General features: G+C 43.1%; 5 protein-coding genes across 9 annotated transcripts; 1 reads left to right on the top strand and 4 right to left on the bottom strand.

The window, feature by feature from the left end:
• Positions 1-63494: 63494 nt before the first annotated feature.
• Positions 63495-73087, bottom strand: FAM161A (FAM161 centrosomal protein A). Of its 3 annotated transcripts, XM_082758176.1 has the most exons (7): positions 73015-73087; positions 71941-72188; positions 70308-71486; positions 69730-69897; positions 67677-67776; positions 66525-66673; positions 63495-65886 (listed from the first exon to the last, which is right to left on the bottom strand). In XM_082758176.1, the coding sequence occupies exons 1-7, from the start codon at positions 73084-73086 to the stop codon at positions 65418-65420; spliced, it is 2385 nt and encodes a 794-aa protein (XP_082614302.1). In that variant the 5' UTR covers position 73087; the 3' UTR covers positions 63495-65417. The 3 variants fall into 3 exon arrangements, with proteins under 3 accessions (XP_082614302.1, XP_082614303.1, XP_082614304.1); XM_082758177.1 differs by lacking the exon at positions 69730-69897; XM_082758178.1 differs by lacking the exons at positions 66525-66673; positions 67677-67776; positions 69730-69897.
• Positions 73088-74496: 1409 nt separating this feature from the next.
• Positions 74497-81188, bottom strand: CCT4 (chaperonin containing TCP1 subunit 4). The gene is made up of 14 exons (XM_082756003.1): positions 80887-81188; positions 80734-80786; positions 80378-80467; positions 79535-79643; positions 78698-78840; positions 77792-77913; positions 77571-77703; positions 76969-77108; positions 76576-76672; positions 76138-76248; positions 75760-75890; positions 75422-75656; positions 74927-75040; positions 74497-74698 (listed from the first exon to the last, which is right to left on the bottom strand). Exons 1-14 carry the CDS (start codon positions 81014-81016, stop codon positions 74684-74686), a joined length of 1623 nt encoding a protein of 540 aa, XP_082612129.1. The 5' UTR covers positions 81017-81188; the 3' UTR covers positions 74497-74683.
• LOC309876094 (uncharacterized protein) lies at positions 81132-123460 on the top strand (the record flags this gene model as incomplete). Of its 2 annotated transcripts, XM_082756004.1 has the most annotated exons (3): positions 81132-81444; positions 83705-83778; positions 123428-123460. In XM_082756004.1, the coding sequence occupies 3 exons, from the start codon at positions 81132-81134 to the stop codon at positions 123443-123445; spliced, it is 405 nt and encodes a 134-aa protein (XP_082612130.1). In that variant the 3' UTR covers positions 123446-123460. The 2 variants fall into 2 exon arrangements, 1 of the variants encoding a protein (XP_082612130.1); XR_014317117.1 differs by lacking the exons at positions 81132-81444; positions 123428-123460 and adding an exon at positions 81577-81955 and having other exon boundaries at positions 83705-83752.
• Positions 87044-94687, bottom strand: LRRN4 (leucine rich repeat neuronal 4). 2 transcript variants are annotated; one of them, XM_082757042.1, is made up of 5 exons: positions 94558-94687; positions 92401-93123; positions 91486-91687; positions 90445-90582; positions 87044-89407 (listed from the first exon to the last, which is right to left on the bottom strand). In XM_082757042.1, the coding sequence occupies exons 2-5, from the start codon at positions 93086-93088 to the stop codon at positions 88087-88089; spliced, it is 2349 nt and encodes a 782-aa protein (XP_082613168.1). In that variant the 5' UTR covers positions 93089-93123; positions 94558-94687; the 3' UTR covers positions 87044-88086. The 2 variants fall into 2 exon arrangements, with proteins under 2 accessions (XP_082613168.1, XP_082613167.1); XM_082757041.1 differs by lacking the exon at positions 94558-94687 and adding an exon at positions 94246-94530.
• On the bottom strand, positions 99362-121079 carry FERMT1 (FERM domain containing kindlin 1). Its single transcript, XM_082755748.1, has 15 exons — positions 120966-121079; positions 117382-117554; positions 114524-114757; positions 112860-113006; positions 112284-112497; positions 111259-111361; positions 109715-109822; positions 108675-108806; positions 108486-108535; positions 106596-106720; positions 105179-105285; positions 103985-104206; positions 102354-102478; positions 100344-100485; positions 99362-99656 (listed from the first exon to the last, which is right to left on the bottom strand). Exons 2-15 carry the CDS (start codon positions 117530-117532, stop codon positions 99483-99485), a joined length of 2034 nt encoding a protein of 677 aa, XP_082611874.1. The 5' UTR covers positions 117533-117554; positions 120966-121079; the 3' UTR covers positions 99362-99482.
• Positions 123461-141792: the final 18332 nt, after the last annotated feature.

The following is a 141792-nucleotide window of genomic DNA, read 5'->3' as shown; positions in this document are numbered from 1 at the left end:
GACAATTTCCTGATCTACTTGAGTAGTAAGTAGAGGGTTTCAGTGGCCCAGTCAGTACACAGTTACGTGGTAGACGAGACTCCTCTACTGTCTGTGGCAATATCTAAACACTAGATAGATATCTACAAGAAAGAAAAGATGCAAACTTTCAGAAACTTTGGAAAACAAAAACTTGTCATTGGCTTTGGATTATCTGTGGGCAAGACAAGTTCAAGTTCATTCAAAGAACGAATTAGCAAGAAGCAGACGCTGTGTGAACCTTGTGCTGTGCGTGGTTAACAATGCTGTAACAAGACACAATCCTTCTGTGACAGAGGTTACCATGCTTCTAAGGGTGATGTCAATGGCACCTGCAATGTCAGAAGTTTATTTCCCTGCTCCCTGTAAGAAGACATTGTGTCAAAGTAACTGCAATCACTTCTCAATGCGATGTGTGTGAAGAAGGTGCTAGGAGGTACTGACAGCGAACTTGTACGTGGTTATGGCAGTCCTCTTAAGTTCATCTTGCCTTATGGTACTGCGGGAAAGATGGCTGGGAATTACATTTCAATAATTCGGGAAATGCAGGTCTTAAGATATGTCTGCACAGAGAAAATTGGTAATTAGAAGCATGTGTTCCCCTGTAAGTGTTCCAGTGAGCTGTCTGGATTGGGATGAAAGCCTAGATTAACACAGTGTGACAGTGTTGTACAGATGCAAACCTGGTGTGCCTTTAACCATTTCAACTAGGCTTGTAATGAGGTTAAAAACTTGTGTACTCATAGGATCTTTAGTTTGATTCTTTTTTACTTATAAAGTGAAATACGTACTAGCAGTAGCGTGATTTTTAACTAGGTGTCACCTAACAGCAGTTAGCCTTAAACCTAGAGCTCTGATGTTCCACATCTTAGATTGAAAAGGATTTAGGATTCTGAATCTTAGTTTCAAGTTGCATGTCAGAATACAACTTAAATAAGTAAAGGTTTGTAGGACAGTGTGTGTGAAATACATATACCCTTTCTACCTGTAACTTTTTTCCATTCTTGCTTTGTTTAAAATTGTTAACCTAAAGATTAGAGGAAATAGGGAGGTAGAAAATCATTTCTCATAGTTATTCAGCCAAATAAATTTGTGGTTGTAGCAGAATAATAAAGAACTTTACTGGTTTTGTTTGGTTGGTTGGTTTGGTTTGTTTTTGTTCTTGTTTGTTTGTTTGTTTGTTTGTTTGTTTGTAAGTGGGTTTTATGAGTTTGATAAAATACTCCATAAAGTCTATGGTTAAAAAACAGAGATGCTACCTCCTCTTACAGCAGATGTGCATCCCAATTTAACAATTTCGCTCATGAAAATAACTAGCTTGTAATGTTAACATTTTTTAAATATGTTAGATCCTTAAGCCTAAATGGGAGAAGGGCATCCTGCCCATGATGTTCAAAAGGTCACTCAAGTATGATCAATAATCTATTAGCAGGAATCTGTTCTATTTAACATTTAACACTAACAAGTTTTTTTATCCTTTCCAACTGTGAAATAATACAGAGAAGTAGTCCAGAAGGTTGAATTGTGGAGGAGGTCAACATGGAACCAGAAATAGTCTATAATAAAGATATTTAGCAGAAAACGCACCTTAAGCAACCTTTTATTACAAAAATTTTAAATGTCATGTTAGCCTGCCTGTCTCTCCCGTCTAGTTCAGAGGCACAGCAATGAGCACTCGTTCATTAAACAGCTTAGCATCATGGCCCTGTATACAAAATCAATTTTTTTTACAAATATTTATCACACCTGATTTAACGGAGTGGTATGAAATACACACTGCCCATAGGACTAGAGAATGATTCCTAATCATTCACTACTCATTCATGGGAGAATTCCCAAGCATAAGTATTTTTTCCATTCTAACTGGGAGTGACTAGGATAACATAAAGCTCTAACAAGTCTCTGTCAGCTAGCTTAAGTGGTATCTACAAGTTTTTAGTGTTTGGGGTGATCATTTCAGCATCTTTTGGAATAGTTGTTCGAGGCCAAACCCTATTTTTACTCTTTTACTTGCTTCCTTTTGCATGGGAAGAAGTATAGGAAAAGGAAAGCTCCTTATATATATATTGGTGGTTGGCATGCTCTAAAATATAGCTTTAGCTTTTCTAGACTGAGAAATCAACTTTGAAAGCAAACCAACAATAGAGGAATTTATGATTATTTTTTTTCAAAAGCCACACATTGTCCTATCTTATTCAGAGCAGGATTTTTCTAACAATCAAATTCTATGAGAGTCTGTTTTTCAAAGTTATGTAATAAAAATAATTGTCAAAACTATTATGATAGTCTAGACTACACACAAAAAAGAGAACTCAAGGGAAATCATGGAGATTTTCCCATGGAAATAGAGAATGAAAAGACCAAAATGTTTCATCTGTTGTAAATAAGTATTATCTACAACCTTTCAGAATAGTTTAGTTGCTTCTTGAAAGAAAATGTGTAGTGTAAATTGTTCTGGAAGAAACCATGCTATTGTTAGCCCTGCTCTGGTGGGTTAGTGATAAGAGCTTGGGAAAGCTCTGTGATTTCCTAAGTAGACTATTAGCAAAGCTTCCCTCCTCTGTAAGACACATGCCAGTCATATCAAATAGTAGTCTGTCAGAAAACACAAACTAAAACATCTAGTTTAGCTGGAATAAATGGTGGTTTCTCACTTGGAAAATTTTGTTCTGTTCAGAATTTCAGAAAAACAAAGATCTCTTGGGCTGAGACGTGGTATGCCTGTACTGGGGGGTCAGGCAATAGCCTTACAAAAGGGGTGAGAGGAAGGCTTTCCTTAATCTTCCCAGCCTGACACTACGTTTTCCTCCGTTGATAGCATGTGGAAAATAGTTCATGTAAAAGGGAAAGGTGGTGGAATCAGGTGAAAGATTTCTGCATTACAGCAGTAATATATGAGCAAAAGACCATTGCAGATGCAAACTGGGTCTCAAGGGCAATAGGATTTTGTCTGTATGTGCTAGTATTTGGGTCACAAGCTTGATGAAAGTGGAGAACACAACCCATGGAGTTTGGGAATGGAAGCTGTGAAATGTTACGGTAGCAGGGTCATCCCTTGTGACTTCTGGTAATTAGATAAATTTTGCTGATTAACGAGGCCATGGTTTCATGTACGCTTTAAGCTAGCACTGAAAACTAACCTGACAAAGTGATTTGTTTTAACCTGGATATGCATCGCTGTGGCTGTAATATCACTTTTGCTGGGAGGGACAGGTATCAGGTATGTAGCTAGGAGGAGGTGGGAAGGGGAATGACGGAACAGTGTTTCAGCACCATTGCATGTTGGTAATGATTTAAACAGTATATAAAAGTAGCTTGAGAATACAAAAAATAAAAAAATAAAGGGGTGGCGGGAGTGACAATTAAATGTGTCTTCTTGGAGTGGGAAAAAAGCTTCCCAACTCTTTCCTAACTTTCCCAGACCACTATTTGCATCTTCTGCTGTACCTGCCTTTTTGGGTTAGGTGAGGATGCTTCCAGGCTGATAGCCATCTGATCAGGTAGTGATGCTTGCTCTCATCCTGAACTAATGGCATGTCTGAAATGTAATGCAAAATAAGTCCCCTTAAAAGTACACAGCTAAAAAATTAACACAAAGTATTTTTAAACACAGAGGGAGGCTTTCAATGAAAGATAAAGTTCAGAAGTCAAAATTCAAACCCTTTGGCTTCAAGGGAAGTTGTATGGTTTTTGTACAGTGTAGTCTGATACGTTTTAGTTTGGGCAACCGTTAACTAAAACTCTTTATGTGAAAATGGTTAGCAACCTGGATTAATGGCATAAAGATTAAACGATATAGGTAAACACTGCTTTTTCCATGTAAGTTATGTAATTGATGCAAATAAGACCATTCTTTGCGTAGTCCGCAAGAGGTTACTTGGAGAGCTGTGATATCACTGTGGAAAATCAGTAGGAAGTAGTACCAGTGGCAGGAGTGTTAAACATATCTCAAGGGAATCGTTTCCAGAAAAGCTAAGGTAAGAGTTCCAGAAAATCTGCTTTCTAGTAGCTGGATGGGGCAGGGTTGGTGGCAGTGGCAGATTCTGGGAGCAGCCCAGTGCTCCTCAGAAATATGATTGTGTCAGAAACGATGCAAATGTAAGGTGATAAGGCAGGCTGGAGGTCAACTCCCAAAGTCCACTGAAGACAAGCACAGCAAGGGCACGGCTGAGCACAGACCTGCCTACACAGCTTGGAAAAAGGATTGGAGGTTTCCACCAGCGATTAAACGTGCCAGTGGACTGTGTGTGTGTGGGTGAGGTCTCAGATGAGGTTGCTCAGGCTAATTAGAGTGCAAATAGATCTTAATCTTTCTAGGTACATTTTATTAGAGAAATCCCTTTTTGTATAGAGGAAAAAAAATACTTTCCTCTTGGATTAAGCTTTAGCCACTTTCATTTTCATCCCAGCAGAACTCCCTGTTACAAAAAGATCAAACAGTGCCAAATGCTGTTCTCGTTAAGAACACCTGAACAGCATATTCTTTGTATAAAGTTTATCCCTGCTTTTAATTGAGGTTAATTGTAGCTTTGCAGTAGCTACCCACAAGAGGGAAAAAAGTTTCCATGTCTGAGCTATAATTTGTATTTATAATTTTTATTATGATTGAAGGTATCACCAGTTTTAGTTCAAGGCACAAGTACACACACACACACCAGCCAAAAACAAGTATTATTCCTCAAGTTTACTAAATAGGCCAAAAAATAATGTAGAAGTCTCACAACATCGATACAGAGGGAGAGTTGAGGAGTCTGCGGACTTTGCCTTGCTCTTGTTTGCAGAAGAAATATTTTTGACCTGAAACGGAAGTCAAACGTTAGCTACAAAATGCTGTCACAACATGAAACTGAATGCTTTCTAGGGCTGCCAAATTAGCATATGTCAGAAGATGATAAGGCTCCAAAGAAGCAGGTTTTATTCTGTTTCTTCCTTTTTTTTGTTTGAGATGCAGATGGGGGAAAACATCTGGAGATTGTAGCCAACATTTATCAATTGAGTTATTTAATTTTGTATCTGTTCTTTGTTTCCAGACAGATTTTCTGTAGTGAATGTTGCTAAAACACTTAAGTATGACATTTTTTCTCCTTCTTTGACAAGAGAAAAACCCTCTAGTTAAATGATTCTTTGAAGAGTAGTCCCTAATCCAGGGAAGTTAACTTCAGCCACTGTAAAAGCTGTCTTCTCTTGCTTCAGAAGATAAAACTGAGGAGCTTGGAAAGTCTTGGGAACTTGCTGCTAACCAATCTGCAAACCCCATATGCCTCCTATTTCTGTCACAGTGTTGGGACAAGGAACCTCTAAAGTCTTCTCAAGGAACCATACCTATCATCACATTAACTAGCTTTGTTTTTAAGTATTTGCTTTGTAACGCAGTTCATATTTCCTTTGTTAATATAAATGCTTTTACTGAAGTTTTGGGAGTACGTTGGTTGTGTTCTACTAAAAGAAAGCTTTCCACCAAACGTTAATGTGTAGAACTCTTGTAGTCTGGAGTGACCTTTTCAGCCGGGGTTATAAGGAAATAGCCAGTAACAAGGTTATTTTACTGTTCAGCTGGGATAAATCAGTCTGCTGCAGCATCTTGTATCTAAAACATGTGACTCTAATTGTCATTATTCTTTTTGTCAGCCAGCAGTTTGTGGTTTCCATCTCAGCAATACTCATTGTCAAAGAGCAATTTCACTTGTTGATCCTCCTTCTGTCTCCTGCTGAGGTAGCCGTTTTGGCCTGTTTCTGATCCAGCATTTTCCTTCTTCTCTAGAGACTGCAGGATTTGAACTTTGAACAAAGCTTTTTTCCTGCTTCCCCGTGTCCTTTAAAAATAAAGACAAGACCTCTTTGCTAGCTTATGGAGGTTTACCTTAAAGCCTACTTTTAGCCTCCTACAGAGAATAATTAGCTTCTTTCATGTCTGGCTGCATGTTCACAACTCTTCTGTTGCATTGGATCTAGGAAGCAAGTAGTGCAAAATTGGATTTATTCACCAGAAAACAAATGATCAAAACCAAAACTCTCCTTTGGGTCTACCCGTTGAACTGACTCATGGCATGATTTACTGAGAGGTAGGAGGGACAAGCACTACCTCGGGCTCTGCTAGCCTGAAGTTGTACTAGATTAGAGGGAAAAACAAGACACTCATACTATTAGCATTATAGTTTAGGAGTTCTTGGCTCAGTGCAAAAAAATACTCTTGCTTGTATATTCCAGCCAATTACTCATCTGCTTCTTTCTTTTTCTTAATTATTTGATAAATTACTTGCTATTAAAGTAATTAAACCATGAATCTTCACATTATTTATAATTTTTCTCATGTTAAGTTGTAATTTGCCCAACAGATATGAGGATAATTTACCCTATGATTGCATAGCGTTTAATGTACTCCTGCAGCAAATAACTGCTATAAGTGGTGTGCCCTGTAAAGTGACATGATGTCACAATATTTCTTTGAAAATATAAAATTAAGTATTATTAAGTCCTATAATTAAGTAGCTATAGGTTATCTTTGCAGCTTAAAAAATGGAGTCTGGTTCTTCTTGCTCTAGTATTCCAAGAATTTTATCAAAATTGTATGGGAATGAGCTTTGTGTTCTACAGAATGGGAAAGATGCATTTCCCCTGCCCTGTATTTCAATGTGAATCACTTCCTTTGTTCTTTTTTCTTTCCAAGAACTAAAGTTGTCCAACACATGTTTATAAAAGTGAAGCAAACAACAGCTATGTTTCAGGAGCTGTGTTCTTTTTGAAACACAAACACTCTGTTTTACCGTGTTTTTCTCGTTTAGAAAGATCCACTGCAGAGCCTGATAACCCATGACTGTCATGAATGATTTATGTGGAAGTATGCTTGCAAGTATGCCTGCATATGAACTGATTCGGTTCCAAATATTTAGGTATTTTTGGCATTTTAAACTTTCTGATTGTCTTATACAGTGGAAGAAAAGTCTGTTTCTCTTGGCTCTGAAATGGTGTGGATTGCAAAGTTGCTATTGTATGACTGGCTAGAAGTTCACTTAGAATTTTTGCTTTAGGCATATATTTGGAGCTCTTGATTTCTACCTGTCAAACTCTTATTTTTTTTAAAGGTTCAATTATTGGCTGCTTCTTTTAAACCTTTTCCTAGCTCTAAAATAAATAGCTAGTTTTTCCCCCAGTTGTCAGTTACACCTGATCTGTGTTGCTTCTACCCTATCCTGCTGAAGTTTTTTGTTTTCTAAGGCACAAGACATTTTGTCAACTGAGGTAGGTTTTTCCTGGAATTTGTCATTATAGGAAATCCGTTAGTCACTTTTCAGTCAGTTACCCAGGGAAGTTAAGTTTCATCAGCTGATGTATCTTTTGCACAGCTATCACCTAGTCTGTTCGTGTTAGATATTTTTTTTTCAGTGTTGTATAAGCTCTTCATATTTAAGAGTATTATCAATTGTTATGAATATGCAACAAGCTTAAAACGCAAATGTACTTGCTAACTATTTTTATTGCATGGTTATTTACTTGGCATCTGCATAGTAGAATACTTGTATTATTTTAAGTGTTTTTTTAGGACTAGCTGCTAATTCATGTAAGTGCGTCTTGTCATTTAAAGGTTATAGTTTCTTAGTGTCCCTATACATCCCTGTTTATTCTAAAAACAGCGAATCCTGTTTTGAAGGTAATAGGTGATTCTTTGACATTACAATAAATATTGTGATGAATATAGTGAAATAAATGGTTTGTGCCATCTACTGGTCTGAATAGGATCTGCATTTCAGTTCAGACTGGATTGTTGCTGAAGCATACAGCGTGAAAAAGTAGGAAACTCACCATAAATAGTGTAGTTGTCTCTTCTGTGTTAAGTGCTAACAAACGTTAAAGATGAGCTAACTGAAAGTGCAGGCGCTAACCCTTCTCACACCCCTGATCTCTCAGCCTAGAACTTTATCCTAATTTTGATAGAGCCTGGAAGCATTTGCAGGTAGGGCAGTCCTTTTTCAAGAGAAATTTAACTGTCTGAATTGGTGGCATAGAGTCCTGTGAATATCAACATGTTCTGTCTAAACATGTTAGATGGACTTGTACTTTCTATAATAATTCATAATTACACTATATCCCATTGTCACCTTTACTTATAAAACAGTATTAAAAAATAAATAAAATGCTTCCTTATGGATTTTCCCTGTATTTCAATGTTAAGCCTGGAGTAATAAAGCTGCCAGTATGGGGTCAACTTCAGTATAGCAGTTACGTAAGACCTTTTAGCTGAACCATCTTTGTATCCTGCAGCCTAATAATAGGCTATTGTGTTTTCTGTGATTTCTATAAAGCTCAGATTCCATGTTCAATTCTTAATCAATTCAGTATTAATGTTATCACTCATATATTTGACACATTTTGTATACATTCAGATTATCCTGCAATGAGCTTTTTCTCTTACTGTTGCTTGTTACTTAGTTATCTCAAGGGCATAAACAGTGGATCCACAAATGCTACAGTGTCCCTCTAGTTATGGATGTTCTTTAAAAAAGGAGTAAAACCAAGAAAATATTAATGAAAAACACTTATGCATTCTGAGGAGATTGTATACTTGAGTATTGTGTTCAGGGGTCCAAATGCTTCACTTGGTTACATAATCAAGAACTCATTTTCAGCTGAAATGTAGCCTGTGGGATGGACAACTGGCCTAGAAACAAGGAGGCTTTGGGTCTGCTTCTAATAAATCATTCCTCCTCACATTGCTTCAGTTTTCTCTGTCTGTAAGATACCTATTGGCCTCCTATGAAATCCTGAGATCTGTTAATGAAAACTACTGTATAAAGAGCTAATATATTTTAAATTGGTTTTGATGCATACTGTAACTGGTTATCTAAGTCTATGAAATATAAATTTTAGGGAGGTTCAGTATATTCAAATCCTTTAAGTTTTGGTTGATTTGGAATTATCTAAATGTGTAGGTATATATGTATTAAATTGTATGTTTGTGCAAGTTTCCTGATGCAACCACAGGTACAAAAATTGAATTACAATTTAATGAACTAATATACTGTATTAAACATTAAATATTTAAGAAAAAGCAGTATTCATTCCAGAAAGATAGAATTTTATATAAGCACAAAAAATGCATTAAATGTGATGATACGAAGATATTATTAAAACTTGCAGCTTTTCAGATTGTCTTTCTTTTATTTGCAGGTAGATGCCTCAGATTGTTGCCTTTTCTTCTTCATGACTGATTACTATACCTGGGAAAATAAATTGTAGTAAGTGCACAGTTAACGTGAATATCCATGGGGGGAAAAAAGTTAATTATTGCACTGATCATAAGAGCTATAACACAGCAATAGCTCATACAGATGGAATACATAGTGGTCCATCAGTCTTGTTTGAAGCCAGTTGAATTCCAACGTTCTGTTCCTGCATGGAAGTTTTTAAATTTTATTTATATATTCTTCCTTCAAACTGCAGGAATTCACGGGGGGGTGGTGGGGTCACTACTACAGCTGGAGGAAAATAGATGAAATTGTGTCATTCAGCCTGAGAGAGAGAAGGGAAGCTCTGCAGCTGCTTTCCCCTCATGGTCTTATTCCAGTTGCAAGCACTTGTATTTTCACATGCACGTTCACTGGAGGGTCCCGAACACGGGAAGGAGAATGGGATTGAATAAGTAGGACAGGCTGATGAGGTGCAGGGCATGGCCAGACAAGCACACCAACCAGCAGACTATGTACATGCAACCAGCACTCTTTAATCCTCCTGCCCCTCAATTTTCCCATGCTTCTTCCTCTCCAAATCACCTAGCCCCCTCTCTTTTACTTCCTACAGTTCCTCCCATAAACACCCCATAATAAATCCCGTGTTCCCCTGCATTCCACAGTGCCTCCCGCATCCCTAGGCAGTAACCCTCCTGAGTCTGAAAGGTGATCTGTAGAGCTGGGGTGTGATGGGTTTCACACCTAGGCCACTAGTGCTGATGGCTCTGCTGGGACAGCCCTGGGAGGGGCCTGAACCAGGTGGTTTTCAGCTGTAACTCCTGTTCACTGCCTGCCCTTGTGTACCTGAGCCTCCCTGGATATGTGGAGATAGGCCTTTGAGGGGCTGATGGCTGTGTGATGGGCCTGGGAGTAGCCCAACAAGACATTGGTTGGATTGGTCCTGTTTTTTTGTGCTTCTTTGGGTGTGCTTCTACCACCTAAAACCTCCTTTTAGGAGATTGCTTTGATAACTGAATATAGCTGATTTATTTCCTATAATGATTATCTGGTCTTTCTCTAGGTAGTACAAATAAATATCGGTTAGATGGGCTCTCACATCTCATTCTTCCAGCATCTAAACTGGAAAAAGTTTCTAATTCCTACCTTCCTCCTTACTGTTGCTTTTAATGACTTTAATAATATTACTTTATTTTATGTGTAAGATATTATGAATTTGGTTTAGATTCACTACAATGGGAAGTATTAAGACACGTTTTGGGCAGGAACCTAATTCTATACAACTTTGTACTAGTGGAATAAAAAAAAGTTAGTCTGCGCAATGTTTGAAACTGCTTCTTAGTTTTGAAGCTAACTCTTATATTTACTCTACTAAGTCTGTCATCTCCTGAAATTCAGGAGAAAACTACAAACTTCCAAATTCTGGATCATCTATACAAATATTTTCTTATAGACACTACTGCATCACAGGTATTGAAAAATAGTGTGTTTTTAACACTAGATCTATAACAGTGTTGCTGGCTTGAGTTCCAAATGGTGCGCAATGCAATCCAGTTCTCTAGACTTACAAATACATTCACACTACACTTGCATGTGTTCACTGGAAGAAAAGAGCCTTAACGGCGACCAGTATTTACCACCCACCTAGTTTACAATTAATTCATTTCAAATATGGAATGCTTTTTCACTAATCAATGATTCTTCTTAAATTAGAAGTGTATTTTCTCTGCATTTGTCTGGTTGTCATTGTTGTAATTGGTGAGACGCCCACACAGCTTACATGTGCTGTGTGTATATATTTGTAAGGTTCTCTAATGTGGTGTAGACCAGGTTTCCTTTTCAGGGAGACGCCTTTGTTCCTCACTTAATGGTTGTGTCAATGCAAAGCACAGCCCTCTTGCATATGCCCCCCAGCCTAGGTGTATTGGTGGCTTTTCTAGTATTAGAGAAGTTGTTAAATCATCCTTTAGGAATTCCAGGCATGAAGACAGTTTATCTTTTGCTGGGTATGTTTCTCTGATCCATCCGCCTGGGTGGGCATATCTTTGAAGCTTTGACTAATTTTTTACTTTGAGTTCTCTAATTTCTACACCCTTTCCCACATCCCACCCACACAAAGGAAAAAAATATATATATAATTTTGAGAGAACAAAGTGTTTCTCACAAGGAATGAAACGGAGCCGCAGTGTAGCCTGCTGACTATGCCACTGCTAGCTTCTTTTCAGTAGTGCCTGGAGTCCTTCCAGTCCAGGGGCACTGCCTGAACACTAAATAGTTGCACAGGTAGGCTGTTTCTAGTAGGTCCATCTATTTTTATGTTTTTGTGTTGTTTTTTTTTTTTTTTCTTTATTTTTTAATGTTTACTTTTGTAAACTTCTGTTTGCAGCCCTCGTCTTTTGATGGTATCTTCTATTTTGCTGTTTCACTGGCATTTTTATTTTTTAAGCAAAATGTTAAAAGTGATACGTGTTTCTAGACAGGCTGCCATCGTGGCAGGTTCCCATCAATTCCAAGAGCAGGTTCCCAAGGACCATCACTGCTGTAAATACATCTGCAGAAAAATTCATGACATATAGCGGTCTTTCTCCTTGCTGAGACAAGAAAAGGTGCACCAACTAATTCCTGACCTAGGTTTGTCAGCACGCAGCTTAGTTTATTTCATACTGGGGGGACAGCATGAAGGAGACTAGCATGATGGAGACCAGCAGAAAGCTATGAAGAGCTGAGTTCAATGGATCTTAATACCTTCTATCATTCAGTCATGAGGTTAAGACAAGTTAAGTAACCTTTGGAAGAAGATAGGAGAGTATTAGTGATAATCTAAGAATCACAGAAATTAATATAAACGAGGAAAACCATGCTAAAGGTGTGGAATCAGCTGTGAGTACTAGAGGCAAGCCTTCCTGTCCCACCAAAGTGAAATTTCATTAAGTATTTTTTGTCTTTTTCCATGTTGACTGTACAGCCCCACTTTTAGTATCAGTGCAGAAAGGTGATCCCAAGCTCCTCCTTGAGCCTTGAATGGCTTCTGCTGCTGCTCATACAGCCAAGTCTTTCACGTACCTGATGTGGCATCCCCCTTCCCCTCCCGGGACAGCAGGGAGCAGGCAGCTGGCTTTTAAAGCCCAGCAAAGTTTGAGTCAGGCTTCACTCTGCTCCTGTGATTTACAGTCTTGAGCTGGAAGCTAAAGAAGCCTAGCAGAGGGTCCGGCACTTTGAGAGAAGCTCGTTACGGTAACAAAGTGAGAGAAAGTGGTAGAGGATGACAGAAGTGTCCAAAGCAGCCATCTGTTTCTCTTGCACTGGACTCGAGAGCCAGGCACGGGGCAGGGCATGGATGCTGGAGGCAGCTGTGTGGTTCCTGTGGCTCTGCCCCTCTTCGGCTACTCCTCAGTGGTGGGGCTGGCAGCATGGGCTCAGGCTCCTGGCCTGGGGGGCTGACAGGAGGTGATGGGAGCTGGGTTTTCCACGTAAGAGCAGGTTTGGTGGTTGGATGGACAGAAGAGAGAAATATGTGCATCCTTCATTACAAATCTGTCACCAAAAATTTGTGCGTGGCAGTTACTTAAATCCTCACAGCTGCCGCTGCTTCTCTTTTTATTTATTTATTTTTATTTTTTTCAAATGTTTTTACTTCTTGCAGTAGAGGGCTCTGCATTTAGGGCCATAATTCACAAAATCGGCACAGGTCCACTTGTGCTGATTAGGTAAGGGATTTGACTGAAAAGAGCCGTGTTCAGCGTGCTTTGTGGTCATGACAAAACAGCTGGCAGAGAGCCTGATTCTCCTTGCTTTATGATACCTGCAAGGCAAACTCCACTGGAAACAAAATCAGCCTCGTCTCTTTGTAGCAGGGACAGCGTAGCGTATCGCCTCGCTTCCGGATTGCATCTGCCGTTTGAATCCTTTCCCTTACTTTTTGTCTCCCCGACTCTCCTCCTCCTCGTCCCCCCAGCTTTAACCTTGCCCAGGGAGCGCGGAGGGCTGCTGGAATGCACATAAACACGGCACAAAGGCAGGGGCCGTGCTGCCGAAAGGTCAGGCCAGCCTGGCGGCACACAATGAGGTGCAGTGGAAATTTACAGCCTGTAGCTGGGTTGAGGAGCGCTTCTCCTGCAAGAAATGCCCCGCTCATTCAGAAATGTGATACTTGCTGGAGAGATTCGGTGCAGAAAAGCCTGTGAGTCCTAGCTGTTGCTCTGGAAAGTGTTGTTGCAAAGGCCCTGCTCAATATTGAGGAGAGTTTGGGGTCATCTGTGACACACTTATGATAAGGGAAATGTGTTTTAATCACTCTAATCTAAACTTGCTCCGTACAGTGTCAGATTCTGCAATGCTGTTTTACCAGGACTTGTTCCATGTAAATTACCATGGTCTTAAGCATGACAGCTCTGCAGAAAAATGATAGCAAGTGTGACTCAGAGAAAAGCGATCTGCAGCAATTGGAAGGGGCTTCACTCGGAATTGAGTTCAGGAGCTGTTGTCTGTTACCGTGTTGTATCAGAGCGTGCACACAGTTACGCAATGATATCTGCTTGAAGCTAGTCAGGTTTCAGAGGGATGTGGAGCAGTAACCAGTGGTAAATGCTGAAGTGATTTTTTCATTCATTACAAGTAGTAAATGCTAAAGTGATTTTTTCATTCATTCCCAAGAAAGAGCTGTCTATCAAATAAATTAATTTGCTAAGCATAATATGGAATTTATTTGTCTTTCCCCTTCCACTAGCTGCTTTTAGTAGGGACGCTCTCTAAGCTTTGGCATTTATTTTTACATGGCATTCTCGTTACTATCAAAAGATCTGGGTGAAGGGTCATGACAACAGTCCAGCTATTTAGCACAGTTTTTCTGTAAACAGACCAGTGAATTGTTTGGCCAGCATGAGGTAATAATTCCCCACTGCATTTTGAACGAGTGTGCTACACATACAAACAGGTTTCATTAACTAGTGTGAACCTCCAAGATGGAAAGGAAGTATAGGAGGAACAACCTCGTGATGTTCATGTTACAATTACAGCTGGAGCTGGGGGGTCATGCAGCATCTTTTGGGTCTGGCTTTTTGGAAAGGATAAATTTCTCCTTCTCATAAACTGAACGTTGTTGCTCATGTTTCAACAGTGCTTGAAGACTGAGCTCTCATTCTGGCAGGTGCTGCCTAGAGTGAAGTGCCCACGATGGACATACTATGAAAGTAATTGCCATCATTTTCCTTGCAACAAAAAGCCTGTAGTTTGAATTTACAAGGCATGGTGTCCTTATTGTTCCCATTTCCAGGAGGTGAGGAATGCAAGGTCAGATATATCAAATGACTTAATCAGCATCATGAGGGATTCTGGTAGGATCAGGCTCTGGCCTTTTTTCTTTTCAACTGCAAGACCCTCCTGTTCCCTGACAGTCTTCCTTAGCTGGGGTTAGTCACCCACAGCCATGTCCCATGGCTTGGGGACAAAACTGCTGCGTGGTGTAGACAGAGCCCAGGCATCTCGCACTGCGTATGTATGTACCGAACTCACCTCTAGCTCAAGTTCCACACAAAATTAACCTGGGAGATAATTTCCATTCCTGATAGCATAGGATGAGCATTACCTTTTTGTTTTTATTCATTACCTTTTTATTCTTTACTCAGTAGTAAAGAAGATTTACGTTTTTTCTATCCTTTCTTTTCCTGTAATCTAGCTCCCTTAGAAACACTTCCAAACTGTTCATGACATGCAGCCTTTATCACAGTCAATACCACAGCCATTCCAGTATGTTAAATTCCTTACTGCTAAATATGACTTCCTCTTTGCATACCTTGTAATGATCAATACAATTCTTTATTAAATATAAAAGATTAAGTGACCCCCCTAATCAGTTCTGCCAGCTACGAATCTGTCAGTTTATAAAGGCAGTGGAAAGATGAAGTGGTCGGGATCTTAGGGATCTTTGGAACCTCGTGAGACCTAAACCAGGAGTAATCTATTCTGTGGTGTAGCTGAAGGTGGTTTGTTTCTTCTCCTTAGGTACACCCAGTGTTACAGACATACTTTATGGTGTGGTTGAATACGTGCATCTGTGTGTAGAAAGTCTTTTATCAGAAAAGATAAGAGGTGGAACAATTCAAAGTTTCAGTGAGGCCACATCAGTTCAGGCTAATTTAAAATAAAGGGCAACCAGTGTGGTTATAAGTATGTGGAAATTGTATCGCTAAATGGTGACTGAATCCTGGTGTTCTGATCCAGTGCAGACAATACAAAATAGCAGCAGTGTAGATCATCACCATAGATGTAAATTACTGTACTGGTCAGAACACACTGGTAGCAGACTTTAAAATTAAACCATGTAAGATCTGGGAATGTACTCCACAAATGTCTTGCAAACTACTAGGAGATAGTATTTATCACCTTGCTAATGTTTTGTACACGACTGCTTTGTGTGAGGTGGTGTTAACACTGAGTCTAGGTAGATATCACTTGAGTTGTGAATGACAACCTTTTGTAATAACTGCAGCATTTCAAACATTACTTCCATGCTTTTATACAATGCTTCTAATCCACAGTTTACACAAAGACAGCTTTTTAGGCAGGCTAATTCAGGCTGATTGAAACGTGCACCCACTTTTCTGTGGTAAAGGGAGTGAGAGAGCTTCTAGACTGATGATCTAGCTGAGTCATCAGCCCAGCTCCAAACCTCTACACTAATCATAATGTGTTACCCATGAGATTCTTATCTTTAGGCCTTCATTATTATCTGTTTCATAAAATACTGTAGTGATAAGGTCCGTAGGTGACCAAATGGAAGACAAGACTGGAAAGTAGCTCACATACTTTGTTTCTGACCATTTAGACAGACTGACAGTTTTTCTTCAGCCCTGTTCCCATATCAATGAAACAGATAAAATTAGTATTTTGAACTGAATCTCTACTCCTAAACTGGATTTGGCTTCGGTAAGTTTCTTGTCAATCTTTCCAGTGAAGACTGAAATAAATAAGACATGTGATGCTTGGTTGTGAAGTCTCGGTACATGCAGGGAAGTATGCTTTCTGAGAAACCCCTGGGGCGAAAATATTCCAGGCACAAACAGAATCACAGAATCACAGAATTTCTAGGTTGGAAGAGACCTCAAGATCATCGAGTCCAACCTCTGACCTAACACTAACAGTCCCCACTAAACCATATCCCTAAGCTCTACATCTAAACGTCTTTTGAAGACTTCCAGGGATGGTGACTCCACCACTTCCCTGGGCAGCCTGTTCCAATGCCTCACAACCCTTTCGGTAAAGAAGTTCTTCCTAACATCCAACCTAAACCTCCCCAGGCACAACTTTAGCCCATTCCCCCTCATCCTGTCACCAGGCACATGGGAGAACAGACCAACCCCCACCTCACTACAGCCTCCTTTAAGGTATCTGTAAAGAGCAATAAGGTCGCCCCTGAGCCTCCTTTTCTCCAGGCTGAACAAGCCCAGCTCCCTCAGCCGCTCCTCGTAGGACTTGGCATATAACCCCTCAAAGTTTCCTTGCCGTATGGGGAACCTGATCAAACAGAGCAGCCAGTTACGTCACGTGGAAAGATCATTTTTTATCCATCAACCAGATGGCTAAAATGCAAAGAGAAGAAAATCTCTTCCCTTTCTATCCTTCTCTTTTGTGGGCCTCAGATACAAATTACCATTCAGTTTGAAAGGCTGGTTCTCAGTTCAGGCAACACTTTGTAACATCATCACAAAATTTTCTGTAGTATTGACTGACTACAGAAAGACATGTCAGCCTCGCAGAGTGTGACACTCTAAAGGTGATATTGCAACATGCTCCTTAGATGAATTCATGGCTCTATTAAGACAGGTAACCAGGAGGATGCCTGGCTATTTAGAATTACCTTGAGCAAATTCTGAAGGTGTTTGAAGGCAGTCGGTTTCCATTTCTTGAGGGTTTTGTTCAAGCTTTAAGGCAGAGTAAAAAATAAATAGCATGCAAATGGACATTACCTTTCCAGTTCTGAACAGCCCCTTTGCATGCTGCTAGAGATGATTTATGTGACCTCTGTCACAACTGTGTTTCAACGGAGTTTGTTCCCAGTATTAGCCCAGGCTGCTTTCAGAGTAACTTGGATACTATCTGTGTACAGGAGGTTGTTTAGTGTGAGCCTGGCAGAGCGGTAGCGACATGCAGGGGATGGTTTGTTTAGCTTGCCTTGAGATTGCAGAAGGTCGCCTCTAGCAGTAACGTTCCCTATTGCAGTTCACAACACGATGTTTTGACTGCGCATTTAACTTAAAATCCATTCCTGGCCAATGAGTGGACACAGGAAAAGAACAACATATGAGTACTGATTAGGAGGACTATGTGACCTACTTAGGAGAGGTGGCAGTGATCTAACACCAGTTCTCAGCTGGAGACTGTAAAAATTGTTTTGAATTTGTCTGCATATTCAACCACTGCTCTGCGAAGAAATCTTGCTTAGGTTTGTAGATTTGTCTCAGTAAAAATAACTGCATGCATGTGCATGGAAGACTTCAAGTCTTTTAAATTCCTTATCCCCTCCAAAAAAAAAAAAAACACCTTTCACTACTCTTTACTGTATCAGGAGCTGTTAATGTTATGTTTAAATTTCTGAGTACAAAATGAATACCGTACCTCCAGTTGTTTTAAAACACACTAACTCCTTTTTGTTCGTATATGTGTACTTGGAGTCAGGAAGTTTGAAGACCAATGCAGATTGCTTCCTGTGTCCTAACATTTTGGGTTTAGCTTCTTACCTACCATATGCTTCTGTAGTTCTTTGGGGAATTCTTCACAGTCGTCACAGCGATGTAAAAGACCCTGAGGTTCAAAGATGTTTCGTAGTGTTTGTGCTTCCTGTAGAAATACAGAATATTAATGTGTTGTGCTGCTAGCATACTGGTGTTACATGCTGTTTCCTGGTCTTACTCTGATGTCTCAGTGTCTTCTGTGATGTTCTAAATGCCCCCAAGCTTAGCAGAGCAGTGACTGCAGGGCAGCGAAGGGAAAAGAGCAAGATAGTCAAATTCTACAGTGATAAACCAACTACAAAAGCTTTATGGAAGAGAGAGTATCTAAAAGTAGCTTGATTAAATCTACATCGAACTAAGGCTGGGTCTGTGAAATAGCGAGCCTGGGTTTCCTTTAGGTTAGTGTCTCCTTTTTATCTACCAGTGCCAGTTGAAGCTTTTCTTTTAATTGTATTTATGATACCCACACGTCATGGAATTTGATGGTATAATGTGACATCTTCTACTAGACTCTAAAATAGTTGAATCCAAGTACTAGCACACAAGGCTCATATGTGATTTTTCGTTTGTTTTGTTAGAGACACCATAAACTAAATTCTCCTTCAAATTCTGAAGGACACCAAACAGCAACCCGTGGGCTTTCACTGCCCCTGTCTGGCATTCTGGGCTCTCAAGTGTTTTTAGGCACTAACATGATATCATTTGAGAAAGGGGTTTAATAATCAGGGGTCCTAGTCCCTGCATTTTGAGAGTGCTCTGATCCACCCATGCCGTTTTCTTTTGAGATTACTCATGCTTTTGGCAGGGCTTAGCCTGCCTTTCTCCTGAGCTGGCCATAATGCAGGTGCAAGTTAACATTGTCAAGTATTAACTTGGTCTTGTTTTTTCTGTGAAAAGCCAAAGAAAGCCCTAATCTGACTTCACATCTGTGTCTTTATCTAGAACATTTTTCAGCATGAGTTGCAGATTAAAGGCACAAGTTATGAATTGTGGTGTCTTTATACCCTCATTGACAATGTATCCCATCAGTCTCAAGAAAAAACTGTTCTCACACTGGGGAATTCAGCTGTTGAAGATACATTCACGTGTAGTGAGATCCAAGTAAAATTAAATCCGAAGTGGCAATAGCCCAGGATGAAACTTGATGCTAATTGTACATAAATAGTAGAAGGGCTGTCATATGACAGTCTATAATCAATAAAACATGCCTGTTGTGACTAATGTGCTTGTCAGATGTCTTCACTGGGACAGAGTGTTGGCACTGTTGTTTACCTTGCTGTCTCCAGTTCTGCTGGGGATTTAAGCTTTGCTATGTATTTATTCCTCATGTAGAGTTCATTTCTTTTTTCTTTTTTTTTTTTTCCACCAAAACAAAGAACTGGACAGAGCAAATGAATGAAACGCTGTTATGCAGATGCTACATGCTGTATCTGTAGTTTTTGATAAAATTATATGCAGAAGTGTAGTCTTTGAACAAAATTCATATTTTTCCATAAAAGGAAATTTAGGATCACTTGTTTCATAATAATTTGTGGTCATTGGAACACTTTGAAAAACTGAGGTCAGCCTTAGTGGATGGAATTCCTGCTTTTTTCTTTGAAAAATGTTACATGTCCAAAATTGTTCCAAGGGACAAATGTTTAGTAGACTTTTTTCAGTGAAGAACGGTTTGTTGCTTTCTGTGCTCACATCACAAATACTACCTTATGTGTTTATTTTAATTTTTTGTATATCCTAACTTCTAACTGCAGCTTGTAGTGCTAATGTTACAGTTATTTCTGGTACTGAATAGGTCGTTATTTTATTAAACAAACAAAAGAACCCCCATTCCTCCCCCCCCCCAAAAAAAAAAAAAAAAAATCCCAAATCTACATTAAGATTGGGATGGGAGGGGTGGGGATTTGTGCTGACTCCAGAGAAAATGGTAGAACAAGGGTTAAAAGGAAAGATATGCTAATGGTTACAGAATTTCATGTGTGATTTCATTTAAACGAAGAGAAGTAACTAACCCAAAGATGAAGTGCTAAAAAGACGGGGAACAGAGCTGGAGCATAAAATGTTCTGATAAATATACTTGGTGTTTGTGGGTATATAAGTGGGGGAGTATGAGTAAATAAAGCCACTGTAGTCAGATTTTTTTAATAAATACCATATTCCCTTTCATAAGATCTCATACAGAATTTTGTTACACAAGTTACCTACAACCAAAATCTGAATTTCCAAATGTAAATTAAACAGTTAAACTGGTACATTATTGAAGAGGATTCAGCTCCAACTTGAATCCTTCTTTTGGTGATTTCAAAACTTCATTGCAGTTCATTACAACTTTTGTTATCAAATTCCCAGCATGGAAGAGGTCTCTTCAGTTGTCTGTTGCTATTTATTCACTGAATCGTTTTGTACACAATGTTGTTTGTTGCTTACAGGTAGTCAGGAAAGCACTTGCTTAATAGCCTGTACAAAATCAGCCAGTCACCTTGCTCTGGTATCCTCTAACTTGTTAACCAAAGATGCTTGACTTGCCTCACAGTCTTGGGGTAACTAATGTAGGAGCTAGCACAATGTTCTCTCAGAATCTACTGTATTTTTCCTTCCTTTTCCCTGTTCTTGTTTTCCTCTATTTCCTGAGTGCCAGGTGAGGCTCTTTTGAAGCACAGTTCCTGAAACCTCTCATAGCTGCAGTGGCCCTTAAGCACTTCCTTGAAGGGCACAAATAAGGCTTGAAGAGTACTCTGATTTGGGCCAGGCAAGAATATATCTGTAACTGGAGAATTATATCTGTGAATTATCCAGGTAAATGTCTGGTTATCGAATAAAAGCTTCTGTTACCATTTATACCAGCATTTATAATTTTCCACCTGAGTTTTTTTTTTTTTTTTTTAAGACTATATTTACACTACCTTTTATTGGATCCAGCTTCCACTTGAAATCATGAAGAGCCAAAAGCAAGAAAATCTCTTAGATGTGGGTAATGCTGCATTCCCTTTCCTGGTGGAGCATCTCAAATGTCAAAACCCCACTTCAGGCTTCATTCATGACTGCTTTTTCTTGCAAACAACGAATCCCTGAGCTGTATTTCCTCATTTCCCTTCTCTTAATAGTCCATTTTCTTTTCTCACCTTCTCATGTTACTGTCCTGTCATTCTTGCTTGCGATATTTATATAGTTCTCAGCTGTAAATGGATTTCTTCTGGACCTTGAATGGTCTGGGAATTGCATTACACTTCAAGGTGACTTTCCCTCTAGTTACAGCTGTGATCTATCTGCTGGCAGACGGTGAAATCCAAGCTCTAGCCTGTTATTGTCATCTCATGCATTTCTTTCCCTTCAATAAGGAAAAGAATATCCTTGAAATAAATTGTTATTCTTGGCGTAAAATTGCCTGATGGCTTCTGATGAAGTCACCATTGTGATCCACCTGCTCCATCCAAACGGATGAAGGAAGCATCAGCATTTTACCATGGAACTGGTGATGCTCAGCTTTTAAAAAACTTCAGCTGGGCTTGTCATGGATCTCACCTGGACTCCTGCAATCAAAAGTCATAATAGAATTCTAAAAGTGGAACACAAGTTAAATTAAACATAATTTGCCTTTAAAACTTCCCTTTCCATAAGACAATCCAATCAGAACGAGACAATGTTTTGTTACCCACATAAGAGAGATCTATGCCGGGTTCTTGCCTCATGATATTTTGACTCATTTTTGTGTGGTGTTCGTACATAAATGTGAATGCATCTTGATGTGGTTGTTTGGACAGCTATTTGGTCTTCTCTTTCAGCATTACTAATACTTCACTAGCAAGAAATCTCCTTATAAAGGCTCAGAGGTTCTATTTATTTTGGATAAACATGTAACATTTCACATAGTCTCCCAAAGTGCAGAATTTTTTTTTTTCTTTAACCGTCATGAGTTGTGAAGGAGTTATGATAAGGCTCTCCAGGTCAGTCTCGATTCATTGCATAAACTTACCTGTGTTGGAGAGGAAGGGTTGGTATCCAAATTAAGACATTTATTTTTTTTTTAAAGAAAGATTGGTTTACTTTCCAAACTTCAGATAGTGTATTTAGATTGGTTTAAGTACTGTCTTTGACAGCTAATCTCAGCAGAGTTACCCCATTTTTTTGTGGCATGTGTGAGATCAGAATCCCTCTGCCAAAGGGAGCCAGCTGTGATAGGGGTACTTCCATCCAGAAGAGGAGAATTACACAAGTTTCAGATAAACTTGTGTACTCGTTGTCTAGGCCAGTGGGACAGGTGTGCCTATCCCATGTCCTTTTATTGCATGCATTGTGAACTGTTCTGGGCAAAAGCAGGGTTTTGGGAATCTGACTGGTACATTGTGGATGTTAATGGAAAGAAAAGTAGGTGTGAAGATGCTCCTTTTGATGCTCTGAAATGATCTGTTAGTATTGGCACTGGGTTAGGAATGGGAAGTGGACGGGAATACAGAGTCCTCAGGATCTCTCCTGGGTTCAAAAAACATTTAGAGAAGTACCTTTTCTGCATCAGTAAGGAGGAAGAGTAGCATCATACTGCTGGGCATGAGCCGCAGATGCACACATGGCTGGAGCTATAGTAGCATGAATGCTCTCGGAGCATGCAAGATGCGTGGCCTTTGTTCTACCTCTTGCAGCACGCTACCTTTCACCGCATATGTTCTCTTGGGTAAAGCAGACCTCGTTTCCTTTCTTGCTTATTCCCTGGAAAACTGGAGCACATGCTCCATTAGGTAATTTCAAAGTAGGTTAGGGGGTTTGCTTGGTACTTAGACACTAAAATAATGCTGAGACCTAGGAGGTAAAGAAGTGGGTTTTAAGGCCATTGTGTGATTCTATGTATTTCTTGTGGAATGGATGTGCCTAGTATGATCAGCCACTCAGATCTTCTTGCTTGAGTAAGATACCTGGTATAAGCTGGGGATCTGTAGACCACTGAGAAAACAGGTGAGATCTGAGAAAACTACTGTGATCTGCAGTAGCGCTGTGGTGCTTATGCCACCCAGCTTTAAATGTTGTTGCTCGTTCCTGCTGTCCTGTAGTTCATCTATTTCGCCATTTCTCTGTTGCTTTACTCAGACTGCGGCATACTTCTGACACAATTGACTGCATCTCAGCCAGGATAAGAAATAAGTATTTTCAGATGTTACCAACTAACCCATTCATTCATACAAATGCTGCAGATCCTGGTTCATATTCATACAAACCCTAAGTCACAGTCCTTCACAAATCCCTCTGCTGGTAATAGGGACAATTCTGCTAGCTATTACCCTGTCAACTCTTTTGCAAGCTGTGGGGGAACAAGTGCAGACATTTTTTTGGACTTGGAAATGGGCTGTTGTGATGAGAACTAACCATCTACAGGAGCGATAATGGTACCAGGAAAGAAGGTGCAGTTGGGGTAGGGACATAACTGCAGAGTTTTCACTTATGTCAGAGGCCACATCAGTCTCTTGAAAATGTCTGCTTTTTGTAGGTTTAATTTATTGGTTTTGAGCCTTCTCTGGCAACTGGATTATTATAGAAGTAGGAAAGGTGCCATTATTTTTGTCAAAACAGATGCTGTCTGTTGCTAGCTCTTTGTTTATAGTCAAGCCTATGGTGAAAGAACAAGTGACTGTGTGTGCACGTCAACTCTAAATCCTATCTTAGTTCTTTTCAAATAGCAGGCAAAAGGAAACAAGAGAATGAAGTTAGTGGAGAGGGAAAAAAATTGACAGCATTAGGTGTTGGTTGTACATTTATGCAACTACATTGGCTGCTTAGTGGTTTACCTTTTCTTTGATTTTGAATGGTGGACTGCAAACCTGAAGAGAAGTTCACTTTTGCATTGAGAGCTGGAGCACAGAGCACGTGTTTGCGTAGTTTACAGTTCATGTTATGAAATATGTTTATAGGTTCATTCCAGGGCTTTTCACTAGTAGTAGATTTTGCATGGCTGGAGGGTTTTTTTGAGGTAGCAGAAATGTCACTTCTGAGCTGACTGAAAGCACACAGTACTGAATGTTTTTTTCCCAGACAGACGGGGACAAATCAAAACAAAAGCATAAGTAGTCACAGCCAGTGTTTTATACTCGTGATCATTATATAAAGGGCATTGCTCTGGAGAATATACTGAGACACAGTGCATTGTTCTCATATCAGCACCTTTTACTGTGACCAGAATTGGATTTTCATTTTTATTTTTTTTTAAAGATTTCCCATTCTTAACAAACTCTCGTTAAAGTAATTTCTTCACACAGGAAGTTGCACTGGTGTCGCAGAGGCTGCACACATAAGTAAGGACATTTGTTTGACCAGTCACTCAGAGCTTGGGGCCTCATGTCACGAGGTATCAAGTTCCTCACTGAGGAGCTCAGCATCCTTCTTTCTTCACCAAGGCAATGACCTTGTGGGACGGGAGGCTCTAGAAGGATTGCTCTGCTTCATGAAAAGCAAGCTCTCTTGCCTGGGTCCTGCTTAATGCTCCCGAGGAGCTGCTGTGGCACCTGAGAAGCCTGCAGAGCAGTTTGCACAGCTGCAGAGGTCCCAGAGGGGAGGTGAGGCCTGGCCTGAGCAGCCTGCGTGCGTGTTGCAAGGCAGGGCCCTGCTCTCTACAGGTGGCATGCTCACCCATGCAGCCTTGCAAGGAGGCTCCTTCCCCTGTCCTTCTTTTCTGGCTGACATATTTGCAGGAAAGCAACTGTTTTGTGATAAATACTAATGAGCTTTTATGTAATGTCTTTGCATAAGAGTATATTGCTTAGCATATGAAACAATACTGCAATTTAAAATTGGGGGCGTGTATTGAAGTCGTATGTGGTAACTGTGGGATCTTGGAATGGCTCGTCATGCCCAAAGAGCACAGAGGGACATGCCTGTGCTGTATTTCTGAGCCTAAATCTTTAAATGCCCATTGTATGTAACTTTGCAGAGTGTACATCACTAAGAAAACTCTTTTCTCTCCCGTTTTACCTTGTAGAAGTCCCATTAGAAGTGTTGGTGGCGCTCAGTGGTCATATTTTGACATGTATTTAGGCACAGAAAATCGAAGAAAGATACCTCTGACAGTTTTCAGAAGTGCTTAACATTATTTAGAACACGATGTTTTCCCACATCCAAGCCTTCTCTTTGCTATGCCACATAAAACAACCCCTGCTGAGAGAAAGAGCAGATGGAGATTGAAGTGCTCTGTACCAGTGACTTGTGTTTGTGTAGATGCTTAGCTGAATTGCATAAAGTTGATAAAACTTGTTCTCTGTTTCAGCTCTGCAGTTTACAGTTTTCTTCCACCGGTCTCTACAATCATGAGAAGGAAGTGTGCAAAGTTTTTGAGTACTACTCTTTAGTTCTACTTGTTTCAGCAGGAATGACAAGAAAACTGCTATTTAGATTCTGAAGGGGCTCTCAACTTCATTTAAACTGCCATGCAGGAGTACTCCCTGCGTTTACTTAGTTGCACTTTGAGTGTCAAAATATACATTATCTGCAGAAAAAACTGAATTTGCCAGTGATAAATATGAACCTGAGGTCTTGCACTGTTATGGTTAGAATTAAGGGGGGTAAATTAATTCAATGTACGGAAGGATGAAGGATATCTGAAAATGAGCCAATGTGAATGTGGGCTTCTAGGAAGGAAATCGCATCATGAGGGGGAACTTTGGGGAACGATTGAAAACAGATTGGACAGAGCTGAGGCTTGTTGGGTTTTGGAGGCAGCTAGATTAGCTGAACTGCCTTAGATAGGCATCTAAGCAAATGTGCAGTATTTAATTATTAGTCTGGGTGGGGGCATGGGGACTCCAAGTGCATAATAATGCAAGTACAGCTTTGGATCACACAGAAGGTTTATTAACTATGATCACAGCGAGAGAACGTTTGGACAGCATCCCCGCCTCTGCTCCTCTCTTCTCTGCCAAGTGGTTGCAGAGCCCCAACCTATCTACTGTTTCAAGAAAACAAAAGAAAGAGGTGAGGAAAAACAAAGATTTCAGCTTCTAAAAACAAAGATCAAAGGCTTATTCTGTAAGTGTTCTGTTTGGTACAAACAAACAAACAAAAACCCTGAGTTAGCTGTTAATTGAATTTATCTTGTTCCTTCCCCATGGCTTGCAGCCAGAGTAGGAGACAGGAATTGCTGTATTGAGAGATCCTTTTATATCCTTTTATATATTAAGAGAGTCCTTTTATATCAACAGTACTTAAAAGGACACGACTGTACAAAACTATCGATAACTTGTAATACATTTTCAGCTTTCCAACTGTTTTCTAAGTCAAAACTAGAATAAATTGGGCAGAACTGAAAACACCCCAGTTTGAAAGATGAGGCCTTTCACGAGCTGAGAACTGCCTGTAAACGGCCTGCTTAGCGCTCCCATTAATTTGGGGTTGTGATTTCACGCTCACTGGTTGTGCTACTGATTCATGTGCTGTGGTGCAGTAACCTGGACCGTCCCTTGGACTGATTCCCCGGGAGGAAAACCAGCAGAAAAACGTCACAAGCCAGAACTTTGAAGAATTCCAAGCAGCAGCTTTAAGCGATCTCTCAGCAATTAGCCCACTGGTGATGTTTTGTTACCCGTAAAACATCCTCAGCACCTATTTGCTCAAACACAAAGGTAAGCTCCGGTTCTGCAAGCTGTTTCTCGTCAATAAACCCTTGCAGGATGGAGGCCTCTTGCAACAGATGTTTGTACAGACTGACAGTCTGTCCATCTGAAATAATTTAAAGGATCTGGGCTTTAAGGCTTAATTGTAGTAGTATGGTATAGTAAATCTTTTGTGCAAGGCTATCACCTTCAGTGGACTGCTGGGGTGCAACTCGATCTGAATGACTACAAAGGCTTAAGGTAACAGCTGCTGTAAAATTGGGCGATGTCTCGGGGAGCGGTGTTTTCAATCTGCTAACCTGACTTGTAAATGAACGCTTCTCCTAAAACTCACACTGAGCAAGTAGCTAAAGATTCCCCTGGAATTCCCAGGGAAGCTCCTTACGTTTCCTACGTGATTCAGAGGTATGAATTCCACTGAGAGTCACCTCTGAGCTTTCAGAAATCTTCTCTTAAATGTTTGTACTATTTCAGAGTGATTTTTAGTGAGGCTATGAGAGCCTCACTAAAGAACTGCTAGTCTTGACTCTTGGCTAAACACTCTCTGTAATAAAGATAAACACAAGCAGCAGCTCAGAGATAGCTGGTAACAGTTCCTCTTCATCGCATTGCAGTGTAAATCTAACTTCCTTGGTGTCAATGCAGTGAAACTTCGACATTATTCTGGTGATGACTTTCAGCTGAAACGCCAGTTGTTTCTAAAATTGTAGGCACTAAATAAAGTAACCTTATCCTAATCTGATCCTGTCGGCTTTTCTATACCACATTCTGTGGTTATTGCTGGGGAGCAGTTCTAGTAGAGATAAGCATCTCCCTAAGTTATGTTTTCTTCCTGCTTGAAAACTCTACGTCGAATATTGTGCTTCTTATTTTAATGTTAAAAAAGAGTAACCTACCTAGTTGTTGGAACTTCAGATGGTCAGCAAACAAACATTTTGCTGTTGACTGAACAGCAACTGCTGTTGCTGTGCCTTTGCAGAGCAGCAGTCGTGTTAATGATGGCTCAGCACATCTTGCAAACTAACACTTAACTTTCACCTTCTTTGCTGGGAGGAGAAATGCCAGTAATTGCAGTTTGTTGAACCTGCGTGGAAAATTACATTCGGTGCAGCCATTTGGAAAAGATGCGTTTCCCCTGCAAAACAGAACAGATTAAGCAGTTGTAGGTATCCTGGAGGAAAGTATTGCTCTGGAATGATCCGTCTCAGCTCAGAAGAAAGGGCTCAGTTCAAACTCTTTTCCAAGGTTTCACTTGCATGTATTTTTTATTTTTTTCCTTTTCCCCAGGTGTCATTGCAATAACACTTTTTTTTTTTTTTTTTTTCTTTGAGCTCTTTGCTGAGATTTGTTAGAAATGCACAAATCCATCAATTTCAGTTTTGCCATGGCATTGCTCACATCTACAGCTATCTGGAATTTGGGTTTGCAGAAATTGGTGCAAACTACTGCTAGGTAAACTTGCGGGGTTAAATCTCTGAGCTTGGATTTGAGTCCTGGACTTAAAAGAATCGTGGCCCTCCATGCCTGTCTTTGGAATAAATCTGCATTTTCCAGCTTTCTCAAAAGCCAAGGATATCTAGGATCATTTGGATAAGAGGTGTGAAAGTCACAAATTAGTCATACACTGAAAATGTCACGCAGCAATCATTTAAGAGATTCAGTGTACAGCACTTTGAATATTTACTTTTAGTGGGTCTGAACTTTTAGCAAAAATATTTTTCCTTTTATACTAATTTATGTATTTAAAATAGCAAGAAAAATGAAAACCCTGGTAAGAGACTAACACAATACATGCAACATCCTGTTAAAATAACAATTTCAGCAGTGAGTCCAGTGTTAGACACAAATAGAGACATCTTTTTTTGTAGGAAGTATATTTTTCCAAATAATCCTATGTTATCCTTCCAGTCCCTAAACCAGGCCTATGGGAAAGCTGGGGAGGGGCTCTTTGTCAGGGAGCGTAGCGATACGACAAGGAGTAATGGCATTAAATGAAAAGAAGGTAAATTTGGATTAGATACAAGGAAGGCATTCTTTATTCAGAGGGTGGTGAGGCATGGGAGCAGGCTGCCCAGAGAAGCTGTGGCTGCCCCATCCCTGGGGGTGTTCAGGGCCAGGCTGGATGGGGTTTTGGTAACCTGGCCTGCTGGGAGGGGGCTCTGCCCATGGCAGGGGGGTGGAATTAGATGGGCTTTGAGGTCCCTTCCAACCCAAACTGTTCTGTGATTCTCTGTTTCTATCTGGAGTGCATTAATTCTGTTTCAGATGTACTGCATCATTACCTGATGTTCATAGGCTTTGAAATTAAATTTAAAAAACAAACCAATCCCCCCTGTAACTCACTATTTTTTTTTGTTGGTCTCATGAAGGCATGTGCCAGTGAGCTACGGACGTGATCATATTCTCTAGGAAGAGAAAAAAGCAGAAAGAAACGGTCAATTAGTTGTTGTAGATCTGTAAGTGTTCTGCCCAGGTAAAGAAGTGAGGATTAAACCTCAGGAGTAGCCAACGTGCCTTCAATAGTTACGTGAAAAGGTCACATCGAAGTGGCTCATGCCTAACCAGTATCAGTTCTCCTGGCTTTACGTTCCCTGTCAGCCACAAAGAGGGGACACACGTGCTGGAAGGAGGTAATTGCTACAGATCAGAACCTCACGTGAAATCAAAAAGCCATAAAAATACTTTATTGCTGCTTGGCACGAGTTCTGATAATACAAAGTTCTTTTTTATTATTATTGTATAAGGCAGCCATCTTCTGCAGACTAAACAAAAGTCCTACAAGACAATAGCTCCAGCCTGTGAGCATGGCGCGTTTAACTGCTGTGCACAGCCAGAGCTGGCAGGTGAAAAGTAAAGACAGGATTGCTTGTCCAAATAGGAAGACTTAGATTTCTTCTACTTCTTTCCTGTTTAATGTAATCTTTTTGTAGTTTAGCTGCAGTAGGACGGCTGATATTTTGCCACATGTTAGAGCTGTCTAGCCATTCTTATTTTATGTCTACTAACACATTTTTTTTCTCTTGCTTTCCCATTGGTAGGAATAAAAAAAAAAGACAATTCCCTGGCAGGATCCCAGTGTGCACAAGACTGATCATCAGGCAAGTTTGAAAAAATAATACTCTTGAAATGTCTCGCATGAAACTTACAGAAGTAGCAACATTTTTTGACTTGCTATGTGTAGAGTCAACCCTATGATGACACTGTTGAGACAGATGTGTGCACTTGGGCACAGATCCATAATTTTTTTTGGATTTCTGTCTTGAAATAACAAACAGGTTATCTCTAGGGAGGAATACAGGGCACTTTCTTACATTTGTGTTTTTCCTATTGCCAGTCATCAAGAACTATGCAGTATATTTAGATCAACTGCCACTGTTTTGCAGAGTTACTAATTTTTCAGTGCTCTGCACATTTTATGCCCTATTTTGAGATCCTGTTATTCCTGTTTGAAGTCAATAGGTGCTCTTAGTGCACAAAAAATGCAGTCTTGAATGTTATGCAACTAAATTAAGCTTCCACCTGCCCAGTCCTCCTGGAAATAGCAACACTTGGTGATAGGAAGAGGCCTCGTTATTAAGAGGTAGTTAATTTTACTTTGATGCTTTTCAGTGCATTTACTCGTATATTATGATCATGCAAATGACTAAGTCACTTAAAAAAAAAAAAAAACAAACTAACAGTCTTGATACGATATTGTAGCTCATAATTGATAAAATAGTAAAAGAAAAGTTATTTATCAAGGCGATGTTTCCTTTGTGAAATTTTAGGACTATGCACAGAAAGTTTTTATATACAGAGCAAATGTCAACATGCAAGCATAGGTATACACATAAGATATTACTTTCTATATTGGTGCACTAAGGGCAAATTCTGCTGGCTGATGTAGTGCAGGAACTCAGAATGCTCTTGGGTTCTGTTTGCAAAAACTCAAGCACAATATTGTTGACTTTTGTCTTTGCTTTAGACTAAGAAAAAAGAAAATCTGCATTGTAATGTAGTTGTTGGGTTATGCTAGTGCAATCAAATACATTTGAAAGCGTATTCCATGTTATCTGCCTGAGTATTTACCATGTGCTGTGCATAAACAGATATTTTAAGTCAGTGTGGCCTCGTTCTAAAATAATTCAGGTTGACAGATGCTGTCATGCTTTCAATGTGGACAAAGTTCATTGAGATTTTGAAGTTTTAGGTTACCAAATACTGAAACAACTACTAGGTTTTTTTAAAGTGAATTTTAAAAATACACCAACCTGGTTTTGCAATCATATATTTCAGTGCAAGATTTTCTCCCAACCAAACAGTTCAAATACAAGACCAATAAGAAAAATCTCTCAAAAAGAATTATAAAAGAAAATCATTGTTCCTAGAAATGTAAATGTCAACTGGACTCAATTCTTCCACTTGAATTTCTGCCAAACTCATTCAAATGTTTGGCATTTCCTTTCTCTCTTCTGTATGTTTTCTGATTTGGTCAATTGTGGGGTTTCCTGTTTTGTTTTTGTTTGGCTGAAGCAACTAAATCAACCCACAATCAAGGTCATTGTAGAAAACCAAACTTTCAGTAAAATTTGAACAATTTGAACATGACCTCCCCGTGTCTGTTCTCTGTTCTCTGACCTACTATTTGTCCTTGTGGTGTTTTAGTCTTTTCCAAAGTCTGCATTTTCCCCTCATCCTCATGTTTCTTGTTTCTTCTCCTTTCCCATCAGCTCCTGTGGTGGTCTTTTTTTCTTTTTCTTTTTTTTTCTTTTCTTCAGATTTTGCTTTTTACCCGTTTTTCTTCTTTAAAAAGGCTTTTCCTCTTTAAAGAGGGTTTTCCCCGCTCCTTTTCTCCTTTCAGCTGATTTTTCCTGCTTTGTCTCATTCCATCTCTATTCCCTTTTGCCACCCTCTGCCCCTGCACGCCCCTGGCTGCAGCCAGAAGTGCAGGGTGGTCAGGTCTCCAAGTGCCTGTAGCTGGGCATGCCTGGGGAGGGCTTTTGCAAGGACTCTGACACTGCCCCTGTGCTTCTCCCTCTGACTGCATTTCCTGGGTGTAAGGAGGAGTCCTGAAGTGTCCCAGGGACACCCTGCTCTGGTGAGGCAGAGGGGGAAAAGCTGTGAGGAATAAGGGGGCAATAACTGATGGGGAGGGAGGCTTCCATGTTACTGAATGCATTCCCCTTTCCTACAACAACAGCAGCCTCAGCTCTTTATCTTTTCATGGGGGCTGCAGGGTGGGTTATCAGTGGGGTCCCAGCCCTGTTTCCTGCCTGCAATGCAGCCATCCTTGCCCTGCCAGTGGCTGCAAAACCCCATGGCTGACAGCAACTCGGGCATCTTGTCCACGCAGAGAGAGCCCTGTTTCTGCTTGCAGGGAGCAATGCCTGTTCCAGTGCAGGATGTATATATTTTTTTAAAGCTAACCTTATCTGAGTAGATTTGTCTTGGCAAAAGACAGACCCGGTTCCTCCAATGTGCTTCTGATCCTTGGTAAGTAACCATTCAGAGAAATTCTAGTAAAAACATGTGATTTTCATTCTCCAGCTGTCATTGATGTGACTGTAACAGGAATTGCTGGGTGAGAAAAATAGAAATTAGTTTAGAATTGCTTCAGTTTTTGCAGTTTGCATCTTCACAGGTTGATTTTAGATTAACAAAAAAAGTTTTTTATAGCCAGTGAGTTTTCCTGACGTTTTTCCATAACTATTGGCTTTGTTGCCATCTCTGCCATTCCACCAAACCACAATTTACCAAGTCTGTAGTGAGGCAGTTGTGTTTATTCTAGGAGTTTACGCAGATCTTTGCTCCCTTCATACTACTCTGGAGGAATAACGGGACGAATCGACCCGTCACATCGTGCCACTGCATAAGCGTAGAGACCCCTGGATGTGAGGATGCTGTGAGTTCAGACTGTAGCTGCACTGCACAAATCCTTAATTTTAAATATAGGACAGATGAGACAAAATTTTCACTTGAAACTTGAAGAAAATATATTTTTTTTCTATTTAATACTGAAATTTAAAACCCATTCGGTTGTCCACCTGTCAGCCGAGACTTGTTTCAAGGGTGAGAAATATAGCTCCATCTTAAAAGTAGCTGCTTATTAAACAGTAAGTCTCTTCCTTAATAAGGCTGTAGAGTATCTGAATAGATGTATGAGGGAAGGAATAAAATAATTTAAATAGGTACAGCTCATAAGAAGAAAAACTGGTAATCGCAAAACCACCTCTTCTGGGATTGTATTACAAAAGAATGAAGAACCTAGGAGGGGAGGCAGGGACTGTAAAAAAAAAATCACAACTTTAAGCAATGTTGTGCAAATTTGGAAGAGGAAAGATGCAGCAAATTACTCAGGAAAAGACAGGACATTTAAAATGTGGAAGACCTGCCCTTTAGTTGCTAGTTTGGATCAAATAGTTTGTCCTGGCTAGAGGAAGCACACCTCTGGCCTGGTGCTTCATTTTGCTCCATCCAATAAAAGTTACTTACCCAGTTACTGAGATCCATGACCTTGAGAGAGCTCAGAAACAGAGCAAAGAAACAGGCAGGATTCATAATCAGCCTGTCTTCCGTTTCAATTCCTTGAACTCCCACTGAGCAGTTCCCATAGCGGTATTATGTACAGCTGTTTGCTCCTGGATGTTGGCATTCCCGGGTCTATATGATCCAGTTTTTGCCTGTGAAGTCTGCACAGAGACAAGAAGTATTTTTTTCCATGCACTGATACAGGTTCACACCTCCGCTTAAGCAAAAGTTAGTCTTGTTTGCCTTTATGTTGTTGCTTCTGATTGCTATGAGATTGGGCAGACCTGGCCGTCTGTGCCAGTGCGACGGTCAGTGGGAAAACCTCAGCACACTGACGAGTGTCTTCAGTACTATAATTCGGGACACTTCCAAAAGCAAAAGGAAAAAAATAAAAAGTACCAATCTGTTTTCCCTTCCTCCGGCTTGGGATGTGCACAAGTAATACTGAGAAAAAAAATATATATATTTTTTATTTTTATCACCTTAGCCCTCCTGGGTTCAGTTGTTGCTCTTAGCAAAACCAGTACCAAAACGTGCCTGAGAGTAAAGGATGTGACTGATTTCTTTTTCAGAAAGCCTGTCTGAAAATGCTCCGCTTTCCTCACTCGGTGTGTAGTGATGCTGTGTATCTGCTGAAAAGCTCTGGTGGTTTTTGTTGTTTTGTTTTGTATTTTCAGTACTGTTTGGCTGGCAGCCACTTTCCCTGGCTGTGCTAGGAAGACTGATACACTTGCATGGATAAGTGGTCTTTCACTGGTTTTACATTATCTTACAGATGCAGATGGGAAATTAAAAAAAAAAAAAAAGCTGAGGATGTTTATGGTTACTTGCCTGTTTAGCTCCTAACTGAAAGTTTAGTAATAATGCTAATAAATTCAGTCTCCACGCAAAGGGCTAGATTTATTGTCCATACTCTTCTGGGTGCTCATACTTTTCTGTAACTGCTGCTGGCACCAAGCTCTCCACACAGCTCCTCCACATACCTTGTGCTGCCCTGGGAAGGCTGTGATAACCTTTAGCCACCATCAGCCACCAGGAGCGAGATTTATTGGAAAAGCTGAGAAAAGGCTGGGAGTCTGGGGCCTGGCCTCTATTTGCTTTCTTTATGAAGTTAATTTGGATGCTTCTCGTAGATTTATTTGAGACTGGTGATCTCGCTGCACAACATTTCCACGGGTGATCTCTCCATACAGTGGAAAGATTACTGGCCTTTGAGCAAATATGCAAACACACAGTGAAGAGGAAGCGGTCACAGGGTCTGCTTGTTTGGGTGGATCAGTCACTGCTGCTGTAGAGAGGATTGCCAATATAACTACCTGTGTGCATCACCCCTTTTTTAAACAGATTTTAAAATTGCCTTCCATTATGTGCTCTGAAATCCGCTGCTTTTCCCCATTACTGCAATAAAAATTGCTTATGGTAAGTGCTGAAAAGTGTATCATTAGTTCTGTTCCTCCTCCATGGGAATTATTTGGCTTTTACTCTCATCAGTGGGATATAAGAACACCGTATTAGAATAATAATGGCCTATTTATTCATCTCTAAAATGTAGTCCTCCTTTCTGTTTGGTTTATTGAGAGAGGTTATTTAGAAAATAAGCAGAGGTTCTAAGGAGAAAATATTTGGTAGCAATATAGTTTAAATGGGTGTTTGTCTACCATGGGTAAAGCAACAGTTGGGAGGGGAAAAGCCTTGTCATGTTTTGGGGTCCTTACTAACTGTTTGTCAGGCTTTACTCAGAGAAGGATCTGAATTTGGTGGAAATTAGACCAATGACAGTGTCCTGATTTTCGTATGCTTGCAGTAATTCTGTATCATCTGGGTGAGGTGTTTATAACATTCTCGACTTTTTGCCTCTAGAGCTGTTGAGGAGCATTTACATCAGTTGCTTTCTTTGGAGCTACAAGGTACGCCTGCTCTGAGGGCACGTGCAAGTTCCGAGTTCATCGGCTTCACAACAAGGATGTGACCAGCACAGCTGTGTGCGCTGTCTTCTGCCTGACACGCCTCCCTTTTCTCACACAGATGTGCTGCTGGCTGCTGGCACAGTGTCCCAAGGAAGTGTTTCCTTGATACACTGCGACATTTATTCCAGAAAGCTGGGTGGAGATGTGGGAACACAGGCCTTGAGATGTCCGTCTTTGGAGATTTGTTTTTCTCATAAAGATCAGCTGGCTTTGCACTCTGTCATTTATATATTTTTTTAAAACTTGGCAAGGATAATGTGAACATTGATGCTTGTTGTAGCTTGCAATATATATCTTGTCACAAGCAGATTTGCAGCAGAATAGATAATGGTGTTGGTCTGGCTGCTCTGAGTTGTCAAGTTGCGAAGAAGTTATTTAATCTCTGTGCTTTGGAGTACGCCTGTAGTCCCCTGGACCCTGCCTAGCAAGGAAATTTCCTCCCTGCTCACCCACTTTGGCTCCCGGTTTCTGCCTCGTAGCTTGGTGCCTTTGAATCTGGCAGTAGGTGCACTGTGTTGAAGTGCCACGAATAACAGATGTTGCTCTGGCTTAGGCTGTGTGAATGTTGGCATTTTGTTTCTGAATAGCATAATAAATAAGGTGTTTGGTGCTTAACTGAGTGCTTGGATAGATAGGCTGGGGGGGATGTGTGCAGGCACAGGGACAGCCCCTGCAGCAGCACGTGGCAGCAGATCAGACCTCTCTTTGCCAGAGCTTATTGTGGGTGGGGGTCCCCACAGCAGACTGAAACCTGGGGCGTTCACCTGGCACCAACATCCCACAGAAGCCACAGCCCACGTTGAGATTCTCACAGGACTGATCCAAAGCCTCGGGATCCTGTCCTGTGGCCTCAACATGTTTTGCACCAGGTTGCTACTGAGAGCAGGTTTGGGGAATCTGCCGTCCGCGCTGTTCTCCCTCCCCAAACAGCAGAGGCAATTTGACAGCACACCCTTTGGTTTTGTCTGGCGATATCCCTTGCACAAACTTCCTTTGTCCGTGGTGCTTGGCAGGCAGTATGATTTATCCTAGTTTAATGTGAGGTATTAAGCCTTTTGTGCAAATCTGACTGCGCCCTTTTGGACAGGACCGCTGTTTTGTAAGAAGAAAGGTGACAAAGTAGAGATCATCGTATATGTTGCTGCCCGTCCTGCTGTGTTCTAACCAAACGCCATCTGCTGAAAGGCCGGATCCCTTTGGAGGGACATCATTCTCCAGTTGTCAACTGAAGCACTTTCTGAAAAAAGTGTTTTGTTTTACAGCGGAGAGTTGCATTTGGATGGTCTTTAAAGAATTTGAAATGGTTGGACTAAAGCTGTGCAGTGAGCACGTTAGAATAGGGGAGTAAAACACTATTTCTGAAAATCCAGCAATAAGGCTGCCAATTAGCTTTGTGGACATATATAGGTGCTTTACATCCAGAATTTCAGGGGGTTCCCCTCATTTTGAGCACCTAAATTTGCATGGCTAATCTCTTTTTCATACATGCCACTTCTGATTAAGTGTCCAGAGCAAGTAACAGCAATAGATGGTGGAAAACAAGCAAAAGAGACAAAAAAGCTGGATTAAAAAATGCACACACACCCCAAAACAAACAAGCAACAACAAAAAGAACAAGCTGCTTTTGCAAGCGTTGGCACTAATTGCTTGGAAATAGTAGAAGGATATTGTGTTGGATTGATAGAGGCATCAATTATTTGTAAACAACCATAAGCAGTTGGTGCTGAGGAATCAGAGTATTTGTCTTTTTCTGCTATTTTTAAACACAGCAGAGGCATCTCTGTCTAGCCAGCGAAATAATGCAAAACTTCCACTAGATGTACTAGAGGGGGAAAATATCATAGGAACCCCTGAGTACTGCTTGGATGCTAAAGGTTAGCAGGTTATTTCGATACCGTGTATTAAATTCATTTTATGTATTTGTTATGGGGGTGGAAGTAACAGCGGGGGGGGCTCCTGAAACTGGCCTCTGGGAGGTTCTTGGGCTCAGCTCTGCCCGTTGGCTGTCCTACAGCTCCAGAAATGCTAATTGTCCAAGCTTTTTGTTTTGCCACAAAACGATCAATCAGGTTCAGTGCCCAAAGTGAGCTGCGAAGCAGGCTGGGAACTTCAGGAGAAGGGTTTTGCTGGCCAGAGGTTACCTGCAGGTTACAGTGGGTCTGTTTTTATCGGAAGGCTGCAAACCCCCTCTGCGCTCCCGTGCCTCCAAACGGACCCCCAGCCTCAGCGGGGACATCTGTGAGCGTGAGGGCCGGGTAGAAGTGGAGTCCTTGGGAACAAGATGTCACTTACCATTATCACAGCTGGGGTCAGCAAAGTCAAATAAGGAAATGAAAGAGAGAGAAACGCCTGATACTTCAGGCATGCTGGCTGCTAACACTAAGCAGAGCAGCTCTGCAAAAGTGTTCGGGAATTGGCCTTGCTGGATTTCAGACCAGACACTGAAAACGTGAGTGTTTAGTGCCTGAAGTAGGATGTTTTTGGAGAAAGATGAAACCCCTGTGCCTGCTGAGGACACTAAATAAGCGTTTTGCTATGATGACTGTAACCGGGCTGAGTTTGAATGCATGCCTGCTGGCTCCAAACTTCTGGGCTAGCTGTTGGCTGCGTGTACTCCTGTTTTACCTTCTGCAGTCCAGAAATGACAACTTTGGATTTTTGCCTTTGTGCCACCATTAGTAAACACAGACATCCAAAACGCCTTATATCCTGGATAGTAGTTCAACAGAGCATTTAAGCAAAAGGAATTAAAAAATCTTTTGAGTTTGTATCATTAAAATAATAAATCAACAGTCTAAAACCATTTTTGTTCATTTTGTTTAGCTTGAAAGATGAAACAAAGAACTTCCTAGTACTTACAGTTCAGGGAAAAAGGTCTAGGAAGACAGATGACATTCTAGAAAACTGTGGAAATAATTACATAACTAGGTTGTTTGTAAAAATTGTTTACAAGCAGGCGGTTCCAAAACTTGCTTCTAAATTGGTAGCTTGCAGCATTATTATACGTGATAGTAAAATAAATGGAGCTGAGTTGGATTTAGATTTGGTGCTTTTTAATAGATGAGATGCCTGTTGCTAAAATGTTGAAGCAGGAAGGTTTTTTGAGGTCTTGAAAAATAAAGCTGCAAGGGAGAAGTTATAAGGAAAATCTGTTAGCAGCTTATGCTTGCTGTGCCACTGACACTTGGAAAAAAAACATTTATTTGTGTCTGATGTTTTTATAGCAATTATTTTCTGAAGTACTATTCTGTTCTCTGAAAAGGAGGATGTCAGGTGAGCAGTACGGCCAGCACGAAGGGAACTGGAGGGTGGCAGAAGGACTTGGTTACATCTCGCTGCAGCAGAGACAGCGGTGAGGCTTGGGGACTTAGCAGTCAGGAGAGCATCAGCTGGAGGAGGGGAGGTTTACGTTGGCTTGTTGAACTGAGGCTTTGCAGCGCTGGACATAACACATTGCAGGGGTATCTGATCAAAGAGAGCTGATGTGCCAGAAATCCTGTCGGGACTGACCCAGATAGGGTTCCCAGTTTGTGCAGCTGCCGCTCGTGGAGCTCGCATACCCGTCAAGCGGGTGGCACTTGGATATGAAATAGGTCTTTGTGTTAAGGAGGAGGTTGTGTCCCCAGCTTGTGACAAAAGCTCGTGGCTGTCTCTGTGCAGAAGAAACCTGTTCCCCAATGCTTCCGTTGCTGAAAAGGAAAATCAAACAGATGTGTAAAACTCACTGTAAAACAGATAAATCTTTATACTGATTGATTCAAAATGGGTTCGGCAGGATCAACCAGCTACTACGTTAATGGGTGGAATTCAATAATATGAATCAGTCTTGTATTGGAAAAGGGAAGCTGCTGTCCAAATAAAACTCTCGTGCAAGAAAGAAAAAAAAAAAAAGAGAGAGATTAAACAATAACAAACTTCTCATCCAGAAAAGTTATTCCATGAGATTTTTAGGTTACAAACACCAACAGCTAATTTCTGGGACCCTCACACAATCAAAGGGTGTGTGCGCATGTAAGGCTACGTGTCTGATCCCAACTCCAAATTTATAGCAAATGAAATTGAGATGCATCTTCTGTGAGCGTATTTCCATTACTGAACCTCTGCTGTTCTTAAATTCTCTGCCTCCAACAGGGAATTCTGTGAGAGGAAAACGTGGGTGACAGTGGGAAGTGTGGAGAAACGTGTAAGTAAAAGAAGAGCAGGGACAGTTTTCAGGCCCCCTTCAGAAAGCTTAATCTTGTCGGGTATACTTTGACCTTTTGAAACAAAAACATTTTCTAGTACTCATAGGGTGAAAGGGATTTTGGTTGCCATATCATGAAAGCACTGGGATGAAGTTACAAACTTGGGATGTCATTGAAAATTGGTGATAGTTTCCCTTTGGTAAATCCATCAGGGGAAATAGCCCCTCGTGCACTATGTCGTACTGAGTGGCTCGTGGCTTTGCTCCTAGCAAGCTCTCTCTCTTCAGGCAGGGACTAAAACAGTAGTTTTGGCCTCGCAGCACTTGCCTCAGCGAAGCAATTAAGGCCCCGACTCCTAGATCTGGAAGAAATCAAGATCCTGAATAGTGCCTTGAGGCTGGGCCAACTTGTCTGCGATGCAAATCGAGGTTGCTCATCTGACAGGAGAGTGGTGGATTTGGGAGTGAAAATACTGGCTGGCTTACTAAAATGGCTGAACATCCCTCAGAAATGACACTTACAGCTACTAGTTTGGCCAAACTTATTTACAGTAGGCTGTTTGCTATAGAAGCACCATGAAAAATCTCTCTAAGCACTTTGCAAGTAAATTTTATCTTTGTTGTATCATCAGAAAATGCTGTGTAAGAGAATACTTGCACCTGCTGTATCTCCCATAATTATCCTGAACTCAGCACTGGATTTTGTGTGCCTATTTTTAAAATCCAACTTGCTAAATAGATGTAGAGAATGTTCCCTTTGGAAGAGCGAGTGAACAGCAGTGCAGCGTTAGGGAGGCACTGTGAACTTGGCCTGCCTTATATCAGCTGAGTGAAATGATGAAGATAAGAGAACAGAATAAATGAGTATTTTTTACGTGCAGATACTGGCTTGCAAATCTGGCAATGCCAGAGGAAAAAAAACAAACACTTTCATGTATTACAAGGCACCTGAGGGATAGTTGGAAACTTTTTTATAAGGAATATAGCTTGTCTGGCCTTTATGACAGAATAGTTAACCGAGGGAAAATAGCATTGGCTTGCAAGCATTGGAAAATGAATGTCTTTGCAAAAATAGACAGCAAAACACCAGTATTCTGCATCTTGATTGCCAGGTTTGGGATGTGTTTAACGAAGCTGGCAGCCGTGTGTGAAAAAAGAGCCAAGTGGTTGGTTACAGCTTTGGAGAAGGCAGAGAAAACAGAGAGAAGGAAGATACACAGAGCTGCCATTTGAACGCACTGTGCTTAGGCTGAGTTTGCAAACCTTTGGGCCACGTCCTGCACTTTGTTGGGGTTATGCTCAGCAGAGTTACGCTCCGAGAGTAACGGGAGGGCTGTGAGAAGTTCCCTGGCCGTTCCTTGCCTGCTTCGTCAGTCCGACAGCCAGCTGGGGATTGCATCAGTCCATGGTTCAGTTTAGTACAGGTTTTGTACGGCCGGCAGTGAGAGCAGCTGCTGGCTGCCAAAGTAGGAAGCCATCAGTAGCAGTGAGGGCTGTGCTGGCTACCTGCAGGAAGATGCTTCACGTTGCAGGCAAATGCCCGCTGCAAACCCCTCCGGCAGCTGCTTTGCAGTAGCTGTACGGTTCAACACAAAACCTGCAAGCTGTCTGGGCAACAGGATGAGTGTGTTTGGGCAATGAGGCGGGGCAAAAAGCTAACTTAGTGCTTTTAAAAATACATTTCCAGTAAGTACGGGAGGGCTTGTCTACGCTCAAACTTGTATGGTTTAATTAAACCAACTGTTTAAATCTGTTAATATCTGAGTGCATTTGGTTTGTGCTGCTTTGTAAGTTTAGCATTCCCCTGTAAACTACAGAGCTTATTTAACTTAATTGGAGAATTTGCCATATGTACTTGGTTTAAGAGTCCAAATTGTGAAGCAAGCAAGCAGAGTTTCATGTTCTTCTTTGCAGTATGTGTAAGTCTTCCGTTTTGGGAAGATGTATTGTGCAGACAGTTCATCTGGGATTATTCACGACTGTGTGTAGAGAGAGGTTCAGTCTGAAACTGTGCAAGTGGTGGGAAGGCTTATTCTCTGTCTTGCTCGTTGATTTTTTATTTATTTATTTTTTTTAAGCACACTTGGCCTTTGAGAACCAGGCAAAGACATTAGGCTGAAATTCCCAGGAAGAAGGAATTGCTTATGGACGTTTGACTTTATGTAGTTTGTGCACTTATAAGGCAAAGCAATCTACATGTCAGCAATTTCTCCTCCAACATGAGACCGGCTGCAACACTGCAGATATCTGCTGCTGGGTGGCAAAATGTTGATGATAGCAGAACAGGACACACACACATATAAAAAAAATCTAATTATATTTATTAAACAAAAATTAAGGACCAGCTCCATAAACTGAACTTTTTTAAAAGTGAGTGAAGCAATAACAAATCTGAATATATTATGCAAAACTCCTCCAAAAGGATATTAACTTAAAAACAAACAACAACAACAACAAAATTAACAGGAAAGAAATGTAGATTAATGCTAAGATTTAGGAGTGTGAGTCCCTGGAAGAGAAATGTTTAGACAGAACAAGAAACTTTTAGATGCAATGAGTACTATTGCTTCCTTAAGAACAAATAAAGTGAAAAAGAATTTAAGACAGCCCTCATTGTTCATAGATCTTCCCAAAGGAGGCATTTGTATGCGTAATGCATGTTTTGGCTGTTTGTCCTAACACATTCAGGTACCCAGTGTTAATTAAGAAAGGTAGGTGGTATTTGGTACTTCAGAGTGGCAGCTGCACCGCAGGATATGCTGCACCCAACACTTGTGCAGCAGGGGAGGTGAAGTGTCCAAGCAGGAGTAGTAGAAAATGACAGCATCTAGGTACACAAGTGACAAGAGCAGAGACATTTTACACAGGTGTCAGTGTGCAGATGAAGAACATATCTTCGTCTTACCTAGATGAATGAGCCAATTTGGCTGAAATCTATTATTTGCCTTTGCTTGTTATGTTTAATGAGCATTTCAGGAGGGAAATAGGAAAGTAGCTGTGACAAATATCTCTTTTTTTCCCCCAAATGATCTAGGGCAAGTTCCAGACCTGGGTTAGTCTGCCACCACCACCAAAACAAGTATCCCTCTTCTTGTGGTTAAAGAAAATCATGAACAAAGCTACGTCACCAGAGGTGTAAGCATGAAGTGAAGAAGGCGCCTTTCACTGCTTGCACAAGGGGCTCCACGGTTCTCTTCCACACAAGGTAACTCTGTACCCAGGCAGTGTCGGTACACGCAGGACTTGGAGCAGACCTCGGCCTAGATCCTGGAATGCAGAAAACAGCTGTTTTGCCTATAAATAAACCAAGAGGCTCTTCTCATATGAGGCTTTTTTTTTTTTTTTTTTTTTTTTTTTTAACAGATATGCGGTAGAAATGAAGTGTCTCTTTAACTGCTGGTGTTTGAAGTCGGAGTATGTGGTAGTAGCAGGAATGACATTCTAATCTGTGAAAGTCACACTGCGATCAGGTTTCAGCCTTATCGCCTTGGTATCGTGTTTCAGTGAAACCACTTGTACTGCAAGAGTTAAAGCTGTCAGCCTTTCTGTTTCCAATCTCCAGAGTGTCAGAGTTTATATTTTGGGCAGAGGACAGAACTCCACTGGATTTAGTCAAAAACATCTCCATGCACCAGTGCTTGTTTTGTTTGTTTGTTTAAATCACGTACTAAATTATGCAAAATATTTTAAGCATTTGACAAAGATTTTTACTTGGGAGATGTGGAATCAAGCCTGCTTGATCTCCTGGACTCCTGTTTTTGGTTTTTTTTTTTCCCTTTTTTTTTTTTTTTTTTTTTTGGTTGAATCTGCAGAGCAGCAGCAGTAGGAATGACACTGGCCTTGGCAGTGGGCTGAGACCCTGGTGACAGCTTCTCAAAGTGGCCTCCAGCTGGCTCAGCTGCTTCTGGTCAGCCCTGGGCCACTCTCACACACTGGCCCTAGGTAATTGTGGCAGAGGTGGTGACAATTAAGTGATGGGAACGTGTTACACACTGGGCCACTGCGGCACTAAATGGGGAAAACTTGTTGGGTATCTGACCAGCCCCCAAAAGTTCTAACACCTGTTTAATGGGCACTAATTGAGTATTTTTATTAGCCCCCAAGTAAAGGGCTTCCACTTGCCACTGTGCTCAATTCCAGTCACCCATTACTGCACACGTAGCAGCCCACATTTGGCTGTAGCCACGCTAGTGGAAAACTAGCAGTTTTTCCTCATGATAGAACAGAAGCTTTCAGTTGCGAGGATGATTTTTCTTTACAAAGTCTAGCTTTGTACCAGCCCTGCTGAACCTGAGCAAGCTGGGACAAGAGCGGAAACAGACTTACTGTCAGTGTTCAATCTGCCCGGGATGAGAACAGCCCAAGCCTCCCTTTCCCCAGCAGTGTGAAGCAGTTTCCACAGCGCTGGGCTTGCAGCGACTGCTGTTGGAGAAAGATGGGCAGCAGCCAGATCCCAGCAGAAGGATCTTCCTTAAACGCTTCTGGTTGCTTTTTAAGGGGCTGGCTAGGGGCCACCGTTTGAGTTTGTCATCTCTGATTGCTTGGGCTGGAGGGAGGGCAGAAGCTTTTAACCCTGATAGTTTCTGACTGTCCCTTTTCCTGAGCGGCAGCTGGAGCAATTGGAGATTAAGGAGAGAGCGGCTTCTTTTAAAGGAACCTGTTACCCAGTTTTGGAGGTGAACCATAGCTCCTTTCCTGAAAGGAGCTCTGTTACCTGTTTAGTATTTCTCTCTCTGCCACCAGCCTGAAGTGTCAATGCCCCATCTTCTGAACAGGACTGCCAGTCCCAAAAATAAAAGGGAAAACCAGTGAATTATGTTCAGCAGGCCTTGGCATCCTTGTATTTGCTTTGTGGTTTATGAGATTTGGCATTCGCTTGGAGAAAATGTTGGGACTGCAATCCAGCTCTTCCTTCTCAGGAAGAAAGAAAAGGAAGAAAGAAAAAATCTGAAGCCCAAATTGGTAGCCTCTCCCAGTTAGGTAACTGGAGAAGCTGGGAACTTGAGTCCCCAGCTGATGGCTTTTTTTTTTTTTTTTTTTTTTTTTCCTTCTCTCTCTAAATTAAAACCAAACAAAACTATCCAAAACCCAGTAACATAACCTTAGTGGCTGTTCAGCTAACAAAGGTTGGCAGTGACAGTCATGCAGCAGGCGCTGTAGGAAGCAGCCCCTCCTGTTGCCTCTGTGGCTGGAGCCAGCAGGCAAGTCCGAGTCCCATGCCATACAGGCAGCCTTAGCTAGGTTTTAGGTTTGAATTTTAATACCTTGAAAAGGTTTCTTGCAGCTTTTTTCTCGGTTTAGTCAATCAAGTAGTTTTCAGAAAGCATATTACATGCTAGCAGCCCTATTTTTAGGGGTATGATTTCTATTTGTTAATGAAATATTTAGTCCATTATTTCTCTAACAAAAGAGCACGCACACACCCCCACTCTCTGATATGCTCTCTCTGTCAGAAACCTGAACAAAAGTACTCTTCTAATTGCAGCTCTTCTGCATTGGCTAAAAGGGTTGTTCGAATAGTAATCTCCTTCCAAGAGGGAGAGAACAAAATGGGCCAAATTTCTCACAGCCCATTTTGCCTTGGGGGGGGGGGAACTGCTCAGTGTCCTACAGCTGGGTCCAGCCAGACCTCTCTCCGGGACAAGTTCCCTGAGCAGACCCTCTGCTGAGGCCAGCAGCTGCTGCCTTTCTTGTTTGTTATTGAGAGGATATTAAATGTTCTCCTGCTGGTCCCTGAGCAGAATGTATGCGTAGCCAAACAGTAACTGAGGATGGTAGCTGAGGGGGTGAAAGGATGCTCTATTAATAAGGGTAATAGGCATCTGCAGGCCTCTGGGGAAACTTGCCAAAACCTTTTTCTAGTAACCGCAGGGATTATCTGGAAATCAATAATAAGGGCGGTAACCAGGGGAAGGAAAAATACATCTTCAAGGGACGTCAAATTCTGTAAGTGCTCTATGAGAGCAATCATGGTGGGATTTAGTGTAATTGTAAAGCAAATCAGATTGAGGAAAATTGTTTTCAAAGGGACCCTTTGCTGGCAACAAGGACCATATGTTCCTTCTTATCTCTACAGAAATATCCTACTTTTTAGTGTATTAACCTATGTGAGTAGTTGTCACAGTCTTGATTTTTAGCATCAACACATTTCTTATGAAATGTGAATTTTCTTATGAAAAAGAACAAGTGACTCTAAATGAGTACACTATATCGATCTTCGTGGTTTTAACTGTATTTCACCTATACTAGTCTGTAGTGTGTGTCGTTTTATTAATCTGTGGCATACAGGAACACTGGGATAAATTTCCTGAAGTCAGTGGAACTCTATCCTTTAATGCCAGAAGTGATTTTGGCTCATCATCTGTTGCTCCGTGTTCTTCCTAGCAGATGGTCTGTAGTAATGATGTAATCTCTGCTCATGACACTTCAAAACGCTAGGTTGGTTTGTTTGTTTAACACTTTATCCTTCCAGAAAAGCGTTAATTGCTATTAATACTGAAATCTTATTTTGTCTGCGGTGCTGTTCAAATTGGGAATATCAGCTGTTGAACAGAGTTGTTTAACTGTGTAATTTAACACTGTCTGTGAAAAAGAAATCAACACTTCTGAAGTACTGCTCAGATCCTATTTCATTTCTAGGGGCAGGATTTTTGCTGACTTTTTGTTGTGTCTAGGAACACTGGCCTTGAGGCTCCCATGTGCTTAGATACAAAGCATAAAAAATATAGAAAATCTTTCTACATCCCAATAGCTAGTGACCTAAAAGTCATATAGGTGGCCTTGTAAATGTCTGCTTCCATAGAGCCAGTGGGAGCGTTGGCCCCATAGTTGCTTTGTAAAAAGAAGCTGGACTCGTTGTTTTGAGAGTGTGGTAGGTGTCTGCATACTGTTAAAAATCTGCCAGTTAATCTCACTTGTAAGGGACAGAGAGTACTGGTAAGCTTTTTCTTTTGTTTTACTCCTGACCTTGTTCTTAAACCGCTATGTGATATAGGGCAACTCAAGATCAGGTCTAAAAAAAATAAGCAATTGGAAGTTTGAATACAAGCTGCCATCTTCTAGCTCTGGAGACTTCCCAGACTCGTGCCATTAGCACTCGCTCCTTCCTTTTTCCTCCCTATCTAAGTAGATCTAATCAAAGACAAATGTCTGGTTAGCAGAGAACGGGTCTGTTACACATCCATCTTGCATTTTATCTCATTTTTCCTTTTTTTTTACCCTTTGTATCTTTGTTTTAAAAAAAGTATATATTTTTAAACCGTATGTCTTTAGGGCTAGGTTAACAGATCCATAATTGTCTGAACCATGTTTCCATTCACTTCTTAAATACAGACGTGTTATTTGCAGCTCTTATTGCATGATACTATCCACAAATTATTTTCAGTGTTTACTCCTGGATTTGTCAATTCAAAGGGCAGTTCTTCCTAGAAATTTGGGATGGAGAATGCTTAGTACTTCTCATTTAAAACCATTAGGATCTTTACATTTTGCTTCTCCGTGGGAAGTGGTGAATACTTTGCGGGTATTCTTAGTCTCCTGAAACAGTCTGGCCTTTGTCCCCTTGCCACCATTTTTAATGTAGAAGGTCATGTGTGATTTCAAGGTCATGTCTTAATTTTGAAACTTGTTTATCTTATCTTTATTTTCATTGTTTATCTTTGATCTCTACCTTTCCTTATTATGCCCTGGTTTCAATTCTAATTTCCCTGAGTTGGCTTATTAAAAGCATGGTGAACTTGTTTCTATCTTCTTGTTAGTGTGCTTTGAAAGATCTAATTCAACTTTATTATTGAAAAGTCTTTTATTATTGCACTTCATTATCACTTTAAAAAGTAAGTGGTAAGTGTATCTTTTTGTCTCCTGAATACCTAATATTTATTGTTTTCAACATGGCAATTTGTTCAGTTAGGTCTGGAGTCTTTCCTATACTTTTATTCTCTTCCTGATGATACAAGCTTGAGATGGTTAGAAGCTTACATTCAAGGAAATTCCAAGCCTGCTACTTCTGATTGGAGAAATTCTGTCTTGTAAACACTAGGTGCTTTATTTCCTTCTTGACTGTAGAACTGTAAGTGATGTATCCTGCATTTTGTCTGTTCAGACTCCTGTAACTTCATGTTTAAACACCAACACTGCACATCGGTCTTTGAAGACAGACAACTGGACAGAAATTTGCTAATGCAGTTTTACAAGCATAGAAGTGTACCTAGAAGAGTTTGATATAAGATGCTACTGGTCTAAAGAACTTTTTTTTTTTTAATATATATCTTAAAAGAAGCCTTAAAAATGCGTATTTGTCTACTGAGAACCATACTACAATAAGGAGACCTGCAGATATGTTTTGAATATGAATTTTGGCATTTACCTAATATCAGAAATTTTAATAAAATGCTAAGGAGTTGGTTAAGAGGTACTGTTCCTAATCCCTTTTCTTTTTTTTTTTTTTTTTTATACTGGAATTAGTTATACTGCAGAGTGTGTTTATATGTTTTTTCCTTTCTAAATTAGAAGAAATGAAACGGTGTTTGGAATAATAGATAAGTCTTTATAAAAATACATTATGCTTTGCCTGTAAGGCTTATTTGTAATAAGAATGTAGCCATTTCTGCCTTAATTGCTTACATCAAAAACTCTTGGGAACCATTTTTATACTAATGCACTTCCCACCGTGGCTTCAGGCGTAGTGGTCATGAGGTACTTCTGCTATGTAAATACAATTAATCATGATAATTTTGTCATACACAAACCTTTCCCATGCAGCAATGATAATTTGGGTTAAGATTCCAGAAACATCAGTTCATTTGGCACCTTTTCTGGATACGAGTGAACAGGAGCCCACTCCTGCTCAGGGAGCTGGCAGGAGCAGTGCCACAGAAATACAAGACCTTTTGAGCTATCTTATTTAAGGAGGCAGAACTTGGATGACGAACCGCTGAAGGCTGTGCAAAACACTCGCTTTCCTCTGCAGAAGTGCTCCCTTCCTTGTGCTACCTAGTACTATTCCTACGGTACTTAAGAGAAAAGTAAGATATTTTCTCCACTTCAAGATTTTCAGCTCAAAAACAGTTTCCTTGTGTGCTAACCCTAACATTTCTGTTCTGAGCATTACTGCTGTCATTTTTTTTTTTAATTTTCTTTATAAATGTGGGTGACCCTATAAGACAAACCATTGGAAGGGATGTGAAAAGAGTGTAATTGTCATGTAATTTTATTCTGCATTCCTGAAGCCATGTTGAACAGTCTTTGTCAGAATCAAAACTTATTTTCATTTTTTATTTTTTCAGCTCTTCAAGAAACTGCTTGTCGCCACTTCTTTCAAGTATGAAGTTATGTCTGTAAAGTGAGATGGATCAGAACATCAAACTATGAAGACATCCCCAGTGCAATATAGTATTTAGCAGGTATAATACAGATTGTTTTTTTATATTCCTGGCAATGTTTTTTGCAGTAGATTGTGAAAACCCACATACATGTGGTAGTAGGTGAACTCACCTGGAAAAGCCACTTAACTTCTATAGAATCTTTTTTTTTTTTTAATTTTCTTGCAGAGGAGTAGGTCTAAAGGAGTAGGTTTAAATGAAGACTTCTCCCAACCTTCTCTGACTCTTACTGTTTTTATGTCTAATATCACAGAGAAGTGAATTGGGTATGCATTTATTGTGCTTATAAATATATAGGTAGTATGCAAGCATATGATGTAATTTCCTTCTGGGTCTGCAAAACAAAAGCTTTAGAGCCTCTGCAATTGATAGAAAGCTGATGGAGCTTTCACATGATGCCATGTATTTCCTTGTATTATGTGTGGACAGCTGCAAAGATGGCAAAAATCAAAGCCATTCTTACCCTGTTCCATGGGAAGTTACAAGTAGAACCAATGTTCACTCCCAGGGGTGATAATTACTCAGAAATCCTCTACTCTAGAGGAGTCTGATATTTATGATACCTCTACTATCTCTGTGTTGACATAAAAATGGATAGAACCACCAGCAAGGTATAACAGTGTGCTGGTAGGACTCACAGCATCCTTCTTTTTTTTTTTTTCTATAGCTTTGCCACATAGGTTTGCCATTTAAAGCTTTGGAGAGGAGAGAAAGGTTATTATAATCACAGTGTAGAACTGGTCATATTGTGCTGTCCTTCCCCTGAATGTTACCAGAAACGCAACGAGACTGAGGATGGAAACTGGAAGTAACATCAGGTATTCCTGTTGGTTAAAATCCTTCAACGATGATTCACCATGTGTTGCAAAGCACTGATGCAACACTATTGTATTGCTCTTTTGATTCTGATAACCCCATAACAGCATGCATGGAAATAATAGTAGTCCAGTGTTTATTTAGGTTAAATGCATCATGGTTCTGTGGCAGATGTGAAGCTTTCTGGACAAAACTTGCTGTCTAATGTGTAATACTTTTATAGTGTCACTTGGTCTTTATAGCGTGACCAGTCCTAGAGAGGTTGCTTTCTTGAGTCTGTTTTAATTTGTAATGAAAGTTAATTACAAGGGAAGTATTTCACTGACTTCACCAATAGCAAGTCACCTCTGCAGAAAGTATACATTAAGGGAACATGAGATGTGAATTGGATTTTATTATTATTACTCCAATGAAAATCTTTATTGATCTTCTGCTATTTGTTTTAACTGAAGCAAACTATGCACTTTCTGATCATAAGAATTCCGAAAAACAAAAACAAACAAACAAACTTGAAAATCCAAATGCAAGAAAGGTAAAACCAGAATTTTCGCTATTAGACTAATTGTAATCAAACTGTGGTTGGCAAATACTCTGTCGTTCTGAATAATAACAAGCAGAGATGGGCACTGATGTTCTTCTTGCGCTACCTTTGAGGAATGTAATTCTGTTCATTTCAAATGCTATTGCTGACTTCCGCTGGTACAAGCTGAGATTCATACATGTAGAAGCTTTATAAGACTAAGGTGAGGATGTTAGTCATCAGAAACAATGCTGTATAAAAATTCAACTTCTTAATTTTGTTTGTGCTATATTTTTTATTTTGCTTCTGTGGGCCTTTTTCAACTGTTGTAAAAATCCTACTGTTTCCCTCATAATCTCTTCAAAAATAAGAGTTGTTTCTCCTTTTTGCTTTTATACCAGTCTTATAAGTTTTAATTTTTTTCGTTGCATCAAACTGGAGCTACAAAGGTAGTTAAACACATTCAGCTATTATTTAACTCTGCAGCTTTGTTTCTTTAGATATACCACAATTGATTTGAATGATTCATTTCTGAGAAAGCAATACAATTACAAATGGGTCCCACGGCTGCAGACTTCCTTTCCTCCTATTCACTTCTGCCTCAGTCCCCTCACAGGAGCTGCAAATAAAACTGTAAAGACCATGTGTCAATCTTAGATGTTTCCAGAAATATACAGGGGCAGAAATTCCACCTGCCTTGAACGGGGAAGCCACAGGAGAAAATATCAGGACTCACCCAATCCATTGCTGCAGTGGATAGAGGTAAAGTAGTGACTGATCACTCTCTGTTTCTCAGGTCTCACTCGAGCAGTTTGAATGTGCCTTTCAATTGTACTAGCAAGAATAAATTGAAAAACAAATCCAATTAGAGTTGCCCACTTCAAAGATCCCCTCCAAAAGACCTGCACCTGAAATGCTCCAGGATTCAGACTGTCCCAAGTGCAAAAAGGAAAGCAGGATCCAGAACAAGTATGACACATTAATTTTGCAGTCCACAAGAGACGGGGAGGCCTTGGAGAAAAGGATAGTGGAACTGGAAGCTGAAATGAAAGACCACAAAGAACATAAGCTACCTCTTGGACGAGAGAATGGAGAGGTCTGCTTTCTTAAGGTGAGTCTTCTGCCTTTCAGCTGTAGGGGATTGTGCCTTTTCTTTTTAATTTCCTTTGTTCTTTGTCAGTGTACATTGAAATGTATTTCATGACAGTGAATTCTACACAGAAATGGCTGTACTCTGCTGCTTAAGGAGTAGTTCACCCCTTCTAGATAGAAACATTCCTTCTATATAGAATCATATCTGGCTGTGGTCTATGACAACTGCAGCTTTTCTAATTATTTTTGAGACAAAGTGAAGAGAAAGGAACCTGTGGTATTGATATATAGGGATAATATCTGCTGGGTATTATTGTTTTTTAATGGGTGCTCATAGAATTAAACAGCTGTTTGTCAGTGTTTTCACTTCTTGATGGACCTTAGTGATAAGAAAAGACTCATTGTTTGTTGTTTGTGTTTGGTCTGCTGGGCAAACTGGTTACCTGGAGTAATACCACCAAGTTTTTCATATGTTCTATGAGAAAACCATCTTAAGAAAATATATTTCAAGGAATATGTGAAGTGCAAAGTAGATGTTCCTTCAAGGAACGATTGTGGGCTTTTACACTGTTAGGAAAATATTTTATCCATTAAGCCAAGCCAGTCTTGCTGCCTGTCTAGGGCCTGCCTTGTTTTGAACTTCTCAGGAAAGGAGAAGAATAAATAGATAAGGTAAAGGTCAAGCAGTTTTGTTTTGCACTGCTTTCCTCTGTTTTCACCTTCTCGTCCCTGAGCCCTCTGTGAGAGGTGGGACCTGCTTATTCTTTGCTGTCACATCTATCAGCAGATTGCCACCTGCTGGATACCCTCCACAGCATCTTTGCTCCATCATGCTTGGAGGCTTTACCAGTATTTCCATTAGCAGGTGCGGTGTACTGGGAGAGGTGAAAATGCTCAGTGCAACAATCAGTTTGTGTGTGTTTCAAGGGTTTTACTTTGAACTAGCTCCCACTGGTGGCCGGGATGCATCTTTCAATTGATTTGATCCTAAAGGAATCCAATTTGCATGTTTCAAGACTGCTTGGTGATGTGAAGCACAGCTCAGGACATGGGGACAGGAAGATTTGTAATAGATACTTCTCCACACCCAAACTGAGATGCTGATGTAGAAGTACCATTTAATTATTTTTTTTCATGTTTTTTAAAAGTTTTTCTGCCTCTTTCATATGCTTCAAAAACTTCAGGTCAATTTAGTTCTCCTGAAGGATGGCTGGTGGCCGTTGTTCAGCGGGTGGCCTGCAGGTGTTCAGCAGGCTGGCGTCACAGCCTGTGCTGCCAGCGTTTTCCAGGCCTGTCTTGTGAAGGCTCCACGAGCTCTGAGGGCAGCCTTCCAGCCCAGGGAGGCTGCTAACCCAGCCTGTGAAGCACGATGCAAACAGTTTAGCGTGTGCATGCTTTGTGCCTTCTTGCCTCACTGCCTGTCTCGGGCAGAAGCTGGATTTCTGGGAGATGATTAATATCACTCTCTTTCTCCCCCTCCAGATGCCCTAGTTAGTACTGCTGCATTTCCTGCAACATCTTTCTGCCCAGTAATCTCATTCAGTACTGGGCATGTAGATGAGTATTATTGTACTTCATGAATGGAGAAGCTAGAAAGCCACTGTCCTACAATCCAGCAGTGGGTCAGAAAGAAGTCTGAATATTTTATTTTTTTTTCTGCGTAGTAGACTCTGTGAATAGTCCCTCCTCTCATTCCTTTAGGCTTTGTGTGCCAGGCCCTATTACTCTACAGGAAATTCAGAACACTTACACATCTCTTCTTTTCCACATAGCTATTAGATGCAGTCTTGAGAAGGAAAGAACAATAGAAAAGGAGAACGTTTAAAATCCTAAAACACCCTTAATATCTGGCAGTTAGACAATATTAATTATACATGTACCTGTGTATTTAGAAACTCAATAAAAGTCTCTTTTGTTTCTAAATGAGCCAGAACAGCTTGTTTTGTAAAAGCCATTTTCTATCTATAGACAGGTATCAGTTCCCTTATTGATGGGACCGATTGCTTCCTGTGCTAATGCATCTACTATCCTGCACCTCCTCGTAAGGTGGCTCTGACATAACTCAGGCACCTCTTTGGTACAGCGGATTAAGAAAACTGTTTTGTTCACAGTGCTGTCAGTGTAGAGCAACTGCACGTGGGCACTTTGAAACAAAGTTGGTTTCATCACCCTAAGAGTCCCCTGATATCGGTTCATTTCAATAGCACACCACTCTGTTCTGTTTTTTTTTGTGGGCCAAATATGTTGCGAGAATGAAGGCAGTCTGTGTTGGATGTTCACCGGTGTTATTTTTGCCTCCAACCACAAATTTCATTTGTTCAGAAGCTGATGAGCTTTGTGTCTTTGCGGTGACCCACACACGAGGATGAAGGCAACGCCCTTCTTGTCTACGAAGCATTTGCCAGAACTGATAATGCCTCTAAACAGCCAGCAGGAATTCAAGTGCAGATCAACTCCAGTCTTCATGTTGCTGCTGTTCCTGAAGAGAATGGTTTGATTGATTGGGCTGTCAGTCTTGTTTTTTTCTTTTTTAGATACGGACTTACAATTTTATACGTTAAAGGAATCTTGAGGTTTGAAGATACTCTTAAGGCTTCGCAGCAGGAAGATGCAGCATCGTAGTGTTAAGATACAGGAAATGAGTATACCTCATGGTCAGAGTATTCCCCTACAGCCCTGGGGAATAGGGAAGTTGGGAAGGAATCCTAATGGAGAGACAGCAAGACTTTGTACAGAAGGACAGTCTCCAGTGGCCTGCAGCTGAGAGATGTAGAGAACCGTGGACACGACTGTCCTGCGTATCGGGAGAAAGACAGGTCTCTTTTGTATGCTGCACAGCTGGAAAAGGGGAATCACGCAGCCTTATGGCATGATGCATACTGCGTTTGCCAACTTCTTTCTTCAGAATGTAATTAGACTTGGGCGAGGAATAGGGAGACAAAAGACAGGATTTCATTAATATTAATGGACTTGCTATAGGAGAGTTCTTCTCGTTGACAAGATAATGCACAGCTTTAGCATAGCCTATTTCTTCAGCTGGCAAGGATTCCAGAATCCTCCTTGTGGAAAATGTCCAGCTATAATGTTGTTTTTCAGTGTTCAAAATGACTCCAGAGGGAGATGTGGGTGAAATCCTGCTCCCTGTTTTAGTCAGTGGTAAAGCACCCACTTCCCTTACTGCCTAGGCCTTCCATCCTAATTTTCCCAGTATGTGCTCAGCCTTAAGAGGACATTTAAGCTTTAGTTCAGAGTGAACATGGAGCTCATTAAGTCTTTTCTCCCTACCAAGGTCAGCTCATTAATCAAAATGGAGAACTCGAGCCTGTCTGGAAGGAGCTCAGGATGGAAAGGAGATGCGAGCCCAGAGGACCAACATGAAGCACAGCAAGCTGTTTCTTCAGATGGAGGAGTTAAAAAGTCAAAGCTCAAAAGGACAAAAAACAAAGGGGAAAAGGAAAAAAAAAAAAAAAAAACTGATTCTGGATAATGAGAAGGTGCTTATCAGAGGAAATGTGGTTGTGTTGATGCATGCATGCCAGTGTACAGCAGTTTTCTTCCCACTTCTTATGCTTGCTCTGAAGCAATCTAACTTTGAAATATATACAGGAAAGGTGGCTTTTTGCTTGTTTTCTGTGTTGGGGAAGATGAAAAAGGACGAAGGGACAGATGTGGCACCCTTGAAGTTGTTGGGGGACAGAGTTTTCCTTAATGTCCATTGACATTGGATAGAGAGAGACAGCTTCTGAGTTTTATGCAATGGAAAATAACTGATGTGATCTTGTGGAGTTCCCTTTATGAAAGAAGCAAACAAATTCTGTATGAACTTTGTATCTGTTACAGCATTAAAAGAAATACCGTGGTGTTGGTAATGAAGATGTATTATTCTTCCTGGCAAAACACTGGAGGAAGTGGTTAAGACATCCTAACATTTCACTGCTCTCCGGGGCTGTGAGTGTGCAGGTCACAGCACTGCTCTGTGATTAGAGGGAGTGGGACCATTTTTTTTCCTCTAGCAAGTGAAATCCTGAGAACTGAATCCTTGCAGTTCATGTAAAGTCAAAGGTAGGCTTCTTGCTGGGAATAAGATAGCTTGAAAATGAGCAGCTGAGTGCTTTTCTGCCACATTATCCCTCTTTCACTGGGCTGGGATCAGGGCCTCATCAGCAGTTATTCACTGAACCATTGCGCCGTGGAGGACTTGGAGAGCTGAGATGTTCCAACCAAGTGACCTTCACTTTCATCATCTCCAGTGCTGCAGGTGTTGTCAGAACTTTGCTCTAAGAAAGCATATTCCCCCAATTAATCTCTTATTAAGTCCCTTGAAATCTGTGGTGTTGTCCCTGGCATGCAGTGAAAACAGAGCACAAGCTGCTGTAGTACATTTGTCCTCAGGTTTCCTGAGTCGAAGTGCAACGAGATATGGCCTAAAATGAACCATTGTTTTAACAATGACATAGTTATTTCCTTTGCAAAGAGTCCTATTTTTAATTATTTTTTCCTTAATCTTTCTATTTTATTCTCCCAATGTTTACAGTATATAGTACAATCCCTCTTGTTAGAATTGTTCTTTGTGTGGCTGGGAGGTAAGCAGGCATGTCTGCAGCGAAATGTCTGGGATACTGAGTCCAAAAGGCTTGTGCTACAGGAAGTTCTAAAACAAAAAACAAACCTGAAAGACTCCATCATAGTTCCAATATAGAAAACGACCGTATCCTTTGGAACATAGCCTGTGTTTCTATTCTGATAGGATGTTTTTTAAAAGAGGATACCTTCTTTTTGAAAATCGTATATGCTCCAGCAATGGGGGGATCTTGATTTTGATTACTGAAAGACATGAAAGAAAATCTGCCACTGGCAATGCTTTTTTTTTTTTTTTTTTTCTTTGTGACTGGTTGACTGGTTTTCAGTTTCAGCCAGCTCTGCTCTCCTGTAAAGCCAGTGGACCCAAACCGACCTGTGTGACTACACCGAATCCTCCAGTCTTCAGGGAGGCTGCCTTTCATGCATACCTTGAGGTGGTACTGCTGCTGAAAGAGGTTCTCTTGGTCTTTTTTGCCTTTATTCTCATTTCTCCCTTGCACTGGCACAAGCAGAATCTGGTGAGGGAACAAAGCAGGAAACTAAACAGTGAAAACTTGCAGAAATTTGAACAAGAGAAACTGTTTTAAGGAGTGGGAGAAAAATAGAAAATCTTCTCCCTCACATGCTTTTTGGGTGGCAGGGGCATATATATATATATATAAAAATATATTTATATATATAAAAAACATATAAGTATATAAATATATTTATATACAAAGTAAGAAAAATGTTTGGGATGTGCTCGTGTATTATGGCTGAGGAAAAAAGACTTCTTTTTGCTTGAAGCAAACTCTTCATTCAACTGTTCTGTGAAACCAGAGTTTGGTAAAAAAAAAAAACGTTTGCACAAGTAGTTTAGCAAGCATGTCATGCTGCCTCAGCCCTTTGTTCTCATTTATGGAAAGTGAATCGTGCATACTTACATGTTTGTGGACACAAACAACAAATAATTTATCAAGTTATGATCATTTCTGTTGTTTTACAGGATGCTTGCTTGATGGAAATAGCAGACCTGAGGGCCTGTGCTGAATGGGTAATGTATGAAAATGACTCTCGTGGTGGTGAGTTAAGTTGGAATACAACAAAAAATGAAAAGGAAGTTCATTTGTTTTTCTGAGAATCCCATGAAGCACAGAAGTTCACAGAAGAACTGTGTACTTCAGCATCTTTGTGCTGTTGTTTATGTATAGTGTTTTATTGAGGTTTTGAGAAAAGTATTAGTTCTTTTTTTTCCTCTTGAAGTTATCGCATCATGGAAACTACTTGGTAGCTGCAAGGTGATTTACAAATTTTGCTGTGCAGTTTCTTTATATTGTTTTGAGCTCCCTTTTGAGAAACCATAAGGAATCTCATCTGCAGGCTAATTGCCATGAGGACAGCCTTTGCTAATTTATCCTAATAATTGCCCCTTCCAGAACTACTTCTGCCTGAGGGATTCAAAGATTTTTGCCAGTATTTTAGGAGTCTTCTGTGTCAATACACAGGTCTTGCATGAGAACAGTGCAGAAGGTCCTCTGGAAGACTGCATGCTGGAAGGCCCCCAGTGTACCTGGGCAACCCACTTGGATTTCCTGCCCCTTCAGCTGGCTGCCAGCAATAGCAGGGGATGGAAGGTCCTTTAGGATGTGGCAACTCTCCTGGAGAGAGGACTTATGCAGGGATTTGTTTCTTAGAAGCATCTTCCAGAGTGAATTTTCTTTTAACTTGGTATTAAATCAAGTGTATTTGACAGGTAAACAATGGCACTGAGCTCAGTCAAGTGCCATTTTAGCATCTTGTTGGCTGGGCATTAGGGTGAGGAGGTTAGATGATAGGCTTTGGCGTTGTACAGTCTGCTTGGTGTCTGAAAAAGAGCTAGCTGTTGAACAAAATTGAGCAACTTTTTCTATTTAAAGAGAATGTACTGCCTCAACAATGCTAAAGGTGTTCATAGCTATGGGTATTTTCCAGCTAATGCCATTTGGAAATAACCATGTCTCAAGCCAGTGCAGAATGGCATTACTGTATATTATCCCTGTGTTTTGTGAGTAACTTCAGAAACATAACAAGCTTAGAGGATGCTGTTTTCTCTAATGAGTTAATATATTAACATGTCTGGTTTGGTAGATAAGAATGGAAAATCGTTTGCTTCTGGAGAAGGTGGAGGAACTACAGAAAGTCCTTGACAAAGAATCTCCCTCACACAGCTTGGCCTCAGCTTTTGGTGGAAATACAGGGATATTAGCAATGTCCCAGTGCAGCCCAATGGATATTGGGTCAGGTATGTAAAATGTACACGTGTTTTGCATACCTGTGTTCAGAAACATGTAAAGACACTGAATAGGTTCATTCTTCCCCAGATTTCATATGTGGTTTTTGGCTTCTGAAAGGAACAGTGCAACTTGGTTTCTTGTTTTGAAGCGTTCATTGTTTTGCGCGTGCAGTTAGTGAGGAATGGGTGTCAGTAATAACTCTAGCTGTTTTCATCAATTCAAAAAGTCCAGATACCCCCCTCAGAAGCCTCTCAACCCCAGGAGTGAAGTTGCGTGGCTGGTTTGAAGCTGAAGGCTATTTCTGTGCAGCACTGAGCTGCCTTTCAGTGGGAAGGAGGCTGTGTGAACAGGGGAGCTTGTGTGCTATGAAGGAGCATGTTCTCAGGGGAAGCAACAAGCTGGAGCAGGCAAACAGGTACCCAGACAGCTACCCAGGGAGACTGAAACTCAGCCTCAGCTTGCTAGGACTGAATGAAATTAGCATTAACAGAATATGAGGAGAAGGAAGGTTTCAGCCAGGAATCAACTACAAATCTGGTCAACAAGGGAAATGGGAAATTCTCACCGAAAAAATGGAAGGGACAGTTTTACAGGAAGTAATAGTTTGTGCTAACCTTCAAAGTGGGTAACTCTACAAACTTCTGCAAAATTGCTTAAATGATTAATTGCTAAATATCTCAGCTCTCTTATATTCACATGTTTCTGATCCAACTGCCTCAGGAACTCTCTCAGTTTTGAATTATCAACTTTATGAACCAACTCATAGGCATTTCTTCATAATTTTAGGATTTCTTGAAGGCAGATATACCCTTTCTTGACTTTCAGGCAATAGAGTAAGTAAAGATGTTCTGACACTTCAACTTTTATTCTCATCTAGAGTGAGCATGGTAGAGTTTGTATTAAAAGTTTATGTTAGGAATTTGAGACCACAGGTTCCAGAATTTGAAAATGTGCTCTCTGTTCCTTCTGGAGCTGATTAATAAGCACATTTTTTAATTCTAGCTTTAAAGAAACAGGCTTTTGCTGTCTGAAGGATTTTCTGAAAAAAAAAATGATTTATTGCAGTGTATTTCCTGTCATGAGTAAATATTACTTTTCTATTGAAGCTTTATGACGGATTGCTAGGCTGAACACAGGTATGTAAAGTGCGTGTACATTTTAAATATTATTGTTGCTTACCACAAGCTCTGGAAAAGCATAATGTAGTAAAGGATGTTTATGGACTTTACAATTTTTAAGTTTTGGTTTTACTAAACCAGAAAATCAGATCAACTTGTTGATCGTTGGCTTGTCCTCTGCAACTATATTGCTGTAAATGCCTTTGGAATAAAAATGAATGAACTAATTAAACTGAGGCCAAGCAATAATTTGTGAATGTCTTTGTCCTTTTAGGTATTGCTTATTGCTTTACCAGCTGTGATGATGCCCTCAGAAGTTCCAGTGCCTTCAGGTATAAAGGTGTTACTGGACTGAGCTCCACAGAGAAGAACTTAATCAGAAAGGAAGAGATGCAGCAAGAGCTGTAAGGACTGATTTTTGTTTGTTAGCTTTTACTACTTAATACAAAAGGAAATTGTGTTTATATCCATTCTAGAAATCGTACAGTGGCATGAAACATACACTAAAAGCATAGCAAGTTATCAGAAGCCCTTCACAAGAACCGTGTATGTCTGTTAGTGTGGAGGGATGTGTTTGAAAACAGAGTAGTGAGCTGAATAATGTGATAATGGCAGGGGTTGTAACAGCTCAGTATGCTGGAAACCAGAATTTCCTACCTGTGTTGCAGTAGGGTTACTTACTGTTAATCAGTAACCTGCTTACTCTTACTAACCTTCTTATTACTAACCTGCCTAGTAACTATTGTTAGTAATCGGCTTGTTAGTAAGCCCTAACTATTAGTAGCAAGTCTGGAGCTGTGCAAAGGCAAATACATTTGGTTTTAGTCTTGTTGGCAACTGGCTTCCATGGTACCTTATCTGTTCACGCAATTAAACACAGTCTTGTTGCCAGTCTTAATTGTCAGAAAAGAAAACTGTTTCTTGCCTGTGGACATCTGTCCTCCCTGTACTGCAGCCACTTAAGCATGTGGGGGATTTTCCTGTGTCTAATCCTTGGATGCAGCACTGTGAGACACTGATTATCATAACTGGCTACTGCTAAAAGCGAGAAGTCCTGTTTGTTCGTCCCATCCTTTAGCCTCAACCACTCCTTTTGGCTGGGCTAATTTAATGACTTAATTTGACTCGGAAGGGTCTGCAAAACAAGGAGGAAAAGATGGGAAGAAAGCTGCCCTTTCTGGGAGTTCAGCTGCCCATGAAAGGATTAACGTTGTGGGTAAACATGATGCACTTCCTCTGAAGTATGCGGTGATGCCCTGTAAGACTGGATTGGGGATTTATTTCTGAGTTTGTGCACACTTAGCATGCTGGAAGCCTCTTAATGCTGTTATTCTGTAATACAAAACTAATATCTAAAGCAGTCCATCAGGTCCCACAACTTTCTTTGTATCTGCGCAGTTCACCTCACACGATCCCTGATTTTTATGCTTCTACATTTGACCGATGGTCTTTTTAGTATGCAAGTAGGGAGGGGAATTTTTCTGATACTATTGTAAGCCTTAGTTTTAAACTGGCATTTCTGAAATACCTTGAATTCCTGTTGAAGAAAGAAGCAATTTTGAGTTTTGCTGGCATATGCAAGAGCTTTTTTTTTTTTTTTTTCTCCTCCCAAAGCCAAGTAATTAGCAAAGTACATGTATTATACAACCAGAGATATAAAACGGAAATTCCACTAAACATACCTCAAGCCATTTCCAATTTTATCTGCATGTTTTAAGTTAGTAAGTGTGCATCTGCCATCTCTTGTAATCACGGACTAGTCGGTCTTTCTGGACAAACGTATTTGGCATACAAACCTTGTTTGACAGAAATTTATGGGCAAATCTATAGACATACTTTCAGAAATAGTTCTTAATGCATGGTTTAATTTTTTGGAGTACCTGTATCTGCTATACTGAGGCAAACATTTTGCTTTCTGCCATTCTGAAAGTGTGAGGACTCTAAATGAGACAGTTAAATCATTTCAAATTAGTGATGACTTTAAAAGTTTTCTTCAAAAACAATTTTTTTTTTGTTAATCTGTTTTTCAGCAGCTGTAACCTTGTGTGTAATTCCAATATTTAATTCAGGAAGGTAATGATGCAATCATTTTTCCTTAAAGGAAAAGAGAACGTAACCTCCTGCTTGATGTTTTGGTAATCATGAATTCCAGAAGATGGTTTCTAGAGGAAGTGATACCATATATACAAAGAAAGCTAGAGAAATGCAGGGGAGATTTGGAAGTCAGAAACTGAAAGACAAACACCGTCCTGAAAAGAGGGGCTGTTGTCTGTTGAAAGCACAAAGTGTTGTCTAATAGTCTACAGTGGCATCTTTTCTTGCTCCCATACCCTTGTTGGATTCCAGCTGGGTGTTGTGCTTCCTGTGGCAGATGTGAGCAGATGCAAGGGGGGGAAGCTTAGTATGGAATTACCAAAAAAGGCTCCACCTTGTATTCAGCATTGTGAGAATTACTTTGAAACCCAGAAGGGATGTCTTCGCAGACTTGCTTGTACTGTTCTTCCAACCCTGTTGGAAATATTTTGCCTGACACATCCTTAGATTTTTAGATTTCCTTTTTATGATAAGAATTTGTGGTCAATTACCCGTTGCCCAAAAGTCATCTGGGTCTTTCTCCTTATAGCTTTAGGTGACAAATTCCTGTTACAGAAGTTATTCCTGCACTTTGAAATACTTATTTAAGAGTACAGTCTACAAAGTTATCCTCTTCTTCCCATGTGATATTTTTAATCCTTTTTAAATACACCTTCCTCATTTTCTTTGCAAATTTTTGAATATGTTTCTACTTCTGTGTTTTGGACATTAATTAAAATACTAAAGTCAGAATATTCAATAATCTGTGAGAAACTTCTGTTCATCTCTCTCCTGATAGTTTCTCTGAAAGCATAACTCATAATCTGTCCTTTAATGAGCTTCTTACCTTAAAATGTTTCTATTATATCATCCTTAGTGATTCAAATGAATTATTTTTCTCCATGTTAATTGCATTAAATAGATTTGAGTTCTGACAGAAAGCAGTACATATTTTATTCTGCTTTTCTATTGTACTATACTACATTTTGGTAATTTACCAAAACCTCTCATCTGGATTTGAATTTTTGTGCTGAGGTTACTGTATTTTTTTTCATTAAATATAGACATCTTCATTTAAACATCATTATCCTTTTAGCTTTTTCTTGTCTCATCTACATTTTAAATCATCCACCTGACTGTGCTGGGGAGGGAAGACTTAGTTTTTAGGCCTGCCTACTGTTCATCTCATGACAGTATGGTATCCACACCTCTTTTTATTGTTTAGTCATATATCTGAAACTTTTGTTGCTGTACTTGCTTCATGAGATTTAATTCATCCTGACCAGTCTCTCCACATTTTGTTCTTTCATGTGACTTTTCATTGCTATTTCATTCCTTTTTAAATCCTTATTGGAGTACTTATCCCCATATATTTTCTTAGAGTATTATTTATCCATGCAGTATTTTTTTCTTGCTTGTAATGCTACTACTGAATGTTTTTTTTTTATTTAGATTTCACATTGCTTTCCTTTTCAACATCTGTGCTTCTCAAAGTGGTTGCCCTAATGTCTCAGAGTTTAATATTCTTTTTCCAAATTAAAGAATCCTATGTATGTTATTGTCAAATGAAAACCCCATCTTTTCTTTGATCATTCTTGTTGAATTCTTCCAGTCCTATAACAAATAAATCAATCCCTTTTAAGATGGGAGGGCTAGGACTGCTCACAGTATTCATGCTGGAATTTATTTTTTCCAGTATATGGTATCGTATAATCTAGGAATATTTTTTTTACCCTCACATGCATTTATTTGCAATTGCTAAAAATGAATGATATCTACTCTTCTGTCATTCCACTTCATAAGATCACTCGGCATGTTCTTTGCAGTCAGGTGAATTTAATCATAGCATTGAATACTCTGTGGCCTCAGCACTACAGATCACGTCTGAGTATGTTGAACAATTTGAATCTCATTGAATGTCCGCTGATAAGTGCATTTACACTGTTAAAATTGACCTTTTCTTCCCTGATGGCTCAAGTGATTACTAATTCATGAGGACCTTTCTTCTTGTACAGTAAGGCTGGCTTACTTGGGATCTTTTAATGGCACATTGTCAATTAGTTAAACCATATCAACTGGATTTCCTTAGTCCATGTGGTTCTGCTTGGCTCTTTTGGACATGCCAGAAAAGTTGAGGCATAACCTCCAAAAGCTGTGCTTAACTCTTCCTTGTTATATCACAGTTATCCATGTGTTCATTAAATCTGTTCTTCTGAAGATTGTTTTTGCTACCTCCTAGTTCAAATGAGGTTTTCAGTGACATTTCTTATGCTCTGTCTTCCTGGCTCAACAATTATACATTTATGTTCTTCTGGAACACTCACTTGAGTGTTCCAGAAGAACATAAATGTATAATTTGTTAATGTGTTAAGATTTTATAAACTGATTTGAAAATTCTTCAAATAATCTCTATATGAGAAAACACTCTGAAGCTTGTCTGCTTTCTTTCAAAACAAACAAAAAGTTGTTTCCAAAAGAGATGCATATCAGTAATATGTGGCTATAAATTCAATAACATATTGTACAACTTTTCAGAATTATTGTATAATAACTACCGCAAGCTAACCAACCTTGAGTTTATATTGTGGCGTTGACACGTATAACTTCATTGTAAACTAATATTTTAATTGTGAAACAATGATTAATATTTTAATATAAGATAAATATGCAATGGAAGTTTTATTTAAATAAAACAAATAAGTTTAGAATTCATATTAGTTAGGCCACACTTCAAAATAAATTAAAAAAAAAAAGAGAAAAGATAAAAATCCAAACACTAGGACACAGTTTCTCAAAGTATGGAGGAAGAAATAATAGATTTAGTTAGTGCTTTTACATGCAGTTTGGAAGGAAACCTGAGGAAAACAAACAACACTCCCCTTCCCCAACCTAAAACAAACAAAAAAAGCCAAACCCATATCCCTAGTCATTACAGATGCTTTTGCAAACTCGTTAGTTTTAAGAAATATATTTACTATTCAATGAACGTGTTTTGAGTGCTTGTGCAAAGTCATAGTATACTGTTCTCTACTAAGCAGAGAAAGCTTGTTTGAAATCCTTATTTGTGGTTTGTTACATAAATGTTTTCTTCTACTTTCTTTCCTAACACTGCATTTGACAGGTTAGCAGGAAAGCTAGTAACAGTAGGAGAAGCCACTAGCGATATAAATAGAGGGGAAAAACAAACAAACAAAAAACAAAACTAAACTAAACTAAAAAAACGCCAACTTGCATGTTGTGTTGTGTAGTAGCTGAAGTCCTGAGTAACAAGTGTGTGAAGAAAGGTACTAAAGCACTTCCTTAGCAGACTTCCATGCAACTACAGTTGGTGAGATGTAAGGTTCTCTTTTTAAAGTATGCTTACTCTCTCAATAAAGAAACTTAATGTCGGCATTTGTTATTATGGTAATGAACTATTTTACATGATCACAGGAAGAGCTCTTTAAAACAAAACGGAGGGGAAAGAACACAATTTTCTATCCTGGTTAGGTAGTAATACAAGATCTGGTAGCATAATGTGTTTTTTTTTTCTCAAGATATTCTACTGACTTTTCTTCTACCTCACTTGTCTACAAATGTTAAAAAGCTCTGTAAGAGTTTAAATGACTCCTCTCAGTGTATTTTGGTGCATCTTTTTTTCTTCTCTATAGGAACAGCCTTCAGCAACTGCGACGCTCTTTGTATATTAGCTGAACAAAACACTGAAGTTGATCTAACAGCTTGTTTCCTCCAAAAGGAGTCACTTCTTTTCTGGCCCTGGCACTCCTCTGACCCATCACTGAGCCAATTCGGCTTACTTAAGTGGGGAGAGAACAAGCTCCCTGGGAGCAGGAGGGAGGAACTGCACAGATGAATTTGGCCATTTTGTCTAACTGCAGTTGTCTTCCTTACAGCTGCTCTGCTGAAAACAATGAGAGGTCTTGCACAACAAACCCTTGCCAGTTCATTGCCATCCTAGAAGATATTGCAGGAACAGAGCCCAAAAGGACTGCGATGTTTGAGCCTGGGAGGCATTGATAATAGCAAATTACTGCTCCAAAATCTCAGCTGGCTTTGCCAGTACACAGAAAAGCTGAACGTGCTAAGACCTCAGTAGTTAACAACACAGCATGCAAGACATTATTTTTAACCACTGTTTGGTGTTAATTTTATGAACCAAACTGCACTAATGTCACAGAGGTCTAAAATAAAGAAGATGAATATGAAAGTAATTTTCTTGGTGGAAAGGAATAACTTGATCTTTCTCACTGGAAAATCAACAAGGTTTCTGTGCTAAAAAGACTGCAAAGCTAAGAGCTTTAAATTCACAAAATTTCATATCAGTAGCAAAAAGACAAATTTTTCTTTAGTGTCTATTTCACCGCCAGCAATGAAATAGGTTCCTGAGCACCAGCCTGTCCTGTCTGCCTGCCCTTCAGTCAGCTTCACCATCACTGGCTTTCTCTTCCGAATCATCACTTTCGTATTCCTCATCCTCATACCCAAAGGCACCCTCATCAGCTTCAGGGTCGGACTGACCCTCTTGCGGCTCAGGGGACCGGTCGGACTGAGAGCTAGGTCTTGACCGATTCTCCTCCTCATCTTCCTCCTCCTCCAGGGAATGGTCACGTGGAAGGCCTGCCTTTGCTTCCCCATCCTCCTCTTCACAGTGTTGGTCAGAGCTGGGGCTGGCCTCCCCTGTGTGGCAAGGCTGCTGAACGTGAGGGCTGGCTCTGGTCTCCTCCTCGTCCTCTGCCTCACTGGATTTACTGTCTTTTGTGGAAGCTCTGACACCTTCTCTCCTCTCTTCCTCCTCCTCGCAGGACTGCTCAGCCTGAGGGCTGATGTCAACTGCTTCTGCTGAAAGGAAGGATTCCCTTTCTTTCACTTTATCCTTGTTGGCTCTGAAAAGACAATTTGTATGTTATTTTTATTTTCAGGTAATGTGTTTTAAAGTAGCTTTTAAAGGATTACGCCCTTCAGGTAATCTAGGACAAATCCTGGTAGACTTGGCTGGGGCGTAATCGGTGAAGGAAAAGGGAAGGGGGGATACGAGAGTCTGCTTTTATGCTAGAAAGTAACAGTATTGCTTACATATATATTAATTTTTCCATTTATTTTTCATTTTTTCCATATCTAATTAGATATTATGTCATAATATTGAATGCATATTGAGAAGTATTTTTATAAGGCTTACTTTAAAAAAACAGTAAAAGTAATGCAGTATGAAATGACTTCTCAGCAACCTGCCAGAATTTTTGGTAAAAGGAACCAACCAAAAATGTTTCTTATTCTTCATTTTTCTTTGAAATGCCTTGTGTGTAGCATAACCAGTGCTCTCCTTGGATTTACGAAATGATATTTAATTCAGGAAAAACAGTAAAATGTACAGTAATGCTACCATTAGTATTACTAACTACATCCAGTAAAATATTTACCTGGGAGATACTGCAAATAATTTTCTCAACACTGAAAATGACTTTCTAATTTCTAGATAAGTAGTGGCAAAAAAAAAAAAGAAAAAGCCTTCAGTAATCTCTACCTTTCTTTGACATCAAGACCAAAATCTTCAGTATTGGAGCATCCTAGCAATTTAGTTGTTTGTCCTTTCTTTGAAACAAACTCTGGACATACCCCCAGAGCTCTCAGTGTATTAGAATAATGCTTTTCTGCAGCTATTCTGGCATTTTTCTGTAGGAAAAACACAATGGTTAAGTATTATCTAAATGCATTAAATGGCCTGTCTTCAGATACTTTTGTTTATTAATACTCAGTTTCCTTATTTGCATCTGGCAAGTTGAATTATTAACTGCAGGGGAGAATGGCAAAACCACATGAAAATTTTATACCAGGTTTTCCTCCTTTTTCCTTTACTAGTTTAAATGCAGATTGCTCCCTGCACCCACTGGGTAATGAAAAGCTCTATATTCTGTATGCTGTTACTGAGGGAGGAGGAAGAAGGTGCAGATAGGAAAAATCAGAAGTAGTTTTCCTAGGGCTTCTCCCTTCCCCCTTCTCCTTCTGTCTTCCCTCTGGGGGAGCTGCTGCTCAAAAAGATGGTATTGGTTTACCCTCTTACAGTGCTCTCTGATGAATGGCCTAGATCTGTATCTCTGCCTCTGAAATGGAGGGGGTGAACTCTAGACCTCCAGGTAACGCCTGAGTGAGGAGGACTTGTCCAATCTGCATTAATGTTCCTGCCCCTGCAGTGGTGCCAGACCAACGAGCACACACAGAAGGGACGAGGGAACTGGTGAGGTACAACTTGGTATCTCTCTGTGTTTGTCACACAGTCAGGGACTACACTACCACCACGTGGTTGTAAGGAAATGGAGAAATTAAAATACTGCATCTCAGCTTCACAGTAGTCATGAAGAATGCTTGAGTTCTCTTAGCACTTTTCCCAACTTAAACCTCTCATGTTTTTGCTGTATGCTCTTGTTTTATTTACAGCTGTGTTATAATTGAATCAGATGACATGTTTAGAACAGCCACCTCTCCTCCCTGTGCAAGCCTGCCGTGAACACTTACAGAAAAATAATATTTATACAGAGGTGGAGCAATGGAGATTAGAATGGACAAATACTGGCCTAAAAAATAGTGTTCAAATACCTTCTAAAAATGCTTGACTGACTACAAGTGCTATACACAGTAATTGAAGATGACATTGAAAAGAACGGAGAAGCAAGACAACCTGAGTGACTCTTTCCAAAAGCAATGGCCTTTGGTTTACTCTTTCTTCCATTTCTTGTAACTCTTGCAAATATTCTTGCATTCTCTGCTTCTCATAATTCCTAAGGGAAATACAACAAATGATTATTGTCTATAATAGAAGAAGTAATTTCCTACAGCAGACGGAAGTTGAATTGCTTATGACAAACTTAATGTTGTCCTACTTAAAAATATATAAAAGATAAGTTTTTTTATGATGGAAGAATCTTTTGCTATTTTACCAACCCCTCTTCTCACAAGAAGGGTGGCTGTGTTCTGGATCATAGTACCCTTTTTTCCTAGCTGCTTTGTCAAGGTCTCAGTGTGGTGGGATGACAGAACCGTTGCTTCGTCAGCTGAAATGATAGCTCAGGTCATAGCAAGTCCTTGCTAATCCAGCTAGCATGGGCTGTAATCCCGTGTGTGTGACAAAGACCCTGATGATGCACTGTTGATTCACATCCCTTAAGGCTTTAACAGTGGCCCCATAAAATTTGGAGCTAGTTCTTGCAGATCTAGTTCATTGCCTCAGTTCTAACACGGATTATTTTGTCAGGCAGTGTGGGAACACATGGAGCCAGCTCAGGGTTGTACCTGAGCTCCCAAGTTCTTTGCAACCTGGAGTGCTGGCAAACGAAGCAGAGGACATGTCAGGGGCTGTAGCATGAAGCACCACAGGACTCACTAATTAGCTTAAGCATAGCTGAAGGGGGGCTGCACAGGCCCTGGAAATAACATGTCTGTGTTCACGTGGTGCTGCACCTCAGTTCCTAAATCTTACTGGTTTGATGTTCATCTGCACTGGGCCAGCTCTAGTGTTACCAAGTCAGGCACTGAAGGGCGGGTATGAGAGCTCGGGGACATCTCTCTTCCCCGCCTCCTCTTCCCCTACCACTCTCTGAATATGGCTGTGCATTAAGGCAAGTTATTTACCATTTTAAGGGAGTGAACTTCATTGTTTCTACGTGCTTGCTCTCTCAGAAGGCTTTCTACAAACCCAATTATCTGTTAGAAGAGCACTTACATTAATGTACCTTATTACCCAGCCCATGTTGCAATAAGCATTATCAAGTTAAGCACTTGTACCACCCTTAATGCATCAGCACTAGGGAAGGAGTCTTGCTTTGTAATAGCATCATTTTATGTGCAGAGAAGAATTAAGCGTGAGTTTTTTCACTCTACTCCTAAAATCTGATTAAGCTAAATACTGTAATGTGAAGTCTGCTGTTGAATGAACTTAAATCAAATCTGTAAATACACCCACTGTCTTTCCTAATTCTCCACCTTGCTGCTGTAATTCAGGTTGCTTTCTGCTTCTGTCCCAGAGTCAGCAGATCATCTGCCCAGGCACGATTGCCTTATAAAGCTCCTGTTATTAACAGTACCTGCTGGTCATGTCCAGAAAGCTTGAACTCTGACTGACACAATAATTAGAAGGGACTGTCCCTTTTGTTCTGCATCTCTACTGATGCATCTCTGCTGTCCAGGACCCTACCTAAGCCCCACTTCTCCTAGACCATTGCTGTTTCTTCTCCGTGCTTTGGCTTCATCTGTCTTTGGACTACGTGGCAGCTTCCTGCTTTGCTGTTGATACAAGTGCTAAACTCAAGTCATACTACTATTTTGCTTTTCTTTCTGAAGTGGGGAACTATTAGGACAAAGAAATGAATTGTGCAGCCATATCAACATCTATCAACCCAGCACTCTCAATTACGCTACACCTTTTCCTTACCTTTTTTTAAACTTAACTTTCATTGCTACTCGGTACGTCAATTTAGAAAAGACTGGACTCTCCCATTAACTGGTCTGTAACACTATGAAGTAGAAGGTATAGACTGAGATATTAGAATGGGCAGCAGTCTTCCCAGTTGCAATACTAAATTTGGCCACATTTGTTTTTAACTAGCTGCTGGTACAGTGTATAATTTATCAAATGAGTAATTACATACACTTAAACTCTGCTATTTTTTACATTGTATGCTTAACATACAATGTAAATTCAGAGGTTCAGGATTCAGGGGAATGAAACAAAATACCTGAATGTTTCTAATTTGGATTTAGACATCTGAGCTAGGCTCTGATGTGGGTCATTGGCCTCAGCCCGAGCTGTAACAATTTTCTGCAGTTTTTTTGTTCTTTGTTTCTGCTTTGTCCTGTTTCTTTTTTGTTGTTCTTCCAGCTTTCTCTTTTCCTCAAGTGAATTCCTGGGTGGAAAAATAAACTAAGACTGAATTCATTTGGAAGCAAGAGCAAGACTTCAAAGGAAGTTTTGGTAAAGGAAATTCAAAGGAAAAAAAAGAGTGAAAACAGGGTTGGTGTAAAAGGGCACGTGATACACGCCACTGTAAGGGATTCAGGTGTAACTTGGGAAACTGCAGTCATTTGTCCCTTTCCTGTGGGCACGTTCAGAAATATGCACTACTGGTTTTGGAAAAATCAAATACTAATGAAGTCCTGTATGCAATATTTTAGTGTAAGGACTTAATTATAGTATAAAACTTAATATATTTAAGTCTCATATTCACTGTACGGAAGAATTAACGACATCTGTAGAAGTACAAAAGAAGTCTACTCTAAGTATTTATAAAATGCAGAACATCACTGAAGTGGTCACCTGATGGCTTGTAGCCTTCGTTGTGTGGATTGAGTGATTTTTGGTGATTTAGATTCTCCAAATCCCGAGAGAGGTGAATTTGCACCTCTCATTTGAGGTTTACGTCTTGGAGAGGCGTATGGCCAGCGCGTTTCCTTCAACCTTTCTTCATCCTCTTGAATGTCCCTCAAAATCTTCCCCTTGTTTGAAGGAATGTGTGGAGTACGAAGATCAAATGGTTCACAGACTGTAAGGTGTTTCACCTGTTTTTTTTGCAGGAGCCGTTTCTGAAATTTCTGGTGGAGTCGTTCAAAATCTGGAACATCTGGTTTGATCTTGGGTTTATGTTCTGTCTCCTTTGGTTCCATGCACTTGTGTTTCTTCTTTTTATTGGTGTTCTTTAAAGCCAGCCTGCTGGTGGGTAGGGATGAATTACGCAGCAACTCCTCAGCTCTCATTCTAATCCTAATTTCTCTGTAGAGCTCTTCCTCCTGTAACTTGTCATTAACAGCTGGACTATAAACACATTTAGGAATTGGTTTTGCTTTGAATGGTTTTGGTTTCTTTTCAGGTGTGGAAAGGTCTCTTAATTGCATTTTCCTAATTTCATTCCTTTGCTTCTCTCTTTCAATGAATTTAAATGGCTTCTGAGAAGCCAAGAGCTTGAGTTTGCTTCTCTCTTTCACAGACTTCCTGCGCTCTTCATTTCTTTGTATGATTTCATGGTAGAGCGGAAGGAAGACTGCAGCGGGCACTGGGTTAGCTCGGAATTTTTTCTGACACTCTGCTTCTTCCTCCAGCTGCTTCTTCAATAAGTTATTTTCCATTTCAATCTGGGACTTTGATTTGACATTCTGTTCTTTTTTTCTAGCTTCTCGAATGGTCATCTGGAAAGGCTTGGGCACAGTCACTTTTGGTGACCATGCCTTCTGCTTCTTCCGCGTCGTTCTGAAGACCGGCGAGTTTGGTAAGCCGTGTTTGGTTCGGGCAATGTAGTCTTCCACAGAGAACCCATCCCACATTTTTTCAATCCGTTGCTTAGCAAATGACGATGATCCAGTTTCACTACCATTTTCTTCAAATGCTAATTCTTTGTCAGACCCACCAGATACACCTGAGCCTAAGGAATCGCTTAAGTCAGAGTCGGAGAAGGATTTGTGCAAATTTAGGGGCTGATATGAGCTCTTCTCCCAAGTTGGCCTTAAAAAAGGGAAGAAAAAGAAAAAGAAAAAAAAAGCTGTTTTGAGTCCAGTCCAATATTAATGCAAAGCCAGCGACTTCCATTTTCAATATCATCATTAGGAAAAAATGAACAGTGCTGGTGAGAAGAGGAGAGAGGAAAGAGAAAAGGGAACATTGGACACTGACACCAGATCATAGTTTTAAAGAAGTTCAGATCACAAACAAGTCAGCATAAGGAAAGGCACTGTGCTTTACTAAACACATTGCCAAGTCCCTGCTATGTACACATTGTAGATCTCAAGGTAAATAAGCATTTTAATGATTAAAATTAACTTAATTAAATTTTCTGTAATTATCTGCTTATAGGAAAGGGGGAGAGTAACATTTTCCAGCTGCAGCAAAAAACTGCTGTATTTACTGGTGTCTGCAAAGCACTTGAGAACCTTCAGGTAAGAGGTACCCCAAAACTTACCTGCAACACCCATTAGAAGCAGCATCTTTCCTGGCCACAGGCTGTACTCCTTTTAAATAGAGTTTATTCCGATACATACTTTCTAACTTTGCCATGGTCTCCACATGGGCATTCTTCAACTCTTCTAGCTTCAAGTAATATTCTTGATTGGAAGTGCACATTTTGGAAAAGTCTATCCAGTTGTCACTGTGTCCATGTAGAGGGAGGGTCTGTTCTCTGTCAGTATTTGAAGCCACGTCAGGAGCATCCTAGAAGAGATTTGTAAATTTTTCTGATTCTTAGGATAAAGAGCAACAATGTGTTTAACATTGCTTTATTTGTCTAATGCATGAAGCACTAACACCACATAGATACCTGGATAAGGATTTTCACGTGAGTCACATGGAATAATCTTATTGTATAATAATTTATATCCTGAGGCTACTGAAGTCTGTCTCTGTAATCAATGTGTTTGTATCAGGAAATGAGATCAAGGATTTATCAGAAGAAAAAAAGCTTGGCCATTTTGTTAAAAAAAAAAAAGTGTAATCCTTCCTTGCTCAGTACACAGCTCTAAAAAAAGCCTTAAACCACAAACCACCCTTCTGTGTCTTCCAGCACTCTGAAGTCAAGTCACTGGGTGCTGTATGAACGCTGCTTTAGCCATTTCTGTAACGTGCTGTGCCGTGAGTGGGATCTGCACAACCTTCAGTTCAAACAGCGCTGGGCAGCCCGCCCTTGTGTGGAGGTAAGCATGCTGCATGTTGGCTAACCCTTCGGAGAGCTTGCCCAAGTTTAATAACCAGAGTTGTTAAACCCAGGTTAGGCTGCATTAAAAAGGCTTCCTTTGCATTACGTTAAGCGCTGCTTAAAGAAGCTACAGGACCAGTTCCTTCACCTAAAAATAGCACAACAAACAGCATAACACCCTTCCACACTTTTTTTTTTTATTTTTTCCTTTTCTTTGCATCATCCCCCATCCCCCAAGCCCCAAACCCTTCCCCCGGCTTTCGGCACTGCCCTTCCTCCACCCCTCTCAGCCAGCAGCTCCCCCCGGCCGCCCTTCCCCGCTCCCCGGGCCCGTGCCGGCGGTACCTGGGCGGCCGGGGCCCGGCTGCTGGCGCCGGGAGGGGAGCGGGGCCCGGGGGCCGCAGGCACGGCTGCCATGGCTCCGGCGCTGGGGCCGGGCCCGGCTCGCTCAGGGCCCGCCTCGCTGCGGGGGGAGCCGGGATTAGCGAGCGCAGGCGGGGCCCCACGCCTCTGCCTCGCTACTGCCAGAAATCCCAGCCCTTCACAGCGTAAAGACACCCGTGAAAAAACGACGCCGCCGGACACAGCGCCTTGGAGTCTTGTCCGCAATTGGAAGCTGGAAGCGATGGGCAAGCCCTCACCAGAGCTGGCACCCACACTGGCAAAGTCAGTTTGAGACGTGTTTGCTGTAAGTAACCCCGTTATGAAGTGTGATTTGTACTTTTAACCAGGCAATAAATAACATGCACAGAATGCTACTGTCCCCATTGATTGTCCCTTTATATATATATATCCTGATTTATATATATATATTCTGATTGTCATACTTAGCTTTAAATCATAGCAAAGTATTTCAGTAGCCAGTCAAAAGAGCAATGGAAACTTAAAAGCTACAGCTCTTGAGGAAGAAATGTAAGTCAGGAAGTAAGTTCTTTAACCAAAGAGGAACGTGGCTGTTCTAGCAATAATGAGAATTAAAGGGTTAACTCACAGCTCAGGCCTGAGTAAAATAATTTTTAAAATATTCAAAATTATAAACATTCAAAACTGTGAAATGTATTTGACACAAACTAACTCTTACTTGCATGAAACCTGGGGAATCCAGGGCTTTCCTGGTAGCTGAGGTAGGTTACAGCTCTCCCTACTGAACTGGCTCACCTACGTGCACTGTGCTTGCTCCTGTGCTAATGCACAAGTATTGCAGTACTGCCTTTCTCAACAAGGGCAGTTATTTCCTTTAGATACTAACAGAAGGTAATGTTTATTCTATGAATTCCTTCATAGAGCATTATTTGCATCAGTATAAAAATGTATAGTTGGTAATTTGACTTCTTCCTGAGTTTGTGTATATACACATGTACATTACTTGAGCTGTCCCGTTTCATTCCCAGGCTTTTCCTAAACAGAAAGGGGAGTTGAACACCATGACAGAAGAAAAAAAAAAAAAAGAACAATTAAGACCTAAATATTACAATAGAGTGCTGCACTGGGTAACCAAAACCAATTTTAAATAAAATTTCATGGAAAGACGTTGTAGGGTAGTATCAGAAACCAAAGCAGTCTCCAGAAGACAAAGCATGGCAAGGAAGGTGATAGTATTCTTACAGCTACAATTCAAACGTTGAACCAGATCTAATGAAAAGTAAGCACCACTCCACTGTGGATAACTCAAGGAAAAGCAATTCTAAACTACTGTGGTAATACAGTGTAAGTTGTGGAAGTTCAATGGCATGTTCAGAACATATTTTTACAAGAGCTAAATAGTCTGGAAAGCAACGTTAAAAATGTTACCTTATTTTCATCAGAACTACACAGTACAGACTCAGGTAGACTACTGCAGGTTTATTGATAAACAACATTTCCTTGTTGAAACCAGAAACTTTATTAAATTAATGTGACAAAAGTACGTAAGCCTTTGTGGACTTCTTAAGACAATTCACACAGGCGCTTTTGGTGAGGAAACCACATTTCAGACTACACGGAAGGAACACGGTCCCAACTTCCATTATGCAGTTTACCGAGTGTTCACCTGCAAAGAGTTCACAAGAACATAAATAAGATAGGTAACAAATATATTATTTTTTAGTCACTATAACATCTTACTATATATGTTACATGGCCAAATGGCATAAGCATCACGTAGAACTGTATAGAAAATTGAAAATTGTATAGAATATTTTAAATCAATTTAGGTTACAGTGACTATCCTAGTGCTTATGAAAAAGATTAAGCAGAAAGCAAAGCAAACACTACTCACCACATCGTCAATCTTTAGAATACTGCGCACAGTTTCTGTGGCAAGAGTCAGTGCACTGACAGACACTAGCAGTGGTTGGACTACCAGCTCCTCCAGGATGTTGGAAATGCCACCCTACAAGAACAAGCACTTTTTACTTAGGGCAAGTGAGCCTACAACTAGAAAGTTGTAGCAAGTTTTAACAGAATCCTGGAAACAACATCCCACTTCAAATTAGACCACTCAAGGGCTTGCACGCTTCAGTTCCCAACAGGAATGGTTATTGTAGAGGCATTCTGTAGCTACCTGACGTATCCACTCAAAAGTAGGCTCACAAAGCAAGCTATACTCTCTTTCAACACTAATTCTGGGAGAATCCAGTTATAATACGCAAGCTTGTCCTGTCTTCATTTTAGTCCCAGTGTTAAGCATTTTTAATGCAAGATTTTTCTTTTTTTTTTTTTTTTTTTCTTTCTCTTTTTTACCTCTGGAATTCTATCCACAATTCCTTATTACCTTTCTGACATTAATGCCAGCTGTTTTCTCTCCTTGAGCATGTCTGTTTCTCAGCTCTGTCACCGTTGAGATAGGATTGAGGCCCGCGTTTTCAGCCAGCGTGGATGGTATGACCTCCAGCGCGTCTCCATACGCACGGACACAATACGAGTCCATACCTCTCAAAGTGCGAGCGTACTCGTTCAAGCGCAGCGCCAGCTCTATCTCTGGTGCTCCACCACCTGCAATTAAAGCTCTGAGGAGAGAAATTAAAATCAAACCTCATGTTACATAAGTCCATAAATAATTAGCTCTCCGTATTACTGTACTAGATTACTCTGACCAAATGGGGATATTACCTTTTCTTAACTAAGCACCTAATGACACACAGGGCATCATGAATCGAACGCTCAGCTTCTTCTAGAACAAGTTTGTTGGATCCACGTACCACAATGGTTACAGTTTTTCCAGGGTTCGTGCAGCCTGTGATCTGAAACAAAGACACGTTACAGCATTAAAAAGAGTACTGGACAAAATTTTAAAAAATGGTATTTTTTTTAACGCTGCTGAGATCTGCTGAACAAAACCACAATCTTCCCAGGCTAGAGGCTCATCAGGGATTACAAGTAGGTGCTTTAAGGCTTCTTAGTGCTGAAGTTATTACATTCAAGTTAGTAGTTATTATTAAAAGAATTGGCAAATGTTAAAAAGCTATTCACATGTTGTCGCTCACCCACCTTTATTAGTTTCCCAGAACCGTTCAAGTTGACTTCCTCTGCCAGCTCAGCAGACCCCAGCATGTCAGGAGTAAACTGGTCGATGTGAGCAACAGGCTTAGTTCCGATCGTCTGAAAACAACAACCACCAACAGTAAGAATACATCCAGAATCTGACCTGCAGAGTCAGCAAGCATACTGTGTAACATACTTCTGGTGTATTACAGCAAAATGCAGTTGGGACTACCCCCTAGAAAAGTAAGGGGTGGATGTAAAGAAGTGTGACTACTCAACAGAACAGGAATATCTTTCAGGGAAATACCTTCTCAGCTCTTACATCACATTCAGAGTGTGAAATGTGTGTCTTATAAGAAACTGGCATTAGCTAGGTACTCAGGTTTTGGTGTTATCTTTAAACACAACTGTTACCGTCATAGACATTTATATAACTCACTTTACCTTACATATAAACTCAATGTCTTCTCTTTCTATGTCTTTAACCACCATGATCTTCATTTTGTTCAGAAAATGTAGGGCTAGGTCACTAAGAGCATCCCTAAAAACAAGAGGGAAGAAGTCAGTCCAGGCTTGTCTTAATAACTGGGTCGCACTAGCCAGCTGCATGCTTCTTTGCAGCAATGCTGAAGTTCTTCAGACTACCAAGTGAGGATGTTACTAAATCCAAAACACTGAGAACGCTACTGCTGCCACCAGTGTGTCTGTCACCGGCACAGCCCATCTGACACTGCTCAGTGCAACTATTAATGTTTAGCTTTCATTTTCCAGATATTCCAAACAATTCCAGCTGTTCCCCAAATGAACAGAGTAAGCTGTAAACAGCTACTGACATACCTCAGAATAGATTTCTGAATCAGCAACACATTGCATCCAGCCTTCTTAATTTGTTTAACTAAGTTGAGAATGTAAGCTCTCTCTTCACGCAGTACTCTGTCCATTTGAGCATAATCCGAAACAACAATTTGGTTGTCCATCTGTTGAGAAAGAAAACCAAGCATCACCAACTGCTGACTTGATAAAGAATGCAGAACATCTTGATGTTTGCTTAAATTATCAGCCTGGGATTCAAAGCAAGCAAGCAATTTCAGTAAAATATAAAATCATCGCAGAACGGGTTGGGTTGGAAGGGACCTCAGAGTCCACCTAATTCCAACCCATTCCCCCCAGCCCAGGCTGCCCCCAGGTATTTCTTCCTAAATATATTATTAGAAATTGTTTAAGTAACAAAATATTGGACTTTTAAACTGTTTTTCTTTTATACCAATCATAAGTTCTTTATACGAGTTCTGAGTAATAAGCATTACCCAGCAGACCTTCACTACAGCCATGGAATAGAGCTGACAACAACACAGTATCTTTAAAAAATATTTTGTCATTAAATTTGCATCTTCAAAGAACTGCAGCAAGAGGTTTCATTCCAGTTACATTTAACTTACATCTGTCTTTGGAGCAGACAGGCAGAACTGAATTAGGCCAATTTTGGCTTTCTCCACTCTAGTCACCCCTGTATTCGCCACCTTCTGGGTCAGGACCAGTCCTTCAACCAGCTCACAATCATCGATTGTTCCTCTGGAAACAAAAAAAACAATCCATGAGTAGCACTTAGGGGAGCAAGTTTCATAAAGACATAACCCTCTAATCACAAACTGCTTCTTACCCCAACTTCTTGACAATTTTAATATCTCTGAGGTCCACACTGCTAGCTGTAGATGGGTCGATCACCTTCATCACCGCATCCACACTCATGGGAGAAAGTAAACTAGAATACTGACACACAACCTGAGGGATTTAACAACAGACAATAAAGAAGCGTGAGATTTAACACTGATAAGTGGTGGCTAGGAATTTCTAGATAATATTGCCATTGCCTACTAGTTTGACTTTTTGTAACGTGTCATCTTCAGAGTGACTTCATTCACAGGAAAGAACAGCTATGCTGGTGGGAAAAACCTATTTTTAAGGACTTCGGAAAAAACTTGAATTTTTGTCTTCAACTCTTAAAATAAGCCTTTTGAGAACGTCCCAGATCAGTTTGCCAGAATGGAAACTAATGCATTTGTAGAGACCCTACAGCGCAAAGGAGTATTCTGGGGAAGAGAATCAAGTGCATTGTTGTTTTGGAGCTATTGGCCCTCTAGAACCAGTAAGGAGCTGACACCCAGCCATCACAGGGATGAAGTTCTTGCAAACAACTCATCTCCAGTTTTTGATGCTGTTTTAGGAACCTCTGCCTCACAACTAAGAACTGCCTACATGAAGCTAGCAAAAGCTCTCAGTATCCCACCTGTTTTTTCTGTTACCATTTTTCAGTTTAAGCCTGCATATGTATCTTAGACTCAGCAGCTAGTATTACTATGTATTTCAGACTGAAATTCAGTTTAGGTGTGTCCATTCAATCTTGATCAGCTACAGCTTTTTGAGAAGTCAATCTAACGGAGGGTAGCTGCTGTCTCAAAACCAAGTAGATCCACGAGGGAATCCTTAATAAGCGAACAGCAGTGCACTGGGAAGAGCCGAATGGCTCAGCCTGCCTGGAGGTACGAAGGTTGAGAATCAGCCATACCTTTGAGTTCAGCGAAGTAGTGGCGCTATTTAGCAAGGTTTCTCTGTCACTCAGTTCAACGGGCTGTGCCATGTTGGTCAACACTTCGATACCTTTTTCCAAAGCTTTCTGGAATGACTCAGAAATGATGGTGGGGTGAATTCCTGTGAATTGTATAAAAGGTGATTATATTTGGTCCTACTTTCACACCAATGGTCTATTTTTTTTCCCCACCTCCCATTGCAATTTGGGGTTAATTTAGAGACACTAACATCAGAATAAATCTAAACTATTTTAGCAAAATATGTTCCTCGTAAGTAGGTAGCTTCCCCTTACTACTGTCTATTGTTAAAGCTGAGGAAAAAAAGCTGTTATGTTCCTAAGAATTTGTCCTCATGGGCAAGTACAGCACGTTTCCCTGCAACGTTTGACAGAGCAAAGACTTTTCTCAAAATATTGTTTTCCCTTGGCATTCTCAAAGCCCAGTTTTGTGATGGCAAGTGCTACATTTGCTGAGTAGGAAAAAAGAGAGCAGAATCACTAGCTTCAAGTTTTATTATCCCTTCTTAGGTATTTCTCTGTCCATGAGAGAAGTACAAGTATAATCTAGGCGAGGTTTGACAAGGCAATATCTATCACGTCAGTTAGGCACTGTTTCCTGTATCAGTGGTAATGTATTCAGCTCAAAAGACTAAACAATGAGAATTTTAACCATTGGTGGGACTCGAGTAAAACCTCAAGTTACCTTTCATGTTTAAGCTGCTAACAGCAGCTTTCAGCTTCACGATAAACATGCAGCCAAACATGGGACTTAACTACTTCATAACTAAGGTTTTTGTATTAAATACACATGCTCACCTTTCTGAAGGAGTCTGGAACAGGCATCCAGAAGAGCTCCAGCGATGACAACAACAGACGTAGTGCCATCACCAGCTTCAATATCTTGTGCTTTTGACAGCTCTACCAGCTACACAGTGAATTACAACAAAAGCTCGTATGTAATGGTGCTTAATCGAAAACTCTGACAGTTACCAAAAAAGAGATATCCAAGAACGCAGTGCTGCTGAAGCTACCCACAGTATCACATCTCACACTAAGCGCATCTTTTCTGATTTGCAAGTGACTTCTCATACCGTTATATGGCTGGATGAGCGACCATTAAAAACAAACCGACAAAAACAAACCACAGAAGTCAAGGAACTTTTCTCCCAAGCATAAAACCGGTCACTCCCACGTAACAGGTCAACCTTTCCCCCTTACTTTAGAAGGGTCCTGGGTAGCTCATTTCCATCTTTAGCCACAGTCAAATCTAGGAGATCTAATACTTCAAAAGACCAAGCTACTGCATCGTAGGGTCACAATGTAATTCATTCTCTTCTCTGAATCTCTTCTGTCCTACTGGTTTGGAATGTCACCAGCTTTTCTTTCTCAGATTAAAAAAGATGTGGGCTAGACTATTTTATAGCTTAAAAAGTATTGGAAAAGGATTATGCATGAGAAATCTGAGATAAGCAATAAAGACCTGAAATTCTACAGCACACCTTACCATCACAATAGGTTGTCCTGAGGCATCCCACACAAAATCTCTTGCCCTATCACTGCTGCGTAACGCTCCTCAAATCCACATGAAACACTACCACGTTCATTTCTCCTGGAAACAAAGCTCTAGCAGCTATCACTGAGCGATGGAGAACCGCTTACCATTTTGGCAGCAGGGTGCAAAACCTGCATTTGTTTCAGGATAGTAGCACCGTCATTAGTGATCGTCACGTCTCCTTTAGCATCCTGGATCTGAAGGGGAAACAGCACTGATTAGCGACCAGAATTTGTTATTGTGGTGCCTGATGTAAGACAGCTTTCCTGACAGCATCATTTCTCAGACTGGGATGTGTGTTTGGTTGACACTTCCTCTAATTTAATAGAATTTGGTCACAAAACTAGGAGTACTTTTGAAGCTCGGAACAGAAGCTCAAGACAGAGGGACGGGTGCTCTACCAGCCACGCTGCCGCGCAGCACCTTCAGCAATGTCAGCATGCACAGAACTCGGGCGCGTTACCATTTTATCCATCCCCTTTGGTCCGAGGCTCGTCCTGATGGCATCCGCGACGGCTGCAGAGAGAGGAGACAGGGACAGGGACAGGTCTGCAGCCGCCCCGGGCCGCCCCAGCCGCCCCCCAGCCCCCGTCGGAGCACCCCGCGGCCCCCTCACCCTTGCCGGCGGCGATGTTGCTGCTGCGGATCTGGGCGGGTTTGTCGCGGTCCTGGTACGCGCCCTTGGCCCGGCTCCCGCCGCCGCCCGGGCCGTGGCCGTGGGCCTTGGGCCCCGCGTTCTCCGGCATGGCGGCTGGGCACGGAGCGGCCGCCCCGCCGCGGGTGGGCAACCGGGGGCTCGGGGGGACGCGGGGGGGAGCGGGCGGGCACGGATGGGGCGCGGATGGCGGCGGATGAGGGCGGATGGCGGCGGATGGAGCCCGATGGCCGCGAAGCTTCCAGAAGGCGCCGCCGCCACCCTCAGGAGGCGCCCGGGTCCTCGCAGCCGGCGCCCCGCGTGACGTCACCGAGCGGCTGCCCCTCGCGCCGCCTGCTGCCCGCAAGCGGCGCTCGCCGCGGAGCAGGCGGGCGGCGCGGACACCTGCAGGCGGGCAGCGCCGCTTCGAGAAGGAGCCGCGCGGGGGCCTCGCGGCGAGCCGAGCTTTCCCGCCCAGCGCGGGCTACGCTAATGGCGTAGCGGGGCCCGCCCTGCCTGGGCGGCCGCCTCCCGCCTGGCGTAAGTGCGGCCGGCAGCGGGCGCTGCCGTACGGGAGCGCGGCCCCGCCCTGAGGCAGCCCCTGAGGGGGAGGGAGGGAGCGAGCGGGGCTCGTTTGGGCGCAGAGCCGGTGTTTTTGGGCACGGAGCGGGTTTTATTTTATTTTATTTTATTTTATTTATTTATTTATTTATTTTGGCTACGGTGCTGAGAGGGTCCCGCTGCCGAAACGCCGCGATCGCAGCGGGCGGGCAGGGGACGTGCGAGGGGCAGCGCCCTGAGGGGGAGCTCGCCTCAGGGCACCCACAGCCAGGGGCGCCCCCGCCCGGCTGCGGGTCGAGCAGCTCCACAGCTCACGGTTATTGTAAAAAAAAAAAAGAGAAAAAAAAATTAAAAAGTATAGCTCCTTGCCTGGGGAGAGCACCCCGGGTTTACCACGTCCACATTCAGCGTACTCTGGGGGCAGAGGTGATGGCACCGCCACGAGTTACTGCCAAAAACACGGTGACGGCCTCTCACCTACCAGCCCTGGGTAAGTTACGAAGTGCCACGACTCAACTGTGCTCTGGTAAGAGCGAGCAGCTTCTGCTCGATTCATGGGTTTCACTCCAATGCCTTCCCAGCACAAGCTGTTTTGCACAGTGAGTAGATTACAGTCATTCAGAGAAGAAGAAAGGCTCTACCCGCTGCTGATTGCCTGGTTATTATATATATATTTTTTTCTCCTGGCCTGAGCTTCATCCTGCGGGATGCGGCTGGTGGTGTCTCAGTGCTGTGCCCCAGTAGGAGCTCGCAGGAGCCACCGAGTTTTTTACTTCCCTTATGGACCTTTTTAAAGAACACAAAACCCAAAGAGCCATTGTGAGCAGATGAAAATAGCTGCACACCCATTAAAGAGGGTTGCAGAAATGCTTCCTGTGGTAGCACGCTGGGAATTACACAAAGTGCCAGCTTCTCCTTATACGTGCTAGTGGGTAACGTCATCCAGCACTGACACGTGAGGGTTAGGAAGCACAAAACACAGTTGCTGCGCTACTGAAAGGCAGGAAAACCCCCTGTTTCTGGTGGTTATGTTCTGAGACACGAGGGTAAATGTTGCTAAGCCAGTGAAGAATTTGCTATAAGGACTCCTATGGATTTAGACCTGTCTTATTGAAGACTGTACTTTAAAGGTAGCTATGTTATCAAAGTACTCTTTAAAAAGTGTTTATTTTTAAGCATGAAAGTGTTGCTTAATAGATCCCAACTCAGTATTGTGATATTCCCCAGTAACATTAGGAAAATCTAGTTTCCAAAATCCACAATATTTTAAAAAATCCATACTGTTCTTGTAGACCGATTTTCCAGTGTGGGTTTTCTCAGGAGTCCCCTTCTTGTTCTTTTCCTTCCCGGTGTCAGCTTGGCAGAGCGCTTCCTGGCCATCAGGCTACAAAAAGAATTGGAGATGAGGACAAAGTGCCAGAAAGTAGTCTGGGACAGGGGCTGGACCTGCCGACAGTTCTCGTCACTTCTGCTTAGTGAACTGAAAACAAATGGGCACCCCAACAGAAAGCAAATCGCTGGGTGAACAGTGGCACAAAGGAAACACGATTTTTCTGTGTAGAACCCGCAGCTGCAAGCTCAGGCTGAAGCTTTTCATTTGGCTGGGCCTTTATCAGGTCTCTGGAGGGGTTCCTCTGCCTCTAGAAAGCACTGAGCTGAACAAGGGCAATTTCTGGAATCGCCTGCTGGAATATTGGGCTAAATGCTACTGCTTCTATGGAGAATCCCACGATTTCTTTAAAGTCTGGTAATGCCAGTGACAAGGTGTTGTGTATCCTCCTGCTATTATCATGAAAACTGTTAGAAAAAGTCTTTTAAAGGCTTCTTTGAGTGTTGGCAGGTGCACACAGTCATCTAGCCAGCTTCAGTGAGCCTTGGCCTGCGAGGCGCGGGCTGAAGTTCTGTGGTGGAGCCCGTATCTGCCTGTGGGGTGGCAGCTAAGCGAGATGATTCCACCCTCTCCCTCTAGATGACAGCAGAACCCAACCTTGCTGTAAGGGGTTGTTTCCTGAGTATATTTCAAAAATAATGGTGTTATTTGTTGGCTTGCTTGACTACTTTTTAAAAAAAATTGATTTTACTCTTGATATACTGCCTGACTTGAGAACAAACTGTATGCTTCGGACATCTGATAAAAAGGAAAGGTACTGGGAGTTTAAACATGATGTTCTTTCATGAGTATCTGCTCCCACAAACACAAAACGTGTTCTCACATGTGATAAATGTCTCTCTTTCACAGGTAAAGTGCGAACCAGATGCTTCTTGACAAGCAAGATCCTGAACCCTCAGAGCCATCCTCGTTTCTCCCTCCAGGTGAGCGTGTTTTTTGGCTACTGCTGTGCAGGAGAGCATCTGCGCTGCTGCTGCGCTCGCTGAATGAGCGTGGGGTGTTGATCTTGCAGCCTTCCACCATGAGGCCGATAAAGCCAGCAGCGTGAAGTGAACGCCCTGCCTTCAGCTGCTTTGACTCTGGGCAGTTAGATGAGCGCTCAGAAGCAGGCCCCTCTCCTCTCCATGGCGGAGGTGGATCTGGGTGGACGTGCCTTCTGCTGCGCGGGGCTCTGCACCCACCTTGTGCCACCCAGCAGAACACTCCGGGTGGCTGCTTCTCTAAACAGCATGTGTTGCACAAAAGATGGTGATGTCCCTCACGGTTCCCTTGTAACCACCAAGGCTTTTGCCTGCATGGTGTCTGATCCTTGAAGAGAGCAGTTTTTTTTTCTGAATTGAGGCTCTTTCAGGGATCCTCTCCTTTTTCCTGCGAGTTTCTGCTCCCTGGTTGGCTCCGTGAGGCTCGGTGACTGATTTTTGCAATGCTGAGCTAGGAGAAGGAACAGCTCGTGCCTCTGCTGCGACACCCAGGGGATGCACCCACGTGCACTATTGGCTATTTTGGTCTTCCTTTGCTTGGACTGCTAGAAAGCAAGCAAACGTTGCCAAGTGAAGGGAAAAGGTTCTTGGGAATGCATTTTTAAGGAAGAAAAGCCCGCAAAAAATTGTAAAACATATTTAAATGCTCACGGTACTTCCTCTGAATGATCTTTTCACAGAGATAAACAGGACAATTATGTACAAGGATCATACACGGGATATAAGATGGGCTTCAGGAAAACTTTACCCCCATGATTATTGCTCCCTTTTTAGGGTGGAAATGTGAAATCAGTAGGTGCAGCTGCAGTGAAAGGTCTAGAAGGGCCAATGTGGTGATTCACTTTCTCTAGAAGTGTATGCTGGTGTCTAGCAGCAGCGACAGGCAGTGCTTTTCCAAGAAATGGGTTCTACCCAAATGCTTACTTTGTCAATGTTGTCAGTTGTTTAAACTAAAATTGCAGGTTTGAATAATTGCCATTTTGCCTGTTCCTGGGCTGCAGCGGTTACTTAAAAGACACGGGTTCTGGCGTGGGTTGGTGGGGACATTTTGCAGACTTTTTTTTGGCTGGACGTGGAGTCTGCTTTACCTGCCCCTGCAAGATGCTGCTTCTTCAGCCTCACAGCAGCCGTGACTCACGTGGGGGACACAGCAGTTCTTGACACATACGTGTGAGGCCTTGGGTACTCGCCTCTTCTCCTTGCAGTCCACATTTCTGCACAGCTCGTTATCGTGGTGCTTCTTTTCGGTAGCCTAACTGCTTTAGAGCTGCTCTGTTGCGTGCTGCCTCTGCAACAGGGCTCCCCTAAGCGATATGTTTGCAAGGGGGGTTATTTAAACATGTTGTGTGTTGTTAGAGCTCTTCAGATGTCGAGCAAATCTTTGATGCTGAAACAAATGGAGCTCTAGGTACCACCTGTGAAGCAGCACAGAGACTGGCAGCAGGTGGAGAGCCCTACTAAAAGAGCACGAGAGAATACGGAGTGCCTGTGTCCCTGCTGTGGGACTGCTCTGCCAGGGGTGCAGCCAAAGGTCAGTCTGCTCAATCAGAGTTGGCAGCTCCTGCCTTCTCGGGGCTGTGAAATGGGGAGAAGGTGAGAAAGTAGCCTGCAAAATGTCTGGGCTGCTCTGAGGGGTAACCAGGCGTTTGGGAGAGCCACAGGATGTGCTCACGCTGCTGTGCTTGGGTGAGGACAACGGGTAGGGCTTTTCTGAAGTCGGGGTGTGATTTGCTCTCTGTGGGGCTTCAAAAGGGGTGTGCAATCAGCGCACACAGCTCGGGGGAGCAGCTGTGAGAAGGTCCTTGGGCTCGGTTACGACCACACAAGGAACTTGTGAGCGCTCCCACGTCTCAGTGCAAGGCACGTGGGGGGCAGCAGCGCCAGCACTCCTGCCTCCGGCGGCTCCCCAGTGTGCCAGGCCGTCCTTGGAGGGGCTGGTGCTGCCGTGGCAGCCTCTGCCACGTCCTTCACCCCACTGACGGGATGGATCAGGTGCACTGTTAGGCTTTTGGGTGGCTGTGGGGTCCCCTTGTCACTGAGTGCAGTCAAATCCTGTTACCTGGGGATCTTCTGGTGAGCTTCGTGGAAAGCATGATTAGACTTTGTAACGTAATAAAGGCTAGCTAAGGCACCAAAATCTGACTCTAAATGCATCCTGTTGCTTTGGGCTAACAGCTAAACGGGAACAATCTGTGTTACTTCCAGCTGCAGTGTCTTTTTCCTCTTCCCCTCTAGAGCAAATCTTCAAGAGTTTACATGTAGCTATTCACAGATCTCTTATTTTGCTGCACTTTGTTTCTGTTTCTGGTAATACCAAAGACCCCAGTCAAGGTCTTCTCGAGCTCTGTTTTACAAACAAGGGCGTATGTGATCCCTGCCCCACTTTGGAGTAATGTGAGTCAAAGGTTCTTGCTTACTTGGGATGAAAGGAAAGTATCATCTGCTCCTCTTTATGTGACCTCCCAGACAGTAGGGGGAAAAAACACCTGAAATAAATACGAGAAACTACATCCAAAGAAAGAAAGTTATGAACTACCAGAGTGGGCAAATAGAAGAGATTTGCAACGTGAGAGCCGATACCATCCTGCTTCCTTCATCTGCACGTCACTTCTGCTGGAAGCTGAGCCATGGGGCCCAGCCAGCCTCAGGAGCTGAGGACAGGCACAGCAGGGAGGTGAAGGAAAGATGCAGGGAGCATCTTTCCAAATGCTGTCCTTTCCTGCACTGGTGCAGGGAAAGGATCCGTTCACACAAAAGGGTTGCAGGCCCTTAAAGGTGAGGATGCCACCGCCCGCTTCATACGGCACATCCAGAATGAAAACTCTGGTGACATCAGATACAAAACGTATCCCAATAAAGATCCCTCAACTACATGCCTAAAGGCGCCAGAACAGCAGAATGTTTGAATTTGCTCCTTGAGCTAAGCAACATAGATAGTAAACACAGCTCAGAGATCTAGATCTTTAACAAAGAACCAGTCTGTAGCTTTTATTTCCATTAATACAAGGAGCATTAAAAAACTATGGACAGAACAGAGACTTTTTTGCACCGTACAGCAGCCTTCGTTCTCTGAGATCGGGGGATTCTACATATTGCATCTACACAGCAGCACAAAACAGACAGAAACCTACAGGGCTCTGAACACTGAGTGTTAGAAATATGTGATCAGGACAAACACCTTGTCTGACAAAAACAGTTCTTGGATTTATTTATTTATTTTTTTTAAAGGAAAAGATCTCAATGCTGCTGAATTCTCAGCATCTGTTGCCATCTTGTAGTGGAGGTTAGTACCTGTAAGTACACCTGAAAAACATCTGCATGAATATCTGCTGTTGCTAGTGGGTGGGATTTCATTTTTCAAGTCTCAGCAACACGCGCCTGAAATGGTTTAGTTACTTGGCTCTTTGCCTCTGCATGAGGTGAATCATCGGCCTGCTAAATGTACAGATGGAACCGAGCAATAAGCTCATGTTGAAAATCAGTTGTGAAGCAGCTGCTGATGTGCTCCCCCTGCTTCAGGGGCACTGCAGCATTGCAAACTCCTCACCGCCTGCTCGCTGCCTGGGCTCGGGGTTGTGGCAGCTCTCTGGAGCCTCAGTTGCAGAAGACAGCGTGTAAAGGCAGAACAAAAGGATTGTCCTGCCTTAATCATCCTGCGGTGTCTTGTTCTTCCCCTTTGCAATTAATTTTTGTGCTTCTTTCCCTGATCCACATTAGAGCTGAGCAGCTGCAGGCAGCAGAGCTGTTTGCTGGAGCAGGATGCGCACAGCACCTTGCTGCCGAGCCCGAGGAGATCTTTCTCACGTTCCTTCCAGGAATGTTCTCTTCTTGACTAATACCTATGTACTTACGTTAGGAGAAATGGTAAATTCAACTTCACCGATGTGAATAAAAGCAGTACCTGTCTTGCTTGGTGAGATGCCTTACAGATTCTTGCTTTGCTTGGGCTGTACCCGCGGCAGCTGGCAAGGCAACGTCTCACTGCGTGCAGTGTGTGCTGGTGTAGGTGATTATAGAAGTAACTTCAGGGGTAGTGTCCAGGTTCGCTGCTGCCTAGCACATGAAGAAGAACCCAAAGGCTCTTTTGTTTTCCTAACTTTTGGTTTTGTTCCTCCTTTGGAAGCACAGGGGCTGTGCAGTCTGGTTTTGCTGAAGTAACCCTAGCTTTGCTGAAGGACATTTTGAGGATCTCAGGAAAATGTACCAGAGTGATAGAGACAGTGAACTTGGGTGGACAGCAATCACCTTGAGCTAACTCGTGGTTTGTAGTTTTAAGGGGTAATCAAACGCTGGGTTCTTGTAAGAGACCAAGTGTGTGCCGTACTGCTCGCTGCGAGGCTTCTTGTGTGCCTTGCACAGACAAACTGACAAAATGATTGTGGAAAGGAGAAAGAGTCCGCTTGCTGCAGACAGAGCGGCAAAGACAGACTTGTAGCTGGGCTTCGTTTGAAATCTGGTGCAGGAGTTTCCTGCAAGTCCCTGGCTTGTCACCTGGCTCGCCCCCGCTTTGTTCGAAGCAGTCACGCAGATGTGGTACGTGGTGTACGGCCGCAGGTTGTACAGGGTGTACTGCCTCGCTGTGGCATAAATATTGTCCAGGACGAGCCGTCTCTCCTCGTTGCCTTGGTCGTGAAGCATCAGCTGGTAGGTACGAACAACGGAGTTTGGGGCGCACCAGTGGACCTGTGCAGAGCTGTCTGTGACTTCAGACACCTCTCTGAGCCTCGGCGGGTCCGGGATTTCATCCTCCCTCGACATGCCGGGGCACAAACATCGGGACACGCTCTGAAGTTCGCTGCAGGGTCTCTGAAGGTGCCTGCAAGGATTGTAGTCGCACGAGGTGTACACCTGTGGCACGGGGGGTTCTGTTGTCTGCTCCTCGTACTCGTAGTCGTCCACGTAGTGTATCAGCGACCTGGTGGATGCTGACGCCGAGTGAGCGCCGGACCGCGTGGAGTTCAGCCGGCGCAGCTCTGGCTGCGGGGTTCTTTCCACAGCAAAGGAGTGAACGAAATGGTCAGCGGCCTCTGGGTGCCCCCTTGCTGGAGTGGAGTAATCGCTGGTGGGCTGGCTGAACGGGCCTTGCTGGGGAGACGCCTCCTGAGTTGTTCTGAGCTCCCTCTGAGGCTGCTCTGTCCGAGCGTGAGTCACGGCGCTGCGCTGCGGGGCCCGGCTGTGCAGCTCTCTGAGAAAACCGGGGGAGGTGGTTGCTGGAGCGAGGGAGGGGGCTTGGCTCGCGGCTTCGGAAACTGCCTCGTCCTCCCGGGAGGAACTGCTGGCTTTTATGAGCAGCAGCTCGGCCGGGTTGGCTGCGGTTGTGCTTGGCGCATTCCTGTGAGTTAGGGAGCCTGGGTGAGTGTCTTCAGTTGGCAGGGCAGAGCCTGTCGTTGCTGCGGCCGTGCTGCTGTAGCTGGCAAAGCTGAAAGCTTCATCTCCCGGGGAGGGTGTGTTTGAATGGGGCAGCGTGACGTTTCTCTCAGACTGGCATTCATCGGAGAGCTCTTGCAGTGAAAAAGAAGTGGAAGGTCTGTCCCAGTTTCCTTGGGACACGTTGCAAAAAGTGTCCAAAGCCCTGCAGAGGGGACAGGTTAGAACAGAGAAATTCAGCGAGAACAGTACAGGTCCCTGTCAGCCTTTTGGATGGGCGTTGGCAACCCGCTGTCCAAAAGCACTCTTCCCATTAAAGAAGACATGAAACTTAGAGCGAGGCCAGGTTGTACTGACAATAGTCCTGTGCTTGGCAGACAGACTTCCACAGCACTGTGAGCGCAGCTGCCTGGCTTTGGGCAGACTTTAATGCCTTGGTAAGACGGGACTGCCTGGAGAGTTGTAACGGGGTCCCCAAGACCCTTCAGGCCAGCTGGCTCAGGTGGTGGGAGCTGTGCTAACACGGGGCGTGCTTTCAAGTGACGGGGCTCAGTTTCTTTCTTTGCTCAGCCACTGCAGCTCTTTGTGAAGAACGCAAATGCTAAGGCTGTCCTGATGAGAGGCGAGCTGATTTTTAACAACCTACCTCCCTGCTTTCGGCACTGCGGGTGACAGAACTTCTTGGTGGCCCTTCCCGAGGAAGGGAGATCCTACACAGGCAAAGTCACTGCAGCTCACTGCAGCCAGTCTGTCAGAGGGTGGAAACAACCAGGACAAATGGTGCTGTTTGCCAGGGGCCTTGTGCGCTGCCCGTGCTGATCGAGGCTCTGGGAATACGAGGGCGAGCAGGAAATAATAAGTGAAACGGCTTGCAAAGTCCTCTGGTCCTGCTCCCAGGGCTGGCCCACCAAGGCCACCTAGCCAGCTTATTTCTATGTTGTAAGTACAGAAAATATGGACAAAAAGAGCAAATAAACTATTCTCACCCTGGAGTAGAATCCGCAGCTAATACCACTTTACTTTCCTACATACGGCCATCACATTTGTCTGCTTTCAAGTATAATTCAGCCATGGTTGTTACCCCCAAAGAAGACTTTATTTTGCATTTTTACCTCTAGAGGAAGGGAAGAACACACAAGGAGTCTGAAAAATTTGGATGATGGTGAGTGTTTGGTCCCCAAATAACTTGCAGATTTTAGTTATGTCTGAAGAGCATTACTTTACCTCCTTCAACTCCCTCACCTTTGCAGCACAACTTTCTCGGGCTTGGAGAGCAGCCAGGAGAGCCTGCAGTCACACGGCAGGGGATTTCCATGCAAGTTGATGACGATGCCGTCTGATGAAGTGATGTTCCAGGGATTAAAGGCACTCAGGTTACAGCTACAAGATGACAAACACAGTCATTACCAAGTGCTGAGCCACCTTCCAGGAACTGGAGCCTGCTTAGTACCCCGGTGTGCGCGGCACACGGAGCAACGTCCCCAGTTCCCTCGGGGACCCCTTGCTGGCAGCACCACCAGCACCTTTCTGCACGTGGAGCTCCGGCTGCCACCTGCCCAGCTCTGGCTTGCACGAGGCAGCCGCTGCCTGCCGGTGCCTAACAGGAGCTCTGCGAGCAGCCAGGGGCTCCAGAGGTGGGTCACACCTTTGGAGGTGGCAGCTGGAAAGGAAGGACGGTCGCTGCCATCACGCAGTCAGCTGCGCTTTCATGTGCTGTCGTTTCTCTGCCTTCTTTCTCAGTCTGCTTGTAAAGACGTGACTCTGTGCCAGCCACCCTCCTGTCAGCTGCCTCTCATACCACGTGCACTCACATCTCCTGCGTCAGGTGCTGACCGTAGGAAGCATTGTTAGCCTGACGGAGCTGCAGGAAAAAAGGGTGGTAGCGTGACCCCTGCAGCCTGAGTGCTCAGAGGATGCTCTCTTTCGCCTGTGACTTTAACTGTTGTTCCTCTGGTTTTTGAGTTTGGGTCATGATTTTTGGTGCTGGTATGTCTATGGGTGCTGTAAAGTGCTGTGTAAATTCAGGGTGGCAATCTAGTGAGGCATTTTTTTATTTTTTTGGTTAAACCGGTTTCTTTATTTTCCTGAAACTGGTTCCTAGAACACAGCCACTGCTCTGGTGTTTGCTTTCTGATATGCTAATCTGGGCTGATAAAGAAAGTTTTCTAAAGTGCTCTCCAAATCCTTTTCTTTGTTGACTGTTCTGCCTGCAGTTTACTTACCTCCATAGAGGTAGATAAACTTTTTTTTTTTTTAATAAAAAACCAACAACAAACAACTTACTTCTGAAATGAGAGACGGCTCAGACGAGGCGTGCTTTCGAACATCTCTGTCCTTACGAAACCCAGCGAGTGGGAGTCGTCGCAGTTGAGCTCCCTGAGATGAGGCATGGATCTGAGGTCGGTATCGAGGCTTCGTAGTCGGGACATCTTTGTCAGGTGAAGCTCTCTGAGGCTGGGCAGGTCTTTGGTCCACTCTGGTTGAACTGAAGCAGAAAAGAGATTTTTACCTTTTGCAGGAACAGAGCACTGCTGTGGATTTCTGCCGAGGGGAAAAAAAAAAAAAAAAAGTAGACTGAGCTGTGTGAGGTGAAACCTCAAGCCTGGGGAATTCCTAAACTGCTGGTCACTGGAATCAGGGCACATCCATGTGGGAAAACCCCTCTGTGCTGCCTCCACACCTTGCGGATAGGCCAGGAAGGCACTGGACCAGTGTGCAGGAGAACCGGGGGCAGGTGTTGGCTCTGCCCCAGCTGGGCAAGGCGCTCAGCGTCTCTCCCTCAGCACCTCAGCTACGGGGTGAAGCCGACAGAGGAGGCAAACAGAAAAACCGGGTGTCACTCGCCCAGGGCAGGGCTGGGCTCGCTGTGTGGCAGCTCCTTGGCTGGCTGCCGACACAAAACGCCTCTCTGCGCTACTTCAGCACAGAGATACAAGCGGAGTACGTGTGGGGCCAGACACTGAGCGATGTCAGCAGCTTGTCTGGAAAGGGAAGGGACTCCCCTGTGCTCCCCAAAGCTCACCCCAGGGCTGGCAGCGGCAGAGCCCTGTTGGTGCTCTGCCCGTCCTCAGGGAGGCCGCTGTGCGTGAGGGCTTCTCCCCGGCAGCTACGTGACTGGCTGGAGAGCGCCTGGCACGCTCACACCAGAGCGGATGAGGCCGAGGCCCCGTGTTTACAGTGAGGGATTTGCCGACTTACTTTTCTCCAGAAAGGTCCCGCTCAGATCAAGCACGTTGATGGTGTTCCCAGTCCTGTTCGCAGCCTCGCTGGGAGATGTGCTGATGGCAAAAGCAGACTCCCCGATTCCCCTGCGGTCGTCCTGCCCGAGCAGGGTTGTGGAGAGGTTCAGGAACTGCAGCTGAGGGTAACAGGAGAAAGCCAGCGGCTGGATTTCCACCAGTGGGTTTCCAGCCAGGGACAGCCACCTCAAGCTGGGCAGGAAGGAAGCGTGGCACGATGGCACAGACGACAGCTTGTTAAAGCTTAAGTCCAGGAAAAGGAGGCTGCCGAGGGCCTCGGGTCCCCACCTGACCGCCCGGAGAAGGTTCTGCCTCAGCAAGAGGACATGCAGCCGCGGCAGGCCTGCTAGCTCCGTGCCGTTCACCTCTTCTAGGAGGTTGTTGCTGAGATCTAGGGTCTCCAGGGCCTCTGGTAGGCAGGCAGGGAAGGTCGTCAGGGTGCTGCTGGTCAGCTGCAGGGTGATCCAGGTCCTGTTCTTCTGATCCTCGCAGGACAAGCTGGTGAAGTTGACGTTCTCCCAAGAGTCTTCCTGAGCCAGCTGGAAAAAGGTGGTGACGTCCCTGGATGCCGCGGGCTCCGCTCTGCTCGCCGGGCCTGACGCTGTGCTCCTTGCCAGCAGGGAGAGGGTGAGCAGCAGGGACAGCATCCTTCTGCCACGTGCCTTGCAGTTAGCTGCGAGATCTGTCCGGGTTGTGTTTCAGGGAGGGGAAGACAAAACATCAGCATCAAGAGCTAAATTAACGTTCCCCCAGGTGGCTACAAGCTGTTGGAAAGTGAAACATTTATAACCGCTTTCCTGGTGCACCCAGACAGTGCAAGTGGTAATTAATTTCTCTAATTAAGCCTACGCAAACTCGAGCCCTTTGGGACAGCAGTACCGTGTGATCTGCATCTAAGTTTGCCTGCAATCTTCCATGCGGTCTGACACGATGAACAAGCGAAGTCAGTAGGGAGCTAATAAAAGAAATAGTTGGTGGTTTTCTAGGATAATTCAAATTCTGGTAAATGTGGAGGATCAAGAGCAGTAGCTCAGGACCAGTCTGGCCTGGGGCGTGCTGCTCCGCTGGGCAAATACCAGTCGGTAGGGCACGAGCTGCAGGAGAGAGGGATATTGCCGCCTTACGGGGCTTTGCTTTCCCACCTGCTTGTGTATCTCTGGCTCTGCTCGCTCAGAAGAGGTGTCCGGGGGCAGGTAGCAGGCAATAGGGCCGGGGTGACCATGGCACGGGATCGTTCTCTGTGAGGGTGTTGGTGCCAAGCAAGCGTATGGACCTGGGGCAGGGGGGGCCTGCCAGGCACTCAGCTAAAGGATGCAGGAGCCCAGGCTGGGCTGTGCTGTGCTGGGTGTGCAGGTGACAGTGCCTTTCCTCCTGAGGAGCAGCTCTCTGTCCCTTAGCAAGAGTTGAAACAGCAACAGCCCAGGGCAGTTCTGGCACGCCCAGCTCCACCCCAGTTGGTTGGGGTGGGCATCGCAGCCCCCCGAGCACTTGTCCCCATCCTTTCCGAGGCGGGCAACAAGTGGCATTTTTGACAGGGAAACATCTGTGAAAAATTCATGAAGTCCATGGGACTCGTAAGCACCAAATGAGCCTACATGGGTCTGAGAATTTTAAAAGCTCGGGAGAAAACTGAGGACCCGTAAAAAGAATTAAAAAAAAAAAGTCCTAAATGACTTGCCCAAGGCCGCACAGGTAGGTCTGTGTAAGGAAGGAATTAACACAGCCCTAAACTAGCCCCTGACTTGCTGGGCTGCCTGTCATGCTTGCAGGCATTGCACTGATCATTTCTCATCTAAAAGCCTACCTGAAGGCTGAAGCCCCCACCGGTACGAAACATGGCAGGCTCCTTCCTGGCCATGAAAGCTGCTTGCCAGTCCCTGGGTGGTGCCAGGAGCTGCCAGGCCATCGCCTATTGCTCCCATCTCAGCTCTGAAGTAGGGACCGGTGCATTTGGGTCACCCATGCACTTTTTGGCATCGGGAGCCGTGCAGGAGCTGAGCTGGGTTCCCTGCTCCATGGCACATGGCAGCCCGAGGATGGGAGCGGTGGCGCTGCTGGATCCCGGTCCTACATTCGCACTTAGTCCCCAAGTTAAACCGCAGCCGCTCGCACCTACCTGCCCGGCAGTCCTGCTGCCTCGTGCCTCCCCTCTGCACAGCACCGGGTGCCTGGCCCCGGTTTTATACACTCGGGTGACTCAGCCGAGGAGCGTAAAATGTCTCTGCTCTCTTCCCGGCTTCCCCTGCTCACGGCTCTGCCCACAAGCGCAGGCGAGGTTCGTTCCAGGCTCGCTCCCCCGCAAGCAGCTTCCCCCTGCCTGGAGAGGGGGTGGCTCCTCTCAGCTTTCCCCGCTCCTCGGCCCGGCAGGAGGAGGGCGGGAGGGCTCCGTTTCCCAACTCCGCTCCCCGGGCAGGGCTGCTCCGGCCGTCTGCCGCCAGCAGCGCGTGGAGGGAGCGGATCCGCGTCTCCCATCCCAACTCGCACATCTCCCACTGGCTGGCGGAGAGGGGCCGGGAGGGGAGAGGAGTCACTGCCTGTGTTTTGCTGGCAGACGAAGATGCTGTAGAGCTAAGGCTCTGCCTGCCGACGTGGGCTTTGGTACCTCTAGGCGCCAATAAAAGGCTTAAAGTATTTACGTTGCTCTGCGAGACGTTCCCCCAGCACAAACGCCTTTGACACGACGGGCCCTCTGGGGAGGCTGTCTGCTCTGGGACGTGCCCAAAGCAAAGCTCTCACCTGCTGCTCCTGCAGGGAGCTTTTAGCAGAGGGAGCAGGCCTGAGGCATCGTGTGCTGCGTGATGGCCCCAGAGGCTGCTCTGCGTCCTGCTGCCCGGGGCTTCTCTTCTCAGCTCTGCCCCTGCCCTGCTGCACGGCTGCGGGCAGTTCCCTCCCGCTCCCTCGCTCGTCCTTTGGTGTGAGTAAGACTGATGATGAAAAACCGAGGGACCTGCTCTGAGCCGGGTCTCTCAGCATTGCCACGATTCAAATAATTAGGGCAGGAACTCAAAGGGAATGAACTAGCAGAGGTTGTACCAAAGGAAAGGCAGAAGTGTGGTTGCCCAGTTGCTGCTACAAGCCGATTAACCATCAGGATTTCGGGGAGAGCAGCAGTTGGTGCTTTCTGTTAGGACAAAACAGATCATGGCACGGAAGGCAAAACAGACCCGTGAGTTTTGGTGCTAAAGTGCAGATAAGGGCCTTGCTTTCACAAAAACCTTGACTCTGCATGTACGCAGGCCTTATCTTCCGACCGTGTCATTCATTATCTGCATGGGGAGAGGGCCTTGAGGAACACCAGAACATCCCCAGAGTGCGATACGGGCTTTCGGCTGGGCTCCTGGAGCCCCTGCGCTTCCCTCGGAGGCTGGCTGCGATGTACACGCTGTTCCATGCAGGATGCTCTCGGGCAGGACGAGCAGTTTCCTAACCGGGGGGCTAAGCCCCCAGATTAACCCGGGGGGAGCCGCTGGCAGGCCCGCGCTCCGGGGAGCACGCAGGCTGGGCGCCTGCAGAGCAGCAGGTAGCTTCACAGAGCCGCCGGGTTCAAAGGGCAAACGGCAGCAGGTTAAAAAATTCTGAAGAATTTGCTGCAGGGGTGAGTGGAAGCAAAGTCCGGCCTCAGCCAGAGCAGTGGAAACCCTGCCTTCCCTTTGCCTTCGCAGGCAAATCCTTGCCCTGCCAAATTCTGCTTGGCTTTTAGTGCCTTCAACCTTACGATTTCATTTTGGGGACTGAGCCGAGCGGCCTGGTGAGACTGGAAACTGCAAGCGAGCCGTTCGTGGCAGTGGAAGTGGAAGCGAGGTGGAGTCATTGCCCAGGGGAGCCTGATTCTGAGCGATACCGAGAAGCTCTCGCATGGCGCACAGCACCACATTCGTCTGGTTTTTGGATGCCCAATTTTTGGGGCAGGCTTTATGTTTTCGCAGCTCTTAGCCTAGCTGCAAAGTGGTAATTTGGAGCCTTGCTGCCGTGGCGCAGCTGGGAGAGCTGCCCAGGTGCTGGCGGAGGTTTCCCCAGGCAGGCAGCAGCTCTCTCACCAGCTTCCCTGAAATCCTCCCGCAGCAGCGGGCAGGGACTTCCCCGCTGTGTCACTTGAGCCTGTTCTCACGGCGCCGCTTCCTCAGGTTATTGCTCTCCTTCTTGTGCTTTCCTGGGAGTTTCAGTGGCGACCCGAGGGAATGTTCATTAAAGGCAGGCGTTCTTGTCAGCCTTTCTTCACTCGGATGATGGATGCGGCACGAAGAGCTAAAGCAGACGCCCCCTCCCCAGGGCTGGCCGTGCCGCACAGCCCCCCCCTGCCTGCAGGAATGCGGCAGAGGGATGAGCCCCGCATTCCTTTGTGACACCGAGATAGGGAGAGAGCAAGGCGAGGATGGTACCAGGCTGTAAAGTTTAAGAGATGAGTGTTTCGCTGTGGCTGTGATCCAGGCGATGGCTAATTATGAAAAAATCCTGAAAAATCTGGAGAATGGCTCTTAAAGCCAACAGCAAAAAAAAAGGAAATACTTCACAGGTCACTTCACCGAGCAAGCACGAGCAAGATGCTTTCCTGCAGAGAGCAGGGGGAGAGGATTATTTACCCTGAGGTTTCAGGCGTGTGTGCTGTCCGCTGCAGTAACGCCGTCTGAAGGCAGCAGCGAATCCCCAGGGAACGTGTGTGTGTGAGCAGGCAGCGGCCGCTGACATCGGGAGCGTTTTACCCCGACCTGCTGTTGGTTTAATTAAACACGACATACAGAATGCAGTCACAGCTGAGCCAAGGTATTCGTTTCCTAAAGGTTTTTGGTTTAATCTGTATAACATTCCTGTCCTCTGCGTTGCAAAATGCCTCTTTCTTCAGCAGTGCCTTCCGTTCCAGGGCGGACACTCTTTCTGTCAAGCACCTCTCACGCATCTGGCCCTGTGCTGATAGTGACTCGGTTCCTACAGCCCACTGAGGCCACGGTCTTTCAACCTGGGCATAATCCGGTGGTACAACGCAGCAGAAGGCAAGTTTAACCAGGTTACTGCGTGAGTAAGGGAGTGCGGGGTGCCCTGGGGCGTGACATCCCCCTCCGGCTCCCCTGTGGGCTGCTGCAGGAGCTAGGGGCACTGCAGGAGGGTGAAAACACTCCTCTCCTAAGCACTCCTCACCGCTCATCGACAAGCCTTGCGAGAGACAGACAGCTGATGTTCTAAAAAGCCAGAGGCAGCACAGGGGCAAGGGAGCACATCCCTAAAACGAAGGTGGCACACGGTGGGGCTTACGGGCAGCCCTGCGTGAGCTGGCAGAGCTCCCCCCTGCAGCAGGAAGCGCTGTGCGAGAGGCAGTGACACACCGCAGGGGGATGGAGGGAGGGGCGGCACCGCCATCGGAAAGATCTGGTGGTTTTGGGAATCTCAGCCAAGACAGCCCTGACTGCAACGGGCGTGTTCGCTCAGCGCTACCAGCAGCTGCACGCCGTGTGAAGGAGGACTGCATTTCAGTTCCCCGGGCTCTGCGTTCCCATGGTCAGATCATTCAGACAGCAGGTCGCAAGTCGAGCTCCTCCACGTGACAGCTGTGACAAGCTCTGCACCGAGGGTGGCGAGCACGGCGCTGTGCTCCTGGTGAACGATTGAAGGGAGCCTCTTGCTGCTGAACAAGGGGCTTGGGCAGGCTTTAAACGTTGCGAGTGTTCAGACTTGGCCTGTTACCTGGCTTGTGCCCAGCCTGCAGCTTCTCAGCTGGAGTAAAGCTTGATGGTCCCTCAGCCCCTGTGTAGAAGGTGCTGAGGAGAGGGACGTACAGCGGGCTGGGAAGCAGGCAGCATCTGCTCACTGTCCTGCAAAATACAAAGCCGTGCTTTGTCTAAAACTGAACGGGATGAGTGACAGCTGTCCAGTCCCTGGGACGTTCAGGAATTACACTGATTTCTGCAACATCTCGTAGTGATAAGACAACACCTGCCCACTGTATGTCTTTAGATATGTGAACCGGTTTGGGGTTTGTCCAGCAGTTTAATGAATCCTCCTGACTTTGTTCTCTCCTGTGCTTTACTGGTCACAACGCTTTGTAGGGCAGAACCAAAGTTCTCCCGGCGCAGCGCATGTGTGCTGCTCCCCCAAGCAGGCAGAGCTGGTTGCTGCAGATCTGGGTCCTCAGGCGGTGCTCCTCAGTAATCTCTTGTGTTCTGCCTTACAGCCAGGAGAAAGGTCATTTCTACGGGCGTTTCATCTCCTAACTCAACTTCTGAACAAGTTTAGTTCAGAGTTAGACGTTACAGCAAAACAGTAACAAGGACAGAAGACAGAAGGAAGGCCTACGCTCAGAGGCCTTTTTAACAAGCAAATAAATCAAAATAGTACCTAAAGCATTTTTTCAACCTGGAAATTTACACAGTTCCTCAAAAAGTTAACCTTCTGAATCCAGTTTTGTCAAGATTAATGCTTTGTTCTAGCCACCTGTGGCTTCTGTGGAACTATTTACATGGGCGAAAGTAGGCACGGTGTGACATTTTTGAACAATTGTGTAATCACTCCTTGGGCTGTGATAGCTCAGTGTGCAGGACTGCAGAGCACTGACGGAATGCTTTTTGTTCACAGCACAAGTGGTAGACAAGCAATAGAGCTTTGAAAACGTATTTACTTAGTGTTTGTTCTGTTACACGCTGGCCTTTTTAAGGGTGGGAGTTGCACAGCTGTAACACAGCAGAAAATTTGCTTACAATATCCTCAAGTAATTTGTTCTGTTTGAACGGATTGTTGCGGCTGTAAGTACTGGATTCAGAAGTGCCCAGTGCCTAGACACCTTTCGTTGGAAAACTTCTAGCTGTACTGAAGGAAAACAAACTCAATTTCTAGTGTTGGTGATGGAGTTGCCACACCCCATCCAGCGATCTTGGCTTCAGCATTCGACAAAGAAACTGCAAAGAATCAAATCATTACAACACGGATTGACACGTACAGGGGATTTATTTGTCAGTAATTAAAAAAGACATTATACAATAACTATGGTGTAAGAGATTATTTTATAATCCCTTGTTCTCTTAATCTGTGCCAGCTGAAGGGGAAGAGTTTGCCTCATTCCTGACCTCCAGTTAGCTTATGGAACAGTTCCTCATCCAGTGTTTCATTGTGGTCTTTGGAGCGGGTTGACAGGAAGATGTAGCCCCCGATGTACTCGTGGATGCTTTTGCAGTCTGCGCTCAGGCATGTGAAGGCGATAGACACGTTCTGATCAAATTCAATTGCAACCTAAAGAAAATACATGTGGCAAGATCAGGAATGGAGATAAACTGCAGCATTTCTCTACCTGAGTTTGGGAGACTGAGTAAATGTGAGAGCACAGCTGGATCACAATTACTTTCTCTGCAAACCAAGCATTGTAAAAAATTCTGTGTCTGCCGTATGTTGAGGGTCTTTGGCCGCTCGTTTCTTAATTTTCTACTCCAGCAGGGCCCTCTTGTGGTCAAAGGCCAGTTTAGACAGGCAACAAAACTGATTTTTACTTTTTTTTTTTTTTTTTTCTTTTTCCTAGTGGTGCACTGAGAACACTCAGAAGAGCAGCAATGGCAGCCCTGACTCTTTGCACTGAGCCAGTTATGTCACTGCAGTTTAGAGGATGCTGCATGAGCTAGGCTATACAGAGAGAGTACAATGAGATTTCTCTGGACAGAGCGGTAACATAATGGGGTGGAATTTACCTTTGACTCTTTATATTACATCCCACCAAAATGAAGGGCAATTTACAAAGAATAAGCTGCAGATCTTTTAGTTTTCTGAACGTTGACTACAAAACCCATTAAGAAAAAAGTTAGATTATTTTAGTATTTCACAACACTTTCAAAATCTTCTCACTGTGAGGTTTAAAAAGATGTTCTGAAAGCATCCTCCCATGTCTTAAATGTAATGTCTGAATGCAGAGAGCTGTTCCTGTGTTACCTGGCGTATTTCCCAGTTCACATTCCACTGCTTCATGTTGGAGAACCTCCATGTTGTGATAGGGTCTCCTGTGGCTATATCTATTCTTATCAGCCTGTTGTAGGACACCCCAAGCACATCATCCTTCTTGCTTCCTTTAAACCTGAAAAAAAACCCACAACCAAACAACCCGTGAGCAGACTTAGTTTGCAATTATTCTGTCTAAAGAAAAATTTCATCAACCTTCCTGCCAAAGTGCAAAAAATGTGGGAAAGTTTACAGCAGCCTGGGACTGAGGAGAGCTTGGGCCCTGCTTCAGGACAGTATTTGTTACAAAGCAAAGATGTAGGCTGGTGAATCATGGCATAAGACATAAGATGGCTGACGTCTTTCCAATTTATTGTTTTCTGTTAAATACTGTTCTGCAAAAGGCATGAATTTGATTCTTTTTTTACAGGCAAAGCGTCAACAACATTTTTCCTTGCTTCACTTCAATAATGCTGCAACATGTTCTTGCATTTATCTCCACTTAAATGATACAAGCATATCAAAATATTTAATATTTTTTTGTTATGTACCACCATTAACTTATCAAAACAACTCAGTGTTAGCAAAATATGCATTTCTGAGTAGAAATCATATTGCAAAACATTTCAACATTTCAACTTTCTTCTAACTAGAGATGAAAAATAAATACAAAATGATCCGAACTTTTTGCAGACAAATTTCTGAGCTGGAAAAAGCTGGGAAAAGATGACTCAGGTAAAGAAACTACCTTCATCTGCACTCATAAAAGTTGGAAAAAATCTCCTCTGACTGCTGTTTGCATTTTCTATTATTTTGATTCTGTTTTTGAGCCTTCTGGCCTTAGATTAAGCTGGCCCTGAGGGAGACAGCGTGACCTGGACCACAACTGGTGCCTTATTTAATAACCTCCTGAGATACTGCCCATTAGTTTGTAGAAATTCACCGCAGGGGATTTTGCCCATTCTATAAAATGCAGTTTATTTTACTTTTTAGACAGAACTAGTGCTGACAGATGGGGCAAACCTCTTCACATTAGTAAATTAAATACCAACAGGGCACGTTCCTGGGCACTGAACCCCAGTACCTGGTTCAACTGCTAGAAGAGTCCCAGGCGGAGTCCTGGCTGCAACCCAACCAAGCAGCACGCTCCCAAATAACTCCCGGGGATGGCTCAGGAGCTGGAACATAGAGCTTAGGTCTGTGTTCACTACCAGCTAACGCTGTCCTGGTGGTTTGCATGGCACTGCCAGCTTTGGGGACAGCAGAGAGTTTAATGGTACGGATGTGGGCTGTTCTGTGCCAGAGCATTTTTTCAACTTAGTTTATACTGCAGGTGATTCCTGAGTAGCACTGAAAGAGGTGGAAAGAACAAATGAAGGAGGGTGCCTCCAAGCGTGGCTGTGTAAGCACTTCTCATTTGTTTGGTGTTTTGTCAAGAAAAAGGATGCGGGCCAGGTACCCTTGCAGAGCCATGCCATATTCAAGGCAAGCACCCAGGGAAAGTGCAGTGAGCACAGAAGGACCTTTCTTGTTCTGACTGCACTTCCAGATTAACCTAAAAGAGGGATCGTGTTCACTCTTTTCTTAATGAAATGCCAAAGCCACCACGCTCAGCAGGAAGCATGCTATCATACTCTGATGAGGAAGAGTGGGAGTGAATGAACATACTGCAAACCTGAGAACACCAGTAAGATTTGCATTTTCTTTTGCATATTAGCGAGTTCATGTCAAGAAGGGTTTAATCCTGCTGATAGATTATTTCAGCCAAAGCCCAACAGATCTGTATGAAAGCAGACACAGTGGAGCCTCGCTCCAGGAATGGAGCTGCTGAGTGCTACTGCTACAGAAAAAGCAGCAGCATGGAAGTTACTACAATTAAAAAAGGTCTGTAGGGAAAAAAGTACTAAGAGAATGTTTCCAGAACAGGGAATCAAAGAACTTCCTGAAAATCACTGACCGCGAACACGTTCGGGCAGCTTGACATTGCCGTAGCAGTGCGATTACCTTACAATGTAGTAGGACAAGCCAAACTCGGGGAGGGACTGCCATGCCTGAATAAAACGCAGCTTGGCCTCCACTAGGGACATCTGGGACACGTTCTGGTGAGCTTCCAGAATACGAGCAGCCAACTGGGAAACACAGGAAGAGAGAAAGATTGCAGTTGACTGGAGAACAAAAACATCCTTGCTTTCACTAAATCAAACCGCGTTCGGTGTGATGCCGTGTTCAGATACTGCATCGCAGAGAGAGAGCACCTGGGGACGGATCCTGAGCTACGAGGGCAGAACAGCACAGGAAGGCCTCGCTGTTCGTGGTTGTGCTGCACTGGGTCAAGCTCCAGCACGCCATAAAATGATCTTGTCCCTGCTTGCTGCCCACAGGCCCATTCTGTATCAGGAGCTTGCTGGGAAATGGGGATTTTCTGTCCATTTCCACTCCCCTCAGCCATGTCTCCAGAATGACTGGGGCAAGGTCTTCCCTTGACACCTTGATTCAACTGCTGTGGTACTGCCAAGCCAGACTGCTGCGCCTAGCTAGTGTTACAGCGAGATCTGGCCCTTGGCTCACTGTTGGAGAAGGGGAAGGTCTGAATTGCACACTCATTGTAAAAATGCTCCGAATCCAGCTACCCTGCAGCAACAGGCTGCTCTCATTCAGAACCTGCCCCACCCCAGGCCAGAATTCTTTTAGACAGTTTGTTCTCCGTTCCTCCTTTGGCAAAGCGGGCCTGACCGTGCTTGCTTCGGGCAGACTCCATCGGCTGCAGCTGAGCTGAGCATCAGAACAATCCTGCTGGAGTGCTGAACACGCTGCACACACCGGGGAAATGGGCTCCCGCTGCCCTCCAGGTGGGCAGGTCATGCTCACAACTGGAGTGCTGTGAGGGAGGGAATGAGCTCAGCAAATCCTCAGGGCTCCTTGCTGAGGTACCTACCACTTGCTACTCGTTCAGGCATCCCAGAAGCGCGCTGGGTGCCATGCACAGGCTGGATACCAATGTTTTTACGGTAACAAAAGTCCCCTTCCCTAGATAGCTGCTCTAGCTATGGAGTCATTTATCCAGTCCTGAAAGCAGGCTGTGGAATCTGCAGCAAGCCCCTCTGAATCGGTGGCTCTGACGAGGAGATGGGATATTGGGGGAGATGCTGAGAGGCAGGTACCCTACTGCTTTGCCCTGCAGACTGTATCCTGAGGACAGCTGGGCTGAACTGTTGAATTGAAAGGACAAAGAATTAGGTAGAGAGGAAGGAGGGGCACCCAGGCCAGGAGGACAGGAAAACGTTGTTTAAGATGTGGGCAGGACCTTCCCTTCCTTTAAAACCTTCCTTGCTCACTCTGAAGAGACTTTGAGGGGCAGCACCATCAGGAAGAGACCATGAGTGACTTAGGAGGCAGTGTGGATGTAGGGGTACTTGGAAGAAGTGCTGAGAGACCTGTCCCTGTCTTCAGTTTAATTAAAGGCCTCTGGCTAAATATTCAAGGGACAAATGAGTATTGTGAGGTGATTCTAGTGTATGGCCAGGAATCCCTCCATGGTTTCCAAATGCTGCTTGGATCCTGTCTCCTCCCTAAGCAATCATCTGCCTGGTCTTCGGAACCACCCGTCCCCAACCACAAAGCCACGCTCAGGATACCTGCTTGGACTTGTATTTTTTTGTGTAACGTAATGAGACGAAGCATTCTGGTTTCATATCTACGTTTTCTGGATCAGAGACAGCCTGGGGTGACATAGTCCAGTTCTTCATCTTTAGAAATGAAAGGATCTTGTGGACCTCAGGACGGTAAGAGCTATCAGCCATTGTTTTGCCTTTTGAGGCCAAAACACAAGCAGCCATCCACCGAGCATATTGATTCTCCTGCAACAAATACAACTGTTGGATATTTGTGGACAAACCGTATATGAAGACTGCTGCTGCTCACCCATCTTTCACTGCGCAATAAAACCACGCTGGAGTTACTCTGCTTAATTTCTGTGGATGTGTAGTTACAGTATCATTACTGTTCTTCCCTGGCCGGGCTAGTTCCATCTACAGAATCTGCCTGCAGACCAGTTAGGTTTTAATGTTTGAAAGCCATTTATCTGGAAAATGGTGTTATTCCTCTAAAAACATGCTTTCTTATAACATGCCAAAGAATGCACCATGTAAAGCTGAGTTTGGTGTGTCTGCAGCTACCGCTGACATCAGCTGCTATGTGCTATCACTGCTGCAGGTAAAAAAATAAAAAAATCAGTGTTTTATCCATTTGAGTATTTCAGGAAGACGGTCTGATGCATGAAGTTACTAGTTCACAGAAATAAATCCAGTATTTTGGAATACATTTGATGGAAATTTCATCGCATGACTACTTTCCACCTGACAAAGTGTTTTACACAATTTGGATTGATACATTTCAACACAAACAAAATAAACTGAAATTGAAAACAAATGGAAGACCCCTATTGCACTGCTCTCATCTGAATGAAAAGTTCTAATTTAGAAAAAGGAAGAGAAAAAATCCCAAAGAAAAAATCCCAATCTTCTGAAACCACCAAGAAAAGTTACTGCAATTTCTTTTGACATTAGTGATAGTATATTCTTTTGTTCTTTACAGCAGCTATGCTTGGAAACTGATCATAGTGATAGAATTAATACTCTTTTGTCCCCTAAGCCATTAAATATTTGTTAGACCCCCCTTTGCATCATTCTTAAGTTCTACTAAACATACAGATCATAAATTCTCCGGAGCATCCTTATTTTTCTATACAAATTCTGGAGCAGGACAATGATTCTTCTAGACAATCTGCTAATAAATCAGAAATAGAAATTTTCCCTTGTCTCATTACTCACATTTTCACATCTTAAATACAGTTCATTCATGCCATCAGCAACAGGAATTAGCAATTTGATTCCAAACTTCTTCGCTGCAACATTTACATCTGGTACAACTTCACATCCTAAACCACAGAGAATCAGAAAGAAATGGATGTATTTAGTTAGGATGTCGCTCACTTTAAGTACTGATTAATACCGAAAAGGAGTATGTAATGGTTGTTTTATTTTGAGATCAAGGGCCAAGACTTGGAAAAGTCAGGCCTAATGAAAGCATTTTGTTCTAGTTCACCGCCTGGACTGGCTTGGCAGGGTGATGAGCGCTCTGACCTCAGAGTGTTATTTAGTATGGAAGAGAAAAGATGCAATGCTCTCAAAACCTCAGCCTGATCTTAGGAAATGTTCAACACTTAAAACGGAGGATGAGATAGACAGGCACGCTTTGGAAATGTTACCCTAAATGACTTGAAAGCCTGGACTTTATTCTCAGAAGCAACTTAGTACTGAAAATGGGACAGAGGTAACGTCTACAACAGAGCAGGCCAGTTCAGGGACCCCAGGGAACTCTGAGGACCTGGCATTTTGTGTTGATGGTGCTACGTTAGGCCTGCTGGATTCAGCTGGAGCCAGGAAGCCTACAGTTCCCCTTGGTGTCAAGGAACACCGAGGCCGTGGGCTCCTCGGTGAGGTTCCAGTCACCCTGGCTAGTTTTACCATGCATTTATCTGACCTACTGAGGATGTGCAGATTGGTATGCAGAGCCATTTGTTCACAGGGGTCAATCTTCTTTCTATTTCAAGGATTTCTTCTAGGATGAATCCTGGGCATCACTGGTTCCCTGATGCTGAACATATGATGTCCCTGCAGAAGCAGATGTAGATGGAGGCTATATATAATGCTGGCGTCTGCCCTGTTTCTCCTCCAGAAGCACCTAAAGCTGGTTGCAGCTGTGGAAATCCCCATGCATGAAACAAACAAGGCCTAGAGAAGGTCTTGGAGGTGACCCTGCACAGCAGTATCTAGGTACAGCCTACAGCATTCTTGCCCATTGCATCGTCCATAATCCTCTGCCACCAATGTGTGTTTACCGAGGCCAGAGGTGAGCACTGCCACTTAGCAGAGAGTAAAAACATTTGGCAGGAGAAGGATCCCACAGAGATCACATTCTCCCTGACTCGTCTTCAAGTGAACTCTGGGGTACACGCCATTTTACAAGCTGGGTCCAGATAACCTTGATTTGGGCTAAGCTATTGAATCCTTTCTGTTTAGGCTGCTTCTGCAGATGCAGTCTGCCTGCTTAGGAGTATCAGTAACTGAAAAAGTAGTTTCAGGACTAAATACTACTGTGCTTGCCTTCTTGTGCCTCGCTGGGATTTCTTGATCTATTCAATTCATGAGTGCAACAGAGAAAGGAAAGAAAGGAAAAAATTCCTACCTTTTAGGTTTAGTTTCTCAATCGGTTCTCCGTGTGAGGATTCTGTGTTTTTAAAGTAAGATACAGAAGTATCTTTAAAAACAAACCAGTATGGCTTGATAGATTTGATTGACAGCTTCCTGGGCCTGAAAGAAAAAAAGCAATCACGTTTGTTGTCACTGAAATGCACAAAGTGCTATGTCACACAAAAATGCAACAAAGACTCACAAAGATTCAGTGTATTTCAGGAGAGAAAACCAGAAACGTTAGCACTGATTTAGTAGAGAAATACTTCACAACTACCTACGAAGATTGTCGGTAGAGTTAAAAAAAGAATTCTACTGTCTACGTAGTACTTTCCTTTAAATCTAAGGTGATGATACAAAGATTACACAGCTAGCTGAAACACAGTGCTTTACTACCCCCTCCTGCCTTCTCCAGAGCCTTTCTAGAAATCCTAGTTTAGTCCTTTCCAGAAAATAATGGTTTTTATGTTTAAATTCCAAAAATAACATTGATTTTCAAAACTGCTAACTATTTTAGCTTTCAATTTTCCAATACAGGCAAAAAAAAAACTTCAAGAATAAGACTATTAGATTTTCTTGGACTAGAAAATATTTTCATATCCAAAAAAATTAATAAAAACTTCTTTGAAAGCTTCTAATCATTTTTTTTTGGAAATAATATTGTAGTTCTCCACAGCATTATCACCCACCTGAAAGCAGTATTTACTAGTGTGCTATGTGGTGCACACTGAATATTTTTGAATAAAAGCTCACTGTGTAAATAGAGCCAGCAGTATGACACACAGAGCTCTGCATTTAGGTTTCTAACGAGGCCAATAATTTTAGTAAGAAAATGCTGTTCATTTAAAGAAACGATGTACAACTTACCAAATTTGTACAATGTGTTAGGTTTAGTAAGTGATTCACCATGTCTCTAGGAAACGTTTAATGGTGAAAAATAACTGCTGAATGCTTTTAAAGCAAGCTGCTCAGCTACTGGGGAAAAATAAACAAGCCACTGTTAGAGGCAAGTAACTGGTGGACCTTAAAAGGCTTAAATTCTCTTTCATCATAAGCCACCTTAATAATTTGCATGTCAAACACAAGTTTTTAATAGGAAATTAATAATTCTTAACCGTTAACCACAGTTAACAATTTTCCTGTGCAATTTTAAGTTTGCTGACTATACGTATGACTTGTTAACAGAGTGAATCTAACAAATATTAATGCAATAGATACCTTTTATCCTTCTAAAACCCTGAGACTGCTTTGCGGTGAAAAACACTGTAGACTTGAGATGTGTGCAGTTGTTTAAATAACCCTTATATCAGGATACTATAATGGGATCGTGGAACTATACTTTCCACAGTTAACGTATTTAGGTATCACTGAGCTGGTTTACTATACTTTTAGTTCAATTTGAAACTTATTTTGATATTAGAAAAAACAGGCTCCACATTTAGTGAGAAAGGGACAACTGGTTTGAAAAAATACCCAAGGTTGCTTTCAGAAATCCTTCACGGGGGGAGCTGAAATGTTTTTTTTTGTTTTTCATTGGCAAAAATGAATCACAGTAACATATGACCGCAAACAAAATGGTAGACTCTCTTACTTAGAAACAATGACCGACAAGCACTAGGAAATCACAGAAATATAAAGAGCCTGGACCTTTAGCAAGCACAGATAAGGCTGCCCTACCACCTCAGAAGCTAGAAAGATGTGCTGAGAATCTGGCTCAGAAGCAGTAAGAGAAAGACTTGAAGAGGATGATATTAGGCTAGTTAGATCTGTCTGGTGTATTTACAGCCTCAGGATTTACTGTTATGTTAGAGTGCAAAACTTAAGGGATCTCTTTTATGGTAAGCTTTTTGTTTTGTATGTTTTATTATTAGCTTTAGTAACTCACCTAACTAGCCTGAGATAATCAGCAAGTTTCGGGATGTCTGTGATGTCCTCCTATCAGGAACAATCAGGAATAATTTTAGTACAATACACTTTGTAATTCTCTGTTAACTCTGGTAAGAAATCAGGTAGGCTCATCACAGCCAATACATTAGACACAGCAAAAGTGCTTGTGGGATGCAAAAGGACGTACCAAAACGTTACTTGTCTTTCCCCCTTCCAGTGCCACTTCCAGATTAGAAAGCGCAGCTTCTATTTCATCTACTTCTGATTCACCAGGGAAATTTTGCGTCTCTGATGATGATGATAGCTTGCTTATGTGGTACTAAAATAAATCAAGAATCAGATTTCAATGGTTAAATGTACTTGAAATATGAGTCAAATGCCAATTGGCAACGTATAATGACAATATATGATAACAGGCTATTTGTCGTCTGGGTCTTGGCAGAGTTCTGCAACGTGGCACCTCTTAGAGGGAAACAGGTGAGCCAGGGAGGATTTGCAGTGCAGTTACCTACAGGAGTTTCCTATTTCAGTTGCCAGGATTTATGTTCCTTCACTCTAATCATCCTGTGCTGTGCTCCGTGAGGCTGACTCTGCTAACGTTAACATCCTAGGGCTGTGACCATTAAGTGCCATCTGTACTAGGTGGAAACTTGGCAGCAAGGTCTCTGGTGTTTGTGGTGGCAGGCTGTGACTTTTTGGCAGCTCCATTTACATTTAAATGGAAGGGATTTATTAATAATAAACATCCGTGCCTTACTACCCCCAGTCAGGGACTAGGCCACAGCAAATCACATTAAATGTATACGTACTCCATAGTGTAGCTATCTTCACATTGCTATACAGTTGTGTGGTTTGTTTTGCCTGTTGTGAGCATATGTAGGTACGTATTAGACTTTCAGGAAGAACACGTGAAAGGGTGGTAGCTGGTATGAGAAGCAACACTTCGTAGTAAACGCCTTCAGAACAGACTGGTATCCAAGTGATATCCCATGTACTACATCCTGGCACTGTTAGTAAATGGTTCTGTAAAGTGTCTAATTATTCACTTTGAGTAACGGCATGCTGCTATTGAATTTTAGTTGGATGTTCTTATTGTTTCTCACTCCAATAGCAGATCCCCAGCCCCCAGAGAGCTATTGGCCTGGGCTCTGTTGAAGTCCTGTCCTAGCTTGTGCCTGCCTCTGGAGAAAACAGGTTTTGCAGCTTGGATCAAGCTCAAGTACATGCCTGTAGTGCAGCAAAGATCAGCATTTCTTCCTCCGTGCAGTCAACTTCTTCCAACAGGATGGCCCAGCGGGCTTGCTCATATATTTGGTTTATCCGCACTGCGTCATACTGTAGCAAAAAAGCACAGCACTGGTCAGTAACGAGACAGATTGAACAGGATACAGGTTCATGATCAGCTGCAACTGATCGAGCATCGGGCTGAAGCCATAAAGGTTGTTTCCTTCCTTCCCCCACTTCTGTCCTGTTGTCTGTTCCTGTCCCTCTCTTGTACTAGCTCACATGATGGTACGTAGGCTCAGAGTGACTTGCTGATCCAACAGAAAACTAAGCAGGACTCCGTGGCTGAAGCAGAAGGGAAGATTAAGACATCCCTTTTTGTGGTAATAGGTTTTGGATTGGCTTAAACCAAATGTGAAACCACACTGAGAGTGAAATTAACGTGACACAGCTGACATGAATGTAGCATTCAATGGTTTGCTACTGTCAGAAGACAAATTCTTTTTGCTCTTGGCTTCTTTGGTTCCAGCTCTAGTCTTTCACTGGCTTGACATGTGTCAGATCCTGTTGTAAAATGCATTAACTTTCCATTTTTTGCATATGGATTGGGTTTCATTCTGGTTAATAAGCTGAAGTGACTCATAGATGATCAAGCTTCAGAGCTGGCAGAAGGTGGCGGATGGGAGTGTGACCTCTCTCTTTCAAAGGCTACTTAAATAGCTCACTGCTATCTTGGGTTATTTCATGGCTAGGGCAAAGAATGGAAATGTCTGGGCTGCAGAACCGCAGGCTCCTATTTGATCTTTAGCGGGGAAGGCATTTCACCCATAACATGCCACTTGAACTAGAAAATACCCTTCTGTTTATGTGAGATGCCTGAAACGAAACAGATTTAGAGCAAATAACAATGCGAAGGCCAAATCCATCTGACATTTAAATTCTTGTTGATTTATACTGGTCAATGGTCATGCTATAAATTTCTCTAAATGTACCACCCAGGCCTTAAAAACGCAGGCTTAACAAAACCACAGTGACTGACTTGTAGTGAAAATAAAGGCCAATAAGAGGCAACTTGAGAAAATGCAGTCTTGTTTTCAAATAGGACTCAAACACTTTTGTTGAGTGCTTCTGAGTGCTTGAGCCCAGAAAAGCTGAATATTCAGTGAATGGCAGTGAAATGTAACTACCGCTTTTAAGTCGATTTTCAAAAATAGGGCTTATACCTTTACATCACTTAGGATACTGTTGATTTACTTTTCCCCTTAGTTTGTCATGTTAAACGTGAAGCAGAAAGTGAACTACCCCCTCTGGATACTGTTTCTGGTGCTCTTCAGATCTCATCTTTATACTTAAGATCTTATCTCAGGTAAGGAATGGTGATTCAACATCCAGAGGGGAAAAGTGCAGTCTTAGCTATGGGGAAGAATTAGAATTTGATCTCTGAAGGGCCTGTAACAAATCCTCACTAAAATTCTGTATCCTTATGCTACAGATCCTTGACATGAAAGCAGGCAGACAATGAGCAACTATAAAAACGAAGCTCTTACTTTTGGGTTCAAATCAAAGAAAGTGTAATATTTAAAGCGTAGAAGAAGCTGATCATCCTCCAGAATGCCTTGTTCCATAAGTGATCGGGATGAATCTAGCCAGCTGCAGAAAAAAAACACCCACAAAATCATTTGTACAGGAAAAACTATCACATCTGCAGTGCTGTAATGTAATTGTGAAACAGAAATGGGGATGAACAGCTCTAATTCCTGCAAGTCTGGGAAAAATTCACATAATTGGAGAAAGAGGAACATTCACGTGGATTTCCAACTTTTACTGTACAAACACAATACCTAAAATCTTTCAGTTCTTGTTCTCCAGCGCTATTCAGAACATCAGGAATAGAAGACAGAAACTGAGCAGTAAATAGCTACAGGGTGACCTGCGCTAGCAAGATTCTTTCTAATTGCTCTCCAGAAATAGGATGTTAATTTAACTTCCCATGTATCATTAGAGCTCTTGCTTTTCACTTCAGTGTTTGTTGTTTTATAATTCCAGCTACTTTTGTCTTTTGGTGAAATTCAGTGACAATGTTAAAGTTACTGTTAAATGCTCCATAGACCTGAAAGATGGCAGTCTGTATTTCAGTCCTAGAGACGATCCTCTTAAAAGCCTTCATCGCTAAACCCCCAGCGTTCTGTATCCTTCTATAGTGTTTAATAAGTTGCACTTGTTTGTGCATAATTGTTTGCTATCCAAACTGTCCTTTAGCTTTGCCCACAATGCTACTCACTTCACTGGATCTGTCTTCATCTAACAACAGAATTTAGTCCAGAGCCTGCACAATTACATCATTCATCACTTCAAAACAAAATTGTCTAACCAAGACTGCTGAAAAAAGGAAAAAACATCAAAAAGAGTCTAAGTATTTCCAAAAAACACCCACCTAGATCAAAGCATGGTTTTAAGTATCAATATATCCATTTATCACGGTTTTGTTTTCAAGTTCTGGTCTGCACTTAAAAGCTGGATGAATGCCACCCCTGTTCAGCCAGCTTACGAAGAACTCCAAGAGGCTTCTTACCCTGCATTGAGTCTGGCTTTGTCAGCTAACGTCCGAGGCTGGTACATCTCTGCTAGTGTTTCTGGAGAGCAGATGGGATGACTGAAGGCGAGGATGTTGCAGTTCTGCTCAGTCAAGGGACTGTCGCTGAACCAAGTGATTGTAGAAGAAGCTGGTGTCCCACTGACGGGATCATAGGTGGGCGTCATGGTTTTACTATACAAACCTGGACTTGCTGCAAGTTAAAACAGTAAAGTCTTATTCCACAGAATAAGACTTCAGACTTACAGGTAGTTTACCACTTTCCATTTATGTTTTCAAAAAGCTGCAGCACATCCTTTGTGCAGGGCCACAGCTGATCACCTGTTTTCTGGTATGGCCTTTCACACAACAATGGAAAGGAAAACATTTAAAAAACAAGAGAAAAATATTGATGTATTGGGGATTTCAGTAACTTCTTGAAGCTACTAATTTCAACTCAGCAGTGTCTCTGACCATCATCCTACATTAAACTGTTCTTGTTTTTAATTGCATAATGAAGAATTTCTTCCTCTTTTTGACTTCTAGTTTGAAGAATAAAGTCATTCTAGTTTTTACCTGATAATCCAGAACTCACTGGAGAGTTGCACAAGTTTAAAATATCTTCTGTAACTGGTTCTTTGTTGTTCTTGTCTTTTTTCTTCTTCTTTCTAATTGCATCTTCTGACTGCTTCAGCAAAGAGAGTTCTTCTGACCGTCTGATATCTACAATGGCAATTTGGGAAGTAAAGTAAGATGAAACATTTGAAACTTACAAGATTGCACCCAAAAAAACCCATGATTCGTAACAGCATTTGGGGAAGCTCCATGTTGCAGCCTGAACCTTATTTTTAGGAATCCAAAAGGAGTACCCACGGAAAATTGGGTCATTTGATGACAAGGCCAAAGACTTTGGGCTCTGGAAGTGAGTTTTGCCACGATTTAAGCCTCTTTTGTAGCAAACATCATTGTATTTTAGGATGGGAAAAATTCTTCCTAAGGGCTATGCAATCACCTTTGAGTGTCATAATCTCAATGAAATGTCTGACTTATTCATGTGGAAATGGAACCACTGTATTTGAAGTTCCTGCCTTTTATTTTTCAGTTAAGAATTTTGTGTTTCCCCTAAAAGATTCTGTCTTGGCGGTACGCTGTTCACTACTGCACTACTGGTTCAGACACGTATTGTCAATTGCAAATCAGAAAAATCTGCAAGATATTTGTATCTTGGAGCAAGCAAAGACATTTCTGATGCTGTTCACTCCTGAGAAAAGTTACAGGGTCCTTGTACTAACACAGTCTGAAAGTACAACTATTTAATTCAACCTAATGTCAGTTGAACAATTATGGCATTATTTTTATCAGAGCTATTAAATGTAATCAAGACATACTATCCTTTCCACAACCCACTGCTAAAGGATGAAATTGAAAGCTACATTGTGGTCAGTGTATCTTGAAATTCCTTCTGAAGATGAATGTGTTGATGGGCTAAGCTTTGAAGATCTAAAGGAAAATGAGTATCAGGTGTGCCCTAAAATCAAAAGACTCTGAAGACGCCTTACAGACTCAACTTATTCCTATTGATCATGGGCACACAGGTCTGGCATGCTGCAAAACCTCATTTCTGCTTTGGTGCTCCATCCTGGAAAAGAGCTGCAACACATCCACAGGCTTTTAAAAGGTAGCTAGGTATGCCCTGACCCAAAGAGGTTTATGACAGTTCTGAACACTCAAAACATGCTCCCTCTAAAGTAAATACATGTTTACTTTAGAATACATATTCACATATTTACATGAATACATATTCAACCAAGTTGAATATCATCTCACTGACATTGGTGCAGATAGGTGATAAATCAGTTGGCATCAGTAAGATTGCCCACGCTGAAAGCTGCTGTAGGAGATTGATAAGCTCGAGCTTTTACTCAGTGGCATAAAATAAGCTGGACTCAGTCCAGACATCTCTACAAAACCATCAAAAGGGCTTTGATTATCCAGTCTCCCTGTGGCTCATGGGAAGCATTACTGATAATTCTTCATCAGACTTATCACAATGACGGAGAAACACTGACATGCACTGGATACTAAAAACAACAGCAAAAAAAATCTTTGTCTCTTCATCCCAGGTCAACCCGATCAAATTTTTCCTTGAGCTAAAAGGGGAGTAAGGACTTCACATCAAAACAAAGTCACCTAATAAAATGCTCCAATGTAGCTGCCAGAGGGAATTTAGCTTTACTTACTGAGGATTTTGCAGATGTCACTGACAGCTTTGAACACCACAGAAGAAAAGCTGACTTTCAGTCTCACGGTCTTCATGTTTGGCAAGCGAAGCCGCAGCATTTTGTGCTGAGTAGTAAAGAGCAGCTTAGCGTCTGCCTGCACCCCACATTTATCAAGAGTCCAGTGGGTTTTCAGAAGCCAGCATTTTTTTTGCTCCCACCAAAGAGCATAGTCTGACCAATCTTGTGTCATTTCTAGGAAAAAAAAAAAGGCTATTAATACATTACATAGCAAATATGCTAAAAAATCAGCTTTGGAAACAGCACTCTGCACATAGAATTTATTTACATTAAAGTAGCGACTACAGTTCCTCAGATCTAGACCCCATCTGCTGAACACTTGTGGCAGTTGCTGGGATTTAACTGTGCTAACCCAAACGATGATTGTCACAGTGCCTTTAGCTTGCAGGTATCCACAGGGACAGCACATCTCCCAAGTCCTTGAAGTCTCAGTGACACACAGCCAAGGGCTGCTCCAAGAAAGACATGGTAATTGAGCTCTTCTCTGTGGCTGCACCATTAGACTGAGAAGGATGGCAACATACTTTAAATAATCAACGAAGAGAATTATTAAGTTGGGAGTAAGCCCTGTAACAATCAGGAAAGGGTTAACAAGCTCTAACAAATAAGATGACCTTCTCTATCACACAAGATGCAGAAACTTGCAACAGAGGTAGAAGCTTGTAAGGGAGGTAGAATGAATAAGATGCAATATGGTACAGGTAATCCTTTAATGGTCTGTGCAGACGGGCAGGCTGGTGCGACTGACCAGGGACTGACAAGAGTTGCCTACAGAAGCTTCTCAGAAAAGCAGATAGGCTGCAAAGAGATGACTGTCTTGTTTCACTGATTTCAACTTGCCTGTGTTTTGATGAAGGAAAAATGGGAATTCTGTACTTTGAAAACTTGCAGATAGAGAAGCGTTTGCGAGTCAAGAACAGATGGAAGACTTTGTTCATGTGCTACGCAAATAACTTTGGAGGGAAGAGAGCAGTGTCTTTTGTCTGATGACTCTTGAGCACTAAGTATCCTGACCTGAAAGGTATAAAACCTTGGCTAGATCAGCTTGAAGAGTACACACGTAAGGAAGGATATGAAACATTGCTGCTTACAGTTCTGTGGGGAATTCCAAAATTGAATGACTTCCAGATACCAATGGTGTGTATTGTCGGCTAAAGTTTGTGTGATCTTGGTCAAGTCATTTCGGTCTTCTGAGCCATTTCTTGTTCCTCCTCACCAGCTCCCCCAGGCAGAGCGTTCCTCCCTGTGTCTGTAGCACAGTAGAGCCCTGTCCTGTTTTGGAATTTCTTGGGAAAATTGTCTCTCAAGAGAAGTGTTGGTGCAAATCACTTAGTTAAAGATTTGCTTTAACTATTATTTAAAATAGAAAGCTTTTTGTACTAACTGAGTACACGAGCTTCTTCTACTTACAAAAATGCTGTGAAAAGTTGGCATCATGACACAGTGAAACTCAGGCTACCTTTGCTTTGCTGGCTGAATCATGTGTTTAAGTAAATGGAGAAGTCAATAGAAATGTATCTTGCTTTTTAGATTTTCTTCATCACAGATTTCCTAACTGCTCTAACGCTGGGAAAGGGATCCCTTACTAAAATCACTATCTCCAACTAGAGTTTTTCCATTACAAACGATTGTTGTGTACAGATGTCCTTCCATTGAATAGGAGACTTCTGAAAAAAATATCTTGTGTCTCCCTTTTGTTTCTGTCAAACTCCGTGTTTCAAAACAAAAAATTTCATCTGGCAGTAAGAGCTCTGAAATTCTTGAGTTGCTGAGTTTAAATTTCTTAAGACTTTTGCTGAGGGGTTTTCTTATAGTTCAGTTTTTCTTCTCTTGTTTGTAAAAAGTCAAGCCATGTAAAAAAGACTAAAGTTTCAAGGAGGTTCTTTTTTGACGGATAGTTTTTTGTTGCCATAGATCTCGTATTTCTAGAGCAGTGTGTAGAAACTCAAAGCTCGTGGCACTCCCATTTGATGACTCTAGTCTAGCAAACGTGTTCATTTCTGTGTGAACTTGGTGATCGAAGACTTCTAGGTATAGATTTCCAGAAAAAAAAAAAAAAAAGAATAGCACTTGAAGAATGCATTGCATATGGGACCCTGTGACATTGGTGTAATGATCAAATGCCGTACTACCTTGTCTCTATCTAGCATTCTGCAGTGTCAGAGTACAGATGATTATTTTGGGAGGAAGCTCCATTTGGTGGCTTTGAGTTAAAGAAACTTTGATTCCCTGGTTGCCTGTAGGGCTGATGTACTCTGACTGTACACTTGGCATTTCACTTTTCATCTCCTTACAATTTTGACTCAGCCAGTCTCTGCTCTGAGTGGCTGTTCTCTACTGGATCTATGAAATGGATAATGTAGCTCAGATTTTGGGTCGGGTGCTACTGTAGCACAGTAAACTATCTTTCTAAACACACTTGTAACAACTAATCCTTTCTCTGTGCTGGCTACAGATGGATAAATCAGGTATCAGCTACTGGTGTTGCCCTCAAACTAGCCACCTAGAAAGTCTATCTGGAAGGGGAGCTGAACAGTTACTGTATTTGTCTAACTGAAAGAAAAAAAAACACCAAAGTTTTGTTTGCATTATGATAGTATAGGGGCTCTAATCACAAACCGGGGTTCTGTCCACATGAAAAGCAATCCTAAGCCTGCAGCACCTACGTGCTGGGTGTACTGTTTCTAAGACCTAAGTGAGGCAGTGCCATTTCTAAATGTGCCGAAGCCTTTTTGTAGAGGGAAAGCTGCATGTATGATTTTAATAACACTGTGTAGATGAAACAGGTCTTTACTCACTGATCTGCTCTACTAATTTCAGCATCACTCCTCCAATGTGAAGGTCGCCTGTGACCTGTAGCGTAAATTCTTTTTGCTCCTCTTCATTCTGGTGATCAACTGACACCAAGAGCTCCCAGGAGTTAGACCCATATGCACCCAAGGAAGTCATTTTCCAAAGATCTGTGTAAGCTCTGCAAAAACAAATACAAACAAAAGGGATATACATATGCTTTTACTCTATACTTTGAAGCCAATGCATGTTGTTTTCTCTCCAGTCTCAAAGCACATCCATGCTGCCAAGACTTCACAACAGCCTTGGCAGGACTTCTGATGTGTTATCTTGTTACCTCTGAACTAGACTCTGTTCTTGTGATGACTGTTACAAGACAGGCATGCAGGATTTATTTTTATTTTTTAATTCTGGATGTATTTTTTTCCCTAACTCAAGCATCTCCTGTTGGGTAGAGAAAGCCCAGTTTCACCCAGGTTTCCCCACTGTGCAATGCTCATCAGTCAGTCAGGACACCGTAACGCCTGCAGCTGTGGGTGGGATCTGTTTTTGCAATCTATCCAGCGAACAGAAGAATTTCCTTGACTTGTACGCTTATAATTGTAATTTTCACTGTAAATGGAAGTTTATACTTGCAGCAAAAGGCAGATGAGTTCTGCTAGCTTGATCCCATGAGACCAAAACCAGAGCAGTTTTACTTCTTTGGGTAGACACGAAGGGGGAGACAATTAACTGCAATGTGTCTCTGCCAGCAACATCGAGGCACGTAACGGCAGTTCCAGCTGACTGTCTGCTTGCCCAGGGATGTAAGCACCTATCCTGTCTCGGCACACATCACCTGAGATCCCACCAGGCTCCTGCCAGGACAGGTAAACAGCAGTTGTGCCAAGCCAAACTAGAGAGGATGCTCAAAGTAGAAGCTCTGGTTCTGATCAGTAGAGTTCTGCGAATTAGTGAAGCAGGAGGTAGGCATCTCTGTAGGTATACAGTGACTGATGCTGCAGGAAGGATTTGGGATATTTGAGCAGTGAAAGAAGGCACCAGATCAGCACTCAGTGTCTGGTCAAACCAAACCCTAAGAAACTCACCTTAGCAGTGCAAGCTTCGGCAATGAAGCGGGTGACTTCCACTTACTACAGACTTTCAACAGCATCTGAGAACCCAAGTCACAGACACCCTGGTCTTTGGCACAGTACAGACTGCTTGAACATGAAAAATAACTACGTTATATCCCCTCTAGCATTCTTTGTAAACGACTCAATGTTGACAGACGTTTGCAGGTCTTTTAAAAAAGTAGTAAGTTATGTCAAAACAAAAAGCCAAGGACCATTCCCATAGGTGAGGAATGACAGAAGAGGTGATGACCCTTTCGAGGACTGACCACAGAGCAGCCTAGATTAGGTTATGTGAACATAAAATGAAACTAGGGGTTAAGGACCTCATGCCTAGAAACAGGGTTTTCTAGTTTTCAGTCCACCTATGCACCAAATTTAATGCAATTATGAAACTTTACGTTACCGATTAGATAACAGAAGAGGGATTTGGGCCAAAAGATACTACTTGAGAGCAAAGCCCAGTTCAATGTTCAGAGGTTCCCTTCCAGAGGCTCAACAGCCAGCCTGTTACAGCTTAATCTTCCCCAAACTTTCAAATGTTATTAGTGCTTCTTAACTTCCTACAGCTTAAGAATTTCAATAGGAAGGCTTCTGGTATTTTGTTAAATTACGGATCATTCAGTATTTTTATTGTGGAGTAAGCCATAAAGTCATCTAACCATTTCAGTCAAGTTCTTTGAAAAGCTGTTCTCAGAATGCTGCAGACTTGGTTCTTTGAACTCCTTTGGATCAGGGCCACGTCTGTTGTCAACCCTATTGGTACAAAATTGGGTATCAAAGGAATAATACAGGTACGGTGGAAATGACAGTCTGCTAATAAGGAAAAATGATTCCAAACCTAAAGGCAATGAAAGTGTGTGCGTGTGTGTTAAAGATTCGACTGAGGAAAAAAAAAAAAGAAGAGCAACAGAAATGAAACAATCTGTCCAGCTCAAAACCATCCCTTTAGGGGGAAAATCACCTTACCACTGAGTTTTGCTCTAGGAGTGCTGGTAATCTGAATGTCTAAAATCGTGACAACTTACAATAGAGCTCCAACAAAAACAACAGAGGGCTCCAAAAGGCCAATTTACACCGAGGAACAAACGTGGCTTCTATGTTCTTGCATGTGCCAGCCTACACCTTCTCACCAAATAGTTGCTCAACTAACAAGGGCTGGTACTTATCCAAAAAGTCTGTTTTTTCTTGGTAGATAAAGACGTTGTGTTGTACGCTGGAAAAAACTACGGCTGTACTGCCTCAGGGATGGAGCTGGGATTTTGAATTTGTGCTGCTGTGCACCACGTGGATTTACTGTGGTGTGCTTTAGACCAAGGGGTCGTGGAGGGCAAGGGCTGTGCCTCTTGAAGGCTCAGTGCCCAGGAGGCAGAGCTGCTGAGCCGGTACAAGGGCAGTACAACTTGTAGAGGTCGCTTGGTATTACTCTTTATGCACAGCAAAACAAAAACCCTGGCTTTAAGAAAGTCAGAATGCCACCAGTCACTCCTAAGCATCAATAACCGCATAAAAAAATTAAAAAATCTATAGCTGGCTAAGCATGGAAACATGTGCATGCGATTTCACTTTGAGAGCACGTGTATGAAATCTAGCAAAACGATCCCCGTGTCTGCACTTCACCACAAGTCAGTATCATTATTTAGTATCTCCTCTGTCCTCGTGTCAGCAAAACCACCTGGGTACATTTTTTCTCTTCTTCTTCGGTTTCCCTCGTGGATACAATTCCGCGTACAAATGCCTGTGCTGACACGGGTGAAAGCGAGCAGCCCAAGGCGTGGGCGAAGCTCTCTTCGACACCGCTGGCTTGCAGGGCTCGCAAAGCCACGGGCCTGGCACCGCCACTTGTGGCCCTTGGGCATTCCCCAAAACTGCTCCCGGCCCCGCTTCCTCTTCAGACCCAGGGCTTTCAGCCTGCTGCTCAAACACCACCAGCACCCAGCCTCTCGGAGGGCACCGCGCAAACACCGCCTCGGCTTGAAGAAGAGGCAGCAAGGATGAGGAACCGTGGTGCATTCAAAGCAAAAACCACCAAGCTGCCAGGGCACGCCGCACGCCTCCAGACCCTCCGGCCAAGCGTGGAGCTGCGGGGCTGGCACCGGGACATCCCCGAGGTGCCTCTGCTCGGGGGATCTGCAGGGCAGCTCTGCCCAAACCGCAGCCCTTACAGCCCCCGGGGTCACACTGAGCAGGGGAACAGAGGAGGGAGTCAGGGGGTGAGGGGGTGAGGGCAGGAAAGGGCTCGCCGCGAGGGCAGCGGGGAGAAACCGCCGGGGATGGCGGCGCCTCGGGGCGGTTGTGGGGCAGGCGGCATTGCGGCTGCTGCCAGGGGAGGAGAAGGAATAAATCGGCACCAGGCCGGGCCCGGGCCTGTGAGGAAGTGCCGGGAGGGATAAGGACAGCAGCCTGCTGCTGGCCCCGCGTGTGTCTGCCCGTGCCCGTGCCCGTGTCCCTGCCCCAGCCCCAGCCCCTCATTCACTCACCTCTCGCTCCGAGCCGGGCCGTCCCCGGCCTCCCGCCCGGTTCCTGCGCCCTTCGCCTGCACCTGGCAGCTCGGGAAGGGAGGAGGAGGAGGAGAAAGGGAAACAGGAGGAGGAACAGAGCAATGCCCGGCCCTGCCCCGCACCGCACCGCACCCCCGGGGGCTGCGCTGCTGAGGGAGCGGCCCCGCTCCGCCCCTCGGCCGCAGCAGGCAGCACAGGGCAGGGAGCCGCGCCTCGCTGCTTTGCCCTTCCCTTCCCTTCCTTTCCCTTCCTTTCCTTCCCTTTCTTCCCTTTGCTCCGCTCCTGCCGCCGGGAGGGTGAGGAGGAGCCGGGGAGCGCCGCCCTGCCCTGCCCTGCCCTGCCCTCCTGGCTGAGGAGCCTGGGGGGCGCGGGGCCGGGTGCTCTCTGTGGGGTGAGGGCTGATGGTGTGCTGAGAGCACCAGGGAAACCCACCCAAACGCCCACCCCAGCCCCTCACACCTCAGCCAGCGAAGTACAAGCGATAGGCACACAGCTGTGGCCATAACCGGGCTCCGCCGACTGGTTTTGGTCACCAAGCTTTGGGTGCTCAGCTTGCTAACGCACCCCAAGGGCTTGCTCTTGAGTGGGGCCGCTGCAGGCCGAGGGCTGGACACATCAGGAGCAGTGTGGGAACAGCACAAAATGTCCCTGCTGGTAGAGGGGGCTGCACCCTGAGGAGAGGCCGCCACGGGGAAGGTGGTAGATAGCCCCCAGAACAAAGAGTGGAAAGCCACGTCGGAAATACTTCCATATCTCCCACTAGGAAGCAAAAGCCGGTGTGCATAACCACGATGTTAAGGTTAAAGATTAACGCCAGGTAGCTTTGTAGTGGTTATGACTCTGGAGTGAGTGAGTGTTTGAAAACGTAGCAACGCGGATATAGGCGGCTCTGCAGTGACTCGGGCTGAAAGCTTTCCTCCTGTTTGAAGCCTCCTTTCCTCCTCCTTGTTAGGGAGCTCTGCTGAATTTTCATTTAACTGGAATACCCAAACTCCAGGGCTGTCGAGCCACGTCAGGTATAGCAGTGTTGTTGCTTTTAGGATGAACTTGTTGAGGGATTTGAGACCGGTGGTTAACATAGTAAAAAGAAGTTTGGTTCTGAAGGTGAGGTGCCAGAGAATAGAGAGGCGTATTTGTGATTTAGGGATGTGTTACAATGCACAGAGTAAAAGTGCATTAGATTGACTGGAAGTGGGCAAGTGCTTCTCCGAAAGGCAAATTCTCACAAAAATCCTTTCTTGCCTTAAGCATTGTGACCTGTTTGGTAGGCATCGTGACCACGTAAAACACAGTACGTGAAAAAAATGACAGGAGAGAGAAACAGGGAAAATCAAGGGAAGTGTTTTTTCAAATTAGACTCACAGTCCTAGAGGCTGGAGAGGTAGAAATGATGCATTTTGAAACTCTCTGGAGCAAACAGTTTCTCTTACTAGAACAAAGCAGATGTGAAGCGGCAGAACCACAGATAAGATCACAGCCTGTTTGCTCCCTTTATTGCTGTTATGGAGTAAGCCACTGACCTGCTTTGGCTGTACCTGTTTCCTCAGGTTGTTTGCACGTGCGTTGTCAAGACTGTGTAAGCCTCAGACACTCTTTGACTCAAAGACTTGAGAGCACATGGCTTTCCAAGCCCTGTCACCTGGAAGCACTGTCAGGCCTTTAATTGCCCTGACCAGCCTCACCTGGACCACCCCAGCCCCTGCACATGGACCTAGTAAGCTCCAGGTGAGTTTAGGTTAGTGTCTTCAGCCCTTGCATGAGTGATTTTGCAGCTGCCCTAGTTGGTTGGGGTGCTGGAGGGGTTGTTCCTCTCACCTGGCTTGCGGAGTCCTGCTTTTGCTGTTCCTTGGCAGTGGCTTCACTTGAAGGTTGGCTAGCTTTTAGCTCTTTGTAGGGAGGTTTGACAAGCCACCGATTTGTGTTTTAAGTATAGAAACAGGTATAGATGAGTAAATAACTTTTCATGGAATAGGTCTTTGGGAAACATGAAGCTCAGAACTGAGACACTTTTAATAGTTAATAGTTAGAAAAGTAGTCAGAGAAACCTGGAAGGTTGTCCCTGGGCCAGAATATTCTTATAAATGCTCTTCCTGGCTATGTAAGCTTGTTTCGTCTTACCTTTGTCTAAGATACAAAGCTAGGAAGATTGTCTTTGTGTTTCATGTTGCCTAAGCATAGACACGATGCAGAGGTCTAGGGAAACTTGTAATCAGCTGGGTCTGGTGCTCCTCAACTTGGAAAAAGTCATATTTGGTGTTTAAAAAAGGTTAAGTTTCTCTTTTCTGGTAAAACTTCAGGCCCTTATTAAATAGAGGAGGAAAAAAAAGGTGATAATAGATCTAAACAGTGGTAGCTGCTAAGCCAGAAGCATCTACTTTTTTTTTTCCCCCATGTTGGTCTGTCTTGACCTCTTCTAAGTGTCCTCTTTTTTTATTTTTCAGTTCCTTGTGAATGACTGACTTGAGGGAAGAGAACGTAGAGGTTGATGTCAGCCTTGTTCTGCTCTGCAGGGGGCTATGGATGGAGCATGTTCTTCCTGGACTGCTCTAGGACTCCTGGAGAAAACTGTAACCAATCCACCCAATCCCTTTGAGGGGGAAGTGCATTCCTGGGAAGCTGGAGGAGTTGGATGAAGAAGAGATCGGGAAAAAAGCCAGAAGACAACGGAGTTTGGGTAAGCTCTCTTTGAGTCTAGCGTAAAGTTTTCCAGGATATATGTGTTAGGAGACAAGTGGATTTCAGTCAGCGTTGAACAATATCCCAATCACAAGAGGTAGCAATGTTTCTTTTCCGAAGAGTGGCAAAGTTCAGGTATGTTTTGAAGTCAGAGTGCTCATTTTCAGCTGTCTCAGAGGAGGCTGAGGAAATTGGATTTGGAGAACTGCGATTTGTCCTTTCAGACAGTGAGTGGGGAAAACTGTAATCGAGCAACAACTGTTCTCTGCCAGGGTTTGTATAGAAGATGACAGCAAGCCTCCATTTGCACCCCTTTAATCAGTTTACGTGCTAAAAGCCCATGCTAGTCAAAAACGGGGCTTACCAGAGATGGTACCGTGTGACTAACTGGCTTGAGTTAGTCTGCTAAGACTTAGCTTGATCAGCTCAGAGTTTAATTCATTTTCCTGTAGGGTCTACTAAATGGCTATAGCAGAGTTTCTTAGTCGACAAGTGTGTATTTTGAGAGCATGGGAAGATAATGTGACAAAAACAGAAAAATGAATGTTACAATTTTTAGAAATGTATTTCATCTAGTATACTTTTTACAGCTCCTCTTTAATTTATTAAAATTATCAACAAGCAGGTGTGTAAGATCTGTTCTATTGTATTATTTCTTGTGTTCATGTTCCCATTATCAAGCACAAGGTGTAGACAAACCATCTTCTCTTCTTGGTAGGCCTCTATGTATCCGTTATGATCTGACTTTATTTACGGGAAGAAAATTTGCTCAGTATTAAACTTCAATTACTGTTGGGGTCATTTCAGTTCATGGATGAGTCTGTTATCCAAGTTCCCGTTCCTTTCCTGTCTGCCTTCCTTACGTTCTATTCACATCTGCCATTTAAGTGCCTAAAGATATCAATGAATCAGATTGCAGAGATAAGTGAACCAGCGCGTTGCGTGATGCTTCCAAAGAGACTTTGGAAATGTGGCTCACTCAGTTCTTTGTGTGGTTCTTCCTGGGAATCTCCATATAAAGATTATATGTCATGGCAGCATTCGTGTGTGGCTAATGCAGGATCTTTTTCCAGACAGTGAATGTTGGTAGTAATCTGTGATTAGTTTCATTAATGAAACCTTGGTGCAATGGAAGGTAACGAAGAGCAGAGCTTCTGTTAGCAGAAAGAAGGTCAGTTTTTTACTGTGACTCTGTAGTGTCAGCTAAGCTATGTTAGCTGTTCTGCTGATGTTTGTATGTTAGCGCAAGCCACACAGTGCTGTAAACGTGTGATCACAGCTAATGCTGCAGCTTCTGGTTTTGGTAGGAATGTGAGCAGGCACTAAGTGAACAAATTGCAGGACAGCGATACATAAATAGCAGGAGAGTGGCATACAGCTGGGGCGTGGGGGAAGCATCTCTCTCCCATTGATGTGCTCACCACGTGCTATGGTCAAGCACAGACTAATCTGCAGTGCTGCCACAGATCTGACACTTCCTTCCCCTTAAAAGGGCTTTCCCACTAGGGTGTGTCAGGCTGAGTCAAAAGTGGATCCGGAGGGGGCTTGGGTGGAGGAGATGACCAGTGCATTGCAAGTGTGGGTTTTCCCTAGTTCCTCGTAGACGTTTGCTGACTTCACTGTCTCATGACTTGAGAAAAGCTGCCCTGAGTTTGGCAGTAGATGAACCCTGAGGGTAGCCTTTGAGGTGCCAGTCGCATGAAGACTCTTGTAAAGTATTACAGATGGCCCTGTAGGTATCTGGCAACTTAGATTTTACCGAAGCCTTGAAGGTAAGGAGCTATTATCACTGTTGCTAAAATTCTTGGCTCAGGTTCCAGGTGAACACTGGTAAAGCTGAGGAGACAACATTTGTCCTGTCACCAGTCCTATAGCTCATCACTGGATCGCTGTTTCATGTAACAGCATCAAAAACCAAAGTGGGGGAATTGAGGACGTGTCCCCTCCTCCTCTGGAGAATGTGTTACGTTCTAACGTGATTTCTGAAGTCAGCCTTTCAGACTTACTAGGCAGGCAGTTGGCTCTTGTTGAGCTGAATAACAGCGCAGTATTTTTCATTTGCTCTAGGGAAAGAAGTAACGTAGGTATCTGTTATTTTCCCACCACCTTCTCCTTACTGAGAAGAAAAATCAGTGTAAACCCCGGAATGGGCACTAGGCAGGAACGACAGAGTTGTTGAGGAAAAGCTGGTCTTTACCACAGTGGATCTGTAGGCCTCCATGTTTAGAGGCTGCTGTAATAAATGGCCAAGGTGAGAGGTGGTAATGCTTTACCTGTTGGTATGCCTTGACTATATCCCAGTTGATTAAATTGGTAGTCATGGTCTAAACACCTGAAATGCTGGGAAACTTCAGCTCTGAACCCAAGTCCTATAAGCAGTACTTGGGTTAAAGGGAAAAATAGTGAAATACTTATCTTACTCTTTGTTTAGGAGAGCTTATGCTTCTGTTGCAGATCTGGGCAGGGATCTGGTGGTGCGTCTGGGCTTCCCGAGGTGCAGACAGCAGTGATCCGTAATGAATCGAGCTTGCACGGAGTGAACCTGCCCTCTGGGTGCAGGTGTTTCTGGAGGATTTTGAAAGTTGACCCCCTCTCTCTGGCTGTCTCATGCTTGAAAAGCAGACTGTGATGAAACACTGGCATGTCTAGCACAACGCCTGAGTCATTTACCAGTGTTGCCAGAACCCCCTTGACTATGAGGAACAGCGAGGGGTGAGTGGGAGCAGTGTTGTCACACGCAACAGGCTAAGGGCAATAAATAGCCATAACAATGTACGTTTCCCCAGGCAGCTGATTTAATGACTCAGAGCTCCATCAGACTGCTTTTAGCTGGAGCAGTGAAGCTCTGCAAAGCTTTACTTGCAAGTAAAACTTTTTTTTTTTTTAATGACTGAGGATGAACTAATCTGTTAAGCCTTCCATTCAGCCTTTCGCCTTGCTTTAGCCCAGTGATTGCAACAGAGCAAAAGCCCTGGTTTGCACTGTCTTGCCTTTTCCTCCCTTTCCCCTGCCCCCAGATGATTAGTGCCTGGTTTTCAAATCTGTTAGGTGCTGTCAGACTGCCAGAAATTCATGGTGTTACCTTTGTTGTGCTCCTGTGAAGCCAGGGCTGCGAAGAGGTGGTGCCAAGTAAATGCAGGCTGATTTTCAAACTTCTGCCTTTAAATAAAGACTCGTCTCCTCCACTCTTAGAGCCTGAAGACCTGCTGTGGAGATGTGAAAGTTAGGAGTTGCAAGGTATTATGCCTGGGCTATAAAATACAGCCTTATATAAGGCGTTGGCTAGTGGATTTAGTCTGCATTCATCTTCTGTTGCATTTCTTGTAGATCCCATGTCAGATTTTAACATGTTTCCTTTGAAAAAGGAAGTAGCAGTTCTTTCTTGGCAGATAGGAAATATGAGGGCTTGAGTGGCTACAAGCCTGTGCTGTTACACACCACTCAGAGGATGGAACAAAGGCTAAAATCCTGATATCAAGTCTGGAGCTTCAGCTGTAAGGCCATGCTCTCTAGCATATCATACTTCTTGTATTTAAAACTAATATTTGATGTCCTTTTGTTTGTAATGGCCTCCCAGTAATATGACTCTTTCTTTGCAGTAATAAGTGGCTGCGTCCTACAGAGCCGTGTGGGGTCGGTTACATGTATTGATTTGCTGTCTGCTGCTTACCAAACAACTAAATGCTTTCCATTTGTAAATTTTGGTAATAATATTCCTCAATGTTGAAAATTATTCTGAGACCTTGGGTGAGCAAAACTATACAGTATGATATTTGTGGTGTGCTGGGCTGTGTCTAGTGCTGATGTACTCTGTCGTGTCTGGTGGGCGTTTCTTGCAGTTCTGCTCTTAACCATAGGAGCAGGTGAAGAAACGGTCCCAGAGGCAAACACAGGATTTGTTACTAGTCCTACCAAAGTTAGAATGTGAAGGAATGGGTTCAAAATAATTTGTTTGATTGTGTAGTCTTATTGTAACTGTTTTCTTTAGGATACTATTTCTCGGTTGGAGAGACATTCTGAGATATTATCTGAAGCTGGATTGGGGCTATTTGGATGAAAACTGTAAAGATAAATAGACTTACCTTTGTTTGACCCTTTATTTTAAGATTGTTTTTATTAATACTACCCTAAGTCATCCTTCATCCTTTTTAGACACTTAAAATATTACAGCAGTACTTACAAGATCTGAATGAAATTGAACTTTATATGTCTGTGCAGTCTGACTAAAGACAGTCTTTTGCCCCAAGGAAAAAACAGGGGGATGTAGAAGTTGTCCTCGTTCTGTTTGCACAAAAAGAAGAATGACTGGAGTTTGTGGAGCAGCTCAGTTGTAAATCAGGGTTTTGAGCAGGGTTGTGCAGGTGTCCCAGGGTGGAGCTGAGGAAGGTCCCCCAGAGCCCCCAGCTCTGGGTCAGGTTGGTGTGAGCCTAGCACTGCTGTCTTCTTGGGCAGCAGAGGCTGGCAGAGGGCTGCTGCTGGTGGTGAGGTCTGTGCCAGCTTCCAAGGAACAACTTCTCTGCGAGCCCCTCCTGCTCATTTCCTGGCCAGGGCACGGGAGAGAGCAATGCTGCAATGATTCTGCCCCTGAGGGGGGCATGGAGCTGTGCCCTGCTGGCTGGATGAAGCCCACAGACCTACTGCACGGGAAAATCTCAGGCAAAGAGATCTTCCCTGCACTGTACAACTTTGCATGGAACAGGATTTGATGGTGCTTTTGTGAGGGCATGGGATGGCAAGGAGAAATTGTGCAATTCTCCTCCCTGTGTAACTCCTGACGAAGGCACTGTGAATATTGCTAGACTTGCTTCTCCCATCTAAGTGTGTAACTCTCTGTCAATACTTGACCCAGCTCTTTAAAAATAGAAGGTTTAACCAAGACTTCCCTTTCTCTATTCATGTGGCTACATCAGGGTCTGGATTTGAAAATCTGAAAAGACAATTCAAGTGCATTCCAAACCAAGCAGCAAATAATGTATTGCTCATTTAAAAACTAATTGAAAAAACTCATCTGGGGCACGGCTCTCTGAAAACTGGCAAAGTTTTCCGACCTTGAAGTACTGCTTCAAAGATGATTGCTTTTTAAAGAAATATTTAAAGATGACTAAAAAGGGTTGTCATAAGAGCGGGGTTACTTGCATCTCTTCTGTTTTCTGGCCCTAACCCAAAGTAGAACTTCTTGCCTGTGCTTGCACTTGGGGGTTGGACCAGTTATTATTTGTAGCCCATGTGACAGAAGAAACTTTGAGAGATCAAGTGAGTGTTGGATTCTCAAATTTCCAAACTGAGTTAAGAACTGCAGTCTTAAAACTCGGCCCTTGCTTGGTTTCACCTTGCAGTTGGAGCTGAGTACTCACAGAAGAGGAACGCTGTGAGGGCGACCATTAGCGTTACGCACACATACACAACGTGTATGTACACAGTCAGTCCCATTTAATCGTTCACTCCAGCCTGGGTTCAGCTTTTCTTATTACCTGTAACTGAATCACATCCTGTCTCACCCGTGCAGGTCGTTCTTAGTACCTGAGGAAATACAAATATTGTACGATATGGTCAACAAATACGAAGGGAGGTCCAAACATCCCAGCTGAGTTGCTGGAAATAATCAGCCTTGCCTGGCCTCAGCAGCCTGGCTAACACAGGCATCAAACAGCCCCGACTCCAGTTATGCTGCTGCTAACTGGGGGTTGGTCAGAGCGCTATATTCATACTCCTGAGGTTTTTTTATTCCTCTGGTTGTTGATGACAGTCAGCTGCAAGATGTCACTGCCCTGCAGGAAGGCACTTCTGTGGTGGCTTCCCCATCGCGTGGGCCGTAGAACTTGACTCAGTTGGTCGAACTATTTTTCCCTTCTTTCATGGGGAAACCCAGGAAGGTTTTTTCCATTGGCAGGAACTCAGTTGTAAATTAATTTTTCTTCTAAATGCAAGTCTTACCGCGTTGCAGTATATGGCTCGGATCATTCTTGTGGTGTGTGTATTTTAAATATAGGCGGGGCTCCTCGGAAGAGGGATCGACTGGATCCCTCTGGATCATTCAAGATCATCTGGAATAGCATTCTGTGCTTGGCCTCGTAAGGAGAAGATGTGACTGAACCAAGTGACTGCTGGTTGAGGTGCAGTGTCGTATGTGTGCCCTGCCTAGGGAACTGAGGTTTGTAGGAAGGGGAACAAAGGAAAACCAAACTCCAGCTGTGGTTACCATCAGAGGTTAGTATGAGAATTGAAATAACTTGTTGCTGGAACAGCTAGGTTTCTGTGTCCTCATGGCCATACATACATGCGTGCACTCTGATAAAACAGTAATAAAAAATTATATATTACACAAAGCAGAAACTGCTTCGTAAGCACTTGATTTGGTGGAAGGGGGATGGATAACTTTCTGTCTAAAGAATTTCAATGAAATTTTCTTGGCAAATTTGCTGACCAGGGCTGAAGATGCTTATGCTGGCCTTCCCTACGGAGGATGGGATGACTGAGGATGTGTAGGTACCAGTTTTCTATTCTAATGTAATTTTTTAGGAGTTAGTCAGCATGAACTTTAATAAACATCAAAATGATGATGTTTATTAAAAAATGCATTCAAAAATGCAAAAAGATGCATGTGAATTGCCGTGACACTGCCCTTGATTGTATGTATTTTTTCTAAAAAATGTTTCCAAAGCAACTTAACAGTGAAAACAACAAAAAATTAAGAAGCCTTAAAAACTCATGCTCTTCTGTCATATGAGAAACTTCGGAAGCAGCCAAAAGTACCGCCTGCCTTGCTGGGCTGTGACCAGCAGGTGCCACTGCAGCCTTGTTAACAGGGGATGCAGGACTCGGGAATGGGGCTGCAGCATAGGAAGGGGATGTCTGGTGGCCTTCTTACTCATGGTAGCTGATGACATGTGCCGTACCACCTGCTGCTAAAGGAGAATGGGACGGACACGGGGTGAAACAGCTTTAAGTACACATCTACATGATTAATTTTTAGGGCGGATGACATGCTTCCTGGTTAGGATTCTGTGGAAAGTTTGCTTTTCCTGTCTGGGTTTTTGCTTGCACTTGCCTTATGGTAGGAGTGAGATCCGTGCTGGTATGTCTGCTTTCCCCTGCCAGAGGAGTGCAAAGGATGACGTTTCTTTCCACTTAACTAGAGCTTTGGGCTCAGCAAGCGCTGAAGGTTTCTGCTTGGCATCACATTCAGGGTTTGGTCAACACTAACTATTGCTTGTTTGTGAAATAACGTGAGCCATCTTGTGGAGGAAATGAACACCATGTTAGGGGAAAAGAAAGCTTATATGTATATGTAACACCTCCACTTGACTGTAAACTGTGTGGAGCCTTATGATACTTTTTGACCTCTTAAACCAAAAAGTAGAACTTGCTGCTCATACAAAACCTACCCCCAGAAGAGGCCTTAAATTGCTAGGAGAAAACTGCAGTGAGGGTATTTGGGATAAAAAAAAAAATAAAAATCAGTGCAGCTGTATGATACAGATGGCAGGAGAACTTCTGGGCAGAAAATCATGGATGCAGGAAGGATGTGGTGCTGTCAGCTCTATGTCATTCATGCTTTTGTGTGGCGTTTATTAAGGGCAAAAGGAGCTGGTGGTTGTGCCAGTCTCTATTTGGGCTATTACAAGCTTGCAGATGCTGTTCCAGAACAATTTCATTGCTTTAGATGGAAGATGCCTCCTTCCCGTCACCCACCTAATCATCCATACCAGGAGGTGCATGCATGGTTTTTGTGGCTGCTCCTGGAGGAGCTCTGCTCCGAGTGCCTGTAACTGTTGTGCAGGAAGACCTCATGAAGGACACCAGCACTAGATTCGCTTTTCCTTGCCAGAGCTTCTGTTAACACAAGCTGCTAAGGGTAAGATAAGGGTATGTTGGATCAGTTTTCCAAGTACTTCAACAGATGCTTACCTTAAGGATATGAATGGTCCTGTTGAGGGTGTTCCTCTGTGCTTTAGCCTGATATGAGCTCTTTGCTGGACTGTCAGGATCAAGCTGTGAGTTACTTTTACATACTGGAGAGGTGGACTTTTTTTTTTTTTTTTTTTTGGCTAAAGGATACTGCAGCTCAAGCAGCGCAGATCCCTCGCGATTTGATAGAGATGAGCTAATCCAAATAAACGTATTCACTTGTGAAGTGATTGGGAAGACCCCCCATTATCAAGCCCTGAAGATCTTAAGTCATGAGCTGCATCCTTCCAAAAATTAACTCATGCCCAATGTGCTGGCTTTAATGTAAGTGGGCAGAACTAGTTTTTGCTTGTTACTTTTTTATTTGACGTTCTGAGCCCTCGTGATGCATTCAAGTCATGTTGTCAGTCTTACTGTGCAACTGAAAGGATGGGAGATATACCTAGCTGAAGTGAAAGGTGAGATCCCTGAGTAATTGCATGAATAAAAAGAAAAATAATCTCAAAACCAGAAAATATCTGAAGAACTGGCTCAGAAGTTGTGGTAGCCTTTCAAGGATTTGATTAAACTGGATTGGAGTTAGGATCTTCTTTCCTTTAAAAGAAAGCACATGAGTGCATGTAACAAAGGAAGAAAGAAAGCAGTTTAAATGAAGCTTTTTTTTCTCCTTATAGATGGATCTTGAAAAATCCTTTGTCTGTACGTGGGTTCTTCTAAACTGATTACACTAATGTGGTTGTTTCTGTAATTTAATTATCTCTGCTCTCAATGAGAACAAGTTAATTAAAAGTTGTCTTTTGTTAGTTGAAATATATTAGCCTTTCCTACACGGAACTTCATGGCTTTTGTTTGCTCCTCTTGTAGGTTGTTTTTGTTCAGTGCAGCTGTGCTTTCTGTTGCATAACAACTTAATATAGCTGGCTTTATAGCCCTTCGTTTTTATAGGCTGGACTAAATTACCTCCGGGGATTTGCAAATGTAGGTCAGTAGTGTAAAAGCACAAGTCCCACTCCTCTATTAGTTTGCTCCTAAACGGCCGGTCAGCTCTGCTCGCAGCCTCTTCGGCAGGTTGTGTTGCAGGCTCTTTGATGTTGGGAGGCTAAAAGTGTGTGCGGGGAGATCGCTGGGCTTTCCAACATGGTCCCAGTAGCTTGGGGTTGGAAAGCATATTTTGTTTGTAACCAGAAAGGTTTTTATTTTCGAAAGCTCTTGGGAGATGAGCTTAACTTTGGGCTACGGTAACGTTAGGACTGAACAGGGCTGGGCATAGTTTGTATTTAGGTTGGCGACAGCCAATCCGTCAGAGCTGCATGACTCGAGAGCTGACACACTTCCTTCTGGGTATGAATGCCGCAGCGTGTTGGTAGGAGGTACGGGCTGACTCATTAAAAACAAAGCACCGTATTTTTCCTGTTCATTAAAGACCACTTGGCTCCCTTAGCAAGAGCACAGCTTTGCCTGGCTGTTCTGACTAACCCCTGCCTCCAGTAAGCTCCTGCTCCGCACGGTCCCCTCCCCGGCAGTCCAGTTTCATCATCGGCTCTTTGCATTTCTGCTGAAGTGCTGTGGCTTTGTGACGTTGGGATAGAATGGCCAGTCCTTTTTATTACTGGGGAGATAGATCCATGTGCTTCTACAGCTGGGAACTAGAAGGCTAAATCTCCAGATAATGCAAACTGGATCATCTCTTTTGATCCTCAATGTACTACAGAGGCCGGGAATCTTGAGTTTTTCCATTTTCCTAAAAAAGGTCCTTGGGGTGAAATCCACCTGCCCGAAACCTGCAGGTTTCTTGTCCGTTTCAGAAGCAAGCAGGAGCTTCCCTTTTCTTGCAGCGGGGCTTTGAGCTTTGCAGATTGATGAGGACCAGTTCGGTCCTGTGGCAGCAGTACATACGTAGGTTTCCTTGCACATCTGTTGCGCTGTGACATCCTCGTAGTGTCCCAGGGAACGGCAGGCGGTATCCTGCCATGAGAAAAGAGCAAAACGTTTGGGTCATACTCAGCAGGTGAGCTGCATACCAAGGCTGCCAGGACTCGAGGATGCTTTGTGTATTCCAGCTTTGTGCTGGAATACAATTTACATTCATCTGCTTCACGGTTAGCTAGAGCTGGTGGTGGTCGGTTTGCTTTACAGAGCTGCTCGCCCTCCTGCCTGACCTCTGCAGACCAACGGGGCTCCCCTCATTTTAGGGCTGGCAGGTTCTGCCTGGATAAGGATGGAAGAAGAAAATGCAGAAATGAAAACCAGGCAGTCATGCTCCTGGGTGTCTGGAGAGCTTTCTGGGTCTGTCTGCTGTAACAGTATAGGTGTGGGTTCCTGGTGGCTCGTGGAGATGCCTGCCCTCTCCAGTACGATTCATCTGTTGAAGCTTTTTCACAAGAATTTCTTACGCAGTGCATGTTGTACCTTGCCAGCTCTGTCGCAAGTTTGATCTGGAATTGTTTTGGGAATACTCAAGTATGTGAGAAATGTCTGCTCTTTAAGCAGGAGTAGAGGCTCAATTTCTGGATCAATATTTCATAGTCTTCACAAGTATCTTACTTTGATAATATATATTATTTTTAAGTTACTTTCCCGAGAGCCCTAGTTCTGACACCTCAGCTTATTGAGTTGATGGCCTGTCTTGCTTGCAGGTGGGGCTACATGTAGGGCAACTTGGGCAGGTTTCCAGCCCAGAGATAAACTTCTACTTTAAAGCTATTTTTCCAACTTTAATTTCAAAAACTTAGCTGCAAAGGACGTACCTACGTGGAAAAAAGTACACCATGGAGCGTTAGCTATCTTAATCACCCCCTAAAATTTTTCTGGAAATTACGGCAACTGGCTTTACAGTGCTTGAAGTCTTCTAGCATATTGGAATGATTCTTAGCATTTTTTGAGATGCTATTCAGTAGCCATCCAGTATATAAACGTTTAACCAGAGGTTTTTAAAAGCTCAGTTATGTTTCTACGATGAGAGGTTAGCAGTTAATAAATTCTTGACAGCAACAGGAGTCTTGTCTTAACCTACTTACTAATTCAATACCTGGAAAACTCCTCAAATGTCTCAGAATCAGTATTGCTTTTAAGTGGATACTTACAATAATATTTGTAGCTCGCATACTGATACCATGCTGTGCTTGTTCTGACCTCCCTTTAAGGACCTGATCCAAAACCAATTTTGAAACGAGCAGAAAGTCTTCCATTGATGTTGTGCTTCAGAACAGATCCTAGAAGAAACTGCAGAGGAAGCGATAACATAGTGGTGGGTCATGTGTCTTGTGTCTGTAGTACGGGCGAGCTGATGTCATGTTTATTAGAAGCCAAGATCAGAGTTCACAGGCTCAGGAAATGTCTGCAGAGTTTAGGAATGGTTTGTAACTTCTATCCCAATGACAGGTTTATTTGGCACTTTTTGATAAGTGGCCTGTTTGAAATTTCCTCTCCGAGTAAGCAATTTGTAATTCCCACTTGAAAGGGCTACTGTGGGGGATGGTGATGGGGCCATATTTGAAAACCATTTATGGTTACTAACATCCTGGCATCTGTCATCCAGGAGTTCTGTGCCTTTATTGTTTTGATCTGTCCAAAATGACTTCTTTATATAGAAACAGGAAAACTCTTTGTGTCCTCAGAGAAGATAAAAATATTTACGCTCCCTTAAAGCGTATAAATAGAATTGGTGACTAAGCTAAAGGATCATTAGAAATACTTCTGCTTTTATTTGCTATGAAACTTGCTCCCTTTATGTCGATCACTTTGTCTCATACGATTTTACAGCATGGCTTTCTCGGGTCCTTGCCAAAATACCATCGTTGTGACACTTGAAATCTGCCAATTCTGAAGCGTTGCGCTGATTCACAGTCCTCTTATCCCGAGCCCGGCTTCTGCTTTCTTAAGCAACAAAGTAGTCATTTTGCAGGTGTTGGAGGTTTCTCCTGCTGACTCCTTCCATTGGCTGCTGAAGAAATTGGAAAAACCCTTGTAGTAGTCATGGTGTAGCTGCAGTAGTCTACGGATATCAAGGAAAAAAGTTTATTGGGGCGGTAATGGCTTTTTCTTGGGCTAGGCTGTGTAGCTGGAAAGAAAGAGCAAACAAACACAGAATCTCTAGGGATGTGACAAAGCGAATCTGAGCCCAAAAGTTTTTTCAGCCTTTCTAAATGTGTCGGATAAATTCTTCTGCCTTCCTGGATTTCAACAGAATTGTCAAGCTCAGGGAATGGGAAAAACGTGTCATTATGTGCTGTTAGGAGTATGGGTAGATCCTAAAACTAACTGGAACAAAAAACAATGCTTGTTTTTTCTGATGGTAATTGGGATACAAGAGCTTTGTTTCCTATATGATTGGTGTGACTGCCCTTTGAGGCACAGAAGGAGTACAAGGGACAACAACCAGCTGCCTGCCAAGAATGGAAATGGAGATTTTCCCTCCGGCTGCTCTTTTTCCTGTTTCCAGAAGCAATCAGGTACGGTAGACATGAACTTAGCTACATCGGTTTTTATTTTGAGAATTGAGTAGGTTTTTAGGGAAGTGTTACCGAAACATAGGTTCTTTAGAATCAGCACTTAAGGACATTGTGGCACCAAACACATCAGCTGTCAACTCCCTTGTTTTCAGAGAGGACTGATAGGAGGTACGTTGTTACTGGAGCTCCAGGGAGCACCCAGGTCAGGTAGGGGCCTGTGTGCCTCTTTTGGAACCTGAATACTCTGAAAATTGAGTCTTTTAGTATGTGTAACACTTCTCAGTAAATCCTGGATTCCCCTGTCGTTTGTGTGCTCTTGAAAGAATTACTTCAGCTCCTTTTAGTGGTGGCATCTAGTTGGACAAACAACGTCTTCACTCTTCTGATGCTTCTAAAATCCAAACAGATGGAGGAGACCTGATTTGCCTGAAGACACACAGAAGACTAGCGGGCAGGCTGAGAAGAGAATCTGGATCCCATTTCCAAGTTGCTGCCCTGTTCGCTGGGGCATAAAGCCATATAGGCTGAATCTTTAATCATATTCAGACTTATTTTCTGTCACTGGAAGTTTGTGTCAAGCAAACCCTGACCTCTGTCCTCATCTGAGGTAAAGCAAGACTATCCAAATAGCACTTTATTATAGTGTTGGTTTTTCTTCGATTTTTGGCTTCCTGTTCAAATAATTTAGTGATTTATTCATGATCATGTCCCCAAAAGCACGGGGAAAGTAACTGCAGTTGAACATGACAAAGGGAGTCTGGCTGCTGCCAGCAGAGGACACTATTGTTCAAGAAGTTTCTGCAGAAAATGCTCTCTCTTGCTTTGCCTTTTAAAACCCTAGGAACAGAAGTGGAGAAAAGTGGGAGTTACCTCTCGATGGCAGCAGCGGGCTAGCGCTGTCACAGAAGGTTTAGGGAAAAAAAAAACTCTTCAGCCATTCACTGATGCCTGATATGGAGGTGGGGGCTAGGGCACTGTTAGAATCAGCCTTTTAATGTGAAGGAATCTTTGTTGGGCCAGTCGCAGAAATGGGAGTCCTGGCAGACACAGAGCAGCTTGAAGTCGTGTCCACAACCGTGTGGGTGCTGCGAGGTGCTGGTGAGGCTGGAAGACAGCCCGTGGTCCTGTGTAGTTAGCTGTAATCTGAACTGAGAGCGGATGTCCGGTCAAGTGTCTCCTCTAGGAGGTGGCTCCTGTAACTCTGGAGGCTCTTAAGGTGTGTAAACATCATCCTTCCCCAGAGCGAGCAAACCAACCAACCCCAGAAGCCCCACGCCCCCTCTGAGGGTACCAATAGAGATTAAGCCAAGATATACATTGCTTGTTCACTTCATTTCTTAAAATACTTGCTAAATGACAATGACATGAAAAATAATGCTTTAAAAATCTCCAGTGCTCACTAGAGTAGAGCAGTCATTTAATTCCCTCCTAAGTTGCAAAGTTAAGATGGGAGAAGGTCTTGAGCTGACTTCAGTTCCAGTGTTTGACTTCTGAGACTGTGATGGGCCGACAGGGAGGGCTCAACTTCTGATAGTGACCCAGGGAATGTGCCTTGTTTCCTGCTTCTCCTTCAGCACTTCTAATGCCTACCACCCTCCGTTATTTAGTTTCTAGTGGGTACGTGAATGGAAGAGCCCTGCTGGCACTGCCAAACCCAACCCGTGGCCTCCTGTCCCAAGTGTGCAAGCAGAGCAATGCTGTTCTCTTCTCCAGTGCGCCTGGGGAGTCAGTCTGCCTCCGTGCTGCTGCAGCGGGCTGCAGCAGGGCTGGGATGTGCTCAGCAGGCCTTGCGCTATCAGCCTCAGTTGCACCATGTTGGTATTAGCTGAGGATGTGGCTTTGGGTTTTGATTCCAGTTGTTGGTTAAGTCAGGAAGCCTAAGTGTCTCGGCTGTGCTGCCACTTCTTTTTTCCATTTGCATGGAATCAGCTTTTAAATGAGAAATGTAGCTGACTAAATGTTGCTTTGCTGATGTCCTAGTTTAGTTCTCTCCTGGGATTTCATGGCCTGATGCCTCCTGAATGCTGCCAAAGCCAGTTGATAAATTGATTTGATTTTTAAAATTGGCCTCTGAGAAATGTGTGAATTCCTTGGGGGAGATTGTTCCCCCCCAGCCCTGCTAAGCACAGAGGCAGGCATAGACTGGTAGCACTGATTTCAGTGGCACTGTGACTGTTTGGAGCAGGGCTTCACCCCAGAAGTACATCTGGACCCAGTATTGGAGATAAGCCTTCATGTAGAGAAATATGATGGTGAACTGAAAAAATCTGAATCTACTTTGTGGGAAAGGAAATAACAGGTTTATAAGGAAAGATGTGGTGAGCTTCATGCTTTGTAACTTCCCTTTCTGCTTCTTCCTCCCTCCCAGAAGTTCAAAAGGTCTGCAAAACCTCAAGTGCCACAAAGTACCATCTCATCCTAAGCTTCAAATCTCAGCGCTGTATGCAGTACTGGTGTGAGGAGGAAGCACTGCCCCCTTTGCCGAACGCCCCCTTTCCAACAGAAGCACCAAAATCGTAGTTTACATTGGGAAATGCAAAAGCCCCGTGAGTCTCAGCATCCCCTGAAGTAATTCCTTCCACTGCTAGGTGCAGCCTGCTCCTTATTTATTCAGAAGCACCGTACTGGCTGTGGGAGAGGGGGCACGCTACGAGGTGCGGCCTCCTCAGCTAAACCTCGGAGCCGGGCAGGCAGGCAGGAGCGACGCGTTCCCTCACGCTGTGTTGCCTCAGGTTTGCTTTTAACTCCTCCACAAACCTGGAGATGCTCAGGGAAGAAAGAGGGCACCCCAGACTACTTAAACTTAAAAAAAACAACAAGCTGCTCTTGTGCTGGCTGTAGGGTGGGAGCCGCTACATTTGGGGCTCCTTTTTTCCTCACAAGTAGCAGGGCTGATCTGTGGCCTCTCTCAGGGGCAGTGCCCAGCTCAGGTCAGGGGGTCTCAGTCCCTGAAATGGATGTTGTAGTTCAGTGACGGAGAAGAATCGGAAGTCCCGGGACGGATTCACTTAGTGCACTTTATTCTGTCACAGGGACCGGGTTGTGGCCAGCCTTGCGTGATGAAGAAGAAGGGAGGATGCGAGAAGTTCTTGAAATCCCAGTGTCCTCGGGCTGTCCTGCCTGAGTGGTCTAGGAGGTGGCCGAGGGCACAGGCTGACTCTTTCTTCCAACACTGTTAGGAAGTGGCAAATTACAAGAAATCTCTCTTCTGTATTTGTTGCTGGTATTGGTGTGTTCTCCCTGTTCACTAGCAGGGGACAGGAGGTGCTGTGATAGAGCCTCAGAGCCTGGCCTGTAGGTGGCTGCTAGGTATTTATGCCACTGACAGAGCAAATATCAACTGTGCTGTATTTTGGATGCCTAAAACCAGCTGACTGTGTAGGGATATTGGAGGAGGCAGGAAAAATGTGTGCCCCTTTCATATGCCTAGAGCTGAGTCTGTCTCCTGAGCTCAAAATCCACTTCTTTGGTCTTAACTGATTTTTATTTGGGGTATGGGGTAAACCAGCCAAAAGGAAGCTTAAAAAAACCCCTTCTCAGTGTTTTGGGATTCTTTCTCAGACATTTGCTTAAATTATTTAGACCTCTTGAAGCTGAGTCCTTGGCGGATGGCAGAACTTAAAGTGGGGCCTAACCAAAAGTGATTTGTTTTCAAAAGTGAGGGACAACAAGTGGCTCCCATCAGCTCAGTGAAAATTATGACGGGCCCAGCACTGTTGACAATCAGCCTCTGGTTTTGCCTGTAGTTCATCAAGATCCTTTAATTTCATGCTCGTCTTTAATCCTGTCAGGAATGCTATGCGATGATCAAATAGAAGTTGAGAAAGTGTCATATTTGCATGTTAAGCTTCAGCATCTCAGATGACTTTCTGTCTCTGAATTATGTACAGGTGATTTTTCATACGTTTGTGTGGCCATTGTGCATCAGAGGATTCAGCTTTGGAGCTGCTTAACAGCTCATGCAGCCAAATAATTCCTGCCTCTTCATGTGCCAGTGCTGTCAGAGTGCAAAAGTGAGATAGACAAAGTCATCTTTGTCTAACTTCAGGAGTCTTCAATTGAAAATCAGCCCCTTTGTGTGAACTGCTTGGGAATTCCCTTTAGGAAATGACTTGAAGTAGCTTCATCTCCAGTATTGCTAAACTTCAGTCTTCTGCGGGCACCCTCTTCTGATGTGATTCTTTTCTTCTTTTTTATACAGTGAGGTCTCGAAGAACAAGAGCAAATATAGAACAACGGAATTATTTGGGTACTAGTGTATGTGTGCAGTTAGAAATATATGTCTGTATATAATGTGAATGTGTCTGTGTGTGTCAGTTTTCAGAAGATTATTGGAAGCAGCTGTGGGTGGAAGAGAAACAAAGCCGTGGATTTGTGAGCCAAACAATTAACATAGGAGTGGAATACTGTAGTTACATCAGTCTTTCTTTAAAAAGCCAGAATTTCTCCCTTATTCCCAAATGTATATTATTAATTCTCTTGGCATGTAACATAGCAAAATGACTGCGTTTATGAACTTGACTACTTCTTTTAACAAGTTCCAATAACTGCTTCCTAAACCTTGTGTTTTTATATCAATTACATACAGTAAGCATTGAAATCAACCAAAGAGAACTGCTGAGGCCAAGAAGGGTTATTTATGTTAAATGAGGATTGCCAACTGCCAAAAGTAAAATGTGGATATAATTTTATAACACCATTTTATAATTAAAGTCATAAGTGAGGTTTCCTGCTATTGTTTAAAAATGTGTCACGATAAATTTAAATCAAGGATAAAGGCACAGAATGGGCTACTAAAGAACATATCAATACAACAAAGATGGTACAGCGAACATGTCTGTTGCAAAAGGAAAACATGTGCTAACAATTTCAGTGAAATAATTATATTTATTGCATATAGATTCTGCTTTAGGAACTATAACCACTTAGAAACTGTTTTCATTCATGTCAGATTGAGGTTAATTTGTTGTTACTGTATGTCTATAGATAGATTTTACTGTCAGAGAAATTTAATATGTTGGTTTAATGATAAGCCTTCTAGCAAGACCAGATTTTTTTTTTTTTTTTTTTTTTTAAAGGCCAAGAAATTCAGAAAAAGTTAATAATTTTGGCTAATATTTGTGTCCACGGCATAGTGGAGTTAATATTGTATCAATAAAGAAAATAGAACTTTGGCAGGTAAGTACCCACTGGCCAGGTTCAGGAAAATATTTGAGCACATGCTTAACAGTTTCAGTGGGATGTTGATTTTAATAGGAGTTAAGCATATACCTAAGGACTTTTATAGGGATTCTTTTTTCAGTCACAGTCTAAATTCGAAGAAGAAATAACTTCAAGTTGAATTGAACAGGAATAATAATACCCCTTTGTTTCAATTTGCTAGTTGCATATATAACTTTGCTACTGCACCGTCGCAGCCATTTACCTATTAGATTTTAGGATTGACGCATTACAGCCTATTGGTGTTTGATAATGCCACCCTTTTCCCAGAAAGAAGTGGTTTAATTCTCCTGCATTCGTAAGAGTTAATTGCTAGAACATTCCTGACTTTGGTAAGTCATGTTCGTGGAATAGGTAAGTAATTTCCAATGTATCATTTCATACATCGCTTTGCTAATATAACCCATGTGTTTCATATCAGCACTGAAAGGACATTAATCAGTACACACCACTTCTGCCAGACATATTCTGTGCAGAGTCCCTGGTTACATCTCAAATGTCAATATGTGGAAAAAGATGAATAATAAAATGCAATAGATATCATTTGTTAC

Source organism: Aythya marila (genome assembly GCF_965140915.1).
Source record: "Aythya marila genome assembly, chromosome: 3".
Lineage (NCBI taxonomy): Eukaryota > Metazoa > Chordata > Aves > Anseriformes > Anatidae > Aythya > Aythya marila.
The sequence above is the reverse complement of the archived record's forward strand: the minus strand, read 5'-3'. Positions and strand labels throughout refer to the sequence as shown.

Coding starts and splice junctions, on each gene's coding strand:
- CCT4 (XM_082756003.1), bottom strand. CDS start 81,016: ATGCCGGAGAACGCGGGGCCCAAGGCCCACGGCCACGGCCCGGGCGGC. Junction 78,841..79,534: donor TTCCAGACTCCTTCAGAAAG/GTGAGCATGTGT, acceptor TACAATTCACAG/GAATTCACCCCACCATCATT. Junction 77,109..77,570: donor TGTCTGCTCCAAAGACAGAT/GTAAGTTAAATG, acceptor CTTTCTCAACAG/ATGGACAACCAAATTGTTGT.
- LRRN4 (XM_082757041.1), bottom strand. CDS start 94,363: ATGGGAGCAATAGGCGATGGCCTGGCAGCTCCTGGCACCACCCAGGGA. Junction 93,124..94,245: donor GTGGGGGCTTCAGCCTTCAG/GTAGGCTTTTAG, acceptor CAACCCGGACAG/ATCTCGCAGCTAACTGCAAG. Junction 90,583..91,485: donor AGCCGTCTCTCATTTCAGAA/GTAAGTTGTTTG, acceptor GTCATCTTGTAG/CTGTAACCTGAGTGCCTTTA.
- FERMT1 (XM_082755748.1), bottom strand. CDS start 117,532: ATGACTTCCTTGGGTGCATATGGGTCTAACTCCTGGGAGCTCTTGGTG. Junction 108,536..108,674: donor GAAAGACAAGTAACGTTTTG/GTACGTCCTTTT, acceptor TGTTCCTGATAG/GAGGACATCACAGACATCCC. Junction 105,286..106,595: donor TGAGAAACTAAACCTAAAAG/GTAGGAATTTTT, acceptor TCTGTGGTTTAG/GATGTGAAGTTGTACCAGAT.
- FAM161A (XM_082758176.1), bottom strand. CDS start 73,086: ATGGCAGCCGTGCCTGCGGCCCCCGGGCCCCGCTCCCCTCCCGGCGCC. Junction 72,189..73,014: donor GCCGGGCCCCGGCCGCCCAG/GTACCGCCGGCA, acceptor AATCTCTTCTAG/GATGCTCCTGACGTGGCTTC. Junction 69,898..70,307: donor CGAAGGCTACAAGCCATCAG/GTGACCACTTCA, acceptor TTTTCCACCCAG/GAATTCACTTGAGGAAAAGA.